The 138,839-nt window shown below is 52.2% G+C and overlaps 1 protein-coding gene, 1 long non-coding RNA gene and 1 pseudogene across 5 annotated transcripts; 2 read left to right on the top strand and 1 right to left on the bottom strand.

Moving 5' to 3' along the window:
- Positions 1 to 12,087: 12,087 nt before the first annotated feature.
- LOC111771143 (U6 spliceosomal RNA) lies at positions 12,088 to 12,187 on the top strand (annotated as a pseudogene).
- A 15,872-nt stretch (positions 12,188 to 28,059) lies between these two features.
- FBLN1 (fibulin 1) lies at positions 28,060 to 112,824 on the bottom strand. Of its 4 annotated transcripts, none has more exons than XM_023631591.2 (17): positions 112,580 to 112,824; positions 94,638 to 94,743; positions 88,750 to 88,885; positions 86,479 to 86,650; positions 83,371 to 83,430; positions 81,787 to 81,888; positions 81,024 to 81,161; positions 79,749 to 79,886; positions 74,957 to 75,100; positions 73,983 to 74,111; positions 73,125 to 73,250; positions 70,318 to 70,437; positions 69,323 to 69,454; positions 67,334 to 67,457; positions 51,882 to 52,024; positions 49,685 to 49,816; positions 28,060 to 28,826 (listed from the first exon to the last, which is right to left on the bottom strand). In XM_023631591.2, exons 1-17 carry the CDS (start codon positions 112,656 to 112,658, stop codon positions 28,687 to 28,689), a joined length of 2,121 nt encoding a protein of 706 aa, XP_023487359.1. In that variant the 5' UTR covers positions 112,659 to 112,824; the 3' UTR covers positions 28,060 to 28,686. The 4 variants fall into 4 exon arrangements, with proteins under 4 accessions (XP_023487359.1, XP_070110382.1, XP_023487360.1 ...); XM_070254281.1 differs by having other exon boundaries at positions 94,638 to 94,740; positions 112,580 to 112,789; XM_023631592.2 differs by lacking the exons at positions 28,060 to 28,826; positions 49,685 to 49,816; positions 51,882 to 52,024 and adding an exon at positions 59,570 to 60,011 and having other exon boundaries at positions 112,580 to 112,823.
- A 376-nt stretch (positions 112,825 to 113,200) lies between these two features.
- LOC111771105 (uncharacterized) lies at positions 113,201 to 118,315 on the top strand. The gene is made up of 2 exons (XR_002804762.2): positions 113,201 to 113,879; positions 115,815 to 118,315. It is a non-coding gene; the product is annotated as an uncharacterized lncRNA (long non-coding RNA).
- The last annotated feature ends 20,524 nt before the right edge of the window (positions 118,316 to 138,839 follow it).

Raw genomic sequence — 138,839 nt, 5'->3', positions numbered from 1 at the left:
CGTGCACAACCGCCTGCTTCAGGACCCGTCACTGGCAGGGTCAGCTAAAATCTCACCTTCCAGGGCTCACCCCAGACCTTCCACGTCAGAGTCTTCACCGGCTCGGCGATTTGGCCTCACCGAATCAAGAACCACAGAGCAAGCATTGGTGGTAGGGCCAGTCTTTCTTCCCTTCCGTGCCTTTGCTTTGTCCAGGGGGACACCCGACACGGCCGTCCTTCATACTCTGGGACTCCAGAGCCACCTCTACGCAAAATTAGAACACGGATTGGATTCTGCCACTTTTGTGAACAGGACAGTGGAAATACCAAATCTAAAAGGACACCTCTGCCCAGGTCCCACCCGCCCCTGCCCTGTTCCCACGGAGCTCCCACACGGGCCCTCTGCCACCTTCCATCTCGTCCACCTCCTGCTGCTGAGCTCTCTTCAAACGTCAGCCTATTTAAGCCCATGGGCTGGCAGCACCGTGGCACAGATGAGGCCTGGAAGCTCAAGCCTGAGTCAAAGCTCACCCTGTGGGAGCCGGGATCCAGGGCCGCTCGCCCTCCGGCTTCACCTGGCGTGTTCATGGAATGTGGGAATTCGACTAAGCCCAGACTTTTCCGCTGCCGGGCGGAGGAAGACGTCAGGACTGTCCAGGAGCTGAGTGGGAGGAGCACAGGGCGTTAGAGGAACTTGGGTCGGGGCCCACAGTGGCTTCTTCCTGCCTGTGTGGCTTGGGGTATGTTGGTTAACCTCTCTGAAACTCAAATGTTCTATCTGCAAAGCAGGGAAAAGGAGCACCTCTCTGCCTCTTCTCGGGGACGGGACGCAAGTGCTCTGAACATGCAGGGGAGGGCTGGTGCTGCCCCCTCTCCTCCTCCCCTCCTCTCTGAGCCCAGGGAGAGTGTAGACAACAGTCGACCTGGGGAGAGTGTAGACAGGGTCCTAGTATTCCGTCCTCAGCTCTTGGCGGACGTGAATGCCTGGTCGCCCTCAAAGCTGAGTGTGACTGCCACAAACATACAGCCCGTAGTGGACCCCGTGGGCCACCTGCACTCCCCCATCCTGGGACTTCCCAGGCCGCAAGATCCATCCCTCAAAGTGCCAGTTGCACACATGGGTCTCAGAGCAGGAGCCAGGGTGCTCAGGAGGGAAACTCGGGCGCTACTTTCAACCAGCACCTCCGTTGCCCCTTCCTCTGTGACACAGGGACCTGCCCAAAGCCTCCCCACCCCTGCCCTGGCCCAGGACCTGTCTCACTGGTGCTCACAGCAGCTCGGGACAGGCCCCTCCCTGGCCGAGATACGACTTCCTGAGCAGAGACTGCAAGGTCTGGGAGTCTGCTTTGCTGACCGTCCCCAGGACTCCCCAGGCCCTGCCCGCCCAGCCCCTGGAGTCTAAGGAAGGTTGGGAGGGGTTTGCCCTCAGAGACCTGAAGGGCTGACAAGAAGCTTCCTCCTTGCCTGCCGAGACCTCTGCGACTGGGAGTGTCGACGAGGAGCTAGAGGTTCCATCTTTCCGTCTTACTGACCCCTGAGCCCTGCACCCCACACCTCAGCTCCCTGAGCCTCTGCAGGCTTCTCTTCATTCTTCAAGACCCACCTCCAAAGCCACCTTCTCCAGGAAGCTGCCCCCGGTCCCGCCCCTCGTGGCCCACCAGCAGGAGCTGCTTCGGCCTCTGCTCCCGCCTGGTGCCCCAGGCACCTCTGGCTCACACGGGCACACGGCTGTGGCTCTCCTGTCTCCCTTCAGCACGCACCTCCCTGCAGGGACCGTGTTTATTCCCTCAATAGACATCGACGACTTCCCTCCCCTGGGCAGCATTCCACTGGGCGGTCCTCGCCTTCGTGCAAGCTTGGCCCGGAGCAGGGGAACTTCACTGTGAGACTTCTCTCCAGCTCTGCTGGGTGATGAGAGACTACCAGCTTCTCCCCCTTGGCCTGAACTGAAGGGATGGACAGGATGAGGGGGGAGGCCATCCTCATTCAAAGTTCCCTAGAGGCTCTGAAGGTGCCCAGGACCTACAGCAGGGTCCAGAGCACGGATATGTTGCCAACCAGGCCGCGATCCTGTTGGCCTCTGCTTCCCTTGCTGTTGCAACATCAGCGATGCACACAAATCCACCCCAACAATGCTCTCTACAGCCCTTCAAGGTAGGTGCTGTGACTAACCCCAGTTTATAGAGGAGGAAACCAAGGCACAGAGAGGTTAAGCAACTTGCTCAGGTCACACAGCTTGGAAGGAGCAGCTCTACGAGCCCCACGTGGGCGTGTGTTGTTAGCCAGCACTCTCAACTATGCTAGGCTTGGCTGTGCGGTAGAGGGCCCATCTCCACCCTCCCTGGTGGCAATGATCATGGACATATTTCAGACCTGGCATTTGCAATCCTGAGAGAAGGAGGAGATAGTAGTGAAGTGAGGGCTTCTATGAAGGTGGAAGTATCGATGAGGAGCACCAGAGGCAAAACCCTGCTGGGATAGTCCAGCTCTCGCTAATGCCTGCAGTGACCTCCGGGCCTGATAGGTGCCAGAGGAGAAGATGCTGACTCACTGGAATAATAGGCAGCTGGGACTCCCTCTCTTATGGCAACCACAGCCTCCTGGAGGGGCTGTGGCCTTCCCCAGCTGCCAGGCCTGTGTCCCTCCTGCATTTGCATCAATGCACAGAGACCTTCCACATCTCTGCACCCCAAGAGCACCCTGGAGCAGGCGACACTCACCACATCCTCCTACCCAGACCCCGGGGCTATGAAATCTGGTCACCGAAAAAGGCACCACGAAAGGGGACATAATCGTGGGTCAAATGGTGTGGCTTTGCCCCTACTCGGATCTGTTTGTCAAGCCAAAAGGTGCTTTGTGTGTAAGTCAAACTCTCCTTAATGCATTTTCCATTCTCTTCAAAAACCACAGCCGCCAATTATAAAAAAAACAACTACAAACCACGAAGCACACTTCTCTGCCTGGTTTGCCATTTTCTTTGATCCATTAAAATCTGCGAGCGAGTCCTCCTTCTCTAGAGTGAGCGAAGAGGGCATAAGCATCCGTAAAGTGGCCATCCGAGTGTTTGCTTTGCGATGAAAGAAAACGTTTGAGAACTTAGAGTAAAGAAGGAATATGTAAGTCTCTCCAGATCCCATCAATAATAATATTAATGAATTAATGATTTACCCGAGTTTTATATGTCTATTTGCTTTGCTATTCATAAGCATACATCGTTTCCTTAGTAACCTTGACATCAGACCAAACTCGGTCTCTCTGAGAACTAAAGGGCGCCTCTCAAGGAAAGGCATACGGCTTCTCTTGCTTTTTTCAATGTTTGCAAAAGGGAAAATGATGAATTGATATATTCTAAAGGAGCCATTTTTCTTCTTTCCTGTTCTTCGCATTACCATTGAAATCTGACATTTGAAACACCTACTATATCAACATCTAATTCCACCACCTTCCTCCCCAATAATGCCTTGAGTCTTAACCAAACAGCGTTGCTTTCACCAATGTGTGTCATTTATTTATGTATGTGTATATGCGCACACACACACACACGCATATATACATATATATGCCATCAGCTTCTTACTGGCAAACAAAAATGTTGATTTATTTTCTTAGTTGACTTTAAAAACTTTAATAATCTCATTGCCTGTGTACAGGACCCTGCTATGGACTTAATAAGTGCTCCAAAGGCTTGGTTGATGAGGGTGGAAGGTTCTGGATCGGCCAAGTAAAAAGCCCATTTATCCACAATAGCTCAAACGGCAGCAAGTCACATTTCCTTGGCGCAAATATTTAAAAAAGAGTCTGGTCAGATAGATGAATACAGATGGCTAAGAATGGGATGAATATAGATTAAGACTCACTCCCAACTTGATAACATTTTCTTTGATCTGCCACTGCTGCTGAGAACCTTCCTGGAAGAGGATTTTGTGATTTTCCTTTCTGGGGACAAGTTATAAAAGAAATAGAAGAGGGGAAGGGAAATCTTCTTGCTGAGGAAAAACTAAAGGGGAGAGTCGATGTTTTTCCAACAAGCAGAGACCTAGGAGGTCAGAGCAGTTTTCCCCAAATCAGCGAACGCCTTTTGATTTTCACAGGGTCCCCTTCTCTCAGTGGCTGCCCTGTCTCAGGTCTGAGAAGCACGGGTCACGGTCGAGGTGAGGCTTGGGGGGAGGGGCGGCTCCAGGACGGAGCCTTTGCTTAGTCATTCAACCGAATGCTGGTGTCCTCGTGGGTAAGACACAGCCCTGTTTGGCCTGAACAGGTTTGGAAAGACATTACTTGGGCTCAGAGGTTGAGTAAGGCCTTGGCAGGTGCATGGGGCTAGGGGAGAGAGGACAGGACTTTAAGGCAAATTTCAGATTCCAAACTATTCCCTTCCCGCATTAGCAAAATTCCCCAGATGCAAACAACTCATAGTGTTGACCGCTCCGCCCTGCCACCCCCATCTGCTCCTCTGCTGACAGCTGTAAAGGCCAGTGAAGGTTTCGCTTCTTACACACACGTCAGTCAGCCAGTCATAAGGACACAGAGTACAAACTTAGAGTGGGCAGCTCCAACCCTCACTGCTCATGGATGTAACATGACTGGAGTCACACATGGGAAAACGGAAAGCTGACTTTCAAATGGCCTGTTTTGCTGATTATCAAGTGTCCCGTTTTTCTTTTTCTTTTTTTTTTTTTTTGAGGAAGATTAGCCCTGAGCTAACATCTGCCACCAATCCTCCGCTTTTTGCTGAGGAAGACTGGCCCTGAGCTAACATCTGTGCCCATCTTCCTCTACTTTACACATGGGACACCTGCTACAGCGTGGCTTGACAAGCGGTGCATAGGTCTACACATGGGATCCGAACTAGTGAACCCCGGGCCTCCAAAGTGGAAGGTGAGAACTCAACGGCTGTACCACTGAAACGGCCCCCCGTCCCATTCTTCTGAAACCATATGGGGAGCTGAAGCTTTAGGCTGGGGATGTTAGGACCTCCCCAGTGGAACTGAAGTGGCCCGGGGCCCAAACCATGAGAAACCACTAAAGTTTCCACTGTTTGGACCACCCTTGGCCCTCGCTTGCCCGCACCCTGACCAGCTCTGAAGGAGTGAGCCCAGAGCGCCTGAATGTTGGCAGGGGAACCTGGTGCACCCATCCTGTCTCCCATGCTCAGGCTTTCCAGTAAAAATGTGACTGACACTTTTTATAAACTGCTCCCACGACAGGGCAGCCTACCTGCAGCAAGGGGCCTGGCAGATAAGCAGGGATGGTAGTTGGCTAGAGGCAAGGGGATCTGGAATACCGCCATACCCTCTTATCAAACATCCCCCAACTCTCCCCATCGGACCTGCAGCCGCAGCACAAAGACGCGAGGCCGTGGAAGGCTGCGGAAGCTCCTGGAGTCACCCACTGCCTCGGCTTATAACCTGACTTCATGATTCTGCAGAACTCCCCTCACAGCTCTGTGTCATCTCTGAAATGGTGGGGCTGATTTGATCATGTTCTGAAGGGCTTATAAAGAAGACTTGAAAACAGCTGCTTAAAATCACTCAGTAAACACAATATTCCTTGCCTTCTGCCGCTCATCTGATTGGGTTAAATTCATGCAAAGGGGGGATGGGAGGCATTTCTGTAAAGCTATTGTGACACATGCATGCGGGCATCCCTGCTCCTCTTCGACGAGCAAAGGCTGTTTGCAGCTCACAGCTGACACTTGCTCGTGGTCAGTGCCCACTTGGGGCCTCATGACTGCACAGTGGGAGCCAGGCTCCCCGCCGGCCACCACCCAGCCTGAGTTCCAGTCTTCTCTACGGTTTTCCTTGGGAACCCTTCTGTTTCTCTTAAAGACTCAGTTGTGCAAACTTCAACTGGACTTTTAAAAAAGAGAGACCCAGTGTCAGCAAAGCAGGTGGTTTTAGAATAGTGTCTTGATTAACCCCATCTGAGAACATGCATTTTAAAAGTATTAAGAGGCCCTCGACCACAGGGATGAAGGGCTGAGTCTGGCCCTTGTCCACCTGCCAGCAAATTCTGGTGCTGCTGCTACTAATGTGTGAGCTCAGCTCCATGATGCAGCCTCTCCTCGCCTCAGTTTCCCCATCAGCTATCTGTGTTGTAGGATTTTGGCTCTCTGCCCAGCTCTCCCCATCTTCATGTCAGTGACCTGGTGTCCATGTGGCGGGCCAGGCTGGTCTTACTGCGGGCATTTCTCCAGCGCAGCCTGACTCAGTGGGAGTCAGAGTCCTGGCTCCTGGGAAGCAGTGATTAGCTGGCTCCTTCTCGGGTCTGAGGCATTTATCAGTCCAGTGCCTCATCGCATCTTAGTTTCCATGACTAATATTTTCCAGGGTCGACCCTGAACTACATTCGAAGGTCGCTTCTTGAGACAAAACAATAGAAGGGCATTCTTGCTTGGGTGGTTTGAAGTTAGGCCACCGTCCCAGGCTATCTGTCAGTTAGGAAAATAAACACTGGCGCCCCCGCCCACCCCACCCCTGCCCCCATGGAAGGGAAGGCAGGCTGTGAACCTGAACACAATGGCTTTCTTTTTCCATTGCCTGTTATGAGGGATAAAGAATCACTTTCAAGGTGGCGTTAGCCAGAGGAAAATTAGACAACTCGCCCCTTGACCCATGTGGAAAAGGACAGATTGGGTACTTCTTGCCTGGGGGTGGAGGTGGGGCCCGTGGGCTGCTACTGCAGGACTTGGTGTGTCTGGTCTGACGGGTGGAGGACTCCAGGCCCAGGGCTGGCACTTGGTCACCAGGGACCTATAGGAGCGCCCAGCCGTCCTGGCTCCTGCACCTTCCTCTGCTTGGAACTCCCTTCTCTTCACAGCTTTCTCCTCCTCTGCCTCCTCTGCCTCCTTCCGTTTAGCAATATACTCATTCCTTTATTTCCTGTGCTATCGATCACCGTAGACAGCATCTCTCTCCTGTCCTCGGACGTCCCTTTCTTGGCGGCGTGTCCTCTTCTTGTTTTGCAAATGCCATATCCTCTCCGGTCTCTCCGGTCTCTCCAAGGATCCTAATTAGAGGGGTTTGTGGTTCTTTTGTGGTTGTTTCCGCTCTTGCCCATTTCTTTAATTCTCTGTTACTTCAGGGATTCTGTTTTTCTGTTAGTTTACTGTGGTCTCCAATGTCAGAGGCTTTCCTCCAAATCCGATGCTCCTTGGTTGTTTCCCACAGTGTGTAAGGAGGCAGTAGGCAGCCCTGTACAGGTGGGCGGGCCGGACCTGGTGGGTTTTAGTTTGGAGTGACCAGGTGGGTAGTGGCTCTCTAAATAACAGAATACGGAAGGTTGGTCTTTAGAGAAGAATTTTTTTGCAGGGGAAGGAATGGGGGCAGATGCCTGACCACTTGGGGTTCCCAGGAGTGGGTGGCTGACTGTTCTAGAAACCAACTTTGGAATTTATCTGGGAGAGACCCATGTTCAAATCTGCTTCCACTGTGTATAGCTTGGCTAAGTCACTGTATCTTTCTAAGGCTCTGTTTTCTCATCTGCAAGGAGAGAATTCTAGTTGCTGAGTTGCTGACCCTGCTCCCTTGGGTCTATGTAGCAATGGCATTCCCCAGGCGGAGGGCAGCCACAGGGCTCCGCAACCATGATGTGCACTATTCATCTGACCACCCAAATTTAAGGGGAGTTCTGCCGGGTCTACAGGACCCAAGGGACTCCTGGGCACCCCAGGCCTGTGTGCTGCTTTTACACAATGCCGAGTTCTTCCTTTCTCGGTTTCATCCTTTGTCTCCGGTGCAAATCCCTCCCAGACGTCCCCCCCAGCACTTCCTCAAGGACAGACCACTTGCCCTAATTGCAATCTACCTCATTTGCATATGGGTTTTTCATTACCATTCTCTGAACATAAGCTGCTGTGTTGCCAGGGCAACTGTGAGTGAGCCTGCTCCTCTCACTCACTCGCTGTCAGGGAGACCCTGGCATTTCTTTGTCCTGCCCCAGCTGTGCTCGCAGCCTCCCTGAGAAGGCACAATCTGCGGTTTCCTCCTGCCTGTTGTTTCTCCACAAGGTCTTGGTGACCTTTACACGTGCCCCAGACTCACTGGATTTCTCCTGGCTAACTCAGAGTGGCGCAACCCTTCTCTGATACAGTGAACCCTTTTCTTATTAATCCTGCCCCCGAAGCTGGGCCCACCTCTGGGTTCTTGTGATGCTAAATGAGACCATGTGCACGCGCTGAGCACATGTGATCCTCAGGGCCGTTAAGATGGTTACCTGTTGTTTGTTCCCTGGAAACCAGGCTGCCCGGGGTCCCCGCTCCCGCCCCATCCCAGGAACTCAGTGCACGTTTGTTGAATCCCCCGGCTGGGCTCTCTGAGCTCCACCTTCTCCATGGGTCTCAGGTCGGGTGCTTCTCCTCAGCCTCTCTATCCTGTCCTTGCTCCCGCTACCAGCATCATGTGCCCGGATGGCAAATGCTTTCTTTCATCCCATCCTTCTGCCTCCTCTTTAAAACATTTTTTAATTGGAACCTCAGGTGAATCTAATTGAACGACAGCTTAATTACAATCCGTGGCTCATGATGCGCTCTGAATCAATGAGTTGATGAGTGACCCTGAATCATGTTCACACCGCTCCAGTCTGTTTCAGAGATGTGAATCTTTAAGCTATTTCACAGCTTAATTGGGATGACCAGTGATGAAGGGCTAGGACAACCTGCAGCTAGCAAGCCCATAAATAAACCTGGGGCCACTTTGGGCCATGAAGTCCAGACTTTTCCCTATAGTTATTAAGTAGCCCAATGGCTTAACTTTCCCAGCAGACCCCTCAGAGAGAGTGTGAATATGTTATAAATTAACAGACAGAGTGTGTTCATTAACAGAGTGTGGACAGGGGAGCTCATCTGGGAGGGAGTAATTGGAGGCCAAGTGTATGAACTCTAGCTAAGTCTTAGCTGGGTGGTCCAGTCAGATGTGGCTGCCTGACCACAGCACGTGGACATCCTGAGAGTTTCTGCATCGTCCAGACTTCAGACAGAGAAGGATGGAGGCTAGGGGTGGAGATGGGGCCCGTGAGCTGCTGCTGCAGGACGGGGGAGAAGAGCCCTTATAATAACTACTCATATGACAAACTGAGTATAAAAGGTGGCATTTCAAAAAGTTGAACTCATTAACACATTGGAGAGGGAGGGGATTCAAACAAGAAAGAAAGAAAAAGAAACTCTCCCTTTTCATTCTGGCTCAGCTTACCAACTTTGTGACCTGTGGTCAAGTCATTTAACTCCCCTACAATGTCACTGTCTCACCACTTGCCCAGAATCTAGTAGGTTCTCAGGAAAAATTATGGTGCAGACCCACATCTATAGTTCCACTGGACAGATCATATCATAAATCATAATGACATCTGTGATTGCACAGGAAGGTGGCCAGCTCCCATTAGGAAACCCCAACTCGGTGCTGGGCTAGGCTCTGCTCACATCACAACCACAGTGCAAGGCGTGAGTTATTATTTCCACTTTATCCACCAGCAAACAGACCCAGAGAGTCTAAACGACTTGTCCAAACCCACAGAGCTATCAGGTAAGTGGCTGCCTGAGCTCAGGTTTGCCTCACCCCCAAGTCTCCGCGTTTCTACTCTGGCGGGTAACCTGCTTGGAGCCATATGCTGCATCTCCCTAAAGAGATGTGAATTTTACTCGATGTGCCTCCAACAGCGGCACTGGCATCACTAAAAAGAAAAAGGAAAGGAGTCTTTTAAGGTTGCAGAAAAGGCCACATGAAGGCATGCTGGGAGTAGAACCCAGAACGCTGTCGCTACTGCAATTAATGCCATGGCAACCCAGGTTATTTTATTTTTTGTTAAATCTATTACTCCCGCCATGAAGTACGATGATTTGACATTAAGCAGCCACAACGTGATTGCTACCAATCTGCTTTGAAGCGAGTTAATTTCCCTTTGAATCTTTCTCAAGAGTTTAGTGTTTCCCGTCATTTTCAGGTCGGCTCTGGTGAGGAGACAAAACCATAGTAACTCCCATCAGGGCCGTGCACCAGTCCCCAGGACCAGGAACGGCCTGGGTTTCTGGAAATATTTTACAGAAGCAAACGTGCAGTACCGCAGTATTTTCATTGACTCGGTGCATCCCATTTCCTTCGAGGTTTGGGGCTTTGTTTTGTTTTATACAGACCTGGAAAAGGAATTAGGGTGAGACCTATGCAGATAAGCAAAGGCTCGGCTGCCGCTCCCTCGCTGTGAAATGTCTGTGGCTGATGCACTCGCAGATAAGCGAGCTGTGCCGGGGCCCATGGGGAGAAACACACCGTGCAAACATGGCCTTGACCTCATCCCTCCAGCAAGCCCCGGGCTTTGCAAAGAACAGCACAGAATTTTAAAGTGTTGCATGTCGATAGCTTCAGTAATTGTTTTCAGCAGCATTGGAGGTTGCTATTTCTCCTATGACCATCCTCATTAAAAAGTGCTCACGATGTGATAAAGGCTCGTTCTGTTGCAGACTTACTGGGCCCCCCGTTGGACTGGGTATTTTGTGGGAGACGAAAGAAAAAGAATAGAATCCTTACTGCGAAGGAGCTGAAACCAGTTGTGAAGACATGGCTCAATATAAATAAAACGGGACAAAAGGTGACAAAAGTATGCTAACCTGAACGGGGTTTTCTCCTCAGCTTCTTGAAAGTGAAACCCATTCCGTATTTGGCACATAAATTCCTCAACTCTAGTAACCTCAGACTTCTTTACCTGGTGACCACACCCACCCGCTCTTGTCTAACTTTAAAGAGGGGTGGGCATGCCCTGGAAGAGGTATTTCTCACACACATGTTCCGTCCTGGAGCCTGGCAGCCTCTGCCAAGGATGACTCAGGTAGACGTGTTATCAGGCCGAGCGGCCCCGCTGTGGTCCAGCCAGTACGGTCATGCAGGTATCCATCTCTGCTTCCCTGTGCAGCTCCCAGAAAATTCCCTGGCTTGTCTCCACTAGAACTGGGTTGGAAGAGAGGGAGAGCAGCAACTGATCACCCCTCCCCCACACAGGAGGACGAAGAGGAAAGTTGTGAAAAGAAGACAGAAGACGAGGTGGAGAATCAGCCGCCATTAATTAACATTAAGGATGCCGAGTACTCAGCTGGGGGCTAGGAGGACCGCCAGGAGCGACAGAGATGTGCCCATGCCTTCAAGAAGCTTATAGTCTAAAGGGAAAACATATATAAATGACAAGATTATGTAAATAATGAGAAGACTCGTTACGTGGTTACAAAGTATGATAAGTTCTAGAAAGAAAAAAATGGAAGGGAATGAAAAAAGTTGTAAAGGGGACCTGATTTAAATTGCGAGAGGGGTCAAAATGGACAACTTTAAAAGGAACATTTAAACTAAGACCTGCAGGAGTGGGAGTTCGCCAGACGAAGACGGCCAGGACAAGCATGTTAACCAAGGGAACACCATGAAGGACTCCAAGGTGGGAAAGAGATTGGAATGTTTGAGGGACTGAAAAGAGGCCAATGGAGCGAGAGTACTGTGCCCAAGGGCAAGGATGGCTTGATGCTCTTATTTCGTAAACATACACTGTACTCGGTTTAATGAACCCGCCCTGTGGTGAGCGCTATGCTGGGAACTGAGAACCCCTCCCACTTTGAAAACCTCAATCAGTTGTGACTGGCCTGGGTTTGAATCCTGGCCTAGTTCTACGAGCCTGGTAGGAACTTTGCTTAATTCTTACAACTTTGGTCTCCTGTCTGTTGGTGGAGACAATAACACTTGCCTCGGAGGACGGGGCTCTGAGTTGGTTGAGAAAATGTGTGGGATGTGCCCCGTATAGTATCAGGCATGGGGTGGGCCCTCATTAAATGGGAGCCAGTGCCCCCGTTCCAAATATCCACCTCCACCTTTGACTTGGGCCCCCTGTGTCCGAACTCAAAGGGCTCCTTAGCTCTACAGCTGCCACTCCTGGCTTCGCTTCTCAGCCGCCTCAGAACCTGGGAGGAGGTGGAGGGGTTATTTATTAGGGCCCCCTTGGAAACCCACACCAAAAAGAAAAACACCCAGAGGGTGTGGGGACTCTATCTGCTCCTCATCTAGAGGAGAGAATTAACAGAGAAGCTGGAAGAAAAGATTTTTTTTTAAGGACAAGCATAAATGTTTAAAAAACTACGTTATATGCTTGTTTTGGCAGCGCCTATACTAAAATGGGAATGACACATCGAAGATGGCATGGCCCCCAAGGGCAACATGCAGATTTGTGAAGCATTTCACATTTTTGGAATCCAGGAGAACATGGAACAACATCTTTAAATTGCTGAAAGTGGGGGAAAAAAAACCTCTGCAAACATTTTTGAAGAAGATATTCTTCAGAAATGAAGGTTAAACCAAAATGTCTTTAAACAAAAGCTAAGGGAATTAGTCACCAGCAAATTGGCACCACAAGGAACCCCACAGGAAGTTCTTCAGGCTGGAGGAAAGTGACCCCAGATGGAAGCACTGAACTGCGGGAAGGAATGAAGAACACTGAAAAGGGTAAATATTGGGTAATCTGAACTATTTTGAGCAATAACAAATGACTAAATGCTAAAATGCATAATATCGATGGCACCAGGATGAGAAAGGAATAATGGAGCCATAGAACATCTACCGAAATAGACCATATGCTGGAGCAAGTCTTAACAGATTTCAAAGGGCTGAAATCACACAGAGTGTGTTCTCTGACCACAGTGCAATTAAAGAAGAAATTAATAACGGAAAGATGATTGGAGAATCCCCAAATGTTTGGAAATTAAGCAACACGCTTCTGAATAACCCATGAGTAAGAGAATAAATCAAAATGGAAATTAGAAAATGATATGATCTGAATGATAATGAAAATAAACATATTGAAACCTGTGAGAAGCAGCTAAAGAAGTGCTTACATGGAAATTTTTGGTTTTAAATGCATGAATTAGAAATTAAGAAAGTTGAGAATCAATGATCTAAGCTTCTGTCTTATGAAACTAAAAGGAATCCCAGTAAATTAAACCTAAAGAAAGTGGAAGGAAGAATGTAATCAAGAGTAGAAATCAATGAGCTAGAGAACAGATGTGCAGTAGAAAAAATTAACAAAACCAACTTAGGTGTTTGAAAACATTAATAAAATTGATAATCCCATCAAGACTGACCAAGGAAAAAACAGAAAAAATAATCCCATTTTTTCATACCAATATCAGAAATAAAAAGGGGCCATCACTACAGATACTAATGACATCTTAAATATAATAACAGGATATAATGAACAAGTTTATGTCAATAAAAGAGACAACCTGGATGAAACAGACACTTTTTTTTCTGGTGAGAAAGACTGGCCCTGAGCTAATATCTGTTGCCAATCTTCCTCTTTTTTTCTTTTTTCTCCCCAAAGCCCCAGTACGTAGTTGTATATCCTAATTGTAAGTCCTTCTAGTTCTTCTGTGTAGCGTGCTACCACAGCATGGCTTGATGAGCAGTGTGTAGGTTCACACCCAGGATCCCAACTGGTGGACCTGGGGCCGCTGAAGCAGAGTGTGTGAGCTTAACTGCTATGTCACTGGGCCAGCCCCGAGATATATTTTTTAAAAACTACAATTTAGCAAAACAAACACAAGAAGAAATAGTAAATCCAGAGAATCCCATACTGTTAAGAACAATTAAATCTGTAAGTAAACACATTCTCACAAAGAAAACTCCAGATTCAGACAGCTTCACTGGTAGTTTTCCAAACACTTAAGGAAGAAATAGTACCAATCTTACGCAAACCGTTATAGAGAACAGAGAAAAAGGAAACACCTCCCAACTCATTTTATAAGGCCAGCAAAACCCTGATATTAAAACTGAATGAAGACATTGCAATAAAAGAAGTTTACAGGCTTATATCTTTCATGAATATAGACGAAAATTTCTAAACAGAGCATTAGGGAATCAAACAAGAGATATATTAAAAGGATAATACTTAATGACCAAATAGAGTTTATTCCAGAAATGCAAGGTTGGTTTAACATTTGAAAATCAATCAACGTAATTTGCCACAGTAACAGAATAAAGGAGGAAAAAACATATGATCATGTCCATTGATGCAGAAAAACATTTGATAAAATTCAACACTTATTCATGATAAAAACTATCCATCAATTAAGAATAAAAAGAAACTTCCTTATCTGATAAAGAGTATATATTAAAAACCCTACTGTTAATGTACATGAAACTATTAAACACTTTCCTCTTGTTGTCCACTATCACCACTTCTGTTCAACATAGTACCAGAAGGCCTAGCCGGTGAAATAGGACAAGAAAAAGAAAAAGGTATAAAGATTGGAAAGAAAGTAAAGCTGTTTTTTATTTTTAGATGACATAATTATGTACATAGAAAATCCATAAGGATCTACAAACTATTAGAATTGATAAATGAATTTAGCAAGATCATTGGCTAAAATGTCAATACATGGAATTAAGTTTATTTCTATGTACTTGTAACAAATGACTAGAAAATGAAATTAAAAACTATTTACAATAGTATAAAAATATAAAATACTTACAAATAAATCTTTTAAAAGATGTGCAAGACCTGTGCTGAAAACTACAAAACGTTTCCAAGAGAGATTAAAGAAGATCTAAATAAATGGAGAGATATACCACATTCATGGATTGGAAAGTTCAATATTGTTATGACGTCAAATCTCCCAAATTGATCTATAGATTCAATGTAACCAGAAACAGACACCCACATATATGGTCACTTAATTTGTACTTAATTTATAATAAAGGTACTTAAGAAAGACAGTAGAGGAAAGGATGGTCTTGTCAATAAATGATGCTGAATTGGATATCCATGTGGAAAAAAGTAAATTTTGATCCCTACCTCACAGCATGCACAAATATTAATTCAAGATGAACTATATTCTTTTTTTAAAAAATATTTTTTAAAATTTTTTCTTTCTTCTCCCCAAAGCCCCCTGGTACATAGTTGTATATTTTAGTTGTGGGTCCTTCTAGTTGTGGCATGTGGGATGCCACCTCAGCATGGCTTGATGAGTGGTGCTAGGTCCATGCTTAGGAGCTGAATTGGTGAAACCCTGGGCCACTGAAGCAGAGCACACGAACTTAACCACTCGGCCATGGGGCTAGCCCCTCAAGATGAACTATATTCTTAATGGGAAAGATAAAACAATAAAGCTTCCAGAAGAAAACAGAAAATATCTTCATGACTTTCAGATAAGCAAAGATTTCTTAGACAGAACATAAAAGCCATTAATCACAAAATAACAGATTGATAAATTGGACTTCATCAAAATTAAGAACTTCTGTTCATTAAGGGAAACCAATAAGTGAGTGAAAATGTAAGCTGCAGTCTGGGAGAAGATGTTTATGTTACATATATTCAATAAAGGACTCATATCTAGAACATATAAAGAACCTTTACAGATCAATAAGAAAAGACAAGCAACTTGGTTAAAAATGGGCAAAAGACTTGAAGGGGCACCTCACAAAAAAGGATATCCAAATGACCAGAAAGTATAATAAAAGGAGTTCAGCATCATTAGACATCAAAAAAAAAAATTCAACTTAACACCGCAATGAGATACAACTGAATGAGGTTAAGAAAGTGCTCAGTGTCGTACAGCCAACTAGAATGGCTAAAACGAAGATGACCAACGATAGCAGTGTTGGTAAGGCCGTAGAGTAAATGCGGCTCTCATACGCACTGTAAATCGACACAACCACCTTCGCCTACAATATGAACCAGCAATTCCACTCCTAAATATACACCCAGCAGAAACGGGTGTGTCCACCAAAGACACGGACAAGGAAGCACATGGCAGCTCTGTGATAAATAAATTGTAGTTTATTCATACAGTGGAATAACACACACCAATTAAAAGTAATGAACTTCGGATACACCCAGTGATATGGATGAATCTCACAGACATCATATGGAATAAAAGAAGGCTGATATAGAAGAGTACATTCTACATAATTCTATTTATATGAAGTTTGAGAAAAAGCAAAATTGTGACAGGAGTCAGAATAGTGGTTGCCTCTAGGGGGCTGGGCACTGACAGGGAAGAGCCATGGGGAACTTTCTGGATACTGGAAATGTTCTGTATCGGGGTGGAGATTACGTGTGTGCATATAAATGTAAAGATTCTTTAAGCTGTACACTTAAGATTTACGCACTTCACTATGTGTATGTTAAAGCTCACTTACAAAAACAGCAATGAACTAAGACCCAACTGTAGAAATCACCTTTTTAAGAAATTATTGTGGTTGAAACAAACTTCTCCTATGGGTCTGATGGAGTATTTTATTAGCAATCCTGCTGATATTCTTGTAGGACAACAGCTCTGTTCTGGCCCCTGAATGTGCCCAGCGTAGGTCACAGGGCAAGAAGTCTTGAAACACAGCTGGTCTCAGTGTTGGTCTTGTGGTCCTCCTGGACCATGAGAGCGCGGAAGGCTCGTGAGGAGCTGCCACAAGACCATTTCTCACTCTCCCCCTCTTCACCAAGGAGGCTGTCACGAGACAGTTGGTGAAGCAATTGGATATCCAGTTTCTCCCCACCTCCCTCCCGGGTTCTGATGAAGTCTGAGACTTCTCGCCTCACCGCTCAGGGTATGGCTGCGGCTATGACCCTACTTGGCCGTAGCCTAGAACGGGCCTCAGCAGCAGGGCGTCTGGTCACTTGTGTTGCAGTCCCCTGGCTCCTTTGGTTGTCGCTGGCACATGAGGCTGTCCATGTAAGGAACAAAGGGGCTCAATCCCAAGGGGACCATGGTTCTTCCCTGCTGGTTCTGCTGGGCCTCGGCCTTGCCTTGCCTTGTGCTTGCCAGTTCTTATGCATAGAAAGTGGGTCATTCATCTTCCAGAAGAAAAGAAGGGGCTAAGAAGGAGAACTGGTATTTGCTGCAGGCTGACTGTGTGCTGGGAATTATACACACAACTAGATTTCCCCACTGCAGCCCGGCCTTCTGGGCCTGTGGACCGCGAGCGCTTCCTCTCCGTATTTAGTGCTTTGTTGGCATCGTTATCATCTCTGCCTGTTTTTTGGGTCAAGCCTTGTCATCCAGCAGAGACTACATGGGCAGAACACCCAAGTCAAGGCCTTAGGAATTAGCCCCTCTGGCTCTGCAGGACACTGGCCAATTCTGACAGTGATCGTTGTCCCTGAGAAGCTGCCTCTCCATGGATGGAGGGAGGTGCGGGGACGAGCTGAGTGCACAGGAGGGTGTCTGGAGTCTTGTTACCAAAACCGACAAGACTGTAGTTTCTACTGGATGCTGATGGGGAAGAGGATGGGAGCCGGGGACTAGGTACCGGTACCATGCTAGGAGCTTTCCTGAGTAGCATCATGGTCCCCATGTCAGTCTCAGAGAGGTTTAGCAACATGTCCACATCACACAGCTTGTCAGTGGCGGAGCCAGGACTCAAATCCAGGCCATCTGGCTCCACAGTCTGAGCTCTTCACCAGTGCACTTTGGCTGTCGTTAGGGTCAGTTGCCAAGGAAATCGTGGCCCTGTCCTGCTTCTGGCTGGCCACAGTCAACTCTGGCTCAGGAGGCAGCCCATAGACCCACTGAGTCAGGCCAGCACTGCCAGGCCTCTGAGGGCACCAGCCAACAGGGCAGGCCGGCCTCTGTCCACCTTTAATAAAACTGGCTCAAGGACCCTGAGGACAACAGCGAGTGCCCGTGGGGTCCTGGCCTGACGAAGCCTTTCTCTGGACCCTGTGTGTCACCAGCCACCGTTAAAGCACCAGGCATACCTCGCCCCTCCTGTCTTCCTCCTCTCCTGGAGAGACCGCGTCTTCCTCTTTCCTCAGTGCCCCGTGCAGTGACGCTACCTCCCACTCCCAATTGGTTGACAAGCAGAATTGTGGATGCTGTGACATGACTAAGAGCAGGGCAGCAGTGTGAATACCCCGAGGCCAGAGATGAAATAAAACGGTGGTGGCCATCACTGCTGCTGCCGCAAGACAACACTCACGGTGTTCCTTTCCTTGAGGCCCGGGGCTGGCCACCGGCCGCGGGAGGGGGTGGCCGGTGGGGCTCCAGCCAGTGCCTGCGTCCAGCTGCTTAGCAATGCCCACCTGCTCTGGGCACAGTGGTTTGACTTCTCATCAAATTACAACGGGATCGTGTGAGCTGTGGCCGCTAGCGAGTCAGCGTTTAGGTTGCAGATGCCTCCTCAGAGAGGTCTGGAACAATTGACTCTGGCAGGAGGGCAGAGAAGCCAAAATGTGGAAGTTACTCCATTATCCCTCTACTGAGAAAAAAATAGGAGAAAGTGGCCTAGGGCTTTTTCTATGAGACAAAGTTTTTATGGTGTTCATTTTCACACGATTTATTTTTTTATTAATCAATTTTTTATTGGGGCAAAATGTACATAACACAAAATTTACCCTTTTCACTGTGTTTAAGTATATAATTCAGCGGCATTAAGAACATTCACATTGTGTGCAACCATCCCCACCAGCCATCTCCAGATCTCTTTTCATCTTCCCAAACCGAAGCCCAGCTACGTGGACTGCAGTGGGGGAGTGGGTGGGGAAGGAAGTGGAGGCCGGCTTTCCAGAAGTGTCTCAGGAAACCCAAAGGGGGACTGGCCAAAGCCCCAAGGGAAACCCCTGATCCTTTCAAGCCTCGAGACAAGAAGACATCTTCACTTCAACCACCCTGGCGGGGCCTCGGTTCCAAGGAACAGCCTCGGACTTGAACCAGCAGAACAAACAGGCAATAGCGAGGGGGCGAGGCTCTCTGGTCTAGCTGCTCCTGTGATCAGAGGTGAGCGCAGAAGACCCCGTGCACACCGGCTGGCAGCCCCTCCGTGCCGGGATCTGGCACAGAGGCGAGCCTGGTAATCGTCCAGGGAGTGGGCGTCGGGCTCCCCGCTCCTAATAACCACCTTCTCTGGATGAGTTACCTGCACGCAATTAATTACGCAATTATCTAGGCTGGGTTGAGAAGAGCAACCATCGTGTTGTCAAGATAGGCCGTGGGATGAGAGCGTTTGCACCCTGCAGAGTGGAAAACATTCCTTCCAATTTCTAAATCCTATTGTGGCCGGCCGCAGTTCAAGCAACATCTAGCAGTTTGGGGTTGGCCCCTTAGGCATGTACTTACCATTTTTACAACCTAAGCTGTAGTTACGGAGCTATCCGTCCCACAAGCACTTTCAGCATGGAATTTGAAGGGGACATGGTGGTCCTGGTTCAGGTCGGGGGTCAGAGGTGGAGGGCGGGGTGGAGGGAGGAAGCTGATACGATTCCTGGTCTTTGCCAACCCCGACCTGCAGAACGCAGACTTGACTTCGGAGAGGACGATGGTTGAGTGCGCAAAGGATCCTGGGGAGGGAGACTCACGCTTCAGGCCTGGTTTGGGGCAGATTTATGTTTGGGTTTGCACAACGGGGTCTTCCACCTTTTCATGGACGCTTTCTGGAGAGGCTCATGTTGCAGTGTGGGAGGACCGAGGAGGATGAGGGGGGTGGACTTAGGTTAGACCTCAGAAAGAACTTCTCACACCACGAGATTCTAGAACAGCTGAATCCTTGAGAGATCAAGAAGCCCCCTAGAAACTCTTTGCCCTTCTTCAATTCCCAGAGCCAGCTGCTCACACCACCTGCCACACTGATATTACGGGTCACCAAATGGCTTGATGGTCCTGTGTCTGTGAGCATTACGTCCATTCCTGTCTGTATGCCATGTGCATGAGTCAGCTTGGGCTGCAATGACAAAATACCAATGACTGGGGGGTTGAAACAACATCTATATCTCACAGTTCTGGAGGCTGGAATGTCCAAGATCAAGGTGCTGGAAAATTCAGATCCTGATGCGGACTCTTCCAGCCACGTTGTCACTGTGTCCCCACAGAGTGGAGAGAGCTCGCTCTCTGGCATCTCTTCCTCTTTTATAAGGACACTGACACTCTCAGATCAGGGCCCCACCCTTAGGACCTTATTTAACGTTAATTCCTTCTGGAAAGGCCTCATCTCCAAAAAAAGGCACAGTGGCGGTCAGAGCCTCAACATACGGATTTGGGGGGCACGCAGTTCAGTCCATAGCACAGAGTTCTTATGTTTTCCATCCAATAAACATTTCCTGACAGCTATTCTGTGCCAGACACTGTGCTGGGGGAAAGCCTGAGATGACAAAGGTGAGCCCCTGCCCTCCGGGTTCTCCCCGTCTGCCAGGGGACGGACGTGTAACGGACATTTAAAGTACAATTCAGCAAGCGAGTACCACGGAAAGATTCCGAATGGACAACAGAGAAGGGAAGAACCGATCATCTCCGGGAAGTTAAAGGAGATGCCTCAGAGCCACTGGCATGTCTTTTTTAGAGTTTTTAAAAAATTATGGTAAAGCATACATAGCATAATATTTACCATTTTAACCATTCGTAAGTGTATAGTTCAGTGAAACTAAATGCATTTACAATGCTGTTGTATTTATACTTTCTATACACAAAACTTTTCATCCTCCCCGACAGAAACTCTGCCCAGTGAACACTAAGTCCCTGTAACGCCCCCTCCCAGCCCCGGAAACCTCTGTCCTACTTTGGGCCTCTATGAATTTGCCTATTCTAGCTACCTCTTATAAGTAGAATCATATAATATTTTGCCCTTCTGTGTCTGGCTTACTTCATTAAGCATAATGTTTTTGAGGTCCCTCTATGTTGTAGCATCGAAATCTCAATCTTTAGTCTGGATGAGTAATATTCCACTGTATGGATAGCCCACATTTCGTTTATCCATCCGTCTGTTGATGGACACTTGGGTGGTTTCCACCGTTTGGCTATTGTGAACGACGCTGCTCTGAACACGTGTGCACAAATATCTGCTCGAGTCCCTGCTTTCAGTTCTTTAGGACGTGTTCCTAGAGCAGTCGGCATTTTATGCTGGGTCGGAGGGGTTCACCAGGCAGAGAAGGTGGAAAGGGTATTATTCCAGGTGGAGGGATCTGTGTGTGCAAAGGCTCAGAGGCCTGCACGTCCGAGCCAATGAGTTCTGTGTAGAGTGGGTGGGGGGCGTGGCAGGAAGTAAGGTTGGGGCCCAAACGTGAAGGGTTCTGTAGCCACACCAGGAGGTTGGTGTGGGAGCCCCGAAGGATTCGAGAGCAGGAGGAGCTCCATCCTATCTGGGTTTTGGAAAGATAGCCTGGCAGCCGTGGGGAAGATCTGGTAGATGGAGGAGGAGCCTCAGCTGAGATGACTCACCTGTGGGAGGGGGTGAAATGACATGAATGAATGAGCACATGAATGAACTAAGGAGAGTAGATGGAAGGAATGGGACCAGGTGGTCGAGCATCTTGCAAATGAAGCAGAGGGGTTGGGACCGAGTGTGGTTTACTCCAAAGGAGCAAATTACCAGGCAGAAGCAGGACCTGGAGGTGAGGGCAGCTGGAGGGAGAGGATTCAGGATGACTCCTCGACTGGCTCCAATGAGGAAGAAACCTGCATTTATCTCATGTGGCACCAAATACACCACCCGGAAGACGGCTCATAAAATCACAGCACCGGACTCTGAGTGCCCGCAGAAAATCAACAGGGAACAAGCCAGAGCGACATTTCTCTGCAGGGAGACCAAGTCCAGGAGGTTTTAATGATTCAAAGTAATTCCCTCAGTCTGACTTGTACCATTGACCCCTTCCCATACATAATTTCAAGCATAATTATAATATCATTGCTTAGTTAAATGACGCCGATTGATGCAGAAGCTGCCACAAATATTAATAAAGCAGCTGTGTTAAAAATGGATCACTCACCACCACGTGCCGAAGCCTTCTAATGCTCCATAAGGTTGAGTAATTAAGTCGTGGCCCCTGAACTTGCCGTGGACACCGCGGATCAGTCTCCGAAAGGCAGGCAGCTGCACTGCAGCTCTGTGCTGCTTGCTGTCACCTAGGGTGCTTGAGCTCATTGAACCGGTCGCGTTGAGGTGGGTAATTCTCTGTGCTCTGTGCTTCCTTCTGGCTGTGATTCCCGGGGGAACAGGTGCCCCAGAGGGGGCTGCTCTCCTCCAGGCTGAGATGGAGGCGGGGTGTGAGGCAGGTGCACCCACACTCAAGAGTGGCTTAGTTTTGAAAAACATGAGAAAATAGCAGTATTAATTCACTATCTATGCTCTCCAAGAAATATATAAACCGAGAGATATATTATTGAGTGGGAATTCAAAAAATATAGACATACACATATATGTACAAACACACACACACACGAGGTCAGTTTCCTGCTGTAACAAATTACCACAGACTTGCTGGCTTAAAAGAACAGGTCTCTACTCTCTCAGTCTGGAGGCCAGGGCTCAGAAACCAGGCTGCAGGCGAGGTCGGTTCCCTCGGGACGCTGTGAGGGAGGAGCCCTCCCACACCTCTCTCCTGGCTTCTGGAGGCTGTGGGCAATCTTTGGTGATTCCCGGCTTGTGGATTTGTCACTCCCGTTTCTGCCTCCATTTTTGCATGGCCTTTCCATCTGGGTCTGTGTGGCAAATCTCTCTCTTCTTTCTTTTGTAAAGACACCCTTCCCTGGATTTAGGGCCCCCTCTAAATCCATGATGATCTGATTCTGAGATCCTCAAACCAATCGTGTCTGCAAAGACCTTGTTTGCAAATAAGGCTACGTTCCTGGGTACCTGGGGTGAGGACTTGGACATATCTTTTGGGGGGATACTATTCAATTGTCTATACATAGAGTAATTGTCCCTTCTAACTTAAGCTTTATTTCATTCACCAAATAGAGTTGGGGGGTGCAGTTGTCCTTCGGGCCACTACACACTCCTCGGCCTTCCCACAGTGCTCCCCTAGACTGAGGAGCTGGTGCACAGGTATCCTGCTCATGTCCCTCCCCCTCCCCGTCCTGCCTGGCCTCTGGTTCCTGGCTCTGCTCACCTGGCCTGTGAGCGGCCCAGAGCCCTGCCTAGAACCAGGTGAGCAGGTCTGGAACCTCAGGTCAGGCAGCTTGGGAGCAGGTGGGGTCTGTGCTTACATACTTGAAACCCAAGCTGTGTAAGGAGGTCTATGCCCTGTGCGCTGGGAGTCCAGGAGAAGCCCCAACTCTGGGAGACACGTTTGGGCTGAGGCTTGAAGGATGAAGTGGGACGAGTCCGTTTTCTGTAAGTCATGAACACAAGCTAGAGGCAGGTTTTGTAAAAGAGTCCCAAGGTGAATCTTTTTGGTAAATGAAAAGTTCCTTTTGTTAAGAAAATAATTGCCTTCTATTTTGGTCCCTATCTCCCCACCCGAGGGAGTAAGGATTTCGTCTTCCTTATCTTTGTATCTCTCCCAGGGTCCTCACACCCATCTTACTAAACGCTGTTGAGCTGATTTAGAAAGATAAGTCACTTACCAGAAAATATTAAGGGATCATTGTTAATACGGTTATGTGTAACAGGTAGGATGGTGGTGTTTTAAAAAGTCTTCATCATTAGAAATGTATATTTAAAAAGTACTTAAAATATTTAAATATGAAGAGACGCTGTGTCTGGGATTTGCTTTAAAATACTCCTGCACTCTGTCCTCAGGATGGTGGAGCATAACTCCCACTCCCTGAGGGTGGGCTGTGCCTAGTGACCTGCGAAGAGGACAGGATGGACAGGGCAGAGTTACAGTGAGAAGCCTGACAACCACCCCTCAGCCAGGTGACCAAGGTCAACACCACAGGGATCCGTCCTGGTGACAGCGCCTGCCCTGCTGGGATGGGACGAGAAGGGCTCCTCCCCTCGGTGGTCCTCCTCCCAGACCCATGGCCCCAGTCTAGTCATGAGAGAAACAGCAGACAGATCCCAGCTGAGGGGCTTCCTACAAGACACCTGCTCGGTCCTCCTGGAAACGGTTAAGGTCATTGAAACAAGGGGGTCTGAGAAACTGTCCCTGCGCAGAGGAGCTAAGGGGACATGACGACCAAATGTACCATGGGCTCCTGGATGGGGACCTGGGACAGAGAACGGACATTAGGTACAAACCAAGGAGACCAAAACATGGATTTTAGTTAACAATAATGTATCAATACGGGCTCATTAATTGTAACAAATGTACCATGCCAATGTAAAAAATTAATAATAGAGAAGCTGGGGGCCGGCTATATGGGAACTCTGTACTATCTTCAGTTTTTCTGTAAATCTCAAACTGTTCTAAGAAATAAAGTTTATTTAAAAAAATAGTCCTGCAAAATAAAAGGAGTTGAGGAAGGAGAGAGAGGAAAGAAGACTGGCGGAGAGGCGACAATTGTTGAAGGTGGGTGATGGGTAGGAGAGGTTTTTATACTCTTCTCTATACTTTAAAGCATTTTTTAAAATTCTATAATAACAAGTTTTTAAAAAATGTAAAAGTCACAGATGCAGTATCTTAGGGGGGAAAGCTATTCATGCAGAGAGTTGTGGATACATGCTGGTATATAAAGAGCACAGGACAGGCGGTCCCACCGTCAGTTCTGTAGTGATGGGAGCAGAGGACCAGCCAGGGGATGAGACGGGCATCCTTGTGGGATAAGATGGCCCTGAGCTGGCCTTGCAGAGGGGCTGAGGATGGAGATTGTGAGTGTGTGCACGCACACTCGTGTGTGTTGGGGACCATTACAGAGGCGTTCCTGGCACCTCATATGTCTTCAACAAAGTGATTATTAAGAATCTTGGTGATTGTCACCATGTTCCCACAGGCCATATTATAAAAATTCTACTTGTATAGTTTTATTTCTTTAGTAACCGCTCCACCATGATAGAACTAATAGCAGCCGTTCTGTTTCTTCCTTAAGAATTCCAGTCATTCGAGTCACTTTCCGTCTCATTCCACTTCCAGGATGGAGATGAGCAGCCTCTCGAAGCCTATCTCTGGCATGCATGATGCTGGGAAACGTGGCTAGAGATGAGGAATTGCTGCCGGCACTCAGACATCAGCCGGGTAAGCAGAGCATAGCCAGGGAGGGAGACACATTACGCAAACTGTCCTGAATATGGATCTGAATTGGCCCTGGGGGGACAGTCCAGGAAGTGGCCCCAGAGCAAGCATACGTGCCCTGTCACAGCTGGTGTCCCTGACTGAGTGAGCATGGGTCCTGCTTGTTAAGCCATGTCGCTGAGACCACTCAAGACTATTCTTTTACAAACTCTTCTGGAGTTTCGCTGCCTCCTCCGCTTGTCCACACTAGGTCCTAATAAAATGTGTGTTGATTGAATAAAGAATGTCCTCTTCAACTGTATTTGTGATGAGAGCACTGTTTCTCGGGGACCTGCTGTGTAGCAGTTCTTGCGCTGCGTGTTTACGTAATCACCCCCTTTCGTCCTCACAATGGCCCCTGTGGCGTACATGTAATTATTTTCATTTCGTAGTAGAGAAAAACAAGGCTGTGAGACATTAAGCAATGTGCCTAAGGCCACACAGCTCATAAGTCGCTGGATCTAAATTTGAACCTGCAAAACCCACAGTTTTTGAATGTTAAGTTGAATAGCTCATCAAATCATTTCTTCAAAATGCAAATTGATTTTGTAAAATGTTAGTGGTAGAACCCACAGGGCGGGTCCCCTGCCATTCACTGTAAAATTCTTTCAACTTTGCTGTATGTTTGAAATTCTTCATAGCAAAATATTAGGAGAGAAAAAATGCACCGTGGTTTTCAGGTGTTTTTTCACGTGAACAAACTTGAGACCCTTGATGGGACTTAGAAGAGTGGCTGACCTCTTTGGTTTCTAGGTGGTGGGGTGGGGCTGCCACCCTTAACACTGGTCCCTCCAGGACGCCAGGTGACCCAGGAGCTCCTGCCACAGGCTGCGGCGCTCCTCCGAACATTAGAGTGGGTTCCCTTTATTCAAAGCAGCCAGAGCTTTCTGGTAGAACATTACAGCACCAGACCTGGAAACTTCCCTCCAGGTTTCTTCTACTATGAGATCTATGAATGATTCAACCTGGTGTCTGTATGTGTTTGCCTTCTCATCCTGCTTATAAATTGCTTTCCCTTTAGCGATTCTCAATTATTTTGTTCTAAGGCTGCAATTAAGAAGGATCACTGTTGTCGGGGGCCCAGAGGCGCTGCTAGCTCCCACCAGCTGGTCCCCTAATACAGCCGACGCTGGGCCCTGACAGTAATTACTTTGCAAGAATAATGGGATACTTATCGGTCTGTCAAGTGTCCAACTTAGAGAATGATATGAAATATGAAAAGTTAGGTTTGTGTGTAATTTACACAACTGTCTATCAGTCGCTTACGGATGATTAAATAAAGAAATGCAGAATTAAGAAGATGCCTGGCTTCCTGGAGTGCATTCGTGTGGCTTGATTCACAGTGGCAACCGTTATCATCATCATCATCATCATCATCATCATCATGATGTTACTTTCAAAGATGAATGACAGTAAGCTCTCACACAGGCAGGCAGCCCTTTACAGCTGCAAAGGCCTTTTGGGCTCGGCATCTCCAGCGCTGCTCGCTGCTGTCTAGGGGCAGGGCAGCTGGGCAGGGCTTACTGGCTCCACTTTGCAGATGCAGAAACTGAGGCTCGGCAGATGACAGGGACTTATGCAGCTAGCTCCCGCCAAGGGGAGGTTTGGACTCGGCCTCTCTGACTCTGCATCAGGGAGGGCCGGCGCCTGGCTCCCTCTCTTCCCCTTGCTTCTCCCCCACGCAGCTCTCCGCCTCCCCTCTGCCGGCTCCCACGCCCATGCCCCTCCCTCAGGAAGGGCAGATTGGCCAGCTTGGGTCACGTGTTCATCTGAGAGCCAATCAACGGCAGGAGGTTTGGCTCTGCCCACCAATGGCTGCTCCTATCCTAACGTCCATTAAGAGTATGGGAAGGGTCCTTTCTCAGAAGGCGTCAGCGCTTCTGTGTTCCCACCCCATCTCCACCCAGGCCTCAGGAAGGATGAGGCTCCCAGACGCCTCCCTCTCCAAGGGCATGGGCCAGGAACTGCCTGGCTCCTGCAGACTTGGTCCTCAAGCTGCAGGTGGGAAACGGGAACCCTATATGACCTCATTTCCCGCCCCTCATCCCGAGGCTTCCATTCTTGTGATCATACCCCAGGCCCCTCCCTTCCCTGTCAAGACCCCAGTGTGCTCTCCTCATCCCTGGACCTGGGTCCCGGACTGTCCAGCCCCACGCCGGTTCTTCCCCTTCTAATCAGCTTAAGATGCCCAGGCCCCAGCAGGCCTTGTGCCTGGCTGCCCAGGCCTGGCTTTGACCCACCAGTACCCCAAATGAGTGCCCTCAGGAACGCTGGGAGTTCCTCAGGGTGGTTAGAGACCGTGTTCTGCAGAGTTGGAGCAGTGCTGGCTTGAACTATCAGAACACCAGCCACACTGAAACCCCAACCACTGAGGGGGGACGTCCCACATGTGGGCTGAGACTCAGCCACTGCCAGGATCCAGGCTGCTGGGCTGAGCTAGGGCACGGGAGGAGAGCGGCTCTGAGATGCGAACAGGATGCTCCAGAAGATGGGATGAACCCAGGGCAGGATGTGGAGGAGAAGCGTGTGTGGAAATGAAGGGCCTGGGTGCTGAATCCCTGTGGGTCCAGGTGGCTTCAGGGCGTGGGGTGCTCTTGGCACCCCCACCAACGCTGAGGGTGGTGACGGTACACCCCATAACTCCAGTCTGTCCACATCTCTTCTAACACAGGGTTTTAGAGAGGAAAGGAATTGGGAGTCTGATAAACTGAATTTGAATCGTTTCTTTGTCTCTGGAAAGTTGTGGGACTTTGCGCAGTTGAGTCCCTCTCTCTGAGTCCAGTTTGCCCGTCTCTAAGCTGGGCATGATCAGGCCCCCCGCTGGGTTGCCGGGAGGAACAAATGAAGCTCCACATGCCAAGTGCATGGGACTCCGTGCACATGGGGGGGCTCTCCTTCCTGCTGAAGAGAATCGTTATTTCTCCCCAGCGATTTCTAGAGGGGATCAGAATGCCCACGAGGGACACTGTCAGAAGCGAGAGCTCTGTGCCCTGCCTAGTGGGGCAACCGCATGTGCTGGAGCCACACCACTCAGACGGTGGGCCTGGGATCGGAAATGCTGTGGGTGGGAAGCTGGTCCACTACACACTGGGCCCCACCCCAGAGCCTCGGGAGGCTGGAGGGTCTTTGAGAAGGCCTTGGGGGACACTCCCAGGCCCTCTGCTAGTGGGGAGCCCCTGTCTTGAAAGATTCCCGTGCAGAGGCCATCGGGAGGATCACAAAGCTGTTTATTTTCCCACCTATGATAAGAAAAGACGATGCAGGGGGCAGAGCACACCCAGCCATTCCCCTGGAGCATCCACGGGCCACACACACCCCCAACACGCTGTGTCTTTACCAAGGGATTTTTCTGTTTCAACAGAACTGCAATTTACCTTCTAAGCACTCCCCAAGGCATTGTGTGTCATGCTGCTTCGGGCAGAATTTGTCTTACCTGATGTTCTGCAGAATTGGGCACACAAGATCTGATTTTAGCAAAATAAGCACCAAATGTCAAATTTCATACAGTCAGGGCAAGAACCCGTCTTCTTCTGGATTTGGACTAGCTGTCCCCTGACAAATGTCTTCCTTTCCTCAGTCCTTAGCAATGCCTGGCCCACAAGCAGGGAAAGGGGAGCAAACTGAACCTTTGCATTAAAAAACAAGCAAGGTTTTCAACCAAACAGTTGAGTAATTGGACTCATTATTTAAACACCAAAATACATCAGATGGACTTATTCCTCTGGCCCAGCTTAACACATGTCAGCCTTATACTACAAACAATACATAAAATCAAGAAATGTCTGGGTGGTACAACAGGGACAGGGCGGAGTTGTTGGCAGCAATGACTTGGCCCTCAGAACCAGTACTCAGAGACGAAGATGTGGACATTGACGACATTTCGGTGGGACACGACACCCCCGACCACGTAGTTCATCTCCAGCTTGAGGACGGCGTGAAACGGGCCCACGATGGGCCGCACTTGGCGCACAACACCTGGGGAGAGAGCAGAGGTGTTCTGGAAGTTAGCAGGGACCAGAGCAATGTGGAGATCTGGGAAATGACTTTCCTCGAGGAGTTTCAGAGCTGTAAGGGGCCTTAGGCCTCATCAAGTCCCACTCTGAGCCAGATGCTAGAGTCCCCTGCATAGCACCTCCCTCCATGCCGTCACCCCCGGGCTCTGCTCCCCCTCCAGGAATGAGTGACATGACACTGAGCTCACTACGGTCTTTCCACCGTGCACACAGCTCTGATTGTGAGGAATCTGTGCGTGTGGGCTTTGGGGTCAGGTGGCTGTGGGGTCAGTGCCAGCTCCTGCTCTCTCCGAGCCTGGGTTTCCTCCTCTACCACCATCTACCTGATAGGATTTAAGAGCCTAGAGAAGGGCCTGGCATGGACCAGATGTCCAGTAGACACCTGTCCCCTCCCTCCCATGCACTGTGCCCAGTTCTGACCCTTGGGAAGAAACAAAGCAGGTGCCATCCCTGCCAAATTGAGGATTGCAGTGGGGTTCTGGAAGCCCTTTATATGAGCACAGAAGTCCCGGCTCCCCATGGGACATAGCCCTCACTCTCCGCGCCTCTGTGGGGGGTGACACCTAAGCTCATTGTTCAGTGTCTGTGGTAACAGGTGAGCAAGAAGCAGCTCAGGGGACAGAGGCTCAGAGTGCGTCCAGCCTGAGGCAGAGACGGGCCAGGGCAATCAGGAGGACAGGCGGCAGAGGGGAGACAGGTGTCGGCTTTGGGGAAGCAGAAACTTGCTGTGTGAAGCTGCTGGGGGTGGCAGGGAGTTCTGCCTGGGCCAGGGTAGGGACCAGGCAAAGGCCATGACTGGTGGCCTCCCCTGTGGGGGCTCAGAGCACAGGGCTCAGCTTGGTCAGGGTGGAAGAGGGAGCAACCCCAGGCGTTCTACGGCGGGGGAGCAGGACTGGGTGGTAAGAGTGGGTCCCATAACTCTCCCCAAACCTGTGTCTGGCCAGCTCTGTATCTCCAGGCCAGGCCCTGCTGGCCCTGCCTTGCCTCTGCAGGGCACCCAGAGGCTCACAGAGAGAACCCCCCTGCACCCTGGGATGAGACAGATGGGGCTAGGGTAAGCGTTATCATCCTGGCTGGACTGTGGAGAGACTGCCATCTTTTCTGGGCCTCAGATTCCTCAGTGAGAAAATGATGGCACGTGACCCTGGGCTTCTGCACCGCATGATCCAGACGCCCTAGCACAGCGTCTGCCGAAGGTGTGAGCTCCAGCTGTGCAGGGCGACCTCCCCACCAGACCGGCGGACTCACGTGCATTCACGCAATCCTCAACAGCCACCAGGAGCTGTTCTCAGTGATACAAAGAAAACTAACAGAATCTTGGTTTCAAAGCCAGTGGAGGATCGAGGTAAAGTCCTGTGCTCTGATGGAAGTCAGCAGTGTCCAGCAGGGGAGAGAACGGAGGTGAGGAAGGCTGGGGGAGTCAGGAAAGACTTCTTGGAGGAGGTGACCTTCCCTGCAGAGGAAGCAGCACTAGCAGAGCCTGCAGGCTGATCCCCAGAGCCCGGCGCACAGCAGGTGCCACCAACAGCTGCTGACATTTAGGAATGAACGACCTCCATGGCCCCTTCTCCATCCCGCCTGCTCTGATATTAGGACTTGCCCGAAGTCCTGTGGGGCGGGGGTGTGCTGGAATTGCTGAACAACTGGCTCTCTGGTTGTACCATATGACAATTTCCATGGCCGATTTCAAGCCACCAACGGATGTCATTGAAGGCGGGGTTGGGAAGAGCGCATAATCAGCAGGCCTGGCACCCCACTGCAGGGATGCTGGCAAAGAGCAAGCGTGCAGCCTACAGGCCCACAACTGCGTGTTGAGGAATAGCCACTGATTGTTTGCGGTGTCAAATTGCGGATTCCAGGCTGGTTTCTGCAAACTGCCCCGCCACAGACTTAGCAAATGTGCACAGGGGCCCTTGGCGCCCACTCTGCACTCAGCAAAGGCTCGGGGGCGACTGAAAGGTCGCGAGGGCCTCCCGCACCAGCGCTGGTTCCCAGTCAGGATCACCAAGTTCACGCTCAGAAGGGGAATTTGGGTGCGAGGCCCCTCGTTCACTCCCTGGGCTTATGTTTCAAAAGTGAAATGCCCAGCAGCCGGGGTGGAATTCCAGGCTATTCTAAGCAAACAAGGGCTTTAGCTCTGATGGCGAGACAAGCACAGGCTTCTGCGGGCTGTCAGCAGCCTTTCTCTACCCCTATGCCTCGATGACATGGCAGCTCTGTCCTGTTTGAATGCCCACGAACATCTTCAGGTCCCACCTAAAGACATGGGCTTATCACCACCCTTGGTTTTCCAGCGGCCCCTGATGACCGTGCCACTCCTGCCTGCCCCTCCCTGGGCACAGTCTGGGCCAGGTCAGTGTGGGCTCCCCTGCGGCTCCTCGTGGGGAGAATGGCCCCATGCTTTCCTGCCCCCTCGTGCCCCCAGCATCACCTTCTCCTCTCCCCAGGCCTGAGACCAACAACGGCGCTCACCGGCCTCAGTGGCCTGGGTTACCTGCTGAGCTCATCCATCCCAGAGGCAGAGAGGGTTCCTACCCTTCCAGTGCTCAGAGGAGTTCAGGGGGCTCGAAGGAAGGGAGAGAGGCTGGGGGAGCCTGAGAACTATGCTGGACAGGGAGCAACGGAGGTGGAGAGTACACTTCTGCAAGCTCTGACCAGATATATATTTCTACATATCATTATTATGTTTATATAGCATATAATTAATATCCATTATATTTATACAGCATATAATTAGGATATATGCTATACAAATATATAATTATTATAAATACAAAATATGTTATTACTATAAAATACAAAATACATAAATGTTTATTTAAAATATATTAAAAATCTAATATATAAAAATATTATTATACATAAAATATATTATGTATTTTAAATTTATATAAACTTTTACACATATCTATATATTTTATTTAAATATATGTTCACATAAATTTATGTTAGTATTATACAAAATGTATAATTTATATATCATTAATATATAAAATATATCTACTATAAATTTTAACGTAAAATATAAATATTGCAAAATATTACGAGATAATTATATTACCCACACATGCACATTTAAATACAGATTCTTTGCTGCAGGTGGGACTTTAATAGCGTCCACAGTCCGGAGCCACAGAAGTTTCTGGGCGTACCTATGTGTGCAGGCACTGGGCTCAATCAGCATGTAGAGAGAATGATGGGCTGTCCTGGGTGGGCTCAGCTGGGGACAGGGAGCAGAGAGAAAGTGCTGACGCAGGAGCTGGGCTCAACAGGGAACAGGAGCAGGACCCCAGAAGAGTTATTTAACCTTTCTGAGTCTCAATCTCCTCTTCTGTGAAAGAGGGATTAAAAATAGTGACCTTCAAAATTAGAAACAAAATGAACAAGGGCCATCCTTCTTCTCCCTCCAAAACGACCAGTGGCTCTCTAAGAGTGTCCCCATACTTAAATGTGAGCTGATTTTCAGTTAAAGGATGGCTGAATTCTTGCATGATTGAAAAATAGAACAAGAGTTGAGTATCTTTATTGGATGGATTTTAAAATTTTATGAGAAAGGAAAGCTCTGAATGTGTCAAAAATGTTTGCATCCAAATACGTCACGTCAAGGGGCTTCACAAGGCTCAGTTTCTGTGATGTAAGGACCAGAGCTCCACGCCGTGGCTGACTGTTCAGATTCTAAACGGCTAAACGGTGAGACAAAGAAACACGAGAGAAAGCAGAGGGCTGCGGGAGCGAAAAGGGCATTGGGAAGCGGGGGGAGGGTGAGGCTGAATTTCGGATGCAGGTCACATTCACGGCCTGGATTTTCTCAGGATCTTTGCATTTAACAAGAAAAACTATTAAGGCAGAACAAATAGGCACGCTGCAAGGGTTAAATGAGAAAGAGAAATCGTGTGAGTGCACACAGCCGGGCTTGAGGAATGTGCCTCCCTTGCCGCCCTCCAGAACCAGCTTCTCCATCCCTGCCCTCTGACCTGAAGTCCACATTGAATCTCCAACTCCATCCATAGCCCGAGTGAACCCAGGGCCCCCTTTCTCAGGCCAAGCCCATTGAGTGGACCTGACCACTACTTCATCAGCCTAGCCACACTTCCCTGGAGCTCTGGTTTGGGTGAACATGTTCCCTCCATTCCTAGGTGAGTTCAAGCTTGAGTTCCACCTCCTTGTCCTCACCTTGACTGAACCCAGGCTTTCTCCAGATATCACTTCTTTCTTCATAGCTTTCCTACCCATCCATCCATCCATCATCCATCCACCCATCCTTCCATCATCCATCATCCATCCCTCCTACATCCATCCATCCATCCATCCATCTACCCATCCACCCATCCATCCATCCATCCATCCAATAGTGCTTACTCTGCACAGGGGACATTAAAGGAAGATTCCACAGAGGAACTGACTTTAAATTGGATTTTGAAGAATAAGTAGGAGCCAAGGAAGCAGGTAGGACATGTGCAAAGCCCAAAAGTATGAGGGTTCAGGCAAGTTCTGGGAACAGTATCAATCTAAGGGTGAGACAGGCAGATGAGGCTGAGGAGGTGGTAAAGGGCGTCTCCAGGGACCTCACACCTCGTCAGTCTCACAGAACCAGGAATTTGGGTCAGCAGTCTCTTGGCTCCCTCCTCATCACTGATTCTAGACCAGCGTTCTTTCAGAACCACCAAAAACCTTCTTCATGCAGGGAAACAAGGGAGGGAGGGAGGAGAGGAACTCTTGCTGCCCATCATATGTGGCATCGCGAACATTAGAAAGCCTCCACCAAGGGTCCAATTCCAACCATCCACTTGATCCTACAGACATGTAGCTGGCATCTGCTGTGTGCCAGGTCTGGGGACCAGCTGGACTGCTCATGTCCTCTTTTGTGAAGGCTTCCCAGCCCCCGTTTGTGTCACCTGGTACCTGGTCTCCCTTGGCTGTAACACTGCATCTGCCCATTGCCGGGATCCTTCACGGTTGGCGCCCTCTTCAGGGCAGGGTCTGCATCGCATTCATCTCTGTCCCACCATTCCCAGCCAGGGCCTGGGCAGGACACATATGAGCTCCCATCATGATTATTGAGTGGGATGCAGGCAATGGAAGGACGAAGAAGGAGAGAGAAAGGGAAGGAAGGGGAGGGGGAAGAAGAGACATCAGTCCTCAGGCCCCCACGATCTAGGAAGGAAGACAAAACTGTCCTCGACGAAAGGGCAGCCTGAGAGCTCTGAGGGAGCAGTTTTACTCAGAATGAAGACTCTGGCAGCAAAACGCAGGAGAAAGGGAGAGGTGCATTTCCTTCACATCTGCCTTGTCCATCTCACCTGCCGGGGTGTTTACCTCCCCAGCTTCCCAGAGCCTCAGACAAAAGAAAGGCCACGGTGCCGAGTCCAACAGTGTTAATCTTCCAAATCTCCTCCTTGGCATTTCTGCTTCAGGTCTCAGACGCTGCTGGTATTCCTCGGCGTGTCTGTGCCTCTTAAAGATATAATTAAGCCTTTTTTTTTCCCTTTGAAAAATGCAGGCCCCCTCGGGCACTTCACCTTCATGTCTTGTCTCTGCTTCGTAAATTGCAGCTGATATGCGGGGACCCAGGAGGCTGACACGGCGCACACGGGTCCGGTGGGGAGATCTGTGTCGCCTCTTGGGGTCTGTGGTCTGCATTCCTGTCTCCTGAAGCCATCCCCCAGCTTCTGCTGGTCGGGTTGTGTTCGATTGTCCATCAATGTTTTGAAAGGATGAAAATCAGCCATGGGGCTCTCTGCAAGAGTCTTATGTCTCTGACAGGCGACACTTCTTTATCAAGAGACCTGGGGTCGCAGCCATGGGTTCCCATGTTGGTTCCTCACTGACCAGCAGTGTGACCTTGTGCAAGTCACTGTCCTCTCTGAAGTTCAGCCTCCAACTCCAAAGTCCTGTGATTCTAACTGACAAAGTGCTATGGTGTGGACAGGACTGTCAAAAAATATTTTAACAAACAAGATGATGAATCAAGAGGCTGCGTGGTATCTCCTACTGGTGGAAACTAACTGTGCTTTTTAAAAGACAGAGATCTGAGTTAGAAAAGGTCGAGGCGGAAAGCCACACGACAACATCACAGAAAGAATAAGACGCTATCTCCAGCTGCAATCAGGGTGCAGCGTCATTTGCTTTCTTGGTTGACGCCAGTCTCCCCACTGCAGGGTAAGAGGCCCACGGCACTGTCTTTCTTGGCCACTCCTGTATCTCTGGTTCTTGGAACATAGTAGGTCTTTGGTCCTACTTTGTACCTGATGCTAGAGGCACTCAACCAACTGTTGTTGAGTGAATGAATGAACTAAAGATCAAAGCAGTAAGCACAAGTGGAAAACTATCACCCAGAAATGAAAGTGTTAGGAAAGAATGGACGAGAGCCAAAGGTCACTGAGTTTCCAGGCTTTGACCACCTGGAAGGAGAAAGATGAGAAATAAGGGGCAGGCCTCACTGTCTGGCCTTGGGGGCCACCATGCAGAGCCATGGGCAGCGAGGAAGGTGGAGTGTGTGCCTGTGTGACAAGGTGCTGGAACAGAGAACCGGGGAGCTCAGAGGAGGCCCACGTGGTCTTACCAAACACAACCACGATGGGCAACCAGAAAGCAGCAAACCATCAAGCAGACCTCAGTCAGTTGTGCTTGATAGAAATATGACCCCTGAGGCTGGATTAACAGCACAGACCAAAGGCAGAGAGGAAAAATCAAGAGCACGAAGGACTACCGTCAGCACTGACAAAGCGAAACACCGGAGTGTGGATGGGCTGGGAGCAAGGCGCCCGCAGAGGAAGGCGGACGGGGACGGACGACCCCACGTGCCCGCGGCCTCCTCCCACAGCGCTATGGAGGAGAGATCACCACCTTCCCGCCACCAGGGAGGAGAACGTCCCAGACCACTTGCTCACAGGGCATGTGTTCCGTCCAGATGGGACTGACCCCAAAGCCAGGCTCTTCCCATCCCACCGCATTTGCTCTCTCCTCACAGTGTAACGTGATGTGGAGGAAACTTCCAGAACATACTGCCCTTGGCCGAGTCATAAACATAGGGCAAAAATGGCCGAAAGGAATGATAGAGTAACTACACCAGTAATTGGCAGGGAAGGAATGGAGCTGCTGAACCCCTCTCCTCTCCCCTCGCTCTGCAAAACAGCCAGGTAGGAGCTTGGAAGGAAGGGGGACAGGTGTCTGGGCCACATATTTAAAATACCAAATGGCACTCAACATGTCCCAGCAGAACTCATCATCCCCATTTCTCGATGATTATAAATGTGCTCCCTCCCCAGGGCTCCCGTAAACCAGACAGTGTGGCCGGCGCAGCTGCAGGCAGCCAAATAAAGGAGGCAACCCCCCAGTCCACCTTTCCCCGTGGGGAGAAATATGAAGAGAAATGTCAGCTTTCCCCTGCACCTTGCTGCCTCCCTCCCCGACGTGGTAACCAACGTTTCTGCAGCGCTCTGTGGTTGAAAGCCCACTCCCGTCCACCGTCCCTTTCAAGCTCCTCTCCATCCTGCTCCGTGGTCTACAGAGAGGAAACGAGGCTCCGTGTGGGGAGGTCAGTGCTGAACATCAGGGAGCCCGTGAGCAGCAAACAGCCCTTGAACCCAGATCCCGGGCCACCGCCCCTTCCCCAGCTGAGGAAGAGAGGGCCTGTGCAGCTTTCCGGAAGGGATCTGCCATGAGATGTACCTACTTGTACCGAAATATGTTGGCCAAAAATATGACTGGGATAGGAGGGGTGAGAAATCATTTTCTCTCCTTCTGTGTGTCCTCCCGCCGGAATCAGCCCCGCTCACCACCTGCGGGGGGCCTTCCCAGCCCCAGACTCAAACCCATCAGCCCGCGCAAACCTCTCCAGATGCCCCCACATGACAAGTCAAATACCCTCCCACCTTGTGCCCCTAAACCCGCGCCCTTCTCCCAGGCCCCCGAGAACCTGGAGTCGTCCCCAACAAGCCACCTGCCTCCACCCCTCGTGCTGCATCGTCACTAAGGCTGATGACTTCTATTTTATAGTCTTAGCCTCTCCTCTCTGCTCCACCCGCACCCCCACCCCCGCCTCCGTGCAGGCCTCACTGTTTCTGTAACACCTCCCTCCTCACCCCCACGCACCTTCCCACTGCAGCCAGAGCTAGCCTTCCAGAACGCATATCAGATGCAGGGTCGAGTTGCGGCTCCGCTCAAAATGCTTCTCGCTTCGCCTGCAGCTCACAGCAGGTAAGGCGCACCTTGGCCCCCGTTGTCCTGTCCAGCCTGATTTCCCAGCACACTCTCCTCCAGCCACGCTGAATCCCTCACAAGGCCCCCAAGATGAGCAAAGGCCACGGAAAGCAGGATGTGTACAAGCCTTGCTAACATGACTTGACTTGGAATTGAAGACCCAGGAGCACCTCTCCTGCCCTCTGCTTTCTAGTTGCTAAGGCTACATTGCCTCCTTCTTCAGAGGCCATCAAGGCCCTGAGGGATTCAGAGGCTGCCCCGCACGAGGCTGGTGAGTGCAGAATGGGCTGGGAGCCAGCGCCCTCTCTTTATTCACCGGGCGAGCAGGGAGCACTCGCTCTCTCTGGGCTCGCACTGTGAGGGTGCTGGTTACAAACACTGAGCAGCGCTGGTCCGGGTCCTCAGGGAGCTCTCGGCCTGCTGGGAAAGGTGGACACCTGACGGGGCAGCAGAGGCCGGGAAGGTAAGCAAGGTGCCTCGGTGGAGTAGGGAGAAGCGCTCACCCGGGACCGGGCACCGGGCGCTCGTGGAAGCTTCACCAAGGAGTCAGCCTGGAGCTAAACTCTGAAGGACAAGGTGGCCTGGCAAGAAGTAGGCTGGGGAGGGGCTCGGAAATGCAGAGAAATGCAGATGCAGAGAAATTTCAGGACTGGGTCGGGCACCGAAGAGAAGAGCAGGACTCCGCCCTGCACAAGGTCACCCAGGAGGGTCAAGAACCCCACATCGAGTCCCGACATGCCGCGGGCACTCCTAAGTCATGCCACCTAAGCCTGGAGCCTCCTCTGTGCCTCAGTTTCCTCACCTGGTGATGGGGACAGTCACCCAAAGCGTTGCCAAGAGGAGCATATATAACTTGCTGGAAGAGTACCTGGCACACAGCAAGGGCCACCGGGGAGCTAGCTGTCAATGTGACGACTGTGATCATGGGGACCGCTATGTGGGGTTCTCAGCCTTGGCCCCGGATTGAACACTCCTAGCAGAGTCCATCTGGAAACATCCGCCATCGAGGCTGCAGGAAATGCTGTCCGTGACAGTGGGTGACAGTGGCTGTCTGAGTCCTTTATGTATTTACGGTTGTCAGGTGAGGCCAGAGGAAGATTCTTATCACCATCAGACTCTTTTTTTTCTAATTTTGCACAACATGCCTCTACTGCTTTTTAAAAAAGAACAATTTATGAATGTGCCCTGTGATCAAAGGCTTTTCAGAAGGGGCCTGACAGTAGCAGCAAGAGGGCCACAAATCATCCTGGCTGGACATAGATGATCCCCGGGAGGCCTCGGGACAGGCTAGGAGGCTGCTCTGGGCTCGCTTTAACCCGTGGGGACCCTGAAAGTCAGCAGGTGCGCGTGATCCTGCAGCTTCCCTGGTGCCAGGTTACCTCCTAGTGAGTGTCGCGTGCACATACACATGTGTGCACACATGCAAGAAAGAAAGACAAGCTTGGGGGGGCACAGAAGGGGACACTGCACAAATGAAGAGAAAGTCACGCAAAAACTCACAATGCCACGACTACCATGCCCTTCCCACTAGCATGAGCATTTCTCTGACTCCATTCACGGCAGATCATTTAGAAGGAGCTCCCAGCACCGCCTCCAGCGCTCCCACTGCAGGGCATCTCCCCTCCGCCCTGCTCCACCTAAATGGCCTCGTCCAGGTCACCACCGGCCTGGGTGTTGCGACGTCTGACTAGACTCAGCAGTGCTGACACGGCTCACTGCCTCTCCTCCTGGAAACACCTTCTCCCCTTCCAGGACATCACTTCCAGGACACCGTGCCAGGCTCACCTCCTCGCCCTCCGGTGGCTCCTCCTCATCTCCCCGACCTCCGAGCATGGAGGCCTCGGTGCCCGTCTCTGGCCTCCTTTCTTCCCCATCTACACGCACTCCACGGCGAGCTCGTCGGTCTCGGGGCTCTGACCGTCACCCACATGCTAACATCTCTCAGACTCATTTACTCTACTCCGCATCCCATGTGTGTCTGAAAAGCACCTCAATCTTAATGTCCAAAGTGCACCCCTGACTTCCCCAAAGCTACCCTGTCACAGCCTCCCCGTTTCAGCTGACGGCTACCCCGGGCTTCTCTTCTTTTAGCCAAAATACATGGGGTCATCTGACTCCACGTCCAACTCCTCAGGAAAACGTGGCACACCTTCCAACCACGTCCTGAGCCTGTCTGCCTCTCATGCCTTCTGCCGGACCCAGACTGTCGAAGCCACCATCACCTCCAGCCTGGATCACGCAATTGCCCTCAGCGTCTCCCCGCTTCTAGCCTCACCCCAGCACCGAGAGGGAGCCTTCAAAACGTTGGGTCATCTCATCCCTCATCTCAAAACCCTCATATGGCACCCGCCTCACTCAGCGGGAAAGCCAGAGGCATTACAATGGCCTCGAGACCCGGCCTCATTACCCACCACCTCAGGCCTCTGCTCTGGCCACTTGGGCCTGGCCTCTGCCCCAGGGACTTTGCACGTGCTGTTCCCTCTGCCTGGAGCTCTCTTCATTCCGATCTCTGCATGGATCATTTCCTCAGCCCCTCAGGTCTCAGACAGAAGTCTCCAACCACCAGATTTAAAGTTGCTCCCCGGCCCCTGACCCTGCCCTCGCCCACTCCTCTGCTGCCCTCTGCAGAGCACGCGCCTCCACCTGACAGTGTACACGCTGTACTTGTTTCCTGTCTGCTCCTGCCCTCTGGAACCAGACGCGTACGAGGTAGGGACTCCTAGCTGGCTGACTGGAGCACCTTTCACTGTGACACGGAGCATATTGCTGGGAAGGGAGCGATGCCGTGGCCAGGCTCAGCCAGCCGTGTGCCCATGGGACCCCACAGCCTGGAGAAGACAGCAGAGGCAGGGGGACCAGCAGGTCTGAGGGGCAGCCCACATGCGACACATGGGTCCAGGCTGCAGGCTGCTGTGAGGCTATAGGAGGCTCACGAGAAGGGCAGCATCTCGGGGTCCCAGGACCCACAGCTGGTCTCGATAGGGGGCCACAAGAGGGGCCTCTGTCCCGCATCGTCTCTGGACTCAGCCTCCAGGCCTGGCCCAGCCCTGCCCACCAGCTGTCTGATGGCCTATCTTCACCCACCAACGGCATCGCTGGAATACGCCCCTGGGCAGGGCACGGGGCTGGGCCCTCTGGGTGACCCAAGGGAGGATGGCGTGCTTCTTTCCCACCTCTTGTCCCCTCTGCGCCCTCCCCGACATCCTCCATGACACCACGACACCTGTCCTGCTGGAGCTGCCTTTGACCTGCTCGGCATGCCATCTGCGTCTTCATGCACTGGTGATCCACAGCCCCGCCGACTCAGGCATGTGTCCACAGGGACCAAGTAGGCACGGGGGTGGGCATTCACAGATGCCCACCAGGCCAGTGAGTCTTCCAGCCCAAACCTGATGGCTGCCATCACCCGCCCCCCCCCCCCCCACAACAAGGCAGGCGCCTTGGGTTTTGTGTCCTTCCATCCTCCTGCTGGGGCTGTGACAGTCCCACCCGTGGTGACACCATGGTGCACGAACGCAGAGCTCATCTACCACACGCGTTTGCCGCGTCCTCTCATCTCAGCCGCATCACAGAAGGCTGTCCGGGTGGCGAGGGGGGCGCTCAGACCCCAGCCCAGCGTGGCCAGGCTTGGGCCTCAAGCGCAGGGGCCTCCTCCCGTGCTGTCCTCCCCACCAAGCCATCTCCTCCTTCCCTGAGGTGGGCGCCGAGGGGGCTGCTGGCTGGGGCTCAGTCCACAGGCTGCGTGGGGGCATGGGGGTGGCGTGCCCGTGCACACGGCCCTCTTAGGCTGAGGCCCTGGGCTCTGGACGGGTGCGGTCCCTGTCACTGCGGGTCCAGCTTGGGCCAGGGGCCGGGAGGTCTCAGTGCTGCCCCATGTGCTTCACGCAGTAGGTACTCAAAGCAAGGCTGTACCCCCTGGACCCCGCCGAGCCCTCTGAGAGTCCAGCCTGAGGCGGGGGCACCCTCGGGAGGGGGTTGCCGGCTGTGTGACTGGGGTGGCCTCTGAGAGTTGCTGCATCTGTGAATGGGGGTCCAGAGCCCTCTGCACGGGCGTTGGAGGGATGGGCGCTGCCGGTTCAGAACCAGTACACGTTAGGGCGGTGCTGGGCTGACGCCCTCGCCCCCTGTTCCACGTGGACCCGGCACAGGGGGCTCAGCAAAAGTCTGTCCTCCTCTCATCCAGCCTCGTCCCCTATGAGAGACCCCACCGCAGCCCTCGGCCCCCTCCCCTGCAGCCACATGGCCAGCCTGAGGCGAAGTCACGCACAGCCCATCCCAGGCCTGGAGGTGGCCGGCCCTCACCCTGGGAAACGGCTTGGCTGCTGGCCAGGGTGTGGCCCCGGGTGATGGGGCTGTGCCTCCTGGAGAAGAGAGGGCGCCTAATCCCGGGATTTGCCGTGAAAGCCGGGACCGGGCCAATCACTCAGCACCGGGCAGGGGCGGCTGCCCTGTTGTTTTTAGGTGGAATTTCTGAATCTCATTCGTAATGTGTACTGATCCTGGGCCAAGCCTTCCGGATCAGGCTACAGGACGGGGTCAGCAGCGCAGATTTAACCCCTTAGGTGATCATTTAAAGAAGTGATCTGGGCCCTGCTAGCTGGGACGAATGATGGTGACTCGAAGCCAGATGGCTGGGCGAGCAAGCTCTCTGCTTTGATCGAGGCCTCGCCTGGCCAGGGGGAGAGGTATAACTAAGTCAGTATCTTCGATCATAAGCTCTTATACTGGGGCTGCCGTGTACAGCTGAGTAGCTTGTGCATTGCACACAGATGAGGCTGTGAATGGTATCCCCCTAGGGTTTTGCAGTGTACAACATATTCAACTGTACTCGGCAGCCCTGCCACACACAACTTCTCTCTCCCTCTGAGACATTAACAGGGACGGAGCCCACCACTGAAACACAAGCACTTTCCGCTGCAGGAACTCAGATGGCAGAATGCTAGGGAAGCTAGGAGGCAGCTTCTTGAAAGCAGGATCTCTGGCTTGGATATAAAATTGTTCCCCAGACCCCAACACAGGGGCTGGCATGGAGTAGGAACCCAGGAGGTTCTTGTTGAATGAATAAGATAATTCAAGGATGACAGAACCTGGGAGACGTGACGTCCACCGTCCTGCTGCAGGCTGGGCCTAACTCGCCCACCCAGGCCACGAGACATGCCTGTCAGGTGGCTCCCAGGTAGCTGGGGCCACTTTGGGGCGCACAGTCCTGTCCCTGTCCCCTGTATTTCACTCTGGCCTGTTGTTCCCTCGGGAGGCTCCGAGCTCTCCCAGCGCTCCAGCGCCGTCCGCTCCCTCCCAGAGGCTCATTTACCCCCTAACAACCTGCTGAGCTACGTTAAAACGCGCACACGCCCTCCGGTCCTCATAGCCTGGCAAGGCAAATATTACTATGGTAATTGTGCTGAGAAGAAAACTGAGGCTCAGAGAGGTAATGTGACCCACCTGAGGTCACACAGTTAGAAACAGAGAACCAGAATCAAGCCCAGAACGTCGCACCCCATGGTCACCAGTTGGATGCAGAGACTCAATCATGTTTTGCCCCAAAAGGGTCCCTGCAACCATTGATATTTTTCAAAGGGTAAACTTAGAGTAATAACCCATATACATTCACAGATGAAATTTAGAATGCTATTTCAAAATGTGAAAGTTTTTAGTTACCTTTATGAGGGGGTGTGAGGGTATCATATGGAGGTGTCAACACACTGGTCAAATTCAGAGGCTCCCGTGTCGTGCTTCAGCACAGACGACGTGCGGAGGGGGAGCTGCTGAGCCCCTTTTCGTGGAGAAGGGGGGCTCTGGCAGTGCTGCCCTTCTGCACACCTGCCATGCGCCAGGCACATGCCTCCCACATGACCCTTTCATCTAATCACAGTGACGGGCATCTGTAAACAGCGCCTATCGCTCCCAAATCTAACACAGGAAGCCATCTCTCCAGTGCGCCGGGCCATCACCTGATCGCCACTCATTCAGACTTTTCTGAGTGCAGGACTGGCTGCCACGGTGTCCAGTCCACTGGGCCCATCCAAGAAGCAAGGACAGGAAGACCTCAGTTTCTTAGGGACCCGAGGGCCCTCAGAGCCACCTGGGAGGATGGGAGTGTAGGGGACAACAGAGAACAGACTTGGCATCTTGCAGACCTGCTGGCCAACTACAGCTCCGACTCACTGGCCGTGGGGCCCCGGGCCAGCACTTCCTTTTCTTTCTTACATAAACAGTGATGCCAGCCTGGGCTGGGGGTGGTGGGGGGGGCCCACGAGGCTGTGCAGGCCTAACAGTGTAGAGCTCATGAGGGGCTCTGTGCACAGGAAGAGTCATCGCACACGGGACACCAGGCAACTCTTCCACTCCCAAGCAAAACGGTGAGCAAAATCTCCAGGCCCTGTCCCTGGGCCCAGGGCGGCCTTGGACTGGAGAGATGAGGCCGGGCCTCCAGACCCTGGGGCTGTCCTTTCTCCAAGCCAGTGAGTACAAAACATCTCAGAAATGAAACCCTGTGTATGTGCACACACTCGGCTCCATCCCCACGCACGACTACACACTTAGCCACACCCGTACCTACACACACCCACATACACTCACATTCAGCCAGCGACACACACATACACACACTCCACACGCACATGAAGTCAGACCAGAGGGCTTTCCCAGAAACAAGTTCATAAAGTGGAGTGGGGTCTGAATTCCTTTCCAGGTTTGCAGGTTATAATTAAAACACATTTGCAGCCAGAGAGGGTCCTCCGCAGCCTGCACACAATCCCTCTAAACTGCAGCCCACCCCAGCATCTGCCTGAAGCGGGTGCGGCTCGGCCCGGCTGAACAGCCCTCCCCTGCAGCTCCGGACCCCCGCCAGCCCCACCGTCGGCAGAGGGGGAGGAGGCGGGCCCAGGGCTCCTGGGCAGCAGCCCCTGGTGCAGCTGCCTGTGAGAGCAAAGCGAGTCAGCAGCGGCCAGGTGAAGAAGCAGCAGAAAGGATGCTCCAGGACCCCGTGCTCACCCCCAGCACCTCTTGACCACACAGACTTGGGCTGAGCTCCATGATTCGTGCAGGAGTGGTCGTCTTGAAGCTTCAAGGCCACCCTTTATGAGTAAAGAGCCCTCTTCAAGTCCATGTGGTCAAGAGGTGAGGTTCAAAATGCCACCATGCTGAGGGAGGAAACAAGTCCTGGAACATCCCTCTCAGATTTTTCACCTGGCTAGTGCCACCCAGCCCAGGTGCCACCTCCTCCCTGCATCCCGCCCTGATTTACCCAGGCAGGAGGCAGCCTGGGCTGTGCACCCACGGCACCTCTCACTGTGCTCTCCTGTTACTCTTGGGACCCTCAGCCTCTCTAGATGCAGAGACTGCATCCTCTTCACCCAGCACATAGCAGGTGCTCCAGAAGCACCACGGAATGGGCGAGCCAGTTAACTGATTAGTCCCAGTGCCCTCCAGGCCTGCCCGCCCCCTTGACCACTGCGACTCTCCACGGCCCCGAGGCTGCTGCCATCCCGGAGCCCGGCCACCTGGGAGTGAAGCTGGTGAGGCCAATGTTAGCTCTCACTGAACTTTCCCACTATTTAATTGGAACAGGAGGAGAGAGGCAGTGCTTGCAGAGACACGGGGGCAGCTCAGGGCAGCAGCTGCACCTGACAGCTGCTCCCCACTGAATGAAATGCATAAGAAGTACGGATTGCTTACTTCCAGGATCTCAGAAGCCCGAACACGGGGACTCTCGCCTCCCAGTTTAAGTGACAACACTAGTGATGATCTCCTGAGGCCCAGAGCTGACACCCTGGGTAACTAACGCTGATTTGTTCTTTCGTGCTCATCTGTGTTTTAATAAAAGTAGAGCCTTCCTGTTAACTATGTAAAAACCAAAAATCAAAACTGCCTGCTCCATCGGGAGGCCAGTTAGCCAACCCATCTCCTTATTTCAGTTTGCTTTTGGGCTGGTGGAGCTGACTAGTAGCTTTAGGGCTATTTTAATTATTAGTATTTATAAGAGATACCCATCAATACAGTTGAATTGTATGAATCTCAACTCACACGCGGGGAGCCAGATGTGGCTGACTCCTCTCGAAATGGGGAAGCTGAGTTACATAGCCGGCAGGGGCCTGTGTGCAGCAGCACGGTGCCATCGCATCCTATCGGTCCATTCTCGCTGGGGAGGTCTCAATGCTGCAGAAGGCGGTTCCCCGCTGAGCCTCTGCCATTGGGGCATCCGCATCTTTTCATCACGGCCTTCAGTAAATATTCGATCACGTCCTGCATGTCAACGCCTGGTGGGGAACCCAAAGTCCCAGCTCACCAGGGGCTCACGCTCCACGTGGTTGATGTCACAACGCTCCCTGCACGGCCTCAATTTCACGTCACGTCTGTGTGACAGGAGGGACTGCCTTGCAAAAAGCTGCTGCATCAACCCTGTCGGGTACCACGCTGGCCCCAGGATCAGGCAGGCCATACACAAAATTAACCAGTGCATCCAAAAACCACCTTTGGCTGAGAACTTGAGTTCCTCTTGGCTTTGGGAGGTTTTAACAGAAACTTTGGCAAAGCTGACACTCAGTATACATGGATTTTTTTTCCCCTCCTTAGAAAAATAGGGAGTTAAAAAGAAGTGGTCTGCGGGGGCGTGGCAGGGAGGGCAGAGACTCAGACACCAGCCGTGGCCCAGAGGGCTGGGGAGCCAGGGGTGGCCCCGGCTGCTGGCAGCTGATAATAAACAGCCTGCGCCCATCGCGGCCAGGGCTCCCGCCATTAGTCAGCTCTGAGGACCTATTATCTGAAAGACCCCTTCTTGAGGACCCCCTGATTACAGCTGGACCCTGCAGAGCGGAGAATGAACCCGGAGCTGGCTGAGGAAGGCTTTGTAGTGGCCCGAGCACACCTCAGGCATTCATAGAGCATTTCTGCACAGGCCGAAAACGCACTCTTCATTTTTCCCTGACAGCCGGTACAGAGGAATGCACGCCGACGGCTGGGCCGGGCGGCACGGAGCCAGCAGGCTCCCCCGCTCCAGAGTTGCCTGGATCCCCGCAAAGAGCTGGCTTTTAAAGGAAACACTAGGGGCAGGCCCAGCCCTTTCAGGTCCTTAGTCTGCTTGGGGCACTTTCTTCTTCTTCTGTTATTTTGGGGAAGGTGAACTCAGCGGCCGCGGGGTCCTGGCGGCTTGGACACTGGGACACCCGCACAGTCAGCAGCTTGGCCCCATCAGCACAAGCCGTCTGTGGGCTCCCGCTCTGGGTGGTCGGGGAAGATGGAGCTCTGGGCCAGCTCTGCCCTCAGCACCGAGTGGCCTCGGGCAAACCTCCTGCCTTCTCTGGCCCTTGCTCTCTCATCATTAATGGGCATACTCCCCGCATTGTCACAGGGTTGTGGCAGTGTGTCCCCGCTCCTGGCACTCACTAACTGTTAGTCGCTCCTCCACATGCATCGGGACTCAGCTCAGACCTCACCTCTTCCAGGAAGCCTTCCTGACCCTGCGCCCAAAGTCCACACAGGGCGTGGCCTAGAGCGGGCAGGTGTTCGGCCAATGCCTGTGAGCGGGGAGGTGTCCTTTCCGGTGTTGCGGGCAGCCTGGGGCTGCGTGGTGCTTCTCACTGGGCCAGGGCGCAGCAGGTGCGAGGCTAGAGCAGCCCCGAAAACACTCTCTCCCTCTCTGCCGACATAAAGGGTTTCTGTCTAAGGTGTTGCTCACAAGGAGAACTCACTGCCAAAACGAGTTGGCAGCCCCCACATCCTGGGCCCTGCGGTTTTTCAGTTGCTCAGTCTTAGGGGGTCATTTACTCAGATCCATTCTTTGCCCAAGGAAGACAATCCCGGCTGTCCCTGGAGGTATTTGTGAGGACCGAGCTGGGATGCGGGGGTGAACGTGCTCAGCGACGGTTCCCAGGCTGCTCGCGCCCGGGCTCGAGTCCAGCAGCAGAACGATCCATCGCAGGCCGACAGGCCCAAAGCTGCAGCACCATGCCCGTGTCCAGGGCCGGCATGTGCCAGGATGGCCACCCCCAGAGGCCCGGAACTCCTGGGGTACACAGAAGTTATTTGGGGCAGAGGAGGAGAGGGAAGGAGGTGGGCATAAGGATGCCCAGGGAAGAGACCCTAGGCAGCAACCGGCGGGTAGAGACAAGAGCCCAAACCAAAACACGGCCTGGGTCCCGCCCCAGCGAGACCTTGCCCACTCTGGCCTTGGTCCTCCACCTGGGGATGACATTGGCAAACTCCAGGAGCCCAACCAGATGGGACGTCCTGCAAACATACGGACAAGTGGAAGAGCTTGGGCCCACCCGGGAGGACCAGAGGCAGGACAAAGTCCCAAGGGCAGCCTGGGCCCTCCCCCACGCAGCACCAGCCTGGAATTCCAAACACCAGAGCCCACACCGACCAAGCACAGGGAGGAGAAGCCGCTTGTCTCCGAGGCCTCAGCCGCATTCCATTCTCAGGAAGCGCACGCGGGGATGGCACCTGTGGTCCCCTCACACCCAGGGGCTCTGCTCCGTTCTCCACTCTGCCCTGGAGTCACCGTGAGAAGAATGGCAAGCCCCCTCGCCTCTCTGGGCCTCAGTTTCCTCCTCTACCAAAGAAGGCGTTGGGAGAGGTGATCTCCAGGAGCATCCAGGCTCTGACACGCCAGGATTTTCCGCCCCACTGGATGGGAAGCCGAGAAACAGGGACTCCCAGATTGGTTCTGTTTGGAGTATAGATGCGGCTGCAAAAAAGTGCTGGTAGGCACTGGATCTGGGCCCGGCCACTGCCCAACCGCCAGGCTCGGCTCACCCCAGGAAGGATTTAGCTGGGAACTGAAGGCACAGACACTGCAGGGAATGCACCCCCAAGAGAGCCCTGGTCTCTCTGTGCATGCCGGCCTCAGCACCGTGCTTTGTCGATCTGTCTGTCTGTTTATGTGGCTGTCTCTCCCCTGCCGGAACGCAAAGCCCTCAGGGGCCGAGGCTGTATTGTATTTGTGCATCTCTGTATCCACACCCCCTGGCCCAGGACCTGGTACAGATGGGGCTCAGGAAGAGTGCAGAAACGGAAAGAACGGACGAATGAATCAGAAGGTGATGGTTCCCAGCTCCTGTGGTTCCAAGAGCTGAGAATTACCCCAGTGTGGGCCGTGTTGCAGCCACACCTGCAGGGCCAGCATCAAGCACAGGGCTGGCGGGAGGTGGACTTCTGGGCGCAAATGTCATCAGGCTGCTCACCCCGACACCCACCCAGGCAGGACAAACCCTTGACCCTACCTCCTCCTGCCTGCCCTCATCCCCAGGCCCCTGAAGGTCCCTTAAGTGTCTCTTCACCCAACAATGGGGGAAACCGAGGCCAGAGTGGGCAGTGACTCAAGAGCAGGCAGCGAGTTTTATGACTGCTGACAAGCCAACTGCAGGCCCTCCCCTTGGAATCCCAGCCAGGGCTAATGGACCATTAATTGTAATTAACTCATTATTCCTGCTGCCAACTAGGGGAGGAGGAGGCTGGGGGTGGGTAGCCCCCAAATGACTCAGTCATGTTTACAACGTGCAAACCCATTTAAGAGCTTGTAAAGTCGCTATAAATGGCTCTTTGGCAACAGAGGAATAACGATTGCCCGCCTCCAGCTGCCAGTGTAGCAAGAGTCGGGGTTGGGGCGGCGGGGACCCCGGTTCTGAGATCCAACAGCGCCACCTAGAGACCATGTTCCAAACCGCTCTGCTGGGGCCAAGCGCGCGCAGGCCCAAGACCTCAGAGAGCCGGGACCCTAAGAGACCACGAAGCCCACTACCCCGCATCCACCGCGGGGAAACTGAGGCCCAGGTGCGGACAGGCCTGGCCCTCGTCTTCTCAGCTTCTTTGAAAATGCTCGGAGTCTAAATCTAAGTCCAAAATGGCAGATGGTATTGTTTTCATTCCCCACAAACTTAAATTCTTTAGAAGGCGACAGTTCAGGAGAGGTGCTGTGAACGACAGTGACGGGAACAGGGCTTCTGCGGTCTGCTCCCTCCCTCTAGACGAAGTTCACGGAGCCTCCCAGACTCACCCGCTCCTCCGCCAGGACCCTGTGGACACGCTTCGCCTCCCTCGGCCCCGGGTATGCATCTCCAGGGGAGGCTCCCGCAGGCCCAACAAGCACAGGGGCTGTGTGCATGTGTGCGCCATGACGCGACCTCAGACCCCTTACTGACTGCCACGTGGGGAGGGGACAGTGACACAGCAAGGCGAGCCAGTTCCGGTGAGACCAGGGCACACGCAGCTCCTCTGACTCCCCCCTTGCTACTCCTTCCGTTGGGCCACGAGAATAAAAATTACATTAGCCCCTACTGCCTGGGGTGCTGTGCCCACCCTGGGACAAGCATTTCACCTGCGGGATCGTGTCTGAAATTCAGGGTTGTGAGATGCAGCAATATAGTGGCACAGCCAGGGGCACGTCCCAGGCAGGCTCTGCCACCCTGGGCACTCCTGGTGCCGGGACTGACTCGGGGGTGTGGGGGTTCCAGCTGGGCCCTGAAGGACGGGTGGGGTCGGCTTTAGGAAGGGGACTCAGATAGGAGCTGGGCTGGTCCTGAGAGGTTTTCCTGCCCGACTGGCACAACAGGCCCTGGCCAAGCCGTTGGCTAGAGGACAAGGAGGTGTCGGGACACCTGGATGTCTCCGGCCACTCACCCACAGTCATGCCGTCCATGTAACGCTTGATGATGTCGAAGGAGTCCCGCAGGTTCCCTTCCGTTATGTCGAAGATGATGTCGGCGTGGTTGGCAGGATACGCTGGCGTGATGGCCCGGAGAAAGATGATCTCTGCCAGAGAGAAGCTCAGCATGGAGAGGGCGCAGCACCCAGCCTGCGGAGCCCAGGCACGCACCCTCTGGGGACGAGACCCCAACACATGGCACCCCTGCATGTGGAGGGGTCCTGAGGGGCCACAGATCATAGCCTCCATTTCATCAGTGGGGAAACAGGCTTGGAGGGATTTTGGATCTGCCCCGTGGTCAGGGAGCCAACCAGTGGCGGTGCCAGCACTAAGAAGTAATTAGTAATCAGTCATGAATCTTCACGAAGCTGGGACAAAGGGGAAAGGACCTGGATGAGGGGACAACAGGAGAGAGCTCAGAAAGGGCAAGGGAGCAGGCTGGTCTGCCCCACAGTGACACAGGTCAGACAAGCCACTTCTCAGGGTGGGCTGGGCAGTGCGATGGCTGCGTCCATCTCCTAGACTGCCTGACATGAAGAGGGGCAAACTGCCCTCGGCTGAAAGCACGTGGCCCCAATTCTACTCCGGCTTTGGATGATCTTGGGGGCGTCCTCTCTCTGGGCCTCAGTTTGCTCATCTGTAAAGTGAAGGAGGCAGCCTGCCAGCGCCCACTAACGGTCCTTTCACCACTAATGGTTGAAGTCTGGATTTCCTGGGTCGAAGATGCTGACAGTTGTCTCTACCACGCCCATTTCCCTGTAGAACCAACTCATAGATCAGCACTGGCCAAGAGGCCACAAAACTGGCCGTTAGGGATGTGGGAAGGATTCGTCTGTGGTTTGGTGGAACCCGTCATTTTGCATAAGGCAAACACCAGTCAATGATTTTCTCCGATCCAAGTCCGTGCCACCCTCCCCTTTTCTAGAGGAACAGGTCAGAGAGTGGAGAGCCAGGAGCCACCTACTCCTTCAGGCAGCCACGTCCTCGGGGAGGGGGCGATCTCCTGCCCCCACCACCCCCACGACCAGGTTTCGTGTTCTGGAACGTGCTCCTGCGTTACCCTCAGGGCCCTGGCGTGGTATGTAGACACAGGGCAGTCATGCTGGCTCAATTGTACGTCTCCCTTGAGAGGTCAGGGGGCTCCTTTTCCTCACTGTGTCCCAGATCCTGGCCCCCACCTGGCACATGTCAGGTTCAGTCTGTGTTTGCTGAGTGAATCAACCATGACGAGCCCCTCTGAAGGCCACAATGAAGCATCCGGAGAGGAAGGGGTGGTTGGAGACCACACCAGCCCTGCACGAGAGCTGCACCCCCCGGAAGCAAGGCGTCCCGAGCAGCACCGTTCCAGAGCCCTCTGTCGGGCACCAGCAGCATGCCGCCCCAGCCCCACCCTGGTGAAACGGGTGCTGTGACGGCAGGTCCACACAGCAGGCTGGGAGCTGCTTGCAGGGTGGGGCGGGCTCGGGAACACTGACCACTTTACTCCTGGGCTCCCTGGACCCTGTCTAGCCCCTCTAGTCTCGCTGCCCCTCGGTCTCCAGGTGATGTTTCTGCATGCAAATATCATCCGGTGCAACCTTTAATGGGTCCCAAAGCCTTGGCGTTTCAGCCCCAACTCCAAGTTCAGGCTCTCATTTATCCTTTCAGCCCGTTGCTTGCCAAGTCTCTACCACTCCAGCCAGAAAAACCTGGCCTAGTTCCTCAAATGCCCACACTCCCTCCAGACCTTTCCAGATGTGTTCTGCTCTGCTTCGCATCCTCCTCTCTCTGTGCTCCCCACTTTCACCAGATTACCTCCCAGTGAGCATGCAAGCCCCAGTGTGGAAGTCACTTCCTCCTGGAGGCCCTCCCTGACTCCCCAGTGCCGGCACAGAGCCAATGCTTGATAGCTATTTGCTGAATGGCTGTTACCCATGAGAAGAGACCCCCGGCACCGAGAGCCAGGACTGGGCCGGCGTGGTGGTCTGGGGATGGAGGACATGCGGGGGTGGGGCGAGGTCTACATTTCCAACCCCAAATCCATGTCTTACCAAGGAATGGCTTTCTCGGGCCAAGCATCAGCTCAAGCTTTGGGAGGCCCCAAAGGGGGCTGCCTCTCAGGGACGCCTCTCTAGATGAGGGCCTCCCCTGGGACCTCCATGCCAATTCCGGGCCGTGGGAGTCAGCACTCACCTTCAGGGCGGGTGAACTCGCGGAAGGTGGGCAGCGAGACGACGGTATGGGAGATGGTGTGCACCGGGTCCAACACGCAGGTGACGTCGTTGGGGCGGCAGGACTTGATGCAGCGGACAGTGTCTGTCTTCTCTTGGCGGAGCCTGGGGGGAACCACAGCACAAGAGGCGATGGGAAAGTCAGAACCACCACTCCCACAGAGACCGAGGTCCAGGGAGGAGCAGCAGGTCGCCAGGCTGGGAGCTCCTGGCCCAGAGAAGGCTCCACTGGAGAACCGAAGTGGCCTCGCAGCCGGGCTGCCCGGTGCGGCTGCCTCATGGTCTTTCCTGCAAACTGAACTGGGACCCAAACACCAGAGACGCACTCCAGTTTCCATCTGCCCGGCTGTGAAGAAGCGAAGCTTTGCTATGTGCCAGCTGCATGAACTGAGCTTCCGTTTCTACAACTGCAAAGCACATTCATTCATTCGCTCGCTCAGTAAGTGTGTTTTCAGTGCCTGCTGGGTTCCAGGTGCCGGCAACACCGAGTGAGACGTGGTGCTGCCTCCATGGAGCCCTTGGGCGGGTAGGTTGCAGGGGCAATAAATGAGGGAACTTATATAAGGTGCCCAGCACAAGAAGTCAAATCTGCAGTGTCACATGACGGACGGAGAAGGAGAAGAGACGCAAGTATGTTATGGGTCTGTGTTCCAGGCCTTGTGCTAGACATCTCTTTAAAACCTCTTCATCGTAAAATAAAACACAAATGCAAAAGCTACACAAAACAAAGGTACAGTTTCCTGAGGAGTGTAAACGCCTTTGTAGTCACCACTCAGGTCAAGACAGAGATCTTCGCCAGCCCCCTGAGGACCCTTCATGTGCCCCAGGCCAATCTCAGCCCCATCCTGTGTCCCCAGTGTAACCCGTCCTGACCCTCCTAGCCATCGCCTACCTGGGTTTCTTTATGGCTTGTATTACACAAGTGTGCATCTCGAGACACAAGCATTTAGATTTGTCCATTAGAAAATTTTTGCTATGTCTTTTAAGTAGTTTTTAATCTACAGGTTTCATCTCCATCCCTTCATTTTCCATGCAATTTATCTGTTAAGGAACCAGAAGCATTTGCGCTACAGAGCTTTCTCCATCTGCCCTTGCTGACTGCATCCTCCTGGGGCAGCCCCGAGTGCTGCTCTGTCCTCTGTACTTTCTGCACCTGAGCAGCCGATCCAGACGCCTGATCAGTGCAGGCACAGTTCCAGTGGCAGGATGACGGTGGCGTGTCTTCCATCAAGGAGCGTGTGGTCTCTGGTCATCTCTCTTTCCGTGTTGATGCTCAGGGCCCAGATCCACTGATTCACTGGGGATTGCAAAATGCTGATAGTCTAATTCGATCATTTCTTTTTCATTTATTAGTTGGAATACTTCTGTTACCAGATGCTTCCCCTCATATGCTATCTGGTTACCAGGGGGTTTAGTTCATAGAGGAAAAGCAAGATCAATGCTTGATTCTTTCCTTGTATTTCCAGTTTTCAGGATGATGAACTAGCTGTCTATCATCATCCAGAGGTTACCAATTGATTTTTAAAAATACCAATATGAACACATGGATTTAAACTATTTGGTGGATTTCAGTCCATTGCAGTTATTATCCTTTGTTGGAGCTCAAGTTTTCCCATCTTTGGCCAGAGGGAAAATCAGCTCGGCTCCTGAGTCCCTTGGACTTGGCCTCTGGAAGCTTCGATAGTGCTCTTGCTATCTCCTATGATGAAGCGGTCCAGCCTCATCTTGTACTTTTACTGCCCCAGCTATTTCTTGGGTTTGTTTTTGTTTTGTTTTTTAGTGAAAAATGGAATTTCAAGACCACAATCTGGACACCAGGGAGACTCAGTACTCCTGGGTTGGTGGTTGTTTCTGGGCCTCTTCAGTGGACATTTTTAAAGATAAAATACATCGTGAGTTCATACTGATATTTCTGATTCAAAACAAGGACCACACAGTTTCTTACCTAATCTCTTCCATATTACAAAGGAATCTCCTTTCTTCCATATCAGAATCCTGGTTCTTAAGAACATATAAGAGATCACAGAATATCCCATACTTACTTGTAGTCCATATTCTGACACAGTAGTCTCAGAATAACAATACTAAAATTACCACATTAACATAATTACTTGAAATAATAATTTTTTTCGATATGTTCTCCCTATTCCACCTACAGTTTTTAAATAGATATGCTATACAGGCATACCTTGTTTTACTGCATTTCACTTTATTGTGTTTCACAGATATTGCACAGAGGGCAAGACCCTCCACCAGCAAAGATTACAACTCAGTAAGGTTTAGATGATGGTTAGCATTTTTCAGCAATAAAGTCTTTTTTAATTAAGGTATGTACCCTATTATTTTAGACATAACACTATGGCACACGCAATACACTACAATATAATGTAAACATGAACTTTGTATGCACCAGCAAACCAAAAAATTCGTGTGACTCACTTTATTGTAGTGGTCAGGAGCCAAACCTGCAAGATCTCTGAGTTACGCCTGTATCTACATTTTCCGGGCAGATAGCAATTCACACTATGCTTTGTCTTTCAACACTCATTTAGCTGCACTTCTGTGAGTAACTACTTCTAATGCTTGCAGGTCAGTAATTTTGCATGTTGATAATAGTTTGTGCCGTTTGTACATGAAAGTCAGTTTTGTTAGGTAGAAAATCCTTGGCTTACATTTTCTTGAGGATCCTAATCCTTCATTTTCTTCTGGCATAAGTGTTGCTATAAAGTCTGATGATAATATCATTTTTTTCCCCCTATAAGTCACTTGTAGTTTTTGCCCAGATGCCCATAGTTTGTTTTCTCTTCTCATTAAAGTCCAATAATTTTACTAGACTGTGTCTTGTGTTGGTCGCTCTGAGTAGAAATGGTCAGGTATACTGTGTATTCTTTCAATATGGAATTTCAAATCTTTAAAAAAAAATTTCTGGAAAGCTTCTTGAGTTATCATTTTTGGTATTTATGTTTACCCCCTTGTTTTGGGTTAGTTCTTCAGAGATTTCTATTATCTGTATGTTGGATCGTCTTTGCCTGTCTTCAAGATCTGTCACTTTCTCTTTAAATCTTTTCATTTCTTGTTATTTCTTGTTCGATTTATAAAATTTCTGTTCTTTTCAGCTTCTCTTTCTCTTAAGTATGTATTTACTGAACTCACTTTTTTCTTTAATTTTAAATTATTTCCTAAGTTCCATCACTTTATTTCTCAGTTTTTCCTAGTTCTGACTTACATTTTTCTCCCATTTTTGATCATTTTCTTAATACTTTTAGTTTGCTTTGATGCAGGTTACAGTTTTGATCCAATCTGTGAGCATATCTTTCTGGTGTACTTTTATTACCCAAAGGGATGTCATTATGTTCTTTATTCCCTTTTTTCTTAAAATAACTTTGTATGAGATTTAACTTTGATACTTTTTGGTTGGTCATTTTTATGGGAAATTAGTTTTCCTGAAATTTTAGAAAGAGGCGTGGTTCACAGCGGTTTTTCTGACTTCACAGAGCTCCGTCATCTGTTATTTTTGACAGCTTGCTTTCTGACTTTCCTCTATATTTACCTGGACCTTCTTTTCCATAGTCCCCACTATCTCTTTCCTACTCAATTTTCTATTTCATTTCCAGCAATTTGTTCATAGTGGAGATTCTGGCCCTAAGGGAAGCCCTGGGGGCTCAGTTTCTAGAGTTCCTGGGGGCTAGATCGCTCCACGCCTTCAACCCTTCCATGAGCTTCTTGCACACACTGCCCACTGGAACGAGCAAAATTCTTCCCAGTCTTAGCTGCTGTTCCCAAATCGGCCTCCTGTACTTTCTAGGGAATACTTGTTGACTGTTTTGGAGTCTCCCACGGCTTTCTCCTGCAGAGGTGCCAATCCCATACAGGTGGGCATGAACTATATTTTAGGGTTCACAGAAATACCTCGTCACCTTATTTAGTTGTAAATGTTTTCCACGGATTTTTGAATTTTATTATCTAGTTGTTCTGTGTACTTTCTGATTAGGATCCAGAGAGCTTCAAACACTATGCTGCTGCATCTTCCCATGTTCTCTATGCTAGACATTTTGCATACATTGTCTCATTTAATCTTCACAGCTCTTTCTTCTGTACCACACTGGCTCCTTCTTTAGCTAATCAAATATCCTGTTTTGTACTTGGAGATTATAGACGGGGCTGGTACCCAGGGCTTCCTGAGATGAGGCTAGAGTAACAATCTGACCAGCACTGACTGGTCCTTCCCTCTTCATAGCATTTAGGCAGCATGGGGCAGGGCTGCAGAACATAGACCCCAGAGCCAGGTCACCTGGGTTTGAATCCCAGCCCCACCTTGTATCAGCTGTGGGACTTTGGACAAATTACTTAACCTCTCCATGCCTCCACATCTTCATGGTGAAATGGGGATCATATTAGTATCTTCCTCACAGGCTGTTGTGAGGATTAATTGAGTCAAGTACTTGGAACAGTGCCTGGCCCCCAGTAAGCAGTATCCATGCTAACTGCCATAACTGTCATGAATATTATCATTCTAATAATGATAATCATGATTATTATCATTCCCCCTTAGGAGCTTGGTTTGGTACAGTGACACAGCCAGAAGTGCACAGGTCTCCAAGTCAGAAGTATGGCAGCTGTATACATCAGTGACCTTGGATACGTCCGAACTCTCTGAACCTTCATCCTCCATTTAAATCAAGATCCAATGAACACTTAAGTACCTTCCAGTGAATGAACCAACACCTGCTGGCAGGTCCAATGAGTGACCCTGCCTACCATCTGCCAGATGCTGCCTCATGTGTAATTTCATGTAATCTTCACAACAGTCCATGAGGTGGGCGTTGAAGCTCTGAAAGGCAAATGACTTATCCGAGGTCACAGAACTAGGAAATGGTAAGGAGAACATTCAAACTGCGGCTTGTTTTGTTTCTCCTGCGCTGTGCGACCTCAGCAGCAGGACACAGGACTACCGCTATGTAGCCACAAGGAACCTCAGGGGAGAGGTGAGCATGCAGCTAATTCAGATATCATCCCCACGTGGGCACTCAGGTACACATGCAGAAACATCAGAGGTGCCCGCAAATGGAACAGGCCACCAGAAGAGGTAGGGAGTTCCACAAACACGGGAGAATGCAAGCAAATGGTGGGACTGTTGTAGAGGGGATTCTGGCAAGGGCACTGGATGGCCTCTAAAGCCCTGAGGGTTTTCCCCCCTCTTACTGCTCCTACGGAAGTGAGGAAACAGTGGCCCTTCTGGCCTGAATTATCTGGACCATGATGAAAGAATAATTGAATGCAGCGACTGAACCCCTGCTGTGCCTTGCTGACATCACAGAGGAGGTGATATTTGAACTAAGTCTTGAAAATACCATCCATCCATCCTCCATCCATTCATTCATCTACCCATCATCCGTCCATCCACCCACCCACCCGTCCATCCATACGTGCATTCAGATGTTTACTGAACTCCTTCTATAGACCGAACATTCTGAAGGTGCAGAGAATACAGACACAATCCCTGCCCTCAAAAAGGCCCCAGTGCAGTGGGGATGACAGACAGCAACGACCACAAGGCGAGAGGGGAAATGCTCTGATGGAGTACGCCCGGGGCTAGGGGAGCGCAGATCAAGGAAAGGCTTCACGGAGGAGGTGACTTTTGAGCTAAGTCTTCAAGGAGAATGGCAGTTTGCAGGGGAGGGCATGGCACGTGCTATGGCCAAAGGCCCCTTCGGGAAGGGCCATGATACCTGCGTGAAGAGAACACGAGCGAAGGAGGCGAGCCGGAGTGTGTGTGGGGGCGGTGGCTGGAAAGGTGGCCAGAGGCAGCTCAGGCAGCGCCTCGAATGCCGTTCCAAGGGAGCTGGACTTCATCTGCTAGTAAAAGAGAACCACAGACGGTTCTAAAGAGGACAACGACACACGCAGACTGGCCCTTCAGAGGTCCTCTGCACGCAGCTTGGAGAATGCACTGGAAGATGGGAGACCGGACGCTGGTCCAGACCAGAGATGATGAGAGAGGTCTGGGAGACAGGGTGGGAGGCTAGGAGGTGACTGTGCGTGCTTCCACGGCAGGTCGACTGCTGCCTGTGTCGTAAGGTACGAGGCACAGAGCTAAAGAGCCTCAAGTACACTTGTCTCCCCCACTAGACCACAAGGCTGGGCACCCCCTTCCGTATGTGTAATTCTGGGAAGGACTTAGGATCCTGCGATATCCTTTACTTGACTCCTCTGTGGCGTTCTGCCTTCTCCGCTCCACGTTTCTGCTTTGAAACAGCATCAGCAGGCACAGAGATGCAGAGACATAAGCTGATTTTGGCAGAAAGTCATCTATACCCTCAACAGACATGGACAGAGCACCCACTGCGTGCTAGGCACCTTCCCAGGAGCTGGGGACATGACACTGAATGAGAGGGACCTAGTCTCTGCAGCCATGGAGCCTCCTGGATGGTGGGGAAGACAAATGAGCAACACAAATGGGAATGGCAAACTGTGACAGGCATCACGAAAGAAATGTTATGAGAAAGACTGACAGAAGAAACATAAACCCAGGGTGTCGTGGAAGGCCTTTCTGAGAAAGGAACACTTAAACTGAGGTTTAACCTACATTCAGGCCAAGGGTGTGAAGCACGTGCAAAGGGCCTGAGGCAGAAAGGAGCTTGGCAGTTTGGCTTGGGGAAGTGAGCAAGGAAAGAACAATTTGAGGTCAAGCTGGAGATGTATGCAAGGACTAAATTATGCAAGGCCTTGAAAGGCACGTTGGAGACTTGTGATGGCGGCTTGGCTAGAATCATAACAGAGGAAATGAAGAGAGGCAGGTAGGTCGAGGCCTATGTTGAAGGTATGGTGACAGAATGGAACAGTCAGAGCTGTGGAGTCAGCAAACCGGGGTTCAAATACCAGCTGTGTGATCTTGGGCAAATCACTCGCCCTCTCTGAGTCTCTATGGGGATGGTACACCTGCCTCGCAGGATTGAAGGCCTGATGCACACTTAGTGGTTCCCACAAGCAGCACATTTATGGTGCTGCCCTTTGCCCCCTCCAGGCATGGCGCGGGGATCCTCAGTGGAGACAGCTGACCTCACTTAGGCAGGGCTGCGGCCACGGTGGCGCACCTGCGTTCAGTGTCTCTCCACCACACGTTCGGACTTCTCAGCAAGACAAGCAGAATGGAGGCTTGACTCTCAGGACAGGGCTTTTTTGTCTCCATTGAATGCGACACAGCAAGAAAACCAAGCTGGGACCAGGAGACCCGGTTCCTAGGCCCGGCTCTGCTGCAAACAGGCCGTGTAACCTTGGCCAAGCCCCTGCCCTTCTCTGGGCCTCAGTTTCCACATTAGGAAAAGGAGAGGGCTGGAGCTCGGTCATCGCTGAGGGCCTTCTCAATCGTCACCTTGTCCCTCGGGCTCAACACACCGTGGAGAAGAGAGAATTCATCTGAAAAGATGCACCCACGCCTTGCTCCCCTCCCCGCCCCGGCCTGGGTTCCCTGGCCGTACGGACAGCGACTTCCACCAAGAAGGACTCCCGGGCGCGTACCCCCTTGCGGAAAACACCCCTCGGTCAGCCCCTGGGCGCACCGGGCAGTGGCAGTGCTCAGCTCACCCCGGGGCGGTCAGCAGCTCAGAGACTCCCAACCAGGGGCCAAATAAGACGAAGGCACGCGATGCATGCGGTGTGGGATCGCCTGCTGAAACTTTATTAGCATCCCGAGGGGAGGGTTAGGAAAGCAACAAGAGGAGCCCCCACGGCCCAAGCTCAGAGCTCTGCGGACACAAAGATGAAAAGCTTGGCCACAAAGGAGCTGACGGTGCCATGGCGATAGAGGTCCATCTTGACGGTCAGGAGCAAGTCCCTGGGCTCGGGGACGGGTTTGGTGAGGGCCACCACTCCACTGTGGTGGCTCACCTTCTGGGTGGTGAAAAAGCCCTCCTCATTGCCACTGGTGATGGCCAGCTGCATGCTGTCCCCGGGGACGGCACTGGAGGGGCCCATGCGGAAAACCACCGCGGGCACGTGGATGTTGGTGGGGAAAGAGAGGTGGTAGTAGGTTATTCTCAGAGGCAGCTTGGGGCACTCCTGATTCTCATGGCAAGGCAAGCGCTCGCAGCGGCTGCAAGAAAAGTGGACAGAGAGACAAGAAGAGGGTTAGGGCCAATTCAGCAAGCAGAGAAACAACAGAGCGAGGGGAAGCGGGGGCTCGCTGTGCGGGGCCTCCCGCCGCCCCTCTGGCCAGTTCAGCCAACGGGAAGAGCACCCCTCACTCACCTGTGGGAGGTGCCGTGGACCTCCGGGCCGCTGACTCAGGCACTAGCCTCTTCCAACACCCTCAGGGGGCGCTGGATGGCTGGGGTCAAGGGTTGTGCCTGGAGTGAGGTGTGTCCCCTTCTCACTGGCAGAGCCCCACCCTGGGCTGCACTCCCCAGGCACACCCGGCCCTCTGAGTGTCGTCCAGGCTCCTGGCCCCTCGCCCAGACAGGGGTCAGGGCTACCCAGGGCTCTTGAGTGGGTCTCGAAGACGACCCCTGAAGTGATCATCTCCACCACTAGCAATCACAGCTGCTGCCAGTTGCTGAGTGCTCGGTCAACATCATCATGCTTTCTCTAGTGTGTCACTACAACCGCACGGCGAGGGTGGGTAGAGCGCCATGTTTCAGACGAGGAAACTGAGGCTGAAAGAGTCAGTGGCCTTCCCAAGGCCACAGAGTGAGTGAGGAAGCCAGATTTGTGCTCAAGCAGTGAGGTCTGTTCCCTGTTCCCCCCCACTAAGCCTTGTGCTCCAGGCCCAGTTCCCCGTCTGTGTCCCCAGGGCCAGCCAGGGCTTGGAATGAAGATGGAGACAGGTTCGAACTTCCTATGATGGAAATAGGGTCTAACTTCCTGTCACAGGTTCTAACTTCCTGTGACAGGATGGGGATAGTTCTAACTACCTGTGACAGAATGGTGATAGCCTCTAACTTCCTGTGAGAGGATGAGGATGGGCCCTAACTTCCTGTGACAGGATGAGGATAGCCTCTAACTTCCTGTGAGAGGATGAAGATAGCAGCTAACTTCCTGTGACAGGATGAGGATGGGCCCTAACTTCCTGTGACAGGATGAGGATGGACCCTAACTTCCTGTGACAGGATGAGGATGGGCCCTAACTTCCTGTGACAGGATGAGGATGGGCCCTAACTTCCTGTGACAGGATGAGGATGGGCCCTAACTTCCTGTGAGATGATGGGGACAGGGAGTATCTTCTGCCTCCTGAACTCCAGGCCCACCACACTCTGAAGACAACTGCCTTAGGAAGCAGAGCCAAAGTGCAGAGCCCCATAGGACTTGGCAGAGCATGTCCCAGGAAGTTCCGCCATCTTGACTGTGTTTGGATTCTCCAATCAGGAGCATCTACTGCCCTAGTCTTCCATCGTGTCTCCCTTTCAACTTTTTAAGTTTCTATGCCTAGTGTTTGGTTACTCGGACATATTTTACACTTGGCATTCATTGTGAGTGGTCTCTTTCTCCATTCTATTTCCAGGCTCTTTATCAGGACTGATAGGAATCCTTTCATTTACTTAGGCATTTACCATTCCAAGTTCTTAGAAAGGACCGTCCTTGGAATGACCTCCATGGTACTAAAGGTATGTGAGCATCAGCCACACTGACGGGGTGAGTCCTGCATGAGACGGGGCCCAGGGGCAGAGGGGAGAGGCAGGAAAGAAAGTGGGAATGGGTGCTGCTGAGGGGCAGCCCACCCCCAGAGACACCCAGGCATAGGCCAAAAGGGAGTGCTCCGGGTGATTTGGGAGACACTGACTGACAGTGCTTGGCCTCATGCTGGGGACGTCAGGGTTTCTCCTTCCACTAGCTCACTGTTCCACATCATCCTCCGTATTCTACTCATGGGAAGACTGAAGCTCAGTAAGGACAGGTAAGCTATCCACGACTCCACAGTCTGCAGTAAGTGGCAGAGGCAAAGTCGGCCTGCCTTACTTCAAAGCCGTTACACAGACACACACACACACACCCGTGCATTCCAGCGGCTTCAGGAAGGGTCTGGCGGTTCCGGCCAGCAGGTGGCGCTAGAGTCTCCTTCATGTGAGCAGCTTTCCACTTCTCCCCTGCGGCCTGCAGCCTGTCCGAGGACAGGGTTTCGATTTGCCAGATGGAAGCGTTAACCCAGCACACGCGGCAGGCAGGGCAGGCGAGGTGTGTGTGATGTTCTAGTACAGCTCCCGCGCCATCACACACCAGACAGCCGGACGTTCATTCCTCCTCGACGGTCTCCATAAGCCTGACCCCAAAGAGTCATTAACCGGAACACCCCAAACCCTTCCCCACACGAGGCGTTTCTGGGCCTGGCCCCTTCTAGACCACTCGCTCCCCAACGGTGGGCCTGTGGCTCTTTGGTTTTATCTCCAGTACCCAGCACGGACTCAACACCTACCATTTGCTTAGTAAATGTGCACAAAAAAATATGGCCCTGATTTTCCCAGTCAGTTCCAACTTCAATTATCCTATCCTCTCTATCCCAAACTTATTGAAAGATCCCAGAAATCATAACTACTGCAGCCGACAGACCGCCTGTCAGACTGGGAATGGCACAAAAGTCCTTGCTGGCAGGTATGTCCAGATTGAGGAGGGGCTGTCGTCACTGCATCTCCCACAGAGCAGAGGAGGGCCAGGCCTCTGGGACCACACACCTTGCTCTCCATCTCACTGTGCATGAGAGAACAATGTGCCCCACTTTCTCAGTTCAACAAATTTGATCAACACACCCCAAGTTCCGTAAGAATGCAATCATTGAAAGCCACCACGCACCAGAGAAAAAAGGCCCTTACGGCCCGGTCCCTTCTCCTGGGAGGCGTGGCCGTTCTGCTACCCCAGGCTGTCTGATGCTTGCAGCCGTCCCTGCTGGCATTTCCCTGACTTTCACGCTTTTCTCATTCCGGAGACATGCCTCAGGAACCGGCCAGGGCCCCGCTCCACCCACTCTGTCCACTGGCATTATACCCTGGAGCCAAGAACTGTGCCAACCAAGACCGCCCAGCCTCGCTCTGGCTTTCAAGACCACGAGTCTCAGGGTCGGCCCCGCCGAGGGATAAAGAGGATGTTTTCAGTCCCATCTCAGGCTCCGGGACACTTTGAACATTCCTCCTGCGGGTAGGAGGGAATCTTGTGGTCAGAATCTTAACAGCTTGGTCAGTCTGCGAGGCCCAGCTCTGTGGTTTGTGGCCCAGCCTGTTGGGTCATGCTCCAGTTACTGCCCCTTGGCCAGCGGGGATGCTGCCCAGAAGGAGATTGTGTAGAGAAAGAGAGAAGGCTGAGGACCAGAGACAGAGAGAGAGAGACTCATAAATCTTGCAGGCCAGGGCTCCCTGAATGGGCCGCTCTGGTTGAATGTTCACCACAGAAGTGCTGGCCACTGGATCCTTTCTAATACAGCTCTTTTAGGTTTTAAAAGTTGCTTTCTGAAGGTTAGATAATAAATTCTTCAAGAGGATTTTTGAGGAGGAGAAAAGAGGGTTTAAAATAGAAAATCCCAGGCTGAGAAGTTAGCAGCTGAGAGAAGGCTGGCCTTTCCTTACTGGGAGCCCTGGCAGCATCCTGTCTGGGTTGGGTACATGACTTGTCACCAGGTTCACACTAAGCTACTGGTGCTCCCGTGGTCCCAGAGTAACTCCCCTGACTGAGGTGGGGCAACCAGGATAAGACGCACTGTGGCCCCTCAATCTGGATTCCAGGCCTCACCTGCACTTCCTACGTAGGACGCTGGGCTCCCGGCTGGTCCATGATCCCTCAACAGGGCTCAACAAAGGAGAAAACTGTAACCAGACAGATTCCGGGGTACAACAGGGATGGCCCCATGAGCACACAGCCCTTCGGGAGCCAGTGTCCCATCTTCTCCATCTGAGGGCTGAGCAACGTTTGACTCAGCCAGCCACACAGTCAGCACACAGCCACACAGTCAGCACACAGTCACAGAGTCAGCACACAGTCATATAGTCACACAGTCAGCACACAGCCACACAGCCAGCACACAGTCACACAGTTAGAACACAGCCACACAGTCAGCACACAGCCACACAGTCAGCACACAGTCATATAGTCACACAGTCGGCATACAGCCACACAGTCAGCACACAGCCACACAGTCAGCACACAGTCACAGAGTCAGAATACAGTCACACAGTCAGCACACAGTCATATAGTCACACAGTCAGCACACAGTCATATAGTCACACAGTCAGCATACAGCCACACAGTCAGCACACAGTCATATAGTCACACAGTCAGCATACAGCCACACAGTCAGCACACAGCCACACAGTCAGCACACAGTCATATAGTCACACAGTCAGCACACAGTCACACAGTCAGCACACAGTCATATAGTCACACAGTCGGCACACAGTCACACAGCTGGCATACAGCCACACAGTCAAAACACAGTCACACAGCCAGCACACAGTCATATAGTCACACAGTAGGCATACAGCCACACAGTCAGAACATAGTCACACAGCCGGCATACAGCCACACAGTCAGCACACAGCCACGCAGTCAACACACAGCCGGCACACAGCGACACAGTCAGCACAGAGTCACACAGTCGGCACAAAGTCACACAGCAGGCACACAGCCGGGACACAGCCACACAGCCGGCACACAGTCACACAGTCGGCAAGCAGCAGAGTAAGAGCTGCAAGGTCACTGGCAGGCATGTCTGCATTCTGAGTCGCTGCATCATGAGGAAGAGAAGCGGGATGCTAACCCTCCCCCTCACCTCCACTCTGTCCTGAGCACCGATGCTGCACTCGGCTGGGTGCCCGGGCTATTACCGCTAATCCTCACTAATCCCCAAGGGCTTGCCAAGCAGGTGTTCTCAGTGCTGTGTTACAGATGCAGAAAGGGCCCCTGGGTGGCCAAGAAGCTGGCCCGAGGCCACGGCACTGAGGAACAGGAGAGCCATAAGTACCGGCAGTAAATATTCCTCGGGGTGCCCAGCCACACCCCATCAGAGCTGAACCCAGAGTGAGCTGTGAGAGGGGGCTCTGCCTGAGTCGCAGGTCTCCCTGTAAGAACCCAGGCGGGCAATATCACCACCCCCTTTACAGCTGAGAATATGGAGGTTCTAAGAAGCTCACAAGACCTGGTCATAGTCAAGGTCAAGGTTAAGGGACCTGGAGGGGACCGAGCTGGGAGGCAAACCCAAGCAAGCCTAACTCCAAAGCCAGGATTTTTCCAGAATGCATCCGAACAAGGCGTGAACAGTCACAGGGGCTCAGCCTGACCCTCCTCAGCTCAGGACCCTCAGCACGGGGCCCACACCCCTCCCAGCCTCCATTCAGGCCACTGGGGGGCTGGCGAGCAGGAACGTGTGTTAACCTGGTGGCTCTCTTCACTGGACGGGTGCTCAGCCTCATTACCCCCATCCCCATTGCCTTTACTGCGGGTGAGGGACCACCTTCTGCTCCTACTTACAGAGAATGACGGAGCCCCCCCCTTTATCAGCCCCGGGGACAGGCTGATGCCTCCATGGGATGGGGACAGACCTGGCCCTGAAGCATCAACCCCTCAGTGAGCGGAATGCACTTCCTTGCTGAACACCCCACTTCATTTCTGGGGACCCCTGTAAATGCATTCCAGAATGCATTTCCCTGCTGAATGCATGCCATGCCTCTTCCCCAATCCCACCCCTGCCTCCCTCCCTCTCTGCCCAACTCAGCTCCTCTGTCCCGCTTCATTCAAGCATCACTTATTCCAGGTACCCGCTTGACACCACCCCTGCCCCAGCCAGTGGGGGCCCTCCTTGGTCTCAGCACCCACGCACTGACTGGCCACTGCTGGTTTTTACATGTATTCCTAGTGGGCAGGGAATAGGGGCCTTTGTAGACCTGATGTCTGCCCAGGTGCCTGCACACAGTAGGCCCACAGTGAACATGCCCCAAACAAGTAAATGACCTTCTCCAGCACTGAGGGTTGGCAAAGGCATCCACAGCATGCACCAACACGAGCGGGAGGAGCTGGGTCTGCCGATTTCAGTCACAACCTCAGTGCACAGCATCAGCCTGCCCACCCTGGGGCTTAGGAGGTAGGAAGACCCCGCACAGGGCAGCCTCCTCCCCTTTTGCTTTCGGTGCTGTGTGTGAGTTAGAGGCCGATGGAAAACAACAGCCCATCTTCCAGAATTCTCAAACCCAGATGTGGACAAAGGCCTGGGAGTGAGGGAACTTACAAAGACAAATGGCAGCACAGCCTCAGATTGAGGACACAGAACTTTCTGAAAGGCCCAGACGAGCCTCATGATTGCACGCAGGCTGCTGCGTAACCCACAGGTCTGGAACGCTGCATGCTCGCAAACCCAGCTCTCGAGTGGCTTTTCCCTAACTGGGCACAGGAAGGAAGCGAGGTACTGGGTTTCCAGGCAGACAAAAACACATGTGGGGGCAACAGAGCAGGCCGCGAGGCTGGTGGAGGAGCCCCCAATGCTGGAAAGAACACAAAGGGCTGCCGGAGACTGGGGCTGTCAGAGCGTCTCCTGTTCCAGCATTTGGCAAGCTGGAGTCCGGGCCAGAACCACCAGCCAGGGCCCTCAGGCTGAGTAAGTGGACGCTGGGGCCTGGTGCGCCATCCAAGAAGGCGCTGACCCTCCAGTGAGGGGAGCAGGTCAAGAGGCTGGGTCACCCAGGCAGCCTGGCCATGTGCTGGCTTTGAGCATTTCCAGGGGCTGGAGGGAGGGTCACATGTCCATGCTCCTGAGATTGGCTGCCACCATGGAGCTTTTCCCGAAACAACTGACAGTGGCACTAAATGAGACTCTCCGAACAAAATTAGGGCGGGAGTGGAGTGTCGTAAGGCCAGAGGGTCCTGACTACTTCCTGAGAAAGGGGGCTCCCGGACACCCCAGGTGACATCCTGGTGGCCTAGGAGTGAGTGAGCTCACAATGACACATGGACACACAGTCTCAACTTTACAACACAGAACCTTCCATGCTGTTCCCACACAGTCATCGGGCTGAACAGAATGGAGCTCTTAGGTGACCTAATAACGATGGCCCAAGAAGTCAAGTCGGCCCACCTGGAGCCATCACTACCTTCATCTGAGTCAGAGCACCTTCTGACATCTGCGTCTCACAGATGAGGAAACTGAGGCCCAGAGAGCTGTCCCTTCCCAAGGTTTCACATTGAGAAAGGAGAGGGCTGGGGTTCCTGCCTGGCTCCACGCACAGGCTCACCTGAGGCAGGCCCACCAACCTTCAGCTCACTTGAAGTCACTATCTTGGCTTTCTGTGACCTCCCTTGCTGGTGTTTAGGGGCCTGAGAACCAGAGATCCCCAAGCTTCCCGAGACCCCTGTGGGAGGGCACAGCTCATTAGCCACCCACAAGGGCTGGGAGGTAGGCCCCCAGGAAGGCGGACACAGACAGACAATCTCAGGGCCCGAGGGACTTACGTGTCTGCGGAGCGGCGGTAGTTCTCGGGGCACTCGAAGGCCAGGCAGCGGAAGCCGCCCTGGATGTTGAAGCAGGTCTCATTGACGGAGCAGTTGTGGATGCCGGTCACACACTCATCGATGTCTGCGAGAGACCCCAAGGCAGCACAGTGAAGGCTGAGGCCACCTGAGCCATCCCCACCCAGTCAAGGGTGCCCAGGCCTCCCACCAACCAGAGTCGGGGGATCAAGCCATCCTTGCCATCCCCTGGCTGCTTTCTGGAGCAGTGCTCTGTGCCAGCTCTTTTATTTACAGGATATTCATATTTATAGAATTTTACTTATTAGTCACAATCCCTGGAGTGAGTGTCACCATGATAACAGCAAACACTATAGGACGGCCCTGGAAGTGCCTTGCAGGAATTCTCTTAATTCTCCTGACAATTCAGTGAGTCAAGTACTGTTATTATGCTCATTTTAGGGAGGAGCTCGCAAAGGTTAAGTGACTCGCCTGAGGTCACACATTTCATAAGTGTCGGAGTTGAGCCTTGAACCCAGGCAGGCTGGTGCCAGGGTCCGAGCCCTAACCAGCCAGCACCTCTCTGTGGCTCTCTCTGTGGTTTCCAAGGCTCATCACCTTACCTTGCATGTGACTCGTACCACCCCAGGTACCAGCCCCATATCACAGATGAGGAAACCGAGGCCTAAAAGGATTCTACATGGGGCCCAGTGTCCGACATTGTCTGGGCTGGATCAGAACCAGGCCTGGGGCACCTTGGACATGGGAGCCATCCCCTTTCCCACAGCTCTCAGGAGCAGCTGAATGGTGAGGCCCAGGGGACATCACCAAGCTGGGAGGCATCTGTTAAGAGGTGCCAAATGTCTGACTGTCGGCGGCAAAAACAGCATGCCCCCATCCCAAGGGCCGAGGCTCAGGAAGGTGTTTGCGCTGTGTCTGGCAGGACGCCAGGCTGCGGTGAGGGAGCCTGGCCAGGAGCAGGAAAGTCACCTGCTCCGTCAGAAACGCAAACACAAAGTGACTTCCATTCCGAGCTCCCGACGAGCCGAGTAGGTCCCTCCCCAGAAATGCCGCAGCTCCCGCCCGCCTCTGATCAGAGTGGCTGCCTTCATGACCAGAGACGGCATCTGCGGGACTCGGGGTCTCTGGAGCCCATTAGGGTCGCCAGCCCTGCGTGGGGCTCATGAGGAAGGGGCTGGACAGACCCAGCCTCTGTGATTCAGCCTCTGGGGCCGCTCCCAGAGGTGAGGCAGCATTCCATTCCAGGATCATTCATTCACAAATATCCACTCAGTTACCAAATGGACAGTTCCAGGACACATGATGACCTCTAGGGTGTTCTTAGAAATGAGAGCTGAGTACAGCAAGGCCCTCTCATGTAGCCCATGCTGGAGCAGACCCCCGGCCCCAGCGGGACCCCCACAGCCATAGTATCCACAAGTACAGAGACCTCAGGGTTGTCACACACCCAGACCATGCCCACCCCCTTGCCTGGGCAATGACCAGCACCTTGGGACAGAAGGCTCCACCATCCGCCCACTGTTTTGTCCTTAATGTCTGGCAAGGCCTGGCTTGCAGCAAGGGTTTGTCGAATGACTGAATGAAAGACTGAACAAACAGCACTATGCTGTAGGGGCCAGCAATAGCAAGCGGGGCCTTTCGGGCACTGACTTCCCATTTCCTCCCTGGTGGGCATCTTCCTAAAGACTGTCAGCTCTGTTCCAGTTGCCTCGGGGCTGCCAAGGAAGGTAGGAGGGCTCAGAACCCCCAGAGGACAGGCGTGCCGGTGTGGGAGACTAGGGTGCATGTGGGCCCCAGGACACACCTGGGATGCAGAGGCTCCCCATCCACTTCCCAAATGCACCCCATCTGTGGTGTGGCCCCTGGATTGGGGAAGCAAATCCCCTCCGCTGGGGGCTGCCCGGTCCAGCCCCCAACACTGCAGAGCCCCAAGCACTGCCTGAGCCGTCCCGGGGGTCCCAATGCACTCACCTTGGCAGTTCCGGCCGTTGGGGGCCAGCCTGTACCCGGAGGAAGGGCAGCTGCACTGGAAGCTTCCAGGGAAGTTGATGCAGCGGTAGGAGCAGATGTGGCCCCCGGTGGGCAGAGCACACTCGTCAATGTCTGCGACGGCAAAGCCCACCCTCAGCGGCCCGTGCAGACCCTCGCCCAGCTACATCCCCCCAGTGGGCCGGCTGGGGCCTGGGAGGGCAGCTGCACAGGGCAAGCCGGACACAGGAGGCCTCAAATTGCTGGGCTGGGGCAGCCTCTGAGACCGTCATGTCAGAAGGGGAAACTGAGGCCCAGAGAGGGGAAGGGCCTGGCCTAGGGTCACACAGCAAGTTCATGGTGTGTGTACATGTGGGCGGGGGGAGGGCGAAGGAGGCAGAATGGGGAGCTGAGCAGGGGCGAAAGGCGACGGGCTTCAGAATGACAGAGAGTACAGGTGCCCTAAAGGCCGCAAGCAAACCTAATGCCAGTTATCATAAATGTGTTAATAAAAAACACACCTCCCATGGAAATAGCAATAATCTTAGTAACAGTTGCCCAATAAGCACCTACATGCGCCAGGCGCTGGATGAAGCCCTTCTGAGTCGACATCCAGTCTGATCCTCTGACAACCTGGTGAGTCTGGACCACGTCACAGAGGAGGATGGCTCGTGCCCGGTAAGGGGCTTTCAAAAGGCCAGAGGCAGAGCTGCGAGTCAGGGATGTGGGTGGCCTCTGAGCCTCCTCCTCACCCCTGGGCCACACGCTACCACCCAGCCCTGCTTGAGGTGTCAGCACACATGGCGATCACCACTGCGGGGTATTTATTACAGAAAAATCCAGGTTCGTTCCTTTCGAGACCTCTCAACAACGGGTAAAATGTATCCAAATAAATCTCAGTTAGAGGGAAAAACAAACCACCCGCCAGCAGGAAAGGGCGTTAAGTGGAAGGTGGGCACGGGCTGTTCCAGCCAATCAGCTGAGCGGGGCACCCTCACCCTCGCAGGTGACCCCGTCCACATCGCTGAGCTGGTAGCCCCGGCGGCAGTAGCACTGGTAGGAGCCGTAGACGTTGGCGCACTCCTGGCTGCAGGGGCTGCTGTTACACTCGTTCATGTCTGAAAGAGAAGGGTCCCGGGGGTCAGCACTCAAGGCACATCACATGCCCCTCCCTGGTGGGGCTGTGAGCACAGCACCTCCCTCAAGTTAATACACATGGAGAGGTGGAGGTCCTGGGGTGTGGGGCCAGGGACCCGCTTTGGGTCACCCCGAGGGAGAGGGGCTCCCACTCCAATCCTGCAAGACTGATGGATCTGGAATCTCTCCATCCCCGCCACTGCCTGCTTCAAGTTGCACCATCTCCCGCCAGGATGACAGGAATTGCCTCCAAACTCGGAGTCTTGGCTCCTTGCAATCCAGCCCCCACCGGGTACCAGAATCAGTTCTAGTCCTCAAATGGAAATCTGATCACATCCTCCCCGCTTCACCTCCCAGACAACATCCTCTGCCGATGATGGAGGCCCTGCCTGACCCAGCTGATGTGCCACTACCCCTAATTCTCCAACGCTCGGAACTCACCAGGCCACTCAGCAACTCTGGGCTCTTGCTCATCTGTTCCCTTTGCTAAGAGCAGGGATCAGCATGCACCCGGCCCAACACTGGTTTTTGTAAATAAAGTTTTATCGACACACGGCCATGCTCATTCATTTACCATGGTCTATGGCTGCTTTTGTGCTGCAAAGGCAGAGTTGAGCAGCTGCAACAGAGACTGTGGCCAGCAAAGCCTAAAATATTTACTACGTAGCTTTTAGAAAAACAGTTTGCCAATCTCTGGCCTAGAAGTCCCTTCTGGAATTTATTTACTGCTAATTCTTAGCAAGGCAGGAGCGGTGGGCAGCTGAGAATGTCCAGCAGCCTCTCACGTGGTATTTCACCCTTGCAGGCCCCACATGCCTGGCCACCACCTGATCAGCTGTTCACCTGCTCCCCTCTGCCCAGTGTGGTTTCTCATCACATCCTAGAGACACTCCCTGAAGGCAGGAACTATGTTCTTGCTACACACCTTGGGGGGGGTGGGGTGCTTTATAAATGCTTTGTAGAATAATACGGCAAGGCTGGCCAGACCCCGTTTTTGTGCCCACAATATTACCCACTAACGAAAATATGAATGCCTGTTTTTCAGTCACTTAGGAGTAACCAGGAATGATAACAATAATACCAGCAGTCTCCATATTGCTGGCATTTCGTCTCATGTTGGGCTCTGTGACAAACTCTTCACATGCTTTGTCTTGCTTCATCCTCGTGATCCTCTTTAAAGTGGGTCCTACTCTCCCCATTTTACAGATGAGGACACTGAGGCCAGAAATGCTCTTACTTCTTCAAGGCCACAAAAACGACAGAGCTGGGATTTGAACTTAGGTCAGAGGGACCCCCATGTGAGAATCTTGTTCCTTGTCAATACTCCTGTGTTGGGTCTGGTTCTTGGGGACAAATCCCAGAATCTCAGGGAAAGCCTAGGACCCAGGAGCCCCTCGCGCTGTCCATCCTCCAGTGGGAGAATTATGTACGCTGGAGTGCCTCCTGGCATATTGGACTTTGTGATCATCCTTCTTAATCCAGAAGTTTAAGACTGGCCATGTCTTGAGCCTGCTCCACAAGCAGCTGCCCCCTGGACTGCACGGCACAGAACAGGGCTGGGCAGGCAACTTGAGGGACCGCTAAGCGCTGTCAAAAGCTCTCAATTTCTGTTGACCTCAGAACCTAATTCCCCTAGAAGGCATGACGCCTGCCGAGCTGCACACCCCATCTCCATCTGTCCCATCAGAGGAGGTCAGTGTTATCTGAGAACCACAGGATGCCTGGCACCAATGGCTCCATCCAACCCCCGGCCCCCACGCTCAGACACCTACCAAACTCCAGCACGGCTGATACTGGCCCAAGATGACGATCCTGGCCCCTTAAAACACCTGCCTGAGAAAGCTCAACGCTGCCTGAAGAATTTACTGTGTTCCAGCCAACGCCTGACTACAGGCCCTGACCTCCCTTTTTCTTAGAAGCATTTACTTTAGAAAACATGCAAATATAAATCCTTTCTCTGTCCCTTTGAGATGTATGTTCCACAACCCAGGAATGTCTTTCTCAAGGACCTCGGGGGATAGCCCCCATCCTCCGTCTGTGCCAGTGAGCAGACACAGCTGGCCTAATCGAGGACCACCCCGTAACATCTTTCAGCCCTTTTCCTTAGCAAGCCCCAGCCCCCAGCGTTTAAAAAGCCCCCCGCCTTTCGTTTTGGTGGAGTTGAGATCAATTCACACGGAGCGCTCTCTCCCTGCCTGCAGTAGTCTGAATAAAATCTGTGTCACCCTTTCAACAAGCGTCTAGAGTTTGTTTCTCTTTGACATACCAGCCCCATCTCCGGGGGAGGACGTTCACCGAGGCAGGTGAGGTCAGCCACTCCCCAGGGTCACGTGAGTAAGCGGTGGGTGTGGCCCCTCCAAACCCCACCCCCTCAGGCGTGTCCCCCACGGTATCCCCCACGGCTTCACGGGCCAGCCTGGGACTCCCCACGTGTGCAGGCGTGGAGGGCTGGGGGTCCAGCCCCTCCAGGGCCCAGGAGAAGTCGAGGCGAGCGGTCCTCTCCGACAAACAGCCTTTCATGGGCATCTGTCTTGCTAACACTGCATTTAAAATGTGCTCGGAAACGAATGTGAGTCAGTCCCACACGGGGCCGGTGGGAGCGGCGGCGCCCTCCCCAGGAGGCAGGCGGCTCGGGGAGGCAGCGGACGAGGCCCCGCCCCAGCCTCACCTTCGCAGGAGCGGCCGTCGGCCAAGAGCCGGAAGCCCACGGTGCAGCTGCAGAAGTAGGAGCCGGGCGTGTTCTCGCACTTGTGGCCGCACAGGCGCCCGGGGTAGCGCCGGCACTCGTTGATGTCTGCAAGAGAGCGGCGGGGCTCAGGGCCACGTCCACCCACCGGCAGCTCGCGACCCTCGCCCCCAACTCCTTCAGTCCCGTTGCTCCGAGTTTGGCAGAGCACAGCAAGTCAGCGGGGAGCCGGGATCACACCCCACCGGCCTGCCCTCTGGCAAGCCTCAGGCTCCTTCCACGACTGCATGCCTGCGCATTCGCCCTCCCACTAGTTCTGCACCCCAGAGCCCACGAGGTGGGCCACTGGGATGTGACAAAGGGGCCGTGGGGGTGGGCAGAGCAGACGCCAGCCTCCCCTGAGCACCCTGGTTTGGGGATGGCAGGCATCGGGCAGCAGGGTCTGTCCCCACTGCTGGCCGTGGGGCGGCTGTCTTGGGTTCTTGCTGCCCTGGGATAAGCATGCAGCTCTGGGCCCTGCAGCACTGCAGGTGGGTGATGAATCTCTGGGAAATCACAGTCCTTTAGGGCATTTGTGGAGAGGGCTGGAGTCTCATAAATGCTTGGAGGTCTTGGGCACCTGCTCTGCAGGTGGGGAGCTGGCTCACACCAAGAGGGCAGCTGCAGGGCTGGACCTAGAGTCAGGGGGTCTCCTGCCTCGGGTCTTTCTCTGGAACCGGCTGCGCCTGGGATTTTTTCTGAGGCGAGGAGCATTCTGTGGTCACTCCAGGGGACCACAGGCTGGGTTGTCTCTAGGGCCACCTGGCCGGGACCCCAGGCCTGCAGGGGATCCCCACGCACCTATACAAGTCCTGCTGATGCCGTCGAAGTAGTAACCAGCCTTGCACTCGCAGCGGAAGCTTCCAGGGGAGTTCACACAGCGGTGCCCAGGGCCACATGGCTCCGCGGGCGGGGAGCACTCATCCACGTCTTGCAAAAGAGAAAGACACATTGAAAACCCTTTAATGTGGGCTTTTTTGTTTTCCTAAGAGGATCAGAAAGGAAGGCAAGGCAAGAAAGGAGCAAACAAAAATGGGCATTGACAAAGCAGCATCGTTTATCCTTCAACACGACTTCAAGAGGCACCTACTGCGTGCCGGCCCCCATGCTGGGGAGACAGCTGACCTGGACGCAGCCCCTACCCTTAGGGGATACCTGTTCTGGCCAGCCAGCAATGACCTTAGTTAAGGCAGGAGGTGCCGGTGACCTGGGGAGATGCTGCGGACGTGCTCGGGGAGTTACAGAGCGGGAGACGCTGGATCAAGAGGCTGGCAGGCTGGATCAAGAGGCCTTTGCCCTGGATCCGATGGAATGTGGGAGAGGTGGGCAGAGGGGATAAAGTAAGAGTGAAAGGGCAGGGCATGTTTGGGGAGCAGCAAGACCTAGTTCATCTGGATTATAAGGTTTGTGAAGTTGGGGCCAGCCCAGGAAGACTGACTTGTAAGCAGGGCCATGTGTCCTCTGTCACCAATGGGGAGCTATCCCCAGTGGGAGCTGTGAGCAAGGAGGGGCAAGAGCTTTCTGCTCAGGATGACTGGACAGACCGAAGGGGACAAAGCTGGGCGCAGTGGATGGGTGGGTTGGCATGCTATTGCACTAGTCCAGACAACAGATGATAAAGGCCTATGCCTGGAGGTCAGCAATGGGATGGATGGGCAGGTGGAAATAGCTTCGCTTTGGGCATCTATCTACTCTCCCCTTCCAGAGAAGGGAGGGTTGTGCTGGAAGCAGATAGAAAAGTCTATTTCAGATGGGTTTTCTTTTTTAATACCAACCAACACAGCGGGTTCCCTCATCGTTGAGATGGTAGCCACGGCCACAGTTGGGCACATTCTTCTGACATGTGTAGGAGCCCTCCGTGTTGATGCATGTCTGCCCCACAGGGCACGGGGCACTGATACTTAAACACTCATTGATATCTACAGCAGGAAAAGATGGAAACAACGAGGTTAAACGTGGACGGCTTCCCCAAACCCAACAATTGGATCTCCAAAGAAACCCCACTGCCCTCCTCTTTGCAAAAACACAAACAGAGGCGCTACAATGCCCTCAACCTGGACCATACAGCAGCCTCCGCACTGGCTCCCAGATTTCACCAGCACACACCCCCTTAAATACCACCTCCCTGGTCCATCTTCTTGCCCTGAGACCTTCAACACCTTCACCTTTCATTGCACTGAATCCAAAGCTGCCTGCCTGGCTTCCAGGCCCTTCCATGATCACACAAATCCCACAGGACTCACAGTCCACACTGTGGACTTGGCAATGTGGGTGGCATCCTGTGTTCACCCATTCCATGCAGTATATGGAGCATCTTCCCTGAGTGGGGCGTGGGGCTAAGGGAAACAGGAGTGGCTGCCCCCTTGCTGCCAGCACTCTTGCCCTGTGAGACTCTGGGCCCCTCTGGTGACTGGCCTGGCCCTGCCTGCCTCCCAGCCTCACTCTGGCCAGTCTCTCCTGCAGCCCAGGTTCCAGCCCTAACAACACACCTACAGCTCCCGGATAGGCCCCTCGGTCCCACCGCTGCATGTCTGTTCACACAGTCCCTGCCTGGAAAGCCATCTCCCTTGTCTGCCCGGTAAACACTTTTACAGTTTGAGTGCCACTTCCTCAAGACACCCTCCTCTGGTCCCCCATCTGGGCTCCTCGGGCCCCGCGGGATGGGCTGCCGCTCTATGTTCGCTGCACAGCCGTCTCCCTCCTCACTGGACCTGCCTCCCATGTGGGGACCATGAGGCGTTCACCTTTGATGAACACACGCCTAGCGAGTGAGAACCAGTAAATGAACCAGGAGACCTGGGTCGCACACCTGCTCATTCCTCACGCTCAAGTTTGGTGAAAAACTGCACAGACTGAACTTCCTACTGGGGGCGGTCCTCTAAGAGGACCTAAGTTTTTAAGAATCACCTGTTCAAAGCATCTAGGGGGCAAACAGAGGGGCGTGATGGTAGAGGACCCCTGAGCTGAAGGCAGAAAGAGCGATCAGCTGGATTTCGCCCCTCCCAGCCGAGCCCCACCCTCCTCAGACAGTCAGATGATCAGCCCTCCCGCCTCCCCCACGGGAGCCCACCTTCCTACACCAGCGCAGCACTTTACAGCTTACAAAAGCTTTTACATCCATTACGGCCCTCCACACCACAGCTAGCCTGAAAGTTAGGCAGGGCCAGGATGATTATCTGCATTTTATAAACAGGAAACTCCCCGAGTGCCAGGTGGGAGTTGGGGGCCAGCTCAGGTCTAGAACCGGGGTTTCCTGCCCCCCAGCCAGGGCGAGGGCCCTCAAATTGGGGGTAGGCAAACTACAGCCTGTTCTGGAAAGTTTTATTGGAGCACAGCCAGGCTCATTCTTTTGCGTATTGTCTACAGCTGCTTCCGCGTGGTTGCAGCCGAGACCCTACGGCAGGCGAAGTTGCTATTTACTATCCAGCCCTTTAGAGAAAAAGCTCAGCAGCTCCTGCCTTATGTCAAGAACAAATGCAGCGTTTTAGAAATGTTATTGCTGCCTTCCCCCCAGCCTTGTGTGTGCCAATCAGATCTACACTTCCTGAGCTCTGTGCCGTGGAACACTGGTGCCCCTCAAGAGAGGGAGTCCCCCAGTCTGCAAGCTCCAAGAGGGAAGGACCAGGCGATCAATGAATGAATTAATGAATGGGAGGCTGAATAAATAAAGAATAATAAACAAAGAACAAATAAGTAGAAAAGGCCCAAGGAGTTTGTGAACACATCATAGAATCTCTCCCTCTTACGGATGCGTGTGGGAAAAGCCCGGATGATCCCAGCTGTAAAAGGACCCTGTTCCCTTTGTTCAACCCAGTGATCACGGAACCCTTTCCTGCCTCAGGACCCGTGAACGTCCCGAGACCCGTGTGGCCCGTGGTGTGTGGGAAGCCCTGCTCTGGCCCTCCTCACTAAGGCAGAAAGGAAGGCAGTCGGCAGGGCGTAGGATTAGAAGAAAGAGAAAAAAGGAAACCGACCAAGATGTGATAGTCTCAAGGCCCTCGGCTGCTAAACCTCAAGGTCCTAGAACATTCTACCTTTTATACTAAGGAAAGAGGCCTCTGCTTTCTAAGACTCCATCCCGTGCTTTGTGCTGGCCCCTCGGGCAGAGCTCTGCAGCCATTGGGCTGTCTGCCGGGTGGCTGGGGGAGGATCAGACAGCCTCATGGGGCATGGTTCCAGGCGCTCCAGGAAGACGGATTCTGGCTACACGGGAGGTCAGAGCTTCCTACCACAGATCACACTGTTCTGAAGGGAGTGAGGGTGCCGTCGGTGGAGGTGTGCAAGAAGAAGACCCAGCACATAGAGGAGGGGACCTGCCCTCTCACAGACAGCCTGAAACTATCCTGCAGTCTTGACAAACTTTCTCCTGATAAATATTACTTTGGACGATGCAGTCACTTTTAAAAAGATGACATACAGGTACTGACATACAATGATGTCTAAATACATTGTTAAGTGGGCAAAGAAGCAAGTGGCAGAACCGTCTGATCCCATTTTTAATAAAAAACAAAAAGTCCGAGGGCACGGGAGCCCAGAGGGCTCACAGACACTGCCGAGCAGGGCTAGCTTTTCCCACCTGCACTTGGGTTCTGCTTGCTTTTTTGTCAATAAAGATGTATATAACTTTTGAAATAAAGATAACTTTAAAAGCAATCATGAGCTTGGATAGAAGGATCGTGGGCACACAAGAAAGGGGACCCCCAGTGCTGAGGTGAGGGACATCCCTGAGAGCTGAATGTTTGGTTCTGAAGCCACTGAATCACCGGGTGGCGGGGCTTCGGTGGGTGTCCTGGGCCCTGGGCTCCTGCGGGGTTTGGCCCCACCAGCCGGGCCCACTCCTGCCTGCGTTCCTGTGCTCCCCCTGCACAGTGCTGCACCCCGTAGAGGGAAATCGGGGCTAGGTCGGGACTTGTCAGTGTTCCTTCTCGGTGGGAATCAGGGCTGATTTTGCCATGAGTCAGGGTTTCCATCCCCGACAGATGCCAGCCTCCTCTGCGGAGCCCCCTCCAAGCATGCCACAAGTCTGGGCAGGACCCTCCTCCCTGCTGGCCCTGGGAGAGCCTTCAGCCTCCCGCCCACTGGCCCCCCCTCCCCCGCCGACAGAGTGACGACAGCCCTGCTGGCAGGAGGCTGGCAAGGGGCCCAAAGCAGCCCAGCTGAGGCCCCCTCATCTCAGACGCCTCTCCTCCCGCGCTGGATGAGAGGAGAGCTTTAGGAATGAAGACGGGGGTAGGGTTCCGACCAACCCCTGTCCTAAGGGGTCACTATTCTATTTGTCTTTCAATAGCCTGGAGCAGCAAAAAAGTGGGGAGAGCTTTCAACCCAAACTACCATTTCAAATCAAAGATCAATACAGATCTATCTGGGAGAGGGTGAGACAGAAACAAGACAGAAACTCTGGGCCCCTCGCTCACGGTGGCGCCAGCCTTCTAAGGAGAGGGGCCGGCCCAGGAGGGGAGGCCCTGACTAGTGGGGTCTGCAGTTCAAATCAGGGCAGAAGTCTTCCTGGCCTCAACGGCAGGACCCAGAAGCTTCTGCTGAGCAGAGAGCAAGGGCAGGCCAGCAGATCTGGACTCAAAAGCCAACAGGAAACAGAATTTCCAAGGATGAATTTCAGGAGAAAGGACAGTCGCCTCCTGTTTCCAGAACAGGCACTCCTGCCAGCTGCTCCCACACCTGGGCTGCTCCTCCAGCGCGAGCAGTCTTACCCAGACCTCCTACTTTTACTAAATTCTCATGAGGTTTTCTTTCATCTCACATCCATCTTCCTCTGATATTAACACAGTATTTTTTTTATGGCTGTGAAATACACATAACATAAAACATGCCATTTTAACCATTGTTAAGTGTACAGATGAGTGGCAGTAAGTACATTCACATTGCTGTGCAACCATCACCGCCATCCATCCACAGACCTTTTTCATCTTCCCAACTGAAACGCCAAACCCATTAAACACTAACTCCACATCCCTCCACCCAGCCCCCTGGCATCCACCGTTCTACTCTCTGTCCCTATGAATCTGACCACTCACACAGAGTATTTTTTCATACAATTTTTTAATCTACCAGAACTTCACAATCACCTTGCTTAATCCCCACCTCAAGCTTATAAGCAGATATTATGATTATTCCCATTTTATAGAAGAGGAAATTGAGGTTCAGAGGAGGTAAGTAAATTACCTGAGGTGCCTCAGTTCAAAACCAGGTGTCTCTGATTTCAAAAATACTAACTCTTTCCTCTAAACCAGGGGTTGCACAACTATAGCTCTGGGGCAAAACCCAGCCTGCCGCCTGTTTTTGTAAATAAAGTTTTATTGAGACACGGCCCTGTCCATTTGTTCGCATATCTGTGGCTGCTTTCCAGCTGCAACAGCAGACCTGAGTAGTTGCAACAGAGACTGTACGGCCCAAGGGCCTAACATATTTGCCATCCGGCCCTTTATAGAAAAAGCTTGCCCATCCCTGTTTTAGACACTATGCAACCTCCCACGTTCTCGAGACGTGGCTCATCACTGGATCACTCATCCCACGAGGTGGACCCCATTAGCCCTGGCGGCAATGTCTTACCAATACAGTTGCCTAGAGCATCTTGTATAAAGCCACTCTTGCACTGTAGCTTGGGTCTGCAGCGGAAGGATCCCAGAGTATTCTGACAGATAAAATCGGGGAGGCAGTTATGAATACCACTCTCACATTCGTCAATATCTGGTACATCATAAAAAAAGGAAATTGTTAGCAAGAGTCCTGCCAGAAGCATCTTACAACACTTTAAAATCACAAGAAAGATTTTTTTTTAATGCTCATTATTCAGACTATAACCCAAAACATTCCAACAGAGAGGTTACATACAAAAAGGGTCTTAGTTAGCCAAATGGTGCTTACATTGCTAAAGTCTTAAAACGCTGACTTTTTTCCCAAGGCTCTTATGAGGCAAACTTTCTGTTATATAATAAATAATCCAGGCATTTTCCTGGCAAGATATGGTGGTTTTTTTCCCCATTTCAGGCTAAGTGCATGTTTAGTTTAGATCATAAAGCAACAATCTTAGTGGTAATAAACACGGTCCCTATAAACTTATTCATTCTGAAGCCGTCACAATATTTCAAACATGAACAATGGTGACTGTCATGATCAGTCGTGTTGGCTGCCCTTCCCTTGAAGGTCACAGCTGTCAAATGTTCAAAAGTGTATATTCAGCTGGCCGGGCCCCTGGGTTCTTGGGGTCCAAACCGCCCAGTGCGTCTGCAGGGTGGAGCAGGCTGGGCTTGCCTGCAGGCCCTCAGCCGCCAAGAGGGTGTGCCCTGCTTTCGAGTTACCCTCATAATTCAACCAACGTTTTTACATAAGTGGTTTTGTCGTTCTGGAGGGCTGGAAACCCTCAGCAGAAAACTATGTTCTAACAGATTCTCATCAAAGCCTTATCTGCCAAATAACATCTATGGCTTGGCGGGGAAAGGCCAGCAGCCAGAAATGTCATGTTTTTATGCAGTGGAAGGAGTATGCTTTGAACTTCAAGGAAGCCTGCAATCAGATGGAAAGCAGCTGTGGTGCAAAAAAAAAGATTTTTTTTTTTTTTGTAGAAAGCATATGTAAGCACCCAAAATGCATCCCTGGTCTTGTTTTTAAATGATCATGCTCTGAGCCTTTTCAGAAACTGTCATTAACTCAATATTATGGTAAACAAGGTAAATCTTTCCTAACAACAGAACTGGCTGGTGCCCCAGGCGCCACAGGTGGACGCCGCACAGAGTCCAGACCCTGGGGGAGCCCCATGCTGCCTTTCCCATCACATCATATGTACTTCTGGGGAGGTGAGGTTCTCAGACTCAGAGCATGCCATACCTTTGCAGTCATTGTTCTCTGTGAGCTCATAGCCAGTCCCACAGCTGCTCTCTCTCTGGCAGCGGAAAGAGCCCACAGTATTGATGCAGTTTTCTCCAAGCCGGCAATTGTGGCTGCCCGTGATGCATTCATTGATATCTAGGAGAGACAGAGGCAATGCAGGAGTAAGCAGCAAACAACGGATCCTCAGGCTTTATCAGAAGGAATGTACCAGAAGGCACAGAGGAATTAGTTCCCTGCATCTATCAAGTCCGGCACGTATTCGGGCTGTGCCCTGGAGGGGAGTCCCAGGCACTCACCGCCAGTTAAAAGCAAAGGTTTCTCCCCTTGCTAAGTTTCTGATCTATTGCTCTCTCTCTGAGCACCACTAAGCAATGCCAGGCCCTGAAATGGAGTCATGTGATCCTGAGGAAACCTCTAAGGGGCTATGGCCCTCCTCCATCTCCCCCTCTCATAGACGAGGGGCTGAGAGAGCCTGAGGGATGTGCCCAGGGCCACTCAGCAGATCCTGGATTCAGAGCCCGGTCAGACTCCAAACTTTTTCCCAACGCGGTGTTTATATTCTCCTGGATGAGAGCCGTGGCTGGAAGCCACCGCGCTGCAAACTCCAGGGAATGCCAGACAGCCAGTCCGAGGCTGTTTTCCATCCATGAATGGGGCCCCGAGTTACGGAAAGTGGGTCCTGCCTGGAGAGCAAGGAGAGGCAGAGCCTCCGCAGGCAGCGACCTGCTGTCCTGCTGTCGCCCGGGGAGGTGGCGTTTACCTTCACAGGAGACACCGTCGGGCAGCAGCTGGTAGCCCACAAAGCAAGAGCAGACGACCTCCTCCCCCGTGTCTCGGCACTGCTGCTTGCAGGGCCCGCCGCCTGGAATCAGAGTGCGTGTGAGCCGAGGCCAGACGCACACCAGAGACCTTCTGGTTTTCCAGCTGTTTGGCCTGGGCCAGAGAAAACGCCTTCGGGGTGGACCGACACAGAAAGGCAGGCCGGAGCCCACCCACGCCTTCACCGCACCCCTCCCTTCCCATGGGAGACCCCAGGGTCTGGCTCTGGGTACCCCGCGGCTGCTGCTTCAGCTGCCAGCCCCGGTCTGATGAACGGGGCAGCATGTAGGGCGGCCTCTGTAGGGTATGGTGGAGCCGGAAGAGGAGGCAGAGAAGAGTGTGACGCTGCCGCCTGGCATAGACATGGGGGGAGCAGGCCCCACAAGGGAGGCCGGGCCCTGAAGAGGCCCTCACGGCCCCCTACATCTCTCAGGCCGGCCCCAGGCCCCAGGCCCATGACCGCTGCCTCAGCTGCGGCCGCCTGCACACTGCTCCCTGAGCATCGCTATACCAGCCCTCCAACCATGCTTCCTCCAGGGCAGCCAGTGAGATGCTCAAAGAGCAAATCTCACAGGGACAAACCCCTACCAGGTAAAGATCCCACAAGACAAAGTTCTGACTGCTGCCCACTGCTCCAGGCCCTTCTCCTGTCCTTCCACCCCACCCAGCTCCACCCTCACCCTAACCCCAACCCAGCGCCCGGCTGCTACGGGTCTGCATGTCTCCATTCCTGTTGCCCCCAATCCCTTTTCAATGTTACTTCCTGGCTGATCCATCCTCACCCACTGCAGACCAGCCATCCCCTCCCCGAGGAGGACTTTCCCACGCCCCCCAGAGAGGATTACCAGGTTTTCTGGGGCTCTCTGCCCTTCCTCCCCCTCCCAGGCCTGTGTGCTGACTATCCCTGAACACCGACCATATCATTTTGTGATTTAACTGGCTCCCTATTATTGGCCTAACCACAGGGCGAGCTGCTGAACGAACTCGTGGGGCAGACCTGCCCGTCTAGACATACAGGAATGTTCCATGAAAGAGAAATAAAGTTCTATCATATGAAAAACAAACCTGCAAGGCTCGACTTGCTATAAATTCGCAAACACCTCACAGAGACAAATGGATAGTACCAGCGACCCAGCTGGGGCTACAAGACACAAGGTCAAGTAACGCTCACCGCCTCCAGGGGGGCTCCAGCCTCGGGGGAAGCTCACAGGGCACAGAGCCTGCGAACTGGGTTGGGTCCAGGCGGACAGTGGTGGGAGGGCTTTTCCGCTAGCTTCTCACAAGGCCCCTTCTCTCTAAGACCACCCTCTCCCCACCTCCCTGGCCCGCCAGGCCCCGGCTAGAAGGAGAGCGAAGGGAGGGTGCCCAGGAGGACAGAGTGTCTTACAGTTGACTGCCAGCCAAAGGGCACGTCCCAGGAGACCCTGAGCAAAACTCTAGGTCAGACTCCCAGTGAGATGAGCACTAACTTTCCTTCGGGCCTAAGTAACCAGCAGACAGCCCTCGGGAGGCAGCGGAGTCGCACCTCGACAGCGATCATTCAGGTACGGGTCCTCTTGCTCCTCCTTCACCTCAGAAATCTTAGCTGAGGGTAGAGAGAGGCAAAGATGCGTTAATCCACAGGCAGTGTCCCATTTCATCGCAGAAGAAACTCCAAGTATTTTATCTTCTTGTAAGTATCAGGCGGTAATGCCCACCCGTCCATCTTATTAACAGCTGTGTACTCATTTTATCCTTTTTAAAAACAGAATACACTCATCAGTGTAGTTCAATCTCTAACAGACCTACGATAACAGAAGCAGCGTGAGCACAGGGCCTGCAGTCTTAATGCTGAGTGTGGCTGTGACGTCCACAGGACGTGAATATTTCAGCAAACGCAGCCGGGCCGACTATAAATCAAGCACATCTTCCAAGCCTAGAACAATGCACCTGATAAAAGCTCAGTGTGAGGAGCTGAGTTGTGTCCCCCCGGAGGACATCGAAGTCCTAACCTTCGTACCTGGGGATGTGACCTTATTTTGGAGAAGGGTCTTTGCAGATGATCAAGTTAATGAACTACAGAAATGACCCCTCAAAGCATAGTCTTTGATCCAGTTGAGATGAGGTCATTAAGGGGGGCCCTAATCCTAATCCAATATGACCATGTCCTTACCAAAGGGGGAATTTGGACACAGCAACAGACACACAGACAGCAGAAAAATGACGTGAAGAGAGAGGGAGAAGATGTCCGTCCACAAGCCAAGGAGCACCTGATGCCACCAAAAGCCCGGGGGGAGGCCTGGCACAGATTCTCCCTCAGAGCCTCAGAAGGAACCAGCCCTGCCGCCACCTTGACCTTGGACTTCTGGCCCTGCTCTCAACAGGGCAATGGGATGGGGGGGACCGGGTAGGGTGCAGGGGCCCTAATTAAGTAGGGTGGTATTCCACTGGCAGTTCTGGCAAAAAAGAAATGGATTAGTCCTGTTCCCTTGAGTGGAAATAGCCAAGGGTGGGATGAATCCTTAGAAAACCAAGCTCTCTGACGTTAAGGACCCTTCCACAGGATAAAATGACAGCGATTGCAATTCAACAGCAATCGCATTACAGTGCTGGGCGGGAAGCCCAACCACGCCTCAAGGAGAGGAGCCAAGCAGCAGAAAAAAGACTGAACGAAGTGCGTGACCTCATGGAAACATACAAGTCCCCATTCTTAAATTTAAATTAAACAGACAGAAGTTCCTCTATCAAATGCTTAAGAAGTTTCTAGAAGCTTATTCTCAATTTCTGTACTTATTTTTTCACAGGCCAGCACTGGTCTGTGGACGCTCTATGTGGCCCCGCTGCAGCACACAGTAGGCCCACAAGAAATGTTAGGGGAAGGGAGGAAGCACGTCTGCAACTGGGTGAGGAGGAGGCACGGGGAAGTCTTCATAGCGACTTTGAGGAAAGCCTGGGGCAAGCACTGAAGCAGATAAAAGAGGAGAAATAAGACATCTGGAGCAGAGATTGTGATTAAGATAAGACCTAAATCAACAAACCCTCCCCCCCCAAGAGACAGAGGAGAAATTCTCCACCAAGATGAATAGTTTGAGTTTGTTTAAAGTGAACATGTCAGCTCTGGTTTCAAAAGTCAAGGAGGAGCCAGGATGTGGTTCCAATGCCGCTTTACGACTGAGATATCTGAAATCAGCCCCACGGCATCCATGGGGTCCTGCACTTGAGAAATTAAAAACAAAGAATGAAAGCCTGGTCCGTTTGACCCAGGAGCCCGAAGCCATCATGGTCACGAAGGCACAGTGATGGACGGCCTGACTTAGGGAGCACGGGTCTGCGAGCTCTTCCCTTCTAACCCCTTCCTGCCCCTCATCCATTTTTAACAGCGAGGGGATGGAGCTCAGAGTGAGAAGGGACCCAAAGTCACGCAGCAGGCTGGGGGCGGAGCAGACTCCTGAGATTGTCCAGGGTCCTTTCCATTACGCTGCAGGAAACCACAGCAATAAGTGGGAAAGATTATTAGACAACCAAGACGGTTCCTGAACCATGTCACTGAACCATGCCCCAAGGCCTCAGGATTTATCTGGCTTCGGACTAAAGGAGGGTGGAGAGGCAGAGCTGGAGGACACTCAGCTGGCAGCTCTCTTGAAGCTGCTCTTGGGGTCACCGGCCCCTTGCTAAATAAAGGGCACAGCCCAGCATTAACGAGTGGGCTCTCTAGCCTCTTGTCCACACATCATCGGCCCCAGATGGAGAGAGAGAGGGCATGGGCCAGGAGTGGGAAGGCCAGCGTTCTCCCTTCTCCTCGAGCCTCAGTCCTCATCTGTGAAACGAGAGCAACGCCAGCCACTCTCACTGTCCAGGGCCGTTGGAAGGACAGGGAAGAACTGTGACGGCAAAGGCTCACAGAGCCAGGCACCAAACGCTCTGTACTCGTTCTCCCCCTGAATCCTCTCAGCAAGCTTCCGGAGTGAGACTGTAGTTACACCCATCTCACAGATAAGGGAACTGAGGCCTGGACAAGTCAGGCTCCCTAAAATAGATGCTAGGACGGGGACGTGAACGCAGATTTGTCAGATCCCAGATCACAAGCCCTCAGTCTTACTCCAGGACAGCAGCTCTTAGATGAGGTGACCAATGTGAAATCGTTCTGACAACTAGAATTGGTCTGCACCAGGTTAAAGCAATGGGAAACCTGTGTGCCCACACTGCCTCTGATGGCTAATTTTATGTGTCTACTTGGTTGGACCGTGGTACCTAGATATTTGGTCAAACAGTGGTCTGACTGTTGTCGTGATGGTATTTTTTAGAGGAGATTAACATTTAAGCCAGCAGACTTTGAGTAAAGCAGATTGCCCTCCATAATGTGGGTGGGCCTCATCTAATCAGGTGAAGGCCTTAAGAGAAAGACTGACCTCCCCCAGGTGAGAAGGAATTCTGCTAGCAGAAGGCCTTCAGACTTGCACTGCAACCTCAGCTCTCCCCGGGTCTCTGGCTTGCTGGCCTACCCTGCAGATTCAGACCTGCCAGCCCCCACAATTGTGTGAGCTAATTCCTTAAAATAAATGTCTCTCTCTCTACAATACACATCCTACTGGCTCTGTTTCTCTGGATAACCCTGACTAACGCACTCCCCAAGAGGGAAGGGGGGGGAAATTACCTGTTTCTTGGAGGTCCCCGACATCACCGGGGGCAAAGTCTGCAGTCTCCTGGCCCTTGACGCAGCACGCCCGGAAGACCAGCCCACACTGGTAGCCGACCATGAGGTTGTACTCGCAGCTCTGACCCTGGGCCTGAGCTGCCCTCCCTAGCAGGCAGCAGTGGCAGCACCTCTGCAAACACAGGGGGAGAATCCAGATGGAGAAGCCAGATATACAACACAGTGGGGCACCACGGGCCTCTCGGATCCCCCCATGTGCACTCGCCCTGGATGGTAATGACACGGATCTGACTTAGCTATCTCTTCTAAATATCGGCAGTACATAACGAAGCCAACCCAGCCTGGGGCTGCTGGCCCCCAGCACACACAGGTCCTGGTTTTCAAAGGAGCCTCAAAGGGGGTTGCACCCAGCGTGTGCTTCCCGATACCCCGCTGCCCCCTCAGCTCCCTGCCCTGCCCACCTTACACACCTCCAGGAAGAGGGAGCTTCGGGAGGGACCTCCGGGGCACCCGAGAGCTCTCTAAGGGCCCACTCCTTTCAGGCGCTCTAAGATTTCTCTACCGGCCCTGCAGACACACCTTGTCTCTCCCTCCCTGAGTCAGGGTTGTTCTGGCAGCAGGAATAGCACTGTATGCTTGAAAAGCATGAGAGTCTCAAGACAGGCCATCAGGAGGGGGACAGAGTCACTGCCTGTCACCCGGACCCCAGTGCCCCGGAAGTAACACTTGAATCCCAGGGACAACATTCACCCCGACACATGAAAAGCATATTTTGGTCCTTATTGTGTTAAGAAAAGCCCAGAACTTCCAAAAGGTCCAGGACAGGAGCTAGGGAGAGGCTGCTCGGATTGAGTTCCTCTGGAGGTGGATGGGTCTTCCATCCCGCTCCGTCTACAACGCTGGCTGCCAGGAAAAGGGGAGTGTCGGCGACCTCCTCCACCTTGCCGGGCGTGAGCAATCCTTCCCGGAAACACCCATCACCCCTCTGCCAGAGCCATCTGCTCGCACTCCCGTTAGAATGTCCCATGCCTTTTCCGCACCTCCCTTTCTCTCAAGTCTGGGCACACACGCAGAGCTCGCTGCCAGGCGGACGGCGTCTGCGGAGCCCCAGCCCTGCCCGGAGAGGCGGTCACGCCCACGGTCCAGACCACCCCACCCAGCTCCCTCATGCCAGAAGCCTCTTCCCGTGAAAGTCCACAGAGGCTGAGGGTGGGCAGAGGGGCCCCGGAACCCCGATCCCTCCACGTGGAATCTCCCGCCACGTCCCAATCTGTGGGAAGAGAGACTCCCCAAAAAGGAACCGTCCCTCTCCCAGAATCCACACTTCATCCCAACTCCTGCTCCTTGAAATTGCTCCTTCCTAGCTGGGATGGGAACTCCTTCCTGCAGGGAGCTCGTTTTTGTCACCAGGCACCTCCAACAGGACCCCAGCAACCAGGTTAACTCTCCAGACCAGAGCGCCTGCCGGTTGGGCTGGTTTTTCTCCCTCCCTGGGTGGTAAGGGAGGGACAGCCCAATTTATCTGCAGTTTTCAGAGCTGGGAATGCTCTCGGGAACTTCTCCGCACCCATGCAAAGATGCAGACCTTGCACAGTGAGAGACCCTGAGCGACTGGCCCAGATGTGGAGTCCCAGGAGAGATTACATTTACTCCTAGCTTCCCTTCAGTGCATCCCTGGGCTGGATGGACCCCACTCCCAGCTCTGCCTCACCAGACCCTCCCCTGCTGATGCTGACAGGACTGCTGTCAGGGCTGCTGAGAGGCCACTTTAGAGTGTGGGCCTCTCTGAACCTCAGTTTTCTCTTCTAGAGCAGTTACAGAGGTCCTGCATTACCAGAGGCTTAGTGGGGGCCTATTTTGAGCTCTGGGCTATGACTAGCCCTGGAGGGCAGAGAAGTTTGAGGGCCTCCTGGGTGGGGTAGGGGTGTTCACCTGGAACCGAGAAGACGGTTCTGAAGGCTCTGAGGCCAGGTGACCCTTGCTCTGACCTCAGCATTCCTGCTGGAAGCCCTGGGCCTGGAGGTCCTCAGGGCAAGGCGAGGTCACTCCATCCCTGCTTCCCAGTGTTGGACTGCCCGGGGCGTGGTCCAGGGCTTACTGACTAAGCTGGAGGCCATAGGAGACTACAGTGGTCCCTCCTCCCTCCTGGGCGGGTGGACTGGGGTAGGGGGCGTGGGGAGAATGGCGCCCCAGGCCCTCCCACAGATGAACCGTGGCTCCTGAGCTTGGAGGGGCCCAGGGCCTGCAGGCTGGCAGGGGGCCGGCTCCCACCTTCACGAACATGGCCTCGAGGCTGGCGTTGTCACCGTATGGCGTGGTGCAGCCGTCCTGCTCGTTGGCCAGGTTGATGCCCGTGGCACAGTGCAGCTCCTCCAGCTGGTTGTGGCAGCACTGCTCCTGGACCATCCTGCGGGCAGAGAGGGCAGGCTGGGCCAAGGGCTCTGATGGTGGGGGGGGGGGGCGCACCGGGTGATACACAGGGCCTGGAAGCAGTGGCCCCTTGGGGATGGGAGCTCTGTCATCTTTGGGTGTCTCTCCACATTCCCAACCCACCCCCACTCACCCACAGATACACAGAGACACACACACAATGCCTGGCATACAGAAGGCGCTCAATAAGTGTTTAGTGAGATGACTGAATGCAGAGTAGTGTCTGGGGGTGGAGTCAGGAGACCCAGTTGTGCCACCAAAGCCCTGAATCACCTCTCTAAGCTCTATCACCCACAAAACATTGCCACCTGTTTAAAAAACAAAAACTGCTGACAGCTGACTCTGGACCAGACACTCTCCTCCTTCATCAAGTTGAATTCTTCTCAACACTCATCCTCATTGTCCAGACTCTGAAAATAGCTCCAGAGAGGTGGGGGAGCTTGCCCAAGGCCGCGGAGAGAGGGATAGTGGTAACAGTGAGGCCGGACCGCAGGGGCCACATCTCCCAGCCCCGTCAGGGGCTCTAGGAAGAAAGGCCTTGGAAGCCGGAGGACACACATGCATAAAGGCTGGTGTCTGCACAAGCACGGTGACCTGCCAGAATCATCCCTCAGACCCAGCTCAGGGCAGCGGGCAGCAGGTGTGCGTGAGTTGCAGGTGTGGCTCCCACCAGACCCAAAATAAATCTGGCTTCGGCAGAAGCCAGCACAGGCAGGAGGAGCCACCTGACCTGCTCCTGTCCAGAGAGGGTGGGGCCCACCCGGCCTCCCTGCGCTGCCAGCCAGGCCGCCTCTGCCGGCGGGCTGCAGCCCCCAGCTTGCCCTTCCCCTGCCTCCACGCTGTGGGGCTGGAGGTCTGCACCCGGCTTCCAGGTGCTTCCAGAACTGCCCTTGAGCTCCGGGATGGCTTTGTCTATCCTGTGTGACTACACGTTCCATCATACTTTTGGTGGATTTGCAAATAATAGGCATTTCACTAAATCATCAGGGAGAGTGACCGGTGTGCAGGCATCCATCCATTCATTCAAAACTATTGGCCAGAATAAGGAGAGACTGACTCGCTCTCACACTGTGGATGGGAATGTAAGATGTTACGGCTGCTGTGGAAGACAGCAGGGCATTTCCTCAAAAAGTTAAAAATGCAATTACCATACAGTCCCACTTCCGGGCAGACACCCCAAAGAACTGAAAACAGTGACTCAAACAGATATTTGTACACTCGTGTTCAGAGCAGCACTGTTCACAATAGTCAAAAGATGGAAGCAACCCAAGTGTCCATCGAAGAACGGATAAGCAGAATGTGGTCTATACTCATGATGGAATATTACTCAGCCTTAAAAAGGAGGGAAATCCTGACACATGCTACCACACTGATGAACCTTGAGGACATTACGCTAAGTAAAATGTCAGTCACAAAAAGACAATTATTGCATGATTCCACTCACATGAGGTCCTTAGAGGAATCAAATTCACGGAGACAGAACACAGAATGGTGGGTTTCAGGGGCTGCGGGAGGGGAATGAGGAGTTAGCGTTTAATGGGGACAGAGGTTCAATTTGGGAAGATGGAAAAGTTCTGGCACTGCTGGTGGTGATGCTTGTACAACAATGCAGATATACTGACCTCTACACCTATAAGTGGTGAAGATGGTAAAATTTATGTTACATGTGTTTTACTGTAATTAAAACAAAATTTGGCTGAGGCCCTACTGAGCCAGGCCCATGCAAAGGCTTCAGGGACGGGGAGAGGAACAGCCTCCTGCACCGAGGGGGCTCCGGGGAGCAGCGACTAAACTCTGCCCTGGTGGGGCCGGCGGTGGAAGGAGCCCGGCGCCAGGTGCCTGGGAGCTGTGCCTACATCTCTGCTCTCCCCTCGCTGCCTGACAACTTGCACAAATGACCTCGCGTCCTTCAGGACCTGGCTCAAACACCCCTTTCTCAGTGAGGCGTCCCCAACAGCTCTACCTAAATTGTAAACCTGCCCTGACCAGGACCCTGTCTCTCGTCCCTGAGTTTCCCTTTCCCATGACACATTGCACCTTCTCACAAAGAGTGTAATTCACTGATTATTTTATCATCTGTATCCTCTGCAGAAGAGATTTTGCGTCTTTCCTTCACTGATTTACCCCCATCTCATTCAGAACGGTGCCTGGCACCTGGCACGCCCTCAGTGATATTTGTGAAATGAATAAATGAAGGGGTTCAAGTGCCTGTTGGAGTGAAAGATGTCAGCTGGGGACCTGCTTTAGGTTTGGGCTCATATGTGTCCAAATTCCTCCGAGAGACTCCGTGGGCTTAATTCAACCCGAGGTTTTAGGCAAATTTAGATTTGGATCCTAAAAAATGCCGGCACTTGGTTAGGGCTAGAATGCAGGGTGATGCGGGAATCGGGGAAGCGTCAGAGCTGCCGTCTCCTGACAGCCTCCAAACGCGCCCGCGTCAGAGGCTCAGGCAGAGCAGGACGAGCTCGGCTACAGCCAACGTGTGCGGAGGGGTCGGCTCCTCCTGCTGTCCCCTCTGATCGCCTCACCACCCCCTGGAGTCCACCCCACAGGACCCCCAGGGCCTTCCTGCCTCAGCTCTGTCCAGGAGGCTTGCACCACCCCCCCAGCTCGTGTCATCCCATTCTACCTCGTCCTGAGCTTAGAACAGCAGTGAGGATCAATAAAGACTTGCTGATTGAAGGAAAACTGAGAATTTTACTTAAAACTGGTGAGCCTGGTAGAAGGCCATCTTGAAAGATGATAAATGACGCCAGAACTAGTGGCTTACCAGGTGGCCGGTGATCCTTGTTTCTTGCATCTTTTAACTATTACTAGTCAGAGCATCCTCTTAAACCAGATTTGACTTCTGATCTGCTCTCTCCCTTCCCTGCTGTCATTAAAAATGGTCCCATGGATAGAGTTAGAGAGAAATCCCCTGCTCTGGGGCATCACTGCGCTGCTGAGGGGCCCTGGCACGCAGCCTGCCCTCATCGCAGCACCGCAGCTCCGACTCGGGGCTCGGAAGCCTCTGTCGTCTGCCGTCCTCCAGGCTGGGCAGGGAAAGCGTGGAGGGCTGGGGCGGCAGTGGCGGGGGGGCGGGGGGGGTGGTGTCTAGGTCTCCTGAGTGGCCCCCACGGTGGCACTCACATCTGTATCTTGAATGAAACCCCAGATGCATCTTAAATGAGCTGCTTCTCACTTTCAGCCCGAGAGCCCAGGCTGGGCCCCTGACCTCTTCAGACTGTGTGGGGCTGGGACCCCGACATTAACTGAGCAAAAGGGATCATGTGCAGGGCAGGCACCAGAGGGACAGCAGGGCAGCGACACGGTCAGAGACAGTCAACTCAACAGCTAACTCGCCAAGCGGTGTCGACCCACACACGGCCCCCTGCCTGCGAGTTCACTGGGCTAAGTCGAACGGCCTCCTAGCGCCTCCGTGAAACAAAAGGGTGGTTGCTCAAAATCAGTGACCTGTGATTGGTGTCCTGGGAGCTCACTAATGCGTTCTGACAACACTGTAATATAGAAGCTCCCATCAGCCAGCCAGAATTTCCCCAGGCCCCACAGGATGAAGTGAGCGCCACCAGAAACAAATTAGGGGCCAAGAGGAGCCTGGACTCGCCCCCACATTTCCCACAAAGAGAGAAAAAATTCCCTCTTGGCCATTCAGATATTATTCACATTCAGGAAATCTCTTACTGCATGTTTGAAACTTACCCCTACCAAAACGTAGATCGTAATGGGAATGCCTACTGCACAGTTGAGAAGGGGCCGCTGGGGGTCAAAGATAACTCGAGGCCTCATAAAGACGTCGGTGAGCAGACATCAGGAATAAATGTAGTCGGGGCTAAAATTCAAGTTCTCAAGGAGGCCCAGAAGCCGCTGAGTCTCTTGACCTCAGTTCCTCCCTCTGACATGGAGAAGTCTGGCTGGCGATGCCTCACTTTCTAAGTCTTTGATTTCAGTATTAATAAGAGCAGCTCTCTGTTATGGGTTGAACTGTGTCTCCTCCAAAACTCTCTGTTGAAATCCTAACCCCTAGTACCTCTACTACTACTAGTACTACTGTCTTCGGAGATGGGGTCTTTAAAGAGGTAATTCAGGGTAAACGGTCATTGGAGTGGCCCTAATCCCATGACTGGGGTCGTTACAAGAAGAGATCAGGACACAGATACACCCAGAAGGGAGACCACGTGAGGACACAGGAGAAGACGGCACTCTACCCTTCAAGGAGAGAGGCCTCAGAAGGAGCTAACCCTGCCGACACCTTGACCTCGCAATCCGGTCCTCCAGAAGCGTGAGGAAATAAACAAACGTCCGTTGTCTAAGCCCCCGTCTGTGGTTTTTGTTATGGTGGCCCCCAGCAGACTACCATGCTGCCACTGTCCGGCTTTGTGGTGCTGGCTTCCTCCCTCGCCTCTATCACTATCCCAGCCCTGAAAGGAGGGAACCACAGTCCTCCTTTTACGCCTGGGGAAACCGAGGCTCTGAGCTGGCTCAGGCCACACAGCCAGAGAAACCCAGGCCTGGTCAGTCTGGCCTCTCGTCGGCAACGTCCGCGAACAGAAGGCTCGGTGCTGATCCCCCAGCTCCACCTGCCCCTCCGACATCGCTAGCGCTAAGCCGCATCTGGGAGCCCAGATCCCAGCTCTCACTCCTCGGAGGCTCCGTGAACCCTAACCGCGTGGTCTCCCAGTCAATTCAAAGAATCCAAGCGCCCTGCTTTCTCTTCCTTTGTTTGGTCTATAATGCTTTTGACTTTTCAAGAATTTGCTAAGTTGAGATTTACATCCTCCGTCACTGCTGGCCGCAGCACGCTGTGCTCGACGCCAACACAAACGCAGAGCCCCAGGAGGAGGCGCGCAAGCCTTCCCTGCACATTCTTTCCATAGCAGCTCTCCACCCAGCACCCCACGGCTCCAAGCGGCAACGCAGCTCAGACCGGATTAGAGGCAGAGCAGACGAATGGATGGCAAACGTCAGAACGTGCACACACCCTCGTCCCCGACATCTGCTGCCTAGACAGGCAGATCTGGGTTCACATCCTGACGTCATCACCTACCAGCTATGTATACTGGGGGAGGCTCAGTGTTCTCGTCTGTAAAATGGGATTAATTATAGGGTTAAATGAGATAATACGCCTCAAATGCGCAGTGCAAAGTAGGAGCTTCATAAACGCTTGCTCTTAATTTTACAATATGTTTATGGTGACAATCAACATTATATACCTTCATCATTTATTCTAAGTTTACATTCTCCCAAAACTTTTAAGGGAGCTTGAGTCAATTTAGGGAGTGCAGAATAAAAATAGTCAGTCCAGACGTTGGCTACCGCATAAGGTGAACTGTCTGGGGGACTCTGCTCTGGACTGGCTCATCTGTGTTTTTGGGGTCTGAAGGGGGTCCACGCTTTTATTTTTTTTGTCAGAAGGAAACTGACTTGGCCAGTGCCCAGCTGTGGCAGAGAGGGCTGCAAACCCAGGCCTTGTTGCTTGCAGCCCAGTGAAGGGTAGAGACCCCCTGACAACCACAGGGCAGCACGGGAAGGGTGAGCCAAGTCCCGTACGGCGACCATGCGAGCACGGAGAAAGGAGGTAGGGGTTATCCACGGCACCTCCCATAGCCTGGGCCAATCCAGCCCCGGGTGCCCAGCCTCTCCTAGGGGAGTCTGGCACATACTCCCTTCCTGCCCGGCTTTCCTCTAAAGAACCACCATTCTGGTAAAATGGTGGCCATTGGCCAACGTACCTGCATTCCTTGGATTCCGAGGCATAAGGCAGCGAGCAGTCCCTGTGCTGAGTGGCCATTCGATGTCCATCAGCACAGCAAGCCTCCAGGGGGACATCTGCACCTGCTGTGCAGGGAAGAGAATGGGGTGATTGGCACACAGGCTCCCCTCTGACATGCGTCTCCCTTGGGTGGCCGAGGGCTCCCCCTCACAGCCACACCACCCAGACGCCCACGTCCTTAGGTCTCTACCATAGCATCAGGCCAGTCTGACAGGGCCATGGGCACACCTGTTCCTTTAGTCACTTGACAAACGCATACTGAAAACTCACTGGGTCCCGGGCTGGGAGCACACATCCTGCTCCTTCCTAGAGCAGGCTGAAATCTCACTGTCACCTTCCGAACCCACTCTGATGGGGCTGCAGCTCAGCATCCAGGATCCACGCCCGCCCGGACTGAATGCCTGCTCTGACCACACGCCGGAAACTCAGACGGGGTCCCTGCCGTCACGGTCCAGAGGGCAAGAAAGACAGGAGCTGCTGACAGAGGCATGACAAAGCTGCCATCCAGCTCAGTGGTCAGGGAACCCAGGACGTGACCAACCTGACTCCTCTAGGGTCGGAGATGGTTTGGCCACTAGAGACAGACAGTGCAGAGTGGGGTAGGCCTGGAGGTTCCAAGCAGGGCTGGTACCCAAACCTGGGACGACCGAGGAATGCTTCTCTGGTGCGTGGGGACCCGGCCTGGTGAGTGGGGAGCGCACACCAGGGAGGAGGCTCAGAGGAGGAGCTGGAAACGAGGGCCTCGAAGAGGGAAAGGGCCAGTGTTTCTAGACCAGCCTCTGGAACCCGCATCTGTGCTCTCACTTAACCTCCACTGTCAGGGTGGTGTCAGCTCTCATCTTGCAGGGGGGGAACCTGAGGTTGGGGGTGGTTTCTGCCCTTGATCTGCCACAAGACTGAGTCTCTGGTCACACAAAGGAAAGATGAATGCTCATGGGGTCCAGCAGCTGGCCCACATATGCCCTCACAGCTGGATAACAGCCCAGCTGAGCTGGGAACCCAGCCTGCCAGTCCACAGACAGGCTCTCAGCCCCCACCCCAGCCTGCTGCCCCGAGGGGCCCCTCAGCTCACAGGAGGGAGAGGACCCCACTGTGCCCCAGGGGAGGAGCAGCAGGGTACCAAGTTGCCCTCAGCATAAGGGACTCACGTGCCGAGAGCCTGAGCACCAATGGTCTTTGCAGCCCGGGCAGGTCACCCAGCGCACAGCAGGACATTGCAAAACTGGGCTTAAGAAACACCACGTTTTCTTACTGACAGCTCTCCAGCGCCCAAGGGCGTAAATCCCGCCGGGCTTGGCAGCGTTTCCTGGCACCGACGGCCGGGTGTCCTGTTTGAGCTCATTATTCCTCCAAGGCTGGGCCCTCGGGGTGGCCCCGGATGGAAGGCTCACCCCGGGCTCAGAGGAGGCCGGGACTTCCTAAAACACCGGCTCTGACCACCCGGCGTCAACCACCATGGATGCCTCTGCTGTCAAACTGCGTCTGGAACACATTGCCCTTGAATGCTCTCAGGCACAGGAGAAACTACTGCACCGCCGCCAAGGGCACTTGCTTCCAGAAAGACCCTGGGGTGGTCTGTGCACGGCAAGGAGCTGAGGCTAGGCTGGCAGTTATGTGTGGCCAGGTGGAGGAGGGGTCTTGCCTCGAACCAAGTCCAAGTCCCCTCCCGGGGACCTCCGAGCTGCTTTCCACCAGGAAGGATGTAACCCGCCCCATCTCACTCTCCTGGGCTCCCCCAGGCTGGCAGGGGGAGTATGAGGGGGTTTGGCTAAGGGTGACAGTCCACCCCATAGCAAAGCACCCTAGTCCACTGCCACCTGGCCACTCAGTCTATCCCTACCTCAGCTGTACCCTCTCCGTACTCCCCAATGATGCTGTTTAGTGAACATGGGAGATGTACCTTAGCATAAGAGACTCACATGGTGCCACGAGCCTCCCCGCACCAAAGCAGGAGAGCCACCATGAGGGAGAGCCACAGTCACGGGGATTGTCTCAAATGCTCCCATGCAGTCATTTGTTCATCCCTTCATTCTTGCTTCAACTGGTTTTAAGAAAAGCACTCACGAAACAAAGGACCTTACCTGCCAGATAAAATATGGCCCGTGGTCCATCCCTGGGATGACTATGACCCAGCCACATGGCCTGACACTGAGGCTGGTCTCCCTGCACAGCCAGCCCGGGCTCCCCGTTCACCCCAACTCCATCCGGGCCCACTGAGCTCTCCTGCCTGTGGTCTGAGCCCTCGTGGCTTCTCACAGCCTCTCTCCAGTCCTGGCCCACCCCCCATCCGGTCTATCACCCGCTCCTGCAGCCTGCCTGGGTGGCCCTCTGCCCCTACATCTCACTGTGTGTGTGGAGCACAGCTCACCGTTTTCCAATATTCTGTCTGCCTTCCCCTCCCAACCACAACCATCTTGAGAGCCGGGCCTGCCTCTCGTCCTCTTCCACCTCGACACAAAGCTGGCAGGCAGCAGCTACAGAGTTGAGGAAAAGAGCGTAAGCTTTGGAGTCAGACTTGGGCTCCGATCCCAGCTCCAGCGCTTTCTTGCTCTGTGACCTTGGGCAGGCCACTTCACCCCTCTGAGCCACAGCTTCCTTGGCGGCAAAATGGGGCCCACAATTCCTTTGCAGAGTTGCTGAGAAGATGGATAAAGCTTATGAAGTTCTGAGCACACAGTGTGCTCGGTTAAACAGCGGCTTGATTACACGTTAAAGGAACAAAGGGGATTTGCTTGCCATTGCCCATGAGATGGGGGAGCCAGGGCCCCGTTGTGGGGTGCGGCAGCCTCGAGGGATGAGCAGCAGCCCCAGAGCCTCCATCAACTCCCAGAAGGGCAGGCGCAGGTGGAGCTCAGACTCCCGCGGCCGGCTCAGCGGGGCGAGAGCTTTGTGCCCTGAGCTGTAGAAACATTTGGAAACGATTCCCGCTGGGAAGCCTTGACTCTTTGAACCTTATTCTCAGCAGGACAATAAAATGTTAAGTCCTTCCCGCAGTCCAGAAACTTGGAATGTCACTGGAATGCTCCAAACAGCCACAAAACTGGAACTTGTGCAAAACGGAGCCTCACAGCTGCCCAGGGTCAGCGTACCCTCCCTGGGGGTGAGACGCCCGTCAGCCAACGGAAAGCTCCTGCACGGCCCCGTCAGAGGGCACGGAGAGCTCACCAGGGACCACAGCCTGGCTGGACAGTGACAAGGCAGCCCTGGGCAGGGCATCACCGTCCTCATCCTAATAAACAGCCCCGACACTTGATGGGCCCTGTAGAGAAGGCCCCGTGCATTCACCATCTCTCACCCCCTGGGCCCTTAAATTCCTTTTCATGCCTCCGTGCCAGGCACATGGTGTCACACTGTCGAGGAGAGGTGGCATCGTTTCTGACCCATTCCCCCTCTTGGAGTCTATGTCATCTGATATTTCACCATCGGGAACAAACAGCACTGGTTCGAACATCCTTATTTGTGTATCTTTACTCCTGAAGTCATGATTAAAGCCACAGTCCCCGAAGGAGAGAAGCCGGGTCACAGGGAATACATCCTCAAGACTCTTGACACATACAGCTGTCCTGAGGGGCGTCCTTGCTTGCACAGTCCCGCCGACCCTGCGACTGGACCAGGGTGACAGGGGTTTGTTTAGAGCCAGGGCCTGTGGCTGATGGGTGGCCAGCTGGAGCCGGGCTAACTGGCCCAAGCTCATGGGCCCCTGGTCAAGGCTGAATTATTGACGTGGGGACGGGCTGAGCGCTCCAGCTTGGTCAGAGGGGACCCAAGGGGAACGCCAGCCCTCGTTGTTACCATGCTCCCCTGGAGGGCTGGCGGCTGCTCTGGGGACGTGGCAGTGCAGGCAGTGGAGGAAGGTCGCAGCGTCAGCCAGACCTGGGTGCGAAGCCCTGACCCCACTTAGCAGCTCGCCACCCCCAGGCCAACTCCTGAGGCCGCCTGTGCCTCAGGCTCCTGATCCATGAACTGGGGCACGGACCCTGCATCACCGGGTTCTTGTGGGGTCCTGGTGCGCAGAGGCAGTCAGGGATTCTCCCACCGCCATCCCTCCTCGACCCCCATTCACTGCTGTCTTCTAAAGTGCGTGCCCTAAGTGCCCCGCCACCAAACCATCACATCAGTGGCTGTGGCTATGGAACCTGGACTTTAAATGTAAATAAGAATGGAAGAAGCTGAATGGAGTTAAGTCACCAAACAGTGATGTGAACATAAACATCAAGGTGTCCTCGCCCCCACCCAGTGGGTGGCCAGGTCTGCGCAATGCTCAGCCATCACTCAGGGCTCCTGATGCTCCCTGCCAACCTCTCATCCGGCTCCTCGGTCAGGGCTCTGGCCCCTCTAGGCTCTGGTCCTTCTCTGTCCAGCCTTGTCACCTCCTCCCCCCAGACACTACCCAGTTCTTGCGAGATGTCCCTCAACACCTTGTCTCCCCACCATCATTGCCATCTCCACTGGTGCTCCATCAGGACTGACTGCTCACCATGTGCCAGGCAGGGCACCAGCCTTTGTGAGTCTTAACTCTCACAGGAACCCAGTGACACCAGTTCATTGTGTTCCCCATTTTGCAGAGAAGAAAATTCCGGCTCAGAGAGGTTAAGTCACCAGCTCCAGGTCACACAGCCAGAGGGGCCAACGAGTGGCAAAGCCAGGCATCAAGCTTGGTTCTGGCAGCCTCCAAAGCTGTTCTGGTCTGCCTCCTCCAGAATTAAAAACTCGTTCAGGCCAGGGATAGTATCTCTCGTCTCAGTACCCCCGCAGCACCCGTCCACGCCCAGCACGAGCAGCAAGGCTCAGCAAGCACTAAACAGGACTGGCCCACAAGCATCTCAACCAGGGGCCTCATCGGCAAGACCATCCTTGAAATGTAGTTTGCTTGCAAACAGGCCCCCTCGCAGGGAGGGAATGACCCCGAGGCACAATCGTTGTTGGAGCCCCTGGCAGCAAAGCGCAGGGCGGGCTGCGATTTCAGCAGAGCCAGGGACATGCTGGGGACACGGCTCTGAGACTCCAGAACTGCCACTTTCTTGGCCTTGGAGACAGCTGCCCCCAGCCCATTAGAGGAAAACGGGGCTGCAGGGAAAGGGGTCTGGTGGACAGAAGGGTGAACTGTCCGGTGTCACAGCTCAAGATGTCACCAAAGGTACCATCTCCTGCAGGTTGGTCTAAAAGCGTGTGCATCCCGTCCAGAAAAGGTCTGTTATTAACTTACGTGCAGAAACAAATAAAGCCACTCACCTCTTTGGGAGCATTGCTTTCTCGGAACCAGGCTCTCTAAAGCACAAAAACAAGTGCTGCTCCACCCCCGGGCAGCTCTTCCAAGCGACCCCAATTAGAAAGGGACAGAAAGAGTTGTCTTTGCTGTTTTCATACTCATCCCCTCCGTAATAAACAAGCTTTACTCCGGTGGTGAAAATCAAATGAGGTCAGAAAGGGAGGCGCAGAGGACCGGGGAAAGAGTGCAGACAAGGGAGACCGGGCTGGTGTCCCCGCTTTGTCCTCAGAATTCACTGGGGAAACTGTAGTCCCTAGAAATGTGTGTTGTAACCTGCAGGAAGGGTTTGAAAAATCATTACCCACTGCGTTCAGATTCTAAAGGTCCCAACCAGCTACTCTACTGAAACCACGTTGAGTACGACAGTCTGGTTTGTGGACCACTATTTCTCTCTCCCTGTGTCCCGCAGAATAACGGTTACATATGCATCCTTGGGTTAAAATTAATGCCAAGTTCTCCATGATTGTTGCTTTTGAGAGCTGAGCACCTAACACTAAATTAAACACTTCATTTCAAGTTTTATTGTTGAAGACATTATGCTAAGTGAGGTGAGGCAGTCACAAAAGGACAAATCCTGTATGATTCCACTGGTATGAGGCCCTTAGAGGAGCCAAATTCACAGAAAGTAGAACGGTGGGCGCCAGGAGTGGGGGGAATGTGGAGTTAGTGCTGAACGAGGACAGAGCTTCAGTTGGGAAGATGACACAGTTCTGGAGCTGGACGGTGGTGAAGGCTGCACGACAACATGAACGTACTCAATGCCACTGAACTATATACCTAAAAACAGTGAAAATGGGCAATTTTATGTTAAGTACATTTCATCACAATAAAAAATACATTTAAAAAGTTGAGTGTTTGTGTGCCATTTGGTACCCCCCTTCATCAGGAAAAGAATTGGATGTTTTTGCTGATTAACTCGCTTGCCGTTTTCAAGTGATGTCATTTTAAGGCGCGAGTCTGAATACCGTAGAGAGGTAATTTGGTAAATGGTGTCTTAGAATGTTCTTGTATCGCAGTTTGGAAGTGAATACAATGTTTTACGTGGCAAGCTACGAGACCTCAAATGGGAACAGATAAAATGTTTAGTAACAAAGTAAATTGCAACTTCGCAACCAAAATAAAGATGATTTAAAAGTGAAAACAAAAATCCCTGGGATCACACTTCCACAGCATGTCTTGGGTGGTGGACAGGGCGGACGGATGGAGGAGAGGCAGGAGGGCCTGATGGTCAGCGTTGCTCTGGCTTTTCTCTACTGCATCACTGCGGGCACCTCGGCCGGCTCATTGTACCTGGGGGTTGGGGCACCTCTCAGTTATCTGAAAGCCAGTGTCCTAGCTTTACTGCCCCTTCACCAAAGCTGGGGACTACCTGAGGACCACAGAGGCGCCTGTCTCCTGCCCTCACTTGTGGATTTGTCTGTCAACACCCTCTCCCCGCCTGCACATCCCATCACACCCCTACACGGCGCCTTCTCAGAGTCAGCCCAGCTGCTCCCAGATAAGGAGCAAGCAGCTGGGTCAAGTGACTGTCACCTTGGAGTTCTTCTGGAGGTGACAAGGAGGCTGCCATGCAGCATCACTTCCCCCAAACACACACAGGAACTCAGCAACGTCAGTGGAGGGGAAAGAGGGAGGAGATTCCCAGGCGACGGCCCCGCTCTAACACAGGACATGCAGCTGGAACGGGGCTGGGGGCAAGAAAAGGACCAAGTGACACCTCCTACCCAACACCACACCTCACTGGTACCCAGGGTTTTGCAGAGGTCCACAGCATCCCATCGACCAGGCCAACCCGGCAGTCACAGACCCCCGGCAGCAGCTCCAGGAGGGCATAAAATCAAAGACATCACCTGAGCGCACAGACCCGCCACATCCGAGTGGCCCTCCCACATCGTGTCAGGAGAGCCAGTTGGAGCAAACGAGGCCATCGCTGCTTCCTTCTCCGCCCCTCGGAGCAGTGCTAACATCTCTGAAATTACTTCAGGTGACCCCATGCTGGCCGCCCACCCACGCCCATCCCCGGGCCATAGATGCTCATGGGAGAGAAGCGAGGCTCGGGCCAGTGTGGAATCTTCTCTCAGATCAGCTCCCTCTCTTCTGAGAAGAAGCTTCACTGCAACACAGTTTGAACCTCTGGTTCCTGTAATCTGACTGTGCGGATTAGATCCACAAAGCACAACACTGAACCTAAACCAAGAATAAACTCTCGCAAAATCTCATTAGCCTGCCACTCAGACGTTCCAAAGGAAGGCATCGTTGTGGGTTAAGACTGCCCAGCCCTGAACCCAGCTCCACGTCTTACGGAACCTCACTGGGCCCCCTTTTCTCTCTCTGGCAAATGGGGCAGTCACTGCGTAGGGCTGGGAAGATCAAAGAGAGAACCCAGGGGAAGTGCCTCAACAGGCACCTGACCGCAGAAAGGAACAGGATCTTCAAAATAATATAAACACAGGAGTTAGCGCATCATGATGGGGTGGACGTTATTTTTCAAGGGATCACACACTCCCCAGGCTGACACATCGCCAGATGGCCGACACCCCACCACGTCACCTCTCTTCAGGAAAGAGACACACCTGCCCGAAGTAATCAGTGAGCAGGTGGACAGAGACAGCCCGGTTCACAGGTGTCAGATACCATTTGTCACAGCAGCTAAAACTAAATTTCCTCCAGGTGAATTGAGTCTCCATCAGGATGACGGCAGGCTGTGACTCAGGTGATTTGATGCATGCCAAGGGCTCGCTATGTGTTCTGGGGCAGCTGAGGCTCGTGGTCTGGAGGAGCACATGCTCCTGTTGAGAAGTAAAGATATGGACACATGTTCTTTCCAAGACTGAAGATGCTGGCTGGCAGTCGGAGGGGTTCTGTATGGCTCCTTAGGTGGAAGCTTCCAGAATGTCAGCCTGCCAGCTGTGAACATCACAGGGGCTTTGGGCAATGCCTGATGGGCCCTCGAGCCAGTGAGATTAAACAGCCAGGTTACTTGTTGCACAGTGTTGCTGTGGGACAGGCCCAGGGCTGGAGCTCCAGAGGCCTGGGGTCTGGTTATAGCTCCACCATTGAGGGTCCTTCCACCTGGAGCAAGCCCTGGCCTCAGCTTCCTCATCTGTAAACTGGGTGGAGGAGTTGTCCTGGAGTCAAGGAAAGGCTTTCCAAACTCCACCTCATGTATGGACACTGGTCTAACAAAATTTCCATCGGATTGCAACAAAATGAGAAAAGGAAATGAACAAAGGACCTTTCCAAAACCCAGCCTGATTCTCTTTAAAAGGATTTTATTTTATTTATTTATTATTTTTGCTGAGGAAGAGTCACCCTGTGCTACATCTGTGCCAATCTTCCTTTATTTTGAATGTGGGTCACCACCACAGCATGGCTGCTGACGAGTGGTGTAGGTCCATGACTGGGAACCAAACCCGGGTCACCAAAGTGGGGCGCATTGAACTTAACCACTAGGCCACAGGGCCGATCCCTAAAGGCTTTCTTTTATTCTGAGACCTTGTCCGTCCAAAACATGGGGCATTAAAATGCCCTTTATATATGTGAAATGGTGAGATACGAGATGGGAGTTGGTTTGGTCTCTGTTTATTTTATCTTTTAATATTCTCGTTTGGGAAAATAAAAAGTTGACAAGCTCTGTGCACAAATGAGAAGGGGGGAAAGGTGTGTCATCAGAAGCTGGTGAGCAAGTCAGTTTTCCTGACTTCCTCTGCTCGAGCTGAAAACCTCAGAGGCAGCCAAGGGCCTCAGGTGTTTCGGAATGTGAATGGGATCCTGATGTTGTCCTGCGTGTCTTCTAAACTCGCCACCCTGCAAGGCTCGTGCCCCATCTGCCCCAGAGCACTGACTAAAGCTGCAGCAAAAAGCTGGCGCAGATCCCCATGGTGTCCAGGACCTACTCTGCTGGGCCGCAGCCTGACATGCAACGAGACGCCACCCACAGAGATGCCAACAGGAAATTCCAAGCAAAGAGAACCATGTGAGACTGAGCCCACCCCTTCCAGGGGCCCTCCCCTCCTGAGCCCCTCTTAGGATCCTTCTATGCACAGGCTCTGGCTTAGGGTGAGAGATCCAGAGGCGAAAAGGCAGGACTCTGTCCTCAAGGGGACAGCACAGGGAGATGCCAGGCAATTGTCACTGGATTGGGTGCCAGTGCCTCTGTGCCCCTTGCAGGTCTAGGATGAGGACAGACCCACTTCCCCTTCAAGGCCACCTGCCCTGCCCAGGAGGAAGCAAGACATGCCTGAGCTCTTACGGCTCCAGACCCTGCCCCAGCACAAGAGCTGCTGGTGCCCTCACCCCGACACACCAGCACCCATCACAGAGAGAGAGGGGTCTTGGATAGAGAACCAGCTAATAGGAGGCAGCAAGAGAGGACCAGAAGGCACATATCTGGGAAGGGGAAGAGAAGCATCTCCCACATTGATCCCTCCAGGCAGCTCTGGCCCAGGCATTGACCTCCTGGGACCAAGGCCAGTGGACACGGTCACACGTCCTTACCCTCGGACATCTCTACAGCATCCCACTCTGCAGGACCCATCTCCCTGGCTCTCCTCTCAACTCTCCAGTCACCTGGAGGTCATGCGTCCTCTGCACCTGGCCTTCAGAAGCTGCAGCTGCACAGGCTGGGTGGTCCCAGGTCCACTCCTCCCCTCGGGCTAGCTCATTCACACCCACACCAGTTCAAAGGTCCCTTCCTCCAGGAACTCCTCCCTAATCGCCCACCATCACACATGCACAGGTGGCGGGGGGGGGGGGGGGGGGGGGGGGGCGGGGGGCAGATCCGATTAGTCTCTTGCACAGTCTCTTTGCACCCTGAACTTCCCAGCACGTAGCACAAATAATTAACTGTGTGTGTACTTAGGGCCACGAGGGCTGGGACGGGCTCGTCTCATTCTGCACCCTGCCGCATGCCTGCCCCATGCCTGCCCCAGGCACTCAATAAACACCTGTGAAAGAACGAATGAACAAATGATCTCATGTGATCCTCACAACTCTATGAAAGGGGGAGAGGTGTGTGTGTGTGGCGGGGGAGATGAAGCCAGTTGCCATGAGGCCATGGAGCAAACACAGAGGCGACAGCTGAATCCCACTCCAACTGGAAAGCTCAGACACATCCACTATAAAACGCCGAAGGAAACTGGCTTCCCCCCGAAGCTGGACTTAACAAAAATCACAACTTTTCAGTTGGAAAGATGAGTGGGGGCAGTTCAGCGTCCTGCCTAAGAATACAACACGAGAGCCGAGCTGCTCAGGTTCAAATCCCGGTGCTGCCACTTAGCAGCTGTGTGCCCATAAGTGTGCTACTTGGCCTCTCTGTGCCTCAGTGTCCTCACACCGATAACAGATAATGGGGATAGTGACAGGAACGGTGTAGAGTGGGCTGCCGAGAGAAGTCTTGGGTCAAAATAAGAAGCGTGTGTAAGTAGCAAAACTTATAGTACGATCAAAAGGAAAAATAGCTTCAAAAAAAATGCTGGCTCACTCCATTAGCATAAAAATATTCTAATGGCTCCCATCTGGAAACCAGTCCTGGCAACATCCCAGCTACCACCCAGGGCCTGGGAACCCCTGAGCAGGTGAGCGTCCTTGCTGCTTCTCCCTCTCAAATTGCCAGAGAGGGCTCAGTCCCGTGACCCCTTGTCCCCACTCTTGCCATCTCCCTGGGTGGTCTCCTGCAGCCTCATCCCTGAGCTGAGACTCCCAAGTTTCTGTCTGCATCCCGATCACCTTGGAGCCCAGGCTCCACCTGGACATCTGACAGGATGCTTCTGGTGTCCACACAGAACTCTGATTCTTCCCTCCACCTCCCCACCCCCACCCTCAGCCAGCCTTCTCCGTCTGGGTAATTAGCCATCACCATCCGTCTAGCTGCTCCAGCCAGAGTAACAGGGTCAGCCTGAATCACTCCTTCTCTCTCACCCTCTTTCTCCGATCCCTCAGCAAGTCCTGCCCACTCAACCTCCCAGACACCCTAGATCTTCCCACTGCTCGCCAGCCCCCAGACTACAACCTCATCCAGGGCATCTTGCTTTCCCTTTTTTTTCTTGTGAGGAAGATTGTCACTGAGCTAACATCTGTGCCAGTCTTCCTCTATTTTATGTGGGACACCACCACAGCATGGCCTGATGAGCAGTGCTAGGTCTGCGCCCAGGATCTGAATCAGTGAACCCTGGGCCACCAAAGTGAAGTGTGGGAACTTAACCCCTAAGCCACTGGGCCAGCCCCACGTCCAGGGCATCTTTAGCCCTGGATCCTGCAGGAGCCTCCATGCTGGCTTATGCTGCCTCCACTCTCATCTCTGTATAACCCATGCCGCAGTCCAGAGAGCCTTCTAGAAATGTAAGTCAAATAATGTCACCCCCTGCTTACAATCCTCCAGCGGATTCCCAGCCCATTTAGGATAAAATCCACAGTCGGCATGCTAATTTTTTAAGGCCCTCCATTACTGTGTTGGCCCCTCCCATCTCAGCCCCCCTCTCCAGCACCCTTCATCCCCCTCCTTCTCCTCCCACCCCCAGGCACAGCCTTCCTCCAGTCCCTCCAATACACCTGGTCCCACCGGGGGGCCTTTGGCCAGCTGTTCCCTTTGCCCAAACACTCTTCCAAGTCTTTTCATAGATGGCTCCTCACCACTCACATCTCAGCTCGAGTCCCTGGCCTGCTCCACCCACTTGAGAGGCACCCTCGTCCCGCTGTCACTGTCAGGGCACGTACGGTCCTTGGGTGCTGATCCCTCCCGACATGTTTGCGTGTTTCTGTAATTACTATTACTATGTGCAGTGGACTGAACGGCGGCCCCTAATGAGATACGGCACGTCCTGAGCACTGGAATGTGACCTCATTTGGAATAAGGGTCTTTGCAAATGTAATTAAGGATCTCAAGATGAGATCACCCTGGATCATCCAGGTGAGGCTTAAATCCCATGATGAGTGTCCTTATAAAGAGACGGACAGAGGAGGAAAAGGCCAGGTGAAGACAGAGGCAGACACTTGAGTGAAGCAGCCACAAGCCCAGGAACACCAGGAGCCACCAGAAGCTTGGAGAGGCAAGGATGGGTCCTTCCCTAGAAATTTCAGAGGAAGTGAAGCCCTGCAGACACCTTGAAAGCTGACTTCCGGCCTTCGGGATGGTGAGACGATAAATCTCTGTTGTTTTAAGCCACTTCGTTTGCACTAATTTGGTCTGGAGCCGCAGGAAACCCGATACAGTACACAAGCTTCAGGTGGCAGGGTCCTCGTCTGCCACATGCCCCCGGGGCCTAGTCAGAGGCCCCCCTCCGCAATGAGCACTTGCTGAATGAATGGACAAACTGACAAATGATAGATGCATGACAAACAGCTCAGGGGTCAGGCCAGGCTCCCAGGAGATGCTTGGGAAATGTGTGCCGAATAGAACCGAAAAATAGCTTACAAATGACACCACTTAGCGGCTAAGTGACCTTGGACAAGTCACTTCCCCTTTCTGGGCCTCAGTTTCCCCACTTATATAAAGAGAGTGGACCAGCTGATCTGCAGTTTCTGTATCCTGATAGACAAACTATTTCTTCCCAAATTCTCCACGAGCCCGACATAAAACCCACCCTGGGCCCTTCGGACTCCAAAGCTGGCCCTTTGGCTCTCACATCTTTGCTACCATTAGGAGGGGTAGGACCCCCATCTGTGTGGCGTCCCCTGAGTGACCTGAAGCTGGCAGTGCAGGTAACAGCGCACATCGCAAACCCTTTGCTTGGGGCAAAGGCGGCTCTGGGCCCTGACCCCGGGGAGGAGCAACCAGGGCCCCTGCCGGTTGAGCCCCCAGGAAGTCGGCAAAAGAGCTGGTGGGAATCAGTCTCCCAACTCGGGGCACTGGCGCGTCAGCACAGCCCTCTGGCAGGAGCAGCTGGCAAGGCTGGGGGCGGTGTCCTGACAGATCAAGCAGGAACACGGCCTAAACAACTTCCAGGGCCGTCCTCTGCAGATGCGGGGCCCGCACTGCTGGGCGCGGGACCCAGGGCCAGCCAAGAGCACTTTCCTTTATAGAGGCTCCAGGAAAGGGGTGACCCTCTTCCCCTCCAGCAGTTCCAGACTTCTCCCAGTGGCCAGAGCCAGCCGTCCCTGCATCCCCGCTGCGCCCCCACATGCACCACCTCCCCCTGCCCTGCCAGCCTCCTGAGCCCCACTCCAGAAGGCAGCGAGAAGGCCCTGGCTGGGGCCACACCCGGGCGAGAGGCAGGGCCAGGCCAGACCCCGGGCTCGACGCCTCAGCAAGCCGCCCTGCCACCAGCACAGGACAGGCTCACCCACTGATCCCGACCACGGCGGGTGCCATCACCTTGGTGGTCACCTCCTGTCCAGCTGGCAGTGAGTCCCTCAAGGGCCTGGCCTGTGGCCCCGGCTTCTATGATCTCCCCCGGGTGTGGAAAGTGCCTGCTCTTCCTAAGGACACCCTGGAGTGCACAACGCTCGCTCACGGGGTTAAAGCACTGTCCAGCCAGAGGTCAGGAGCAGGGGTCCCATGTCCTGGTCCTCTGTTCACTACCGTGTGTCCTGGGCAAGTTATGTAACTGCTCTGGGCCTGAGTTTACATGCCTGTAAAAAGGAAATAATAACAGTACCTACTTCACAGGGTTGTTGAGAGAATCAAATTAGTGACGAAATGTAAGAGCTTTCAATTATAATCATTTCCTAGAGCAGAGCGCGTTCTCATTCCATATTTAAGGAAACAGACGCAGAGGGTACGGGAGCTGGTCAAGCTCTCGAGTCACTTTCAGAATTGGGAGCAGTCTCCTGACCCCCTTCCAGTGCTGGCCCCAGCACGTAGGACCCTCCTGATGACACGCAGGCAGCTGGAGCAGCAGGCACCTGGCTCCCTCCTGACCCAGCCTCTGGCAGGACCAGCCTGGGGTGAAAGGAGGAGCACTGGCCGCAGAGCCCAGCCTCGGGGCCCGCCGTGCCGGCTACAAGCTGGGTGACACGGGGTCTCCGAGCTCTCTCCAAGCTGAATAGTCTCTGATCCCAGAAAAGTCAACATATTGGTGTCCTCCTCCCCACATTTTGTTATGTGGCCACATTTGCAATCGATCATTACAAGGAAATTGGAACCACATGGAGCCTGCAAAAGCACTTATTAATCAAATTGTTATAATTTGATGCTTTCCAAAAGGAAAATCTTTTATTGTATAAAATACACTGGCAAAATAATTGTGCACCCTATTAGGGCTGTTTTCATAAAACTTTACCTGCAAAGCTGCCCCAGCCCCTGTGCCCACTGCTCACAGAGCCCCGCCCTCAAAGGAACGGGGGGCGGGGAGGAGGGGAGGCTGCTGGAGATGTACTGTGGTCTTCCCCAAGCATGAAGGGGGGCACAACTCCCGGAAGCTCCCATGTTCTCTTGCACCTTCCGGGCTTTTGCCCATGCTGTTCCTGCTGCCTGGAACACCCTCCCCACCCTCCTCCCAGCCCTACCCACAAACCTAGCCAACTCCGGCTCCTTCACATGCCAGCTTGCGTGCTGCTTCCTCCAGGAAGGCTTCCCTCACTCTCTGCCAGTCAGGGTTGCTTTGTAATTGTCTGTTCACTTTTCTGGACCTCCCGGGGAACGTGAGGCCCATGGGCGGAAGGGCCGGGTCTCTCTTCTTCCCTGCCATACCCCCAAGACCTAGAACAGCGTCAGGCACAGAGCTGGCCCTCAGCAGATCTTTAGCGTATGAATGACTGCATGCCCAAGGAGGCCAGCTGAGGCCACTCTGCACGACCGTTACCAATGCAGCTTTGGCACTTAACGGCTAAAGGTTCCGTCACCCGCTTGGGCCTCCTTCCCAGCTCCTGGCTGAGGAAATTCAGTGTTAGTGGAACTTTCAAAGCAATCTTGGGGAAAAGGATACTGTTCTAGCCCAGGGAAGGGGACAGAACAAATAACAGATTCTAACAGTACAGCTACCATGGCAGGCACCGTCCTGTGTTCTCTCCCTCCATCCTCAAGCCAGCCTAAGAAATCGTTTCTGTTACCTCTGTTTTACAAATGAGAAAACCACCAAACCATCCCAAGGGCTTTTTCTGAGGCATGACACGCAGAGTTGTTTTCCATCCTGCAAACACTAGGACCGAAGATGCCTGAGCCATGGTCTCCGCCTCCACCCCCCACCCACACCGCAGTCCAGCAGGGGCGGCAAACGCAGCCCGAAGTTGGCGGACCCGGGGCAGGGCCAGGAGGGAGGGGTGACCAGAGCTGTGGGCCCCGAAGCCCCGGTGCTGCCCCCTGAGTCTCGTCTTCATGCATCTGGTGCTCCAGCAGCCCCCCTCGGCCTGTCTGGCCCCCGCCACCCGACTGGGAAACTTCCAGGAGCGGCAGCGGTGCAGGCCACATGTTTCCAAGCCAAGTCCTCTTGGCCTTTGTTCTCCGACTTTCTCTGTAATCAGTCGGAAACACTGCCCGCTGGAGCCAGAGGCCAAGAAAGTCTTAGAGAAAACACAGTCGTCTTTCCCAACACCCTCTTCCTCTCCACTCCCTCCCACCCCCGCTCTCAGTAAAGCCCAACAGGACAGACAAAACAGGACAGATCGGTGGCTCCACGAAAGAGCATTCTGCATTTCAGTGACCAGGTCACCAAATGAGTTTCAGCAGATTAGCTAACGGGCTCACCCTTGATGGCCTTCCCCATGGTCACTTTTAAATTGCATGTATCCTCACGGACCCCACTGCTCTCTGGAGAGTGGGCACAGTGTCACCGCGCACAGCCCCACAGGACTTCAGGGAAACTGACAGCTGCCGAGCTCGCAGCCGCACAGAGGGACTGGGTGGGCTCCCAGCCCCCCCTCCCAACCATAGCAAACTTGTTGAAACTCAAAAGAGGGACCTCCCCAAAGCACCAAAGGCCACAGATGATCCAGGTGTTCTCAACGAAGTGTGCAACGAAGAGGTTTCTTTTACACGCTTCAAGTTAGGACTCTCTCTGGAGAAGGGCGGCTGTGCGGCTCTCCAGCCCAGCCGGTCCTGCGTGTTCCTTCAAAGTCGGGCGCTGCCAGGCCGCGGGCGAACGTCCTCACACAGAAGGCAGACAAGAACAACGATGGAGGGTCTGGGGTGGGGCTCAGGAGAGGTCAACTATGCCCTCTCTCTGGGCCTCAGAGTCCTTATCTGTAAAATACAGGCCTCTCAGGGGCCCCTTCCATTTCCAACAAGAGTCTTGTGTGGCCCCCAATCTGAGCCCCCTCTGGGCCTTCACTCCAGCCAGTGGTCACCTGAATGTCTTTGCTCCTTGCCCGGCTGATCAGGTCCTGCCCAAGCACCATCTCCTCTAAAAGCCTCCCGTGAGCCCAGGGGGCTGGGACGGCTCTTCCGCCAACACTGAGCCCTGAGCCTCGCCCCACGAGACATCCCCGGGACGTGCCCAGGACAGAGCCGGCGGCGGCAACACCCAGAGCCCACAAAGGTCTGTTGCAGCCAGCAAGTGAGCCGAGAAACCTCTGCACAGCTCCCCCCCCAACAGCCGCTCCCTGAATCCCCCAGCAAGTGAGCCGAGAAACCTCTGCACAGCTCCCCCCCCCCCCCAACAGCCGCTCCCTGAATCCCCCAGCACGTTTTAGCTGAGACAAGTGACCTTTTGACCAAGAAGGAGGGTGGTCACTGGAGAGTTTAAAAAGAAACTCAGCTAAGCCAGAGATAAAGAATCTGGGATCCGAGGGTGGCCGGGGCTCTGGTCTGCGCCTGGTCACAGGAGGAACAAAGCCTCCCAGAGGGCGGGCCTGGCTAATGACTGACGAGCCTCGGGTCAGCAGAGAGATCAGAGGTCAGTGCTCTGCTCACCCGCAGCTGCTCTCATCGGCAGCACCCGGTGTCACCCCCGGGGAGCAAGGGCTTGAGGATTAGGGGAGAAAGAAGGGTGCAGCTGAGTGCTGGCCGGCCAGGCGCTGTCAGCCTCGGGGCTGGGCGCTCTGGCCCATGGGTCCGCTAGTGGGGACTCCGGCCCCCTAGCTGCAGGGCTGGTGGGTTTTGAAGTGGCCTGTTTCCAGCCCCAGCTAAGTATGGCGCTGGGCAGAACCTCTGCCTCGGGGCCCTCTGTGTCCCAGGAGGGCAGGCAGGGGTTTCCCCACACACCATCTGCCTGAAAATCTCCAGACTGTTCCTTTCCTTTCTGCTTTCTTCGTGTCCACCCTCTACTCCTTGACTGGTTTTGTCTCCTGGGCAAATTACTGCTCCCCACCTCTCAGTCTCAGTTTTCTCATCAGCAAGCTGGGTACCACAGCCCCTCTCTAGGGTTGGAGGTGGGCAGTGAGACCGGGTGTGCCAGCGGCGCCCCCCGTGCAAAGAGCACGGCGGCAGGGGACTCGGCCACAGCCCCCCCCCCCCCAACTTGGGTAGGCCTAGGATGGACAGCATGGGTGTGAGTGGGCCTGCAGCGGGGTGTGTTTGAGGGGGATCCCGTCTTTAAAACCAGCCTCCAAGCCAGCGAGGGGATGAGGACCGGAGCTAGGAGTGGGGTGAGGGGGAGGGATCGTCGCCGGGGCCGGGCCGGGGCGGCGCGCGGGCTCCGAGTGCCCAGCGCTCCAGAACTCCCAGGGAGCGCGGGGCTGGGCGGTCGGGGGAGACCCTACAGAGGGGGCCGGGGACTCGGGGCACCCTCTCCCTCCCGGCCCGCCCCCCGCGCCCCTACCTCGGGCCGCCAGCAGCGAGAGGCCGCCGAGAAGCAGCAGCGGCAGCGGGAGCCGGGGCGACGGCGGGGCGCGCTCCATGGGGCCGGCGGGCGGCGGACGGACAAAGGCGCGGGCTGGCGGGCTGACGGGCTGGCGGGCGGGCAGCGCGGGCTCCACGCTCCGGCCGAGCCTCCGCGGCCAACGCTCGGCCCCGGCCACGCGGTTCAATTATCCCGCCCCGGAGGAGGGCGCGGGGGAGGGCGCGGTGGAGGCGGGGCCGCGGGCGCCCGTCCCCTCTCTCCGGGCCGCCCCCCGTCGGGACAGCTGGCGCCCCCTCCCTCCCGGCACCCCGGCCCCGAGGGGCGCGCGGCCCACGGCTAGGGGGTGGGAGCAGGGACCCCAAACTTCTCCCGGGTGGGGGCCAGAGAAGGGGGGCGCATTCGGGCGGGAGGCAGCCCACCGCGACCACCCCTCATCTCCCCCTCCCGCGCGAGTGAAAACCGATCCCGTCCCCAGCGCCGGCGCGCGGCGGGCTGGGTACCAAAGGTTAGCTCCGCCCGTCTCCGCGGAACGGGCGGGGGCCCGAACTCAGGCAGCGGGGCGTCCCGAGGGTCGGAGGCGCCTTTTGGGGGAATAAGGGCGGTGTCCTCTCGGGGCCTCCCTGCAGGACGCGGCCACGCAGGCAAAGCCCTGCACCCACTCCCTGCTGGTTTCCCGCCTTCCGCCGCCCTTCGCGCGCGGGTTGCCCGGGCTCCGCAGGTCGGTGGCCGACCCCAGGCAGGCGTGCTCCAGGCCGTCACCTGGCTGTGCCCTCAGGGGACTGCCCGTCCGTCCGGGCAGCGATGCAGACTCGAGCCGACATCCCAACACCTGTGAAATGTGACGAGCCCGGGAGAGGTTCGTTTTGCCGGACAGGAAGCAGCCTTCGAGCTGGGTTTGTAAGAGCCACTTCTTTGTGTAGGAATTCATGACTGCGACCAGTCAGCGGTGCTTGAGGATGCATTAGTCTGTTGGAACCATCAAAGGATTTATTGAAGAACTGAAAACCAAACTAATGCAGGTGAAGATGCTGAATAAGACCCATAGGAACACCATTTACTGAATGTGTGGATCCCAACCCAGCAATTGCACTCCCAGGTTGACACCCAGCAGAACCGCGTACATGTGCATGCACACACCGAAGGAGAGAGACTTGGTACCGGAGTGTTCATAGCAGCACTGTTGACGAGAGCTGCCAGCTGGAACTGCCCAACCTCACCAACAGTAGAATGGAGACACTGCTGGGTAGTCACACCTTGGAGCACTACACAGCTCTGAAAAGTGAGTGCTCCACAATTCATGCAGCTGCCAGGATGGCTGTCACAGACACAACGTGACAATAGAGCCAGACAGTAAAGAATGCCAACTGCGTGATTCTGTCCATATGAAGGACAAGAACAAGTTAGAATAGAAGTCTGGACTGTGATGACCCTTGAGGTGGATTAGTGACCGGGGGAGGGGGACATGGGGGGGCGGGGTACACAGACGCTTTCTCAGGGGCTGTTATGATCTGATTTTTAGTCTGCATAGTGGTTACAAAGTTGGATTCAGTTTGTGAAAATGTATTAAGCTATCCACTTACGATAAGTGCCATTTTCTGAATGAATGCTAGATACAAAAATCAAAGACAAAAAACTTAGGGGTCAGCCGGGTGGCACAGCAGTTAAGTGCACATGTTCCACTTCGGCGGCCCAGGGTTCACCGGTTCAGATCCCGGGTGCAGACATGGCACTGCTTGGCACACCATGCTGTGGTAGGCATCCCGCATATAAAGTAGAGGAAGATGGGCATGGATGTCAGCTCAGGACCAGTCTTCCTCAGCAAAAAGAGGAGGATTGGCAGCAGTTAGCTCAGGGCTAATCTTCCTCGAAAACAAATTAAGAAACAAAATCTTCCCACAGGATGCCTGGCAAGTTTGAGGTTTGCAGAGAGCCCAGAAAAGCTCAGGAAAGGAGGTGCTTGCTAACTGCCTCCCAGGTTAAGGAGGGCCCCCAGAAGAGGTGACATGGGACTGGCCCTTGAAAGATAAGCAGAAGAGTTTCCTGGGCTGAGGGAATAGCATCTGCAAAGGTGTGGAGGCACCAGAGACCCTGGGCAGCCCAGGGAGGTTACTGGTGCCTTTTGAGAATAGGTTAGAGGAAAGAGAAGTTGGAGTGCGTGCCCAGGTAGCCTGTGCCCGCACACTATTTCCTTAATACTCACGACAGCTCTTGGAGGCTCCAGTACTCTCGTTCTGCAGATGAGGAAATCAAGGCTCAGATAGGTGAGGTCATGGGTCAGATCCTCGTGGCTAGTGAGTGGCAGCTCTGGCATTTGAATCCAGGCCATCTGACGCCCAGGCCCCCGGCTTGTCTGAGAGTAGCTGTGCATTTCACTGAACGTTATAGCACAAACGTTTCCCCATCTTATTAGAAATCTGCATTACGCATCTAGTGAGGGAACAGTGTGGAAGTTGTGTATACATTTCCTTAACCACTCTCCTGTTAGTGGGCATTTAAGCCGATTAAGTTTGTGGGGAGGGGAGGTTCTAAATCATGCTGCCATGAGACCTGGGTGCTCTCAGCTCAGCTGCGAGCGCGGATGCACCAGAACGGCATTTGCTGCCCCCAGGAAAGGACTGATTCGCATCCCTGGGGAGAGACATGAGCCGGGCAGCACGTCTCTCCTCCTCTCCGGCATTGAGTACCATCTTTGTCTAATCTGGGCTACGTCCACAGGCAAAAGAAACAGGCGTCTTCTTGTTTCAGCGTATGTCTTTAATCATCATAGAGGTTGAATATTTTTCATGTGCTTATTAGCCGTTTTTATTCCTCCTTTTGTGACATCTTTCCTAGGCTGTACTGATTTATTCTGGTAATAGCAGAATTATTTATTACAGTGAAAATCTAGAAAAGCATGCCATGCCCAACAGTAGCCTCTTCACGGTATGTACGACGGGATGACCTGTATCAACGTTCAGTGAGTCAGGGGAATATCGTGCTGTTGTTGAACAGGCCGAATAGGATATCTAAGCAGAAATAGGATCTTTGCGAACTACTATTATGAAAAAAAAAATAGAAAACCAAGTTGAGTGTGAGCTTACAGGTCCACACGGGAACTGCAGCTGTGTAGAAGCTGTCTTCATGTAGCTGAAGATCAAAAGGGAACTGAATGAAAATGCATGCTTTCCTAAATTTTGTTTGACTAAATTTTGTTATTTTTAATTTTTTTTTTCAGGACACAATTGAGACAGGATTAATTGTACCAGAATCCTGGAGAGATATAATTACTACACCTAAACTTGACCTTGAGTTTCTTGGCAACCAGAGTAACAATCAAATTATAATCACTCATGTAGTTCTTGTTTTCTGACCCAAGAAAGCCTCCCATTTTGTCAGGAGAGAAAAGGTTCTTTGTGGCGCTAAGTTCTGTCCATTTTCTTCGGGGTCCTTATGTAAGAGTCAAGAAACTGATGAACAGCACATTTGTTTGTAGTTTGCAAAAGATGGGACTGGTCTTCAGAGAGGTTCCATTTGGGGGATTAAGAAAAGGAGAAGCCCCCCACCCTCTGACACCCGGGGGCCAGGGCAAGATGACACACACCCCTCGGATTCTGCTCCAAGCAGGAAGTCATTCATTATGTCCTGTTGTGACAATCCAGCTTTCTCCCGTCTCAGAGAAGCAGAACAACTGGTTGATCTCCTCGATAACAAATAGCTCTCCGTTTGTTTGAAAGATCGTTGTCGGGTGCGTGGACTGTTTTTCCCGAAGTCAAAAACAAACGGCTTTGATGCTGCCCAGCCTCTGGAGGCCAAGCCTCCTGTGGTTCTTGCATGTGCTGCTGCTATCCACCTGGGTGGTTTCCTGAGGGCAGTGGCCCCTGCTCACCCCTCCAGCAGCTTCTCAGCCCCACACCCCTTGCTCACTGGCAGGAGCCCCTGGGCCTTTGCACGACTCCTAGAACACCCAAACTCCCTCTTCTACCTTGCTGCCTCTTTGCTCAGCCGGCTCCTCCCTGTCCTTTGGGTCTCAACCAAGATACCATCCCCTTTGTGACACTTCCCCTTCTTCAGACTCCTTTATTTCTTTGTTAAAGCATTGGTTGTCTCTCCGCCCACCAGCCTGTGAGCTCCCTGAGGACAAGGACTGTGTGTGCACGTTTCTGGTGCATGATAAATCCTTGTTGAGTGCATGGATGGAGAAAGCCGTGTTCCTAGCATAGCAGTGCAGCACGATGAGAAAAGCTGGCTTTGAGTCACGCTGTGCATCGCCACCACTGCTGACGTGGGCTTTCCCCTTCCATATTACAGCTGAGGAGACGGCAGCTTAGGGAGTGGCACAGCTGGCCCCAAAACCCCAGTGAGTCCCTGGTGCCCAGTGTGACTCCCGGGCACTGCCCTCTGCTGGCCAGGGAGCTGGCCTGGTGCTGTGATCCAAGCTCCTCCCTCCTGGGTCCACTCACGTCCCCTCTCCACTCCTGCACTAGGGCCTTTTCCTCACTAGGAAGGTCCTAGGGGCAATCGTGTGACTAGTGTGACAAATGTGAAAAGAATTCTGTCCCTTCACCTAGGCTGCCGAAAATTAGAGATTCCAAATTATGCCACATACACAAAATATAGGGACCCACTGGGCTCCCCCAGTCCTCCAGCAGACATCTCTCCCAAACTCTGGCGCTCTTGACCCTGTGCCTCCCACGCAGCATGGCACGAAATGAAGCCTCTCCTGAATGCCATGTTCATTCTCACAGTACACGAGCATGGAGTGACCCATACTGGGCACCTCGGACACCCTCCTTGCCTTCACGGGGCTCCTCCACATCTAGCGACAAGCCCATGTCCTCAGGGCAGGTGGTGACCAGGGAAGTCCCTGACTGGGGGCCCATCTCATTATTCTGTCTCCCCTATGACATCTGAAGATGTTGATTTCCACGTGTCCAGTGCCCTCGCGTGCCTCTGGCCTTTGATCTCATTTCACATGCACAGCCAGCCGGTGAGGAAGGGCTGCCCTCCCCACTGTGTGGACCCTGTTCCACGGCAGGGGAAGCGGGATCCTAGAGGAACCTGCCAGCTTCACTCAGGCACGCCTGAGTCCTGAGCTCACACGTTTATCGCCACCCCGCAGTCCCTACCCAGCACAGTGGCAGGTGGCTGGCTAGCGTTATGGGCTGAATGTGTTCCCCCAAAGTCCATACGTTGAAGTCCCACCCCCAGGACCTCAGAATGTGACTGTATTTGGAGACAGGGCCTTTGAAGAGGTGACTAAGGTAAAATGAGGTCATTGGGGTGGTCCCCAATCCAATAGGACTGGGGACCTTATAAGAAGAGAAGATGAGGACACAGACACACGCAGAGGGACGAGCATGTGAGGACCCAGGGAGAAGACGCCATCTCCAAGCCAAGGAGGGAGGCCTCAGAAGGCACCAACTCTGCCGACACCTTGACCTTGAACTTCCAGCTTCCAGGACTGTGAGGAACTAAGTTTCTGCTGTTTAAGCCCCTGGGGTCTGTGGTCCTTCGTGACGCAGCCCTAGCGGGCTCCCACAGTCAGAAAGAGAGGGCTGAGGAAGAGGCGTTATGTGTCTGTGGTCTGGCATATTGTAAATGGGCATTCGAACCGGGGAAGGAAGGGGGCGGGGAGCACGCAACACTCCAGGGCGTCCTAGAACCTCAGAAGGCTCTATGGATCTGAGGAAGGATTGCCAGGGCAAATTCAAATAAAACCACCATCATTTGTTTTTACATTAAGACGTAGTTCTTGAGGAGATGTGCTCTGCTTTGAAGACTGAAGCTCCTGTGCCACGGAAAGAAAAGTCCAGAAAACAGAAAAGTCATGAGATCCTGACATGGGGAAGGGGGGGGTGGTGGTGGGGAGGGGGGGCACGATATCTGGCTGTCCTTAGAGTAGTTCAGTGGAACTGGAAAAAGTGATTGTCGAAAAGATTGAAGGCATTGGAGCTCGTGGTCCAAAAAGAAAAGAAGCAGCAGCCGCCACTACGTGGTTGAAGCAAGTGTCATTTTGTTTTGACAAAAAGAGGGAGCTCTGATCAGGTTCTGTAAGAACTGCCAGCCCGGCCCCTGGCCCCGCCCCCAGCCTGGGCCCAGCAGTGGAGAATGGGACAGACTGTTGGGTTTTTGTATGTTCCAGGACAAGTGTGCATTTCTCTTTCTGTTAGCCTGAGGTATTGCTTAGGAATGGCAATATTTAAGTGTCTAATAGTCCAGGTTGCAGAATAGCGAATGGGATTCTGATGGATACCCATCCCTTGTTTGAGGAATTTCTCACGTAAGAGCAGCACCAGGAGCCACTGCTTTCTTCCACTGCAGACACTAAACTCTCACTTCTCCCACATCAGCCTCCCCTAAAGCCCGGGTGCTGGCGGTGACGGAGGCGAGCCAATCCCACGGAACCGCCCCAGCCTTTGCAGAGGGAGCTGGTGATGGAGAGGAGCGGGGTTGGTGGTGAATCCACCTTGTTGGCAGTGAGAAGCAGCAGCAGCCAGAACATGGAATTTCTGGGGTCAGCGCTGGCAGCAGAGCAAGCTGTGGCATCTGGTGTTGAGTGGCACAGTGGCAGGTGACAGTGACATCACCTGACTGGTTTTGTGGCCTGAATTTGGCAGTGGCCCTGGCTTTATTCCAGATGTCCTTGGTCCAGCCTAGCTTTTACGTTTGGTCTGCAGTACTCCTGATAATTCTGCAGGCTGCCCAATACCATTTCAATACATTTCTTTCAATTTACATCTGCTGGGGTTGGTTTCCATTGCTCGCAACTAAGAGTCCTGATTGACACTGGGATTGCTACAGAATTAGAGGAGGAAAGGATGTTCCCCTAGAGACGGGGGACACTGAGAACAGTGGCCCTGATTCCACTTCATCTGGCTGTGATATTGAGCATGACTTTGGTCCCCGATGATGGGGAAAGTTAAAGCTTGTAGGTGTATGTGAGATAGTTGGGTTGAGTTGAGCAAAAGCCAGTTTGGACACAGAGAGAAAGGGTATCTGATGGTACTGGGCAGCCAAGGGGTGTGATATACTGGGCTTTGGAGAATTATGCCCAACCCATGACTCCCTCTTCTTTGAGAACTGTACGCTTTATTAAAACTTTGAAGTTTTTTATTTTTTTCATTTTTAAATTTTTTTTTTCCTTGAGGAAGATTAGCCCTGAGCTAACTGCTGCCAATCCTCTTTTTGCTGAGGAAGACTGGCCCTGAGCTAACATCCGTGCCCTTCTTCCTCTACTTTATATGTGGGACGCCTACCACAGCATGGCATGACAAGTGGTGCCATGTCCACATCTGGGATCTGAACGGGCGAACCCCGGGCCACTGAAGGGGAATGTGTGAACTTAACCGCTGAGCCACTGGGCCGGCCCCTGAAGTTTTTTGAAGTACAGATCTTGCATCTTACTTCTTTAGTTCTAAGCACTTTATATTTTTTATTGTCATTCCGAATGGAATATTTTTTCCTTCATGTTTTCTAGTTTGTTATTGCAGATATAAAAGGAAAGCTATAAGATTGTACATATCCATCATATACAGCTATATGTACATTATGTACAATTATATTTATTGCCATGAGGTTTATAATAGAAACACAAACGTAAATGGAAACAGAATAACTAGCGGCTAATATAGAGGAATAGTTAAGTAAATATATGGAATATTTTGTGGAATATCATGTAACTCTTTAAATTTATAAATATAAAGACTGTTGCAACAGAGGTACTCATTTTTTAAACAAAATAAAGGTGAAAGCAGAAGTTAAAATTATATATATATTAGGCTTTGTTAAAATATATGTAAATATGGAGAAATATTAGAAGACAAAGGCAGCTTCATTAAGATAGTGGTGTTTGTAGATCTTTCTGCACTGAACATTTTCTGCCTTCTACGTGTATTACTTTTTCATTAAAGAAAAAAAAATCTAAACTAGGCCGTCCCAGCGATCCTGCAGGACGAGTTTTGACAGTCAGGAGTTCTCTCTCTGCCCCGGGAAAGCCAGCCATTGTTTCTTTGTTTTGAATTTTTAGGTTTACAATATACTTTTAACGATAACCACATTGCAGAAAGTTGAGAAGATGGAGAAGAAAATTACTCACAATCCCATCCTCTTGACACAACTAGAATTGTGGTGTATTTATTTCCAGTATTTTATATGCATAGTTTACGTAGCTCGTTTGAGGGTACATAGTTTTGTAAGCTGGTTTCTTTAATTTACCTTCTACCATAAACACGCTCTGTGTTGCTGCAAAGCCTCCGTGGCTGTGCCTTCTCGGTGGGCAGTAAACATCGGAAGTCGGCGAAACATTGTCAACTCGTACTCTTATTGTGTGTTCGGGTCGATTCCAGTTTCTTTGCTGTTATAAGAAATACTGCAAAGACCGTTTATTTGCTCATGAGCCTTTCCATATTTGGGATTATTTCTTTAGGACAGATTCCCAGAAGTCAGATGAATGGGTCAAAGGGCACATACGGCTCTAATAAGCTTCTCTTTCTAAGTTGGCCCAGCCACCTGCCGTTTGCTGGAAGGACAAATGGTTCCAATTAAAGGCCTGAAGTTTCCTCATGGGTTCCAGCTGCGTGTGTGGGGGCGCCACTGGGGTCTCTGCAACCAAAACAAACGTGCTAAGCTAAACGGTCGGCTCAGGGGGTCTCTGTAGATTGTGCTCTAGAAGGAACTCAACAATCTTTTGTCCTGACTCATGCTTTAGGACAATCTATGTACCTGGGAGCCCTACAAGGTGCCTGCATGGCTTAGCAAGGAGCAGGCCCACCAGCCTTCCCTGGAACTGGGCTTGGCGACCACCACCATGACTCTTCACAACCAGGCAGCAACTCGGAGTGGACTAACTGCTTTCATCTCTCTTTGCCTCAAATTTCCCCCATTCTACAGATGTGAAAACCAAGGCTCAGATGGGGAAAGGGACCTGCCTGAGATTACACGGTAATTAAGTAGCAAAACCAATGTGCAATCCAGTCCCTCCAACTCCAGGGCCACTGCAGAATCAATTCACATCAGATTGGCTTTATTTGCCCCACGAACACTGAGCTCAAACCTGTGCCAGGCCCTGTGCTGGGTGCTGGAGACCCGGAGGTGTCGGGCCCAGGTCCCTCGAGGAGCTCACGGTCTGGAGAGACCTACACCAGCCGTGTCGGTATCAGGGAGAACCGTGGGAGCCCCGAGAGGAGGTGGGCTGCGGGGAGCAGGGGGCTCTTGGTGTCACCCAGCACAAGTTTGCCAGGTGGGCAGGGAAAGAAGAAGGAAGCACGAGAGGAGAGCGTGTGGTGCGTCGGGCAGGTGGGGTGTGAGCCTGGCTCTCAAGAAACTCAGCTCCCTTCCTCCGGGATGGAGACAAGCATATACAGTAAACTGCAAAGGAAATGATCAGGATTCCCCCGTACGTGTGGAGCGCCAAGGGACTACATTAGAGACCACAGCCACCTGTCTCACGCCCGGCAATGTCTCCTGATGGCTAAGGGCAAGCTTTGTCCTCGTAAATGCTGCCTTTCCCTCTCACTGGCTGGATGAACTTAGGCAAGTCATTCACTTGCTCTGAGCTGCAGTGGCATCTTTATTTTGTCACCGCCCTCACACCGATACTGGAAGGATTAAATTGAATAATGTATGTGAAGCTTCTAGACCTGTGCTTAGCACAGGGAATCTGATAAGTGTAAGCTGTGACAGTGTTGGGGGGGGAGGGTCGGGGAGGTTGTAGGGCGAGAGCCGACCTTGGAAGACTTGGTGGAGATCCTGCAACGTGAGCTGGGAAGAGGATGAGGAGCTCTGTCGTGGGCAGAGGTGGGAGGGGAGCGGCGCCCGAGGCAGAGAGAACAGCAGAGGTTTGGAGAGCAGCCTTGGCCCCTCGAGCTGGGCCTGGCGTCGCCATCGTTGTTTTTAGCTCTGGCCCAGTACGTCTTCATGGAGCCCTGACCGTGGGCCGGGCACGGCGCCACGTGTCAGCACATCATCAGCTCGTTTGCTTCTCCTAGAACCTGTGTGTAGGGAGGTGGTGTTTTACAGGGGGAGGCACTGGGGGTTCAGTGTCCCCCTGCACCCAGGTGCACACTGCCCAGGGCACATGGTGGCCTTCTCTTGATGTCTCGCACTTGTCTGCTGGGCCTGGCTTCTTCTGCCCGGGCTCGCCCCTCGCCTTCCTTCCAGCCACTTGGCTTTGCTCAGGAGTGTTTCCCGCTTCCTCTCCCCGTGTGGCCATGTGTGGCCCAGAGAGCCATGCATCCACCACAAGGTTTACAGCAAGACACCGGGCCAAGCCCCTGGGCTGTCCTGGAGGGCTGCAATGTTTGTGGCTGTAGCCGTGGCACTACCCACGGTCCAGCCAGCCCCGCGCCTGCCCCTCCCTCCCACAGTGCCTGGGACAGTTGGGCAATAGCAAAGGGATCTTGCTGCATCTCTGCTGGCTCCCCTCTGTCTGCAGGACCACATCCAGGACCTCAGACTGCCACATGAGGCCCCTGGGACACTCTGCCCTGCCTGTTTTCTTCAGGCATCTTCAACCTCTTCCCTCTGCATACCCAGCAAATTGTTCATTCATCCACCCACTCAACTAGCATTCGACTGAGCGTCTCCTCTGGGCAAGACGCTATGCTAGGTGCAGAGGTGACCCAGACAAAACCTGGCCTTATGGAGCTCACGCTGTAGGGGACGGAGTGTCCATCAGACATGGAACATCCTTTCTTTGCCTGTGGCTGCCATTTCCTCACCTGGCGGGCCCTCCCACTTCTAGCAAATCCATTCTCAGCCTTCAGAAGGTACCTCAAGTGTCCCCGACTCTCAGAATCGGTGTCCTGACATCTCTGCATTACCCCCCACCCCGACCCGCCCTGATCACAGACAGCAGCTCCCGAGCTGAGAGGCACGTCTGATACAGGGTGGTGCTTCTCTCCACTGAAAGGGGCTCCGACTTTACCTTTGGTTTTAGTTTCAGTCTTAATATAAAATGTGCGGCGTTTATCCTGACATGGGAAAAAGTCAGTCTGCGTCTTGGATTTCACAGTTTATGAGGCTGACTTCATCTATGACCGTATGTTATGTGCTCTCGTGTTTCAGACCACCAAACGCCTTCAACTCCCGCTGGGATTTGGGGGTTGACGTTGAGCGCAGGTTGGGTGGTCCGTTGGGACATGTTGGGACGCACACCTCTCTCCTCTCGGCCCTCCTCCAGGTCTCCGCGGGTCCTTCTCCCCTGGGTCTCGCACTCTCCAGCCTGGACTAGCCTTGACTCTCTGCCCACCTCTCCACCTTGCAGTGGGGCTGCCCTTTGTCCGTCTCAGGGACCCCAGCTCAGGGCTTGCCTGGAGAAAGCGGACACTTGTCCTGCATTCACCCACAGTTGGTGGCCTGTGTAAGCGTGGGGAGTGAATGGACAGGCCTGGCTTGTGAATGTGTCTAATCAGATCAGCCCAGCGTGCCCTGGGCCCTGCGTGAGTCCCTCCACCAGCGGCCTGACTCTGCAGCTGCCATCTGCTCACGCCCGTGGACGCCGTCTGCTCAAACGCAGACTCAGCCAAGCTCTGGCAAGCCGCATGCGGCACGGCCCTGAGTCCTCAGACAACCCTCAAGACAAGAATATTGTGGCCACTCTGCAGGTGGAGAACTGGGGCTCAGAGAGGCCAGCAGCTTGCGGCCAGTGTGATGCTAGGCGCCGTGCTCTCCTCTCCCCACCTCTCCTGGCTCCAAGTCCAGAGCTTGAGCCACTAAAGCAGAAAATGGACAGGAGGCTCCAACGGGTCGGCGTGGTGCACTCCCTGCAACCTTTCTAAGAGCCGCCACGAGGAGAAAGATGAAGGAGCAGGGAATCTCGTGGGCTGACTCAGAACGGGGAGGGCGGAGGGGCCGTGGTCCTTCAGCAGAACCCGGGACACCAGCTTGCAAGCAGACCTCAGGCAGAGCCACACCGCCAAGCCTGGATTTCTAAAACGAGATTTTCAAAGATTCTATAAACCACGTTCTAAACATAGTAAGGAAATCAAAAGCACAGGGAAAAATGGACAATCCCACCACCCCAACCCTCTAGGCATCATTTGTCCGCGTTCTTCTCTCGTTCTTGTTCGTGGAGGATTTTTACACTTGAAATCATGGTGTAGAGACAATTGTGCTTAGTGTTTTCACTCAAGCATGATTATTTTTTGAAAGCAAATATGTGGATAAACTGTCAGAGACATGCTTTTTCTACGTTTACATTGGAGTAGACAGTAGATCATCAAAGGTCAATGTTCCCGTAGCATCCGTTAGAAAAAGCTGGGTAAATTGCAAAAAGCATTTTACTAAAGGCATCAAAGAGGCGTGGAAGCAATGAGGCTTGGATTAGCACTGGGAGACCCCGAGGTGAGCTGGCCACCTTTGGCCGTTGTCTTTTCTGAGGGCTGAGGATTGGTCTCCTCCTGGCAGGGAGCCTCCGCCAGGGAAAGAGATGCCAGCAAATATTCGAGTGCTCACGTGAGAGAGCGTCGCAAGGAAACCAGAGGAGTTTCGGATGCAGAGCCCATTTCTCCTGGTGGCACATTTGCTGAGATCTGGCACTGTGTGGGGATCTGGGGAGCTAGGAGGAAATCTGAAAGGCAGCGTGGGCCTTAGGACACAGAAGACCAGCCTGGGAGGAGACCTGCATCCAACAGGCTGCCAGTCTCCCCGCTCCGTGTATTTGCCACATGTTGAAGCTCCTTGGGCAGGAGGTGGGAGAGCTGAGCTGGGACCTCTGGAGGGCAGAGCTGGCTCTCTTGTAATCTTGCAGGGCTGAGGAGACAAGTCTCACCAGGTTCTCAGTCAAAAGCTCAGGAGGGCATGATCTGGGCACGGGGACACCCCAGAGGCAAACTGAGCATGACTGAAGCTACACCCCAGCCCATTGCCTGCTCAGTGTGAGCCCCCCATACTGTCTATCCAACAGGGACGGTTTTGTCATTAGCTTTCTTCACTTAAACAGGAATATTTTTAGGAAGTGGGGAAGAACCATCCCCTGGAGTGGGTGGAGAGTCCCCTGGAGCCTCCTTGTTTTCCATACAGAATATCCAGCATTCAATTAAAACTACTAGACATGAAAAGAGTGAAGAAAATATGACGAGTAATGAAGAGAAAAGACAGGCAAAGGGTGCATAACCACAGTGGATCCAGATATTGAAGTGAGCTGACCAGGGCTTTAAAATAATACTGATTCATATGTCAAAGCAAACGAAGGGAGACGTAGGCAAGAGAACAAAGGGTACAGTTTCAACAGGAAATTGGAATCTTTAGAGAAAAAGAACCAAATAACCAAATTAACATTCTAGAACTGAAAAATTAAGAACCCAACGGAAAGGTTTGACAACAGACTAGACACAACAGAACAAAAGAAAAATGAACTTAAAGGCTAGTTAATAAAAAATATGTATATTGAAACAGAAGAAAAGGATGGATTTAAAAAAACAACAGAAGATAAAAGACCTATGGGACATATTCAAAACGTCTAACATACATGTAATTGTAGCCCCAGAAAAAGAGGGGGAGAGAGAGAGAGAGAGAAAGGGGCAAAAGCTATACTCAGATTATGGCCAAGAATTTCCCCAAAACAATGAAAGATGCCAACCCACAGATTCAAGCAGCTCAATTTACAACAAACAGGATAAACACAAAGAAAACCACATTCTAAGCACAGAATAATCAGACTATTGAAAAACAAACACAAAAATCTTAAAAGCAGCTGGGGGTGGGGAAAATACATTATCTTTAAGAGAACCTTGATAAATGGGGGTGGGCAGAGGGAGGGGAAGTGAGGAACACAAGAACACCCTGTGCTGATCACAGTGACACAAAGGTGCATCCGACACGGTCCCTCCAAAGGAGCTCACAGGCTGGGAATGAAACAGGATTGCAATGCCATGTGACTAGTTTATGACAGATGGATGCACAGGGCAACAAGGAGACCCAGAGGAGAGGAGACAGGTAGCCCAGACTGGGGGGCAGGGTAGTCTTCCCAGAGAGGGACCATCTGACTGGAGCCCTGAAGAACAGATGAAAAGCATCTAGGGAAGAGAGAAAGAAGCTCCAGACAGAAGCCACCAGCCAGTCCTCTCTGCACCGACCTCCACAGGGCCACCTCCCCGGACAGCCTGGGGCCTCCAGGATTGTGAGGTCCCTCTTCTTCAGGATTCCCCGGAACTTCTCTTAGGAATCCATTGCCCCCGACAAGTTCTGAGGGAGGAACAGGGAGAAAGGCACAGGCCCCACCCAGGAACTCAGCAGCGTCCAAGCTCTCTTCCTCCTCCTCTGGAATCTCTCCCTCCAGGCAAAGCAGCTTCTTGGATTTCAAGGCACCGTCTCTGCACAGAGTTTTGAAAGTCCATTCTGGCAGTGACAGGCAGGACAGCATCCTTTGCCCTGAAGCATGGATGGTACTTCTGGGCACCCATCCATGTCACATCCATTTCTGAGTGTCAAACATTTTCAAATAATCCGCTTAGCTGATGTCTACTAAGCACCTAATACCGGTAGATGCTGAGCTGGAGGCTGAAAATTAAGGAATGAATAGTCCCCTGCCCTCGGGGAAGATACTTAATGAGAAACATTTGAGGGCCAACCATTGGGTAAGTTGCTTTCAAGCCAATGTGCTGGAATGCTATTTCTTTTTCTCCCCTGACGGGGTTAGCTCTAGAAGTATGTTTGGCAAGCACTTTTAACAACCTGCGCTGCTCCCAGCACGCTCATTGTTGGCATAGAACATTGGAACTGGGACTATCCAAAATGCATGAACAAATTTGGAGGTATACGATCTCACCATTTTGTGCCTAATCTCAGACGCCTGTTTTCCAGGTTTAAGTTTTGTCGATGTAGAGTCACAGAGGGGATGTAGGCCAAACAAAGAAAGCACAGTCCCAAACTAAAACAGAAAAAAAAATGTGTATAAATTAAAGAGTGTCATTATCTATGCACGAGTGAACCCTGAAATGAAATCTCAGAGATCCCTCAGAGAATGTGTGTACTTTTTATGGCAGGTTTTATACATGCCTAATCTTTTTCTGCACACGAAAATCACTTTAATAAAACTTCCCCATGCACCCACGTTCTAGAAAAAGAGCATCTGTTGGCAATTCTGAGGTCTTATGACTTCATTTTGAAGCCAGGGAAAATTCAAAATATATTTTTTAAACTTTAATGGAAAAATGAAATAGCTCATAAAGATACGAAATCTACTTTAGAAAGACAAGTAAGAATTCGTTCATAGTTATTCACAATTCATAAGACTTTAGAACTAATCCCCCCCTCTCAATTGTTTGAAACACTGAAGTCACCACCGAGACTGAAAACGAGGGTCTGTGCAGCCCGCAGGACCCTCTGTGCTATACGAGAACAACGTTTGAACTCCCCTTTACAAACACCACGTGGTAACCTCTCGTTGATCAAGTGTGTTTGGAAATGAGCCAGCTCCATGTGAGCAATTTTTTCCCCAGCATTGAAGCTTATTCCCTTAAGCGACAAGGCTTTGTTTTTCTGTTTTGACAATTTTGAGTGGAAAGATTTCCAAAATGTAGAATATACTTCCTTGCCTTTAGAAACAGAGTATGAGCTTATTTCGTTACGTTTTCTTCGATGCTTTCTAGTCATGATGCTGACGGTATGCCGTCCTGAGTCTTCAAGGGCAGGACTGTGTCTGGCTCATCCCTCAGCATCCAGTGCATGACCCAGCCCGGGAGAGACACGTGGTAACAGTTTGTTGATTGACCCTTTCCATGAGTGAAGCTCATGTTGAAGAGATGGAGGAGAGTGACTCCAGCAGTCTAGGGTGAATGACTACAAGTTCTGTGACCTCTTCTCAATGAATCTGCTCCCCAAACACTGTGGGGTAGAAGCAAAGGTCTGCAGGCAAGATCCACAAAGAAGTTTTTTAAAGTTTGAATTTGAATGCTTTGCTCTCTAGCCACAGGCCCTACCACTCCCTATTGTAGACTCAGCTGTTTCACCTATTTATGTTACTGGCTCGGCCTTGAAGCCATTTGAATTTGCAACTCTCGGTCTAGAAGCAAAAATTCATTCATTCATTCCACATGTACTATTACCTACTGTATTTATAGAGGGACTAAGGCTTAGAGGGAAGATTCAAAGATTAATAAGTGAATTATATAAAATATTTAAAGAAAAAATAATGCCAATTTTACACAAACTCTCTCAGAAAATAGAGGAGAGAATACTTCTCAACCCATTTTATAAGGCCAGCATTATTCTCTTACCAAAACCAGGCAAGGACACTACAAGAAAAGGAAATTACAGCTCAATATCCCTCATGAATAATAAACACAAAAATCCTTAACAAGGTACTATCAAATCAAGTCCAACAATATATGAAAAGGGTAATACATCCTCTCAATAACGAAGTTGGAGTTATCACAGAAACGCAAGGTATGTTTAACATTTAAAAATTAATCAGTGTCATTCGCTATTGACATAAATCATACAATCATTTCAATATATACAGAAAAAGCATTTGACAAATTCAGCATCCGTTCCCAATAAAAAGTCTCAGCAAATCAGGCATGGAAAGGAGCTCCTCAACCTGAATGAAGGCCATCCACATAGACTGGCCGTGAACATGCTCAGTGAATGCTGAACGACGTCTGGGTTATTTCCAGTTTGGGGCCATTAAGAATAACGGTGCTATAAACATTGGCCACAGGTTTTGTGAGAACATAAATCTTCATTTCTCTGGGATAAATACCCGGGAAGTCAATTGCTGGGGCATCTCAGTTGAATATTTAGTTTTTTTTAAGAAGAAATTGTTTTGCAGAGTGTCTGTACCATTTCACAGTCCCATCGGCAATGTATGAATGGTCCTGTGTCTCCGAGTCTTTGCCAGCTTTTGGTGTTGTCACTGTTTTTTATTCTAGCCATTCTGATAAGTGCGTAGTGAACTGTCACGCTATGGTTTTAATACGCGTTTCCCTAATGGCCAGTGATGTTGACCATCTTTTCATGTGCTTATTTGTCTTCTATATATTCTCTTTGGTGAAGTGTCTCTTCATGTCTTTTGTCCATTTTCTAACTGAATTGTTAGGCTTTTTATTGTTGAATTTCGAGAGTTTTTGATATATTTTGGATCATAGTCCCTTGTTGGATATGCTGTTTGCAAATATTTTCTCGCAGTCTGTAGCTTGGCTTGTCATCTTTTTAGCAGAGTTTTTCACAAAGAAAAATTTTAAATTTTGATCAGTCAAATTTATGAACTTTTCCTTTTCTGAATAATGCTCTTGGTGTCAGCTCTAAGAACTCTTTGCCCAGCCCTAGATCCCACAGATTTTCTCCTATGTTGTCTTCCAAAAGTTTTATAATTTTATGTTTTACATTTAAGTTTGTCATCCATTTTGAGTTCGTTTTTTAATAGGGGTGAGGCTTAGGTCAAGGTTTATTTTTTCTGCTGATGGATGTCCAATTGCTGCAGCACACTTCTAGAAAATGCTACCTTTCCTCCACTGAGTGACTTTGAACCTCTGTCGAAAGTCAGTTGGGCGTATTTGTGTGGGTCTATTCCTGGGTCTCTGTTCTGTTCCATTGATCTACGTGTCATTCCTCTGCCACTGCGTCTTAGTTTGGATTACTGCAGCTACAGAATGTCTTCAAATTGGGTGCATTGATCCCTTCCACTCTATTCTTCCTTTTTAAAACAGTTCTAGCTATTCTAGTTCCTTTACCTTTCCATATAAATTTTAGGATAATCTTGTCTATATCGAAATATTGTGTACATCTTGCTGGGATTCTGACAAGAATCCCGTTAAACACATATATCTATGTGGAGACTTGGCGTCATTACTGTGTGTGTCTTCCAATCTATTAACAAGGTGTGTCTGCGCATTTACTCAGATCTTAATTTCCTTCATCAGCAATGCGAGTTTTCAGCATACAAGTCCTGTACGTGTTTTGTTAGCCTTAAGCCTAAGTATTTCATTTTTTTGACTGATTATAAATGGCATAGTATTTTTAATTTTGGTGTCCACATGTTCATTGTTACTATGTAGAAATAAAAGAGATTTCTGCATGTTTATCTCGTATGCTGGGATACTGCTGAACTTACTTAATAGTTCTAGGAGTTTTTTGTAGACTCCTTGGGATTTTCTATGTAGAAAATTCTATCATCTACGAATAGGACCAGTTGTATTTCTTCCTTTTCAATCTGTGTGCCTTTTATTTCCTGTTCTTGCTTTGACACTTTGGTTAGAACTTCCAGCAACTTCTTGGATGAGAGTGGTAAGAACAAACCTCTTGCCTTGTTCCTGACATTGGGGAGAAAGCATTCGGTCTTCCACCACTAAGTACTGTTACATCTACTGTAGGTTTCTTGTAGACATTTTTTATTAAGTTGAGGAAATTCCCCTCTATTTCTCTTTTCTGAGTTTTTATCATGAACGGGGTTGAATTTTGTCAAATCCTTTTTCTGCATCAATTGATATGATCATGTGAGTTTTCCTCTTTAGCCCGTCAATAAGCAGATTGATTGATTTTCAAATATTAAACCAGCTTTCGTCCCTGGATGAACCCCACAAGGTCATGGTGTAGAATTCTTTTTATATATTACTAAATTCTACTTATAGTATGTTTTAAAGGATTTTTGCATCTAAATTCACGATGGATATTGGTCTGTAGTTTCTTGTTTCATCTTTTTTTAGCATACTGTCTTTATCTTGTGTTGATATCAGGATAATACCAACTTCACAAAATGAACTGGGAAGTGTGCCTTCTTCTATTTTCTGGAAGAGATTGTGTAGAATGAATGCTAATTCTTCTTTAAACATTTGGTAGAATTTTTTGGTGAAACCATCTGGGCCTGGAAGCTTCTTTTTTGGGAGTTTTAAAATTATGAATTCAATTTCCTTAACAGTTACAGGGCTGTTCAGAGTATCTACTTCATATCGGGTGAGTTGTGATAATATGAGTTTTTTGAGAAGATGACCATTTCATCTAATGTGTCCAATTTACGTGTGTAGAGTTACTCACAGAATTCCCCTATTATCCTTTAGAAGTCTACAGGGTCATTCCAGATTTGGGTAATTTGTATGTTCTCTTTCTTTTTAATTTGTCAATTTTGCTAGAGGTATGTCAGTTTGATCTTTTCAAAGAACAAGCTCTTTGTTTCATAGATTTTTTTCTGCTTTCTTCCATTTTCAATTTATTGATTTCTGCTCTTTATTATTTCTTTCCTTCTACTTGCTTTGGATTTATTTTGCTCTTCCTTTTAGAGATTCTTGAGGTGGAATCTTAGATGTTGATTTGAGGCTTTTCCTCTTTTTGAATGTATTCATTTAGCGCTACAAATTTCCCTCTTAGTCTGCTTCAGTTGTGTCTTACTAATTTTGATCTGTGTATTTTCATTTTCATTCAGCTCAATGTATTTTTCACTTCCCTCGAGACTTCCTCTTTGACTCTTGGATTATTTAGAAGTGTGTTGTTTAGTTTCCAAGTGTTTGGAGATTTTCCTGTTATCTTTTGTTTATTAATTTCTAGTTGGATTCCATTGTGATTAGATTACAAGCTCTGTATGATTTCAATTCTTTAATTTTTGGAGGTTCTTGTTACTGCCCAGGATATAGTCTATGTTGGGATATGTTCCCTGGCAGTTAAAAGAATGTGTGCTCTGCTGTTGTTAAGGTGGAGTGTTCTGTAAATGTTTAGATCTTGTTAGTTGGCGGTGTTGTTGAGTTCTTCTCTATCTTTCCTGATATTCTGTCTAGTTGTTCTGTCAACTGTTAAGAGAGGCGTCTTGAAGTCTCCAAGTATAATTATAGATTTCTCTCTTTCTCCTTTCCAGTCTATCAGTTTTTGTTTCACATGTTTTGCACCTCTGTTCTTTGATGCGTGTGCATTTAGGATTGCTATGTCTTCTCTTGTTTTGATATCAGGATAATACTAATTTCGTAAAATGAATTGAGACATGTTCCTGATCTTAGGTGGAAAGCATATCATTGGCGGATTTGTCCTTTTATCATTATATAATCTCGCTTTATCTCTGGCAATTTGCTTTGCTCTGAAGTTTACTTCATCAGATGTTAATATAGCCACCTGCTTTCCTTTGATTGATATTTGCATGATGTGTCTTTCTACGTTTTTGCTTTTAACCTGCCTATACCGTTGTAAGTAAGTTTGTTACAGACAGCATATAGTTGGGTCATTTTCCAAAAATTCACTCTGCCAATTTCTGTCTTTCAATTGGCATATTTAGCCCATTTATATTTAATGTAATTATTAATATGTTAGGGCTTAAGTCTGCCATTTTGTTTTTCGTTTTATATTTGTTCTATTTTTTGTCTCTCTGTTTTCCTTTCCCTGTCATCCTGTGGGTTACTGGAACATTTTTCAGAATTTAGTTTTCATTTATCTACAGTGTTTTTAAATATCATTTCATATAACAATTTTAGTAGTTTCTCTAGATATTACATTATATATACATGACTTACCGTCTATTGGTGTCATTTTACCAGTTAAAGTATAGAAATCTTATCTTCCTTTGGGTTCTTTTACTCTCTCCCATTTATAACATCTTTGTCTTAAATGTTTCCTCTCTATTTATTTAGAACCATATCAGACAGTCTTATGGTTTTTTCCTCAATATCAAATATAATTTAGAAAACTCCAGAGGAGAAGGAAAACCTATTGCATTTTCCCATATTTTTGCTTCCTTCCCTGATATTCCAAGGTTCCTAATTTTGTCGTTTCCTTTCTATTTTGGAAACTTTCATTCTTTTAGGGTAAGTCTACTGACAAAAAGTTCGTTTAGTTTTCCTTAATCTCATAATGTCTTGGTTTTCCTTTTATTCCTAAACAATATTTTCTCTGCGTATAAGATTCTGAACTTTTTCTTTCACCCTTGTAAAATATCATGCCACTTCCTTCTGACCTCCATGATTTCTCATCAGAAATCACATCATTTCTGCTGCAATTCAAATTGTTTTTGCTATAAGTAAGCTTAGTGTCATTTCTCCCACTGCCTTTAAGATATTTTTCCTTTGTCTTTAGTTTTTGGAGTTTTGACTTTGATGTGTCTTGGTGTGGATTTCTTTAGGTTTATACTAGTTGCAGGTTGCTTAGTTTCTTGAATCTATAGGCTTATTTGCTCTTGTTAAATTTAGGAAGTTTTCAGTTATTATTTAAGCTCCATCCTCTTTCTCTTCTCCTTCCAGGACTCCGATGTGACAAATGTTAGATCTTTTGTTAGTCTCATGGGTTCCTGGGGCTCTGTTCGCTTTTCCTTTGCAGTCTATCGTCTCTCAGTTGTTTTTGTTGGGTGATTTCTATTGTTCTATCTTCCAGTTCACAGATCCTTTCCTTTTGTATCTTCTCTTTCTTTGCTGAGACTTTCTATTTCTTGATTCATTTTGAACATATTCGTAATTGCTTGTCGAAGCATTTTCGTGATGGGTGCTTTGAAATCTTTGTCAGATACTCTAACATCTCTGTCATCTCAGGGTTGATATTTACTTATTGTCTTTTTTTCATTCAGTTTGAGATCTTTCTGGCTCTTGGTATGATGAGTGATTTTCAGTTGAAACCTGGACATTCTCATATTACGTATGACATTTGGATCTTACTTAAACCTTCTCTTTCAGCTGGCTTTCTCACGTTGCTCTGGCAGGCGAAGCGGGGGCCTTGCCTCATTACTGCTGGGTGGAGATAGAAGTCCAGCTTTCCCACTCAGCTTTCATTGACACCCAAGGTGGGTGCCCTCATTACCACTCTCTTGGGTGGGAGTTCTGGCTGCCCCCCACCCAAGCCTCCACTGAAACCTGCCTGGCTGGGAGGGATAGAATTGCTTTGTTACTTCTCATCTGGAGCCACAGTGGGGGAGGGGAGTCTTGTTACCACGAGCCATGGCGAAGGTCCAGGCTATCTCCTAGGCCTCCTCTGACAAAACCCCTTTGGGTAGGAGGAGAAGTGCCTCCTTCCTGCTGAGCTGGGGGAGAAGTCTAGATTTCCAATGTGTCTCTACTGACACCATGGGAGAGGGGCCTTGTTACTGGCTGGCAGGGATGAAAGTCCTGGCTCCCCACTCAGCCTTCTCTGACACCAGCCTAGGGGGGATGTTGGGGCCCCTCCTTCCAGCCTGGTATGGGTGTAGGGGGGGCCACGTCTACTTCTGTGTTTTTAGCTAAAGTAGGGAGGTTATTGTCCAAAGATTTTCTGTCTTTCTGGGCTGCCCTTTCCTAGTCCTTTGGCTAGAGAGAGCAGGATTTTGTTGGGCTTTTGTTTGTCTGTGCCTGTGGGCATTTCCAGATGCCAACTTCTTCAGCTCCAAGTCTAGGCTACAGGAGGCAAAAGAAAACCCAAGGAACTCATACTGTGTTGTTCCCTGGGTCCCAAGGTCCCTAGTCAGCCCACCTGCTTCTGTCCATCCTTCCAAATCTTCTTATTTTTGTTTTATGTAAAATGTTCAGAGTTTTTAGTTGTATCTAGTGGGAGGAATAGGGAAAAGCACGTCTACTCCGTCTTCCCAGGAGTAGAAGGCTCTTTGTGCTAATTTTGCAATTTCCTCTGAATCTATAATTATTTTGAAATAAAACTTTAGAAAGAAACTCTAACATAGGTGTCTCACCAATTTGTTCGAGTATCAGAACCCAAGGAAGATATATATTCTAAAAGAAGAAAACCTATGCATTGGTTCAAGTCCGTGTGTGATAAATCCAAAGGACAGCAGCTCAAAGAGGCAGGAGCAAGCATGGGGCTGACATCACCCAGAGCGGTTTATCAAGGCGATGGGACCGCAGACAACACCAGTAGCGCTCAGAGAGATGGGGCTGGACAGACAGCTCAGGACAGACTTTGTGGGGTGGTATCTCTAAAGTTTCAGTTATGAAGCACTTTTCAAATAAAAAGGCATCATTACTGCTAACCCCGTGGGGGTGCTTGGATGCCTGATTTTGAGGCTGAGGCAGGCACAAGCCCAGGAGGCACACAACTGTAGAATGTTAGAGCCGGAAGATTCCATGGGGGCCATCTGCCTGGCCATCCTCTATAGCAGGAAGCAAAGCCACAGCCACACAGCTGGAGCAAGGCAGGATGGAACCCGGGCCTGAAGAAGGCCGTCTGGCTGCCTGGGAGGCTAGACCGAAGGAGAGGCCCACAGTGGGGGCCCAGCTGGCCAGCCGGACTCCAGGCTGGAAGAGATGGGAGCATCTGGAAAGCATCACTCACTTTGACCAATCGATGTTTAAAGGCCACAGTGAGCACAGCCAGGTTTTTTTTTTAACCCTTCCAAGTAGAACAGCACGTCTGGGTAGTTCATCTTTGCTCACAGGCGTTTGCTGTCACAGGATTGCCGTGGGGAGGGCGTGAGCCTCTTGCAATCAAAGGACACGTTTACCCAGCTTTAACTCCCAGAAAGTGGGCTGATTTCATGAAAACAGAAATTCACTCCTGCTTAAGGAAAACCAGAAATGAATATTTCCATATCTCAATTTTTATCCCATGCCTGAACCATGCCCTGGAGTGAGTGCTGGGGACTTGGATAAAAGCAAAACTAAACCCCTGCCTCAAGCTGTCTGCCATCTTGTGCTGTCCACCATCTTGTGGAAGACGTGGAACAGATGAGTGCCAGGTGGAAAAAAAGTACGCATGTTCAGCACGGCCACCGTTCCCTCTTCCTCGAAGCAGTCCCTTCTGGGACTCACTCTCCTCTGGATCTCCTCCTGCCCCACCGACCACAGCTTCCACTTGCCCTTCCCATGTTGGGTTCCTGGATGCTTGGTCCAGGATCTCTTCTCTTCTCCCTCCACTCACTCCTGAACAGATTCCTCCTCTCCTCTGACTCCAGTTATCATCTCTCTGCCCCCCACTCCCAAATTCACAGCTCCGGCCCAGCCCTTCCCTCTGAACCCAGACACGCGCATCCTACGCTTCCTCTTGGATGTTTCTGGATTCTTGAGACTCCATCTGTTCAAGCTGCATGCAGGCTGTTATGAGCTGAATTGTGTCCCCCACAAATTCATATATTGAAGTTCTAACCCCCAGGACCTCAGAATGGGACTGTATTCGGAGACAGGGTCTTTCAAGACGTGACTAAGTTAAATGAGGTCACTAGGGTGGGGCCTAGTCCTATATGATTGGTGTTCTTATAAGAAGAGGAGATTAGGACACAGACACACAGAGGACGACCATGTGAAGACAAAAGAAAATGGCTGTCTACAAGCCAAGGAGAGAGGCCTCAGGAGAAATCAACCTTGCTGGTACCTTGATCTCGGACTTCCAGCCTCCAGAACTGTGAGACGATAAATCTCTGCTGTTTAAGTCACCTAGTCTGTGGTCCTTTGTTGTGACAGCCCCAGCTGACTAACACACCTGCTTTCACCTCACACCTGGCTTGCCTCCTGTGTCTCCTGCCTCTGTGAAAGGCACTGTCACCTAACCAACTGCCCAAGCCAGAGAGAAGCTCGAGATTCGTTCTGCCTCTTCCCTCTCTCTTCTCGCCCGCAGTCGTCCATCGCCACGTCTGGGCAATTGGGCCTCCTAAAGAGCTCTTAAATCCATTCGCTTCTTTCCATTTCTACAGCTCCCACCCTGCCCCGAGGCTGAGTGACCACACGATAGGAAGAACTGCGAAGCTCAGTCTTTCTCAGGACCTGTAACCTCAGTGAACACAGCCAACCATGGCCACAGATGGGTCATCATTTCGTGGCTACGAGGGGCCTGCACATGGGTGCCATTCAGACATTACTACATAACCTGAGGACCACGTCACAAGATGTCACAGTGCTGGAGTGCTGAGAAATTGCACCAGGGACTTGGGCCTTAGATCCAGTTGACATGGCCTATTTGGGGCACTTTTTGCAGCCATGCAAGGCAATTATGCTGCAGTTTCAGAGGGAGCTGTTCGGGGGTGTAAGAGATCCCTACTCAGGCTCCTCTCAATTCAGAAAGACCTCAGCTTGGACTAACAGAATGCTGTCACCATTAACCCAAACATATCTCCTTTGAGGACCTGTGCTCAGCAAGCATCCCCCGCAGACATTGCCTGCACTGCTTTGCCAAGAATGTGACCTCTGGGTCTATTGCAATGAATGGAACATCCACAAGATTTAGGTGTTCTGGCACTTTCTCCCCAGGCCTCGGCAGGGTCATTCCACACAAGCCCAGGACACCAGCAAAGCAGGGGCACTGAACAAGTATGAGCAAAGAACAGGCTAGGTTATGTCATCCAGAATCTTGTACCATCAGATCTAGAAAGATGCTATTTTAGTTTCATCAAATATTAGGTTCGTGGTTTGGACTGCCAGTGGGAGCCTAGCATGGAGTGGTGTGGGACTCAGGTAAGGCACCAGGTCCACGGGATGAGGCTGGTTGGGGTGAGGGAAGAGAAGGACAGGGCCCTCCCTAAACACTCACTGCCAGACCCTTCTCAGGGTGCCAAGGACACGAGGTTCCCACAGCAGCAGGCACCTGTCTCCTGGGACACACTGTCAACTGCAGGAGGTGGACGGTGAACGAGGAGAGGCTGCAAGATGTTCCATGACAGATGTATGCGGCAGGAACAGCAGGACCCACAGGAAGGAAGGAGGGAGGGAGCTGTTCTTGAAAAGAGACCAAAACCATTTGATGTTCAAGTAAGTATTGAAAGATGAAGAAGAAGTTCTTGCCAGGTAGATCAGATAGGGAAGGACAGTCCAGGGGGCCAGACAGCCCATGCAAAGGTCTAGAAGTACGATGGGGTTTTCAAGTTGGAGTAGAGTGGGTGTGGGGTGCCCTAGAGCAGACATGGCTGGAGCAGCAGGCAGGAACCTGACGGGAATCTGGGGTTTGGAGGCCCACCTGCTCGGATGGTGTGCTGAGAGACGCCCAGAAGGGCTGAGCAGAGTGATGGGGTCAGATTTGTGTTTTTAAAAGAAGCTGGGTCCCAAGGTTCCTGCATTCTCAAATGACAACCTCAGTTTCCCCATCTGGTAAATGGGGATAATTGAGCCTAGCTCATGGGGTTGTTGTGCAGATTAAGCGAGTTACTACAAATGGAAGGGCTGAGAATAGAGCTCAGTGCATAGCAGGTGTTCCATCAGTATGACCTATTTTATCGTCATGTCACCGTTAGCACTTGTCAAGCCCTGACGTTGAACTGCATGCAGATTCTGGAAAATGTGGCCTGTGCCCCTGTGATTGACAGTCTCCCTGTGGAGGGGATGCAGGACCTGTGAGGTGTGAGGCTGTTTACTGCACATGGATTCCAGGTCAAGGGGCGAATGTGGCCTGGATGCTGCCCACTGCAAGCCGGCCAAGCCTGTGCGTGGGTGAGGGACCACACCCACAC

The sequence above is a fragment of the Equus caballus genome, chromosome 28 (genome assembly GCF_041296265.1).
Source record: "Equus caballus isolate H_3958 breed thoroughbred chromosome 28, TB-T2T, whole genome shotgun sequence".
NCBI lineage: Eukaryota > Metazoa > Chordata > Mammalia > Perissodactyla > Equidae > Equus > Equus caballus.
Note: the sequence above shows the minus strand (reverse complement) of the source record. Positions and strands in the feature narration are given on the sequence as shown.

Excerpts from the sequence above, each read along its gene's own strand:
- FBLN1 (XM_023631591.2), bottom strand. The coding sequence starts at position 112,658 with ATGGAGCGCGCCCCGCCGTCGCCCCGGCTCCCGCTGCCGCTGCTGCTT. Across the intron at positions 86,651-88,749 it reads TCGAGGCCATGTTCGTGAAG|AGGTGCTGCCACTGCTGCCT; the intron begins GTGGGAGCCGGC and ends CTGTGTTTGCAG. Across the intron at positions 74,112-74,956 it reads TGAGGGAACCCGCTGTGTTG|ACGTGGATGAGTGCTCCCCG; the intron begins GTTGGTATTAAA and ends CTCTTTTGCAAG.